This window comes from Nesoenas mayeri (assembly GCF_963082525.1).
Source record: "Nesoenas mayeri genome assembly, chromosome: 1".
NCBI classification, from domain to species: domain Eukaryota; kingdom Metazoa; phylum Chordata; class Aves; order Columbiformes; family Columbidae; genus Nesoenas; species Nesoenas mayeri.
This window is the reverse complement of record NC_137541.1, coordinates 126,289,356-126,433,534: the sequence shown is the minus strand read 5'-3', so window position 1 is coordinate 126,433,534 and position 144,179 is coordinate 126,289,356. Positions and strand designations below refer to the sequence as shown.

Below are 144,179 nucleotides of genomic sequence, written 5' to 3'. Positions count from 1 at the left end.
GGTTGCTTCTGTGGTTCAGACACCTTTTTCTTTTTTTCAGATTACTAATTACTATAGGGGAAATCCTTTCTACACTGATAACCGAACATTTAAGAGAACAGTTGAAGACTAACCAGAAATATTCATCTCACTCCAAAGTTAATGTAGCCCTATAATCCAAATGTAAACTTTCAGACCTAGCTATCACAGATTAAGCTACTAAATCTTGTGCTTGAATACAAACGATGCAACTTCATGAACACTTATTACCAAAAATAATTAAAAAACCTTTTGGATGGAAGGTGACTGACTTGCAACATTTTGGTTCTACTGATTGTAAACTGGCGAAATAATAAGAAAATAAACTGAGGTTTTATGATGAAAATTTTGAGGCTTTTTTGATAATAGGCAATGGCTTATTATATTGAACAAAACTATCAACACAAAAGGCACTTTTGCTGAAAGGGAAGTCCATTTTTAAATTGTGAAAAAAACCATTATTTTTTGACTTGAGAGGTTTCTTAATGAGGAAATTCATCAAAATTGAATCAATTTAAAATTTCTGAGGAAAGGATATACAGATGACTTTCAAGAGAGAATCACCTGGACAAGGTGGCAATAGCCAGATTGTAAACAGGAAGGCTAAGATTGGAAATAAGAGGAACTACTGAAGTCTTAAAATGAAGGAGAAAGATAAATCACCATATGTGGAAAGGAGCATCCTAAGAAGGATCCTTAAGGATTGTCATAAAATGGAAAGTGATCCTTCACAGGCAAAAAGAAGGAGCTTCTGCTTTTTGAAAAATTATATTCTATGGGTGATCCTCTCGCCAACCTGTGGTATGATACTTTTGTACATCTTCCTTATCTCCCAAACACTTTAAGCAGAGCCCATCCCATATTATCCTGTAGCTTATGGAGCAGAGCTCTGAACAGACATGCAGTTCTGTAGGAGACATTATGCTCAAAAAGTTTTTAATGCAATTTAACTAATTGCAATTGCACAATTGTCAGTAAGGTATATAGATAAGAAGAACTAGTGTTTTCAGGACAGATGTTTTACAGGATACGGGAATACTGAACTCAGTGATACGGGTATAAGAAGGGTTGCTAGAAGCTCTAATCTTTCACTGTCAAATATTAATTTTTCTGACATCTGAGAAATGTGGAAAGGAGACTACGCTCAGCTGCCTGCTTCGCCAATATCACAAAAGCATCCAATAGTGACAGCCTCCTATTTTAGCCCAAAACTAACAATTAGTTAAATGTGCAGCTACTAGATCTGGATGCTACTGCTCACACCATGTCATATGAAATGCAAGGTACTTGGAAATCCCAGTGGAAGCTTTGGGAGTTCATTTTGCAGATGCAAGAGGCCTCACTGTACCTCCTCCAGCAAACTAGTATTGAAGAGGATGGTTATCATTTGCGTGACATTACTGACCACTGCTACAAGACCAGTACTCATCATAGCCTGCCATCTAATTCAAGCTGCCAAGTGGAAATTACAAGTAGGACCAAAATTATTTCATTTTCTTTAAAAAGAGGAAAGTAACACAAATGAAAATTTATTCAGCAATAACTGTCCAAAGCCCCGCTGAGCATTTGTAGACAGCAAAACTGTAATAGTTGCAGAGCAGTTCAGATCAGAAACATAAATTTGTCTCCTGCAGAAGGGAATTCAGAATGTGTCTGTCCATTAGACCTATCAAGAAGTTCTACAGCCAAGAAAGTCTGTATTCCTATATGAAACCCATCATTTAGATGTCTACAGCCATACCCAGAGGCTAATTAATTCCATCTCGAAATAGGTCAGTAAGAAAGTAAGGCTGAATCAACAACTGCTGAGACCTGTATTTCTCTACTATTTATATAAAAACCCTACGTTAACAAATCAGGTAAAATAAGTCTTACTCAGAGCAACCAGCTATCTATGTTAGGCAGCCATACTTAGTAAAAATGAACGTATTTCCTTATTGACCAGAACTTTCCAACTTGCCTCTTGCTGTTCCTCAGTGGTCAGTGTGATCTCCCTGAACATCATTTCTACTGCTGTTGCACTATTCTAGGACATTTTATGATTCTTTCTTAAAAAAAAAAAAAAAAAAAAAAAAGAAAGAAAGAAAGAAAGAAAAAAAGTCTGCAACCTATTACTATAAATGGATTGCAAATGAAAAATGAACAGTTTGATACCAGATGCCAGATTTCTCTAGAGGCAGGGCTCTGGCAAGTGCCAGATGCTTCCTAATTCTACACTCTTAGTTACTCCAGAATGATCAAAACCTCAATAAACGTTAATAAGTAGTTTGGTAGTAAAATGTACCTAAAAATCCAAATATTCCCAGTTTATTTCTTGATAAAACTTAATATAGCTTGATCTGGAAATCCCTTGAAGATATATTTTTTCCCAAATTTGTTCATTGTTTCCTCGTTCTTTAAAGGAGAAGTAATAAAGCTCTGTTTTTCTTCTTCAATTCATGTGAGTATTCAGTTTCTTTTCCAGTCAGGAGGTTGAAAGTGCAAAAAAATAAAATTATAAAGAGGAGGAAAACAATTCGAGTAATATTTTCCAAGAGTGACAGAGGAAGGGAACATTTGGGTATAAATAAGGGATATTTTTAGAATTTCTGTTCTCACTTTCTTCAAGCCTTTTTAAAAAAAAAAAAATCCTGTATAAACATTACATGTTTACTAGATGACACTGTTCATTAGTTTACTTTCAATACAAACAAGATTTAAACAGTAAAAGGTATTGAATGTATATTTCCAAGTTAAAGAAGAACCTTGGAAATTATTACACTAAAATTCACAATACAATACCAAATTTGTGGTCTGCAGTTTTTCTATTTTCCCTTAGGAGTTTAATGCATATGATATTAAATTAGAATTTAAGTCTCTTCCTTACATAAGTAACTTGTTATTTCATCTTGTAGTTCAAAGTATTTCACTTTGTCTGTACTACCAAGTGTATGCATAACAGAAGTGAAAAGTCTGATTAATACTTCTACCAGGAGTGTGTGCTAATCTCTTATATCCAGAGAAGTTATAGGTTATTTCCAAGCTGATGTCATTTGTAGAAAAAAAAAAAAAAGCATTTTTAAATGCCTGACAAGATTGGGAAATTTATAATCTAAAATACATCCTCCCTGTTAATGTTTTTTATGCAGATTACTCTATCTGGCATTTTTTGCCCCTTTCATTCTGTGAGATACTTCAGGACCCTGATGATGGGCATGGCATAAGTGAAAGGTCAAAATTGTATCATCAAAATGAGACATATAAAAATAGCATTTAAGAGGTTCATACTTAGAAGAGGCAAATCAAAATTACACGTGTGTTGCCTATCTAAACAGAATTTATTGCTGTCCTGACAGTAATCCACAATACTTACTTGTGCTATGAAAAAATCACCTTTTACAGCAAGTGGTGGGCTCCAGGACACCCTTTCCATCCTTCATGCTTCTGAATGGCTGTCAGGGAGCAGGCATAGGAATGCTCAGCCTGGACCGTGGGCTCCCCAGGGTCCCTCCCACCATCCCAGCCAGAAGCAGGGCAGTGAGGTGGCACCAGGACAGCCCCAGCTGCAGGCATCAGGCACCTCCCTGGGGATGGGACAGGAGCCTGCAGATAGGCCCAGCTCAGTGGGGTCAATGGCTGGGCAGAGCAGTGGGGAGCTGGAACCAGCCCTGCTACCCGTGACAGCCCCAGGGGGCTGAGGCAGGGTCCTAGGCAGGGACATTTAAGCCCATGAGCACACTTGGGGCCCAGACAGAGGCCTCTCCTCCCACTAAGGTCTGTCACACCTTGCAGAGGTCTGGGTTCAGCCAAGGGCCAGACTTGCAGTACTCTAGCAAGACTAATCTGGAGGTAGTGGCCAGGTCCAAACAAGAAACCAGACCATAAGGCAATGCTGTGGTGATAAGTCAGATCTGGAATCAAGCTGGGAAGTCAACCCACAGGTCATGGCCAGGACCGGGTCCTGTGATTGCTGGACAAGTCTGAGATGGGCCAGGGAGTGAGCCTAGATGTTGAAGCCTGGGCCAAAAGGTTCTGTTAGACAGGCACAAGACTGTGGCTGAGCTGAGGATCAACACTCCTCCACCATGGCTCAGACAATGAATGAAGGCCTGGGACTGAGCTTATGTAGAGCTCCTGGACTCACGGGTGTTGGTGGAGGTCTCAAGTGAGGCCGATCAGCGTCTTTATGGCTTATTAATGCACTCAGAGTCCTGAAAATGAGAATGGTGGGTCAGAATGAATACAGCTGTGCCAGACTATGGGTTCTTGGTTTTAAAGGTACATATGTACACACTAAATATTGGCATGACTGTCCCTAACCAGAGCAAGACAGAAACACAGTCATTCCTGACTGAACAGACACTCACAGGAAGCACAAAAGACAGTTCTTGAATTCAAGACTAATACTTCTATAGGCAGCAGCTTCTGATTTCTCTAACAAAAGCTGTTATCACAGAACCACAAAAACCAGGAGAGGAATGGACTTAAAGACACAATCTATCCCATTCACGTGCTTCAAAGGCTGTAGAAATGCAGCTAAGTAATTCCTAACAGCTATTCTTAAAAATCTCCAGTAATGGCTTTGTATAAGGCGTATGCCTAAGGTACATGCCCTGCTGGAAAATATTCGGGGTTTTGTGTTTTGGTTTGGTTGTTTATTTCTAACAGTTTACCTCAATCTTTTTGAGTTCAGAGTCTATTATTTCTTGTCCTGTCTATCAAGAACACAGAGAACAGACTATTTCTTTTCTCTTTCTGTTAGTTTCTTCTGGTTTTCAAGACTGACCAACTGATACCTCTGTCTTTTCCTTCATTGACTGAATAACTCCAGATCTTTCAAGCTTTCCTCATAAGGCATGTTTTAAGAGATGGACCACTTCTGCTATTCATTTCTGAATTTTCTTGAGTTGTTCTGTATTGTTCATGAAGCATAAGACCTGAAAGAAATATTCTGGTTGCTAAATACATGATATAAATACCAGAAAGTTGCTTTCAGGGTACAACCTGATATTTTTCTTTGTTGTATTGCACCCTTCTTTTCCATATTTTTTTCTCAAGTTTACCAGAAGCACTTTGAATTGTAATGCTATCTTCTAGTGTAGTTGGTGTCATCTGCAAATTTGAGTCATACTCCCTATTCCTTCATCATGGACACTAATGAAAATAGTGAATAGTAGCTTACTAAAACATCACTTGATATATTCTCCTCTTCTGGTGATGAATCATGTGGCAGTTGCACACACTCCAGAGAGGTCCAGAGCTTTCAATACAACAGTTGATGGCCCTTTAGCACCTTTCATGCCCTACTGTGGCTGCCTGCACCTTGACGGATGCTGACCCTACATCCCCCCATTTCAGGGCATGGTGACTCCCATCATATACACCTTCCCCTCAGCTAGGGGAGTAGGAGGGTTGGGACCTTCCATGAATAGTCAGAGTCCTTAGCCAATGTGGCACCCCGGGCTCAGAAAAGCTCCTGGACCATGCTTGTAGTGACCACAGTCAGATCCAACCAGACTATAAAATGGGGCCCCTAACATAGACCTCATCTGAGTGGTTTCTCAGAGCAGTGGGTCTGCAAACAGAGCCCTCCCCTTAGATCAGGGACATCATCTAGGAATTCCCAGAACTGAGAGCCCTCACCTTCTCCTGTGTGTGTGATTATTTCTTCTGGATATATCCTTGAGTGAGCCCTTGCTCCCCACAGGCAAGTGATTATTTCTTCTGGGTGCCCTTGAGTAAGAGAGGCCTCTCTTTTGAGTGAATGCATACACACTGTGGATCATCATTCCTGTCTGGTCATATGGTAATAAAATCCCCAACTGATAAATCAAACTGCAGTTTATTAAGTGTTTTCAGAAAGCTGATTGATTTTGGATTACTGGCCCCACCCCACACCTCAGCCCTCACCCCCTACCCCTACCCCGCCCCCCCTTGCATTGCTTTCTGTTCTTTTGTTTTGATCTGTTGTTTGGTTTCTGTTTCAGTTCCGAAATAAAGTTGGTTTAAGCTCACATTTGCTTGGAGTCATTTTGGTGTACCTCTGTGACAAATCACTAATTAATACTCTGTAAGAACAGTTTTCCAAACAGCTTTGCACTCAATAGGAATTTCGTCCAGACCATTTTTCTACAGTTTGCTTATGACAATGTCACGTGAGAAAGTGTCAAAAGATGTAAAATCAATAATCTTTTCTAGCACAAAGCCATGTTCCTCTTCATGAATGAAAATACTTGACACTATGTGTTCGTATTGAGTCTATGCATGTAGCTGTTCATAAATGGTTCCTACTTCCCTGGGCAACCTGCTCAAATGCCTGACAACCTCTTCAATCAAGAATTTTTTCCTAATGTCCAAACTTCCCCTGGTGCAGCTTCAGGCCATTTTCTCTTCATCTCACCATTTGCTACTTGGGATAAGAGACTGACACCCATCTCGCTACAACCTCCTTTCAGGTAGTTTTAGACAGCAATAAGGTCTCCCCTCAGCCTCCTTTTCTCCAGGCTAAACATCCCCAGTTCTCTCAGCCACTCCTTATAAGATTTGTGCTCCAGACCTTTCACCAGACTCATTGCCCTTCTCTGAACTCTCTCCAGCAGCTCAATGTCTTTCATGTAGTGAGAGGCACAAAACTGAACACAGGATTCAAGATGTAGCCTCACCAGCATTAAGTACAGTGACATAATCACTTCCCTAGTCCTGCTGGCCACACTACTTCAGATACAAGCCAGGATGTTGTTGACCTTCTTGGCCACCTGAGCACACTGCTGGCTTATGTTCAGCCAGTTGTCAACCAACTCCCCCAGGTCCTTTTCTGTCAGGAAGCTTTCCAGCCACTCTTCCCAAGCCTGTAGCACTGCCTGGTGTTGTTGCGACCCAAGTGCAGGAACCAGCACTTGGCCTTGTTGAACCTCATAAACTGCCCTCAGCCCATTGATCCAGCCAGTCAGGATCCCTCTGTATAGCCTTCCTGCCCTCAAGCAGATCAACACTCCCACCCAACTCAGTGTCATCTGCAGACTTACTAAGGGTGCACTCAATCCCCTCATCCAGATCACTGATAAAAAGATTAAACAGAACTGGCCCCAATGGCCCCAATACTGAGCCCTGGAGAACACCACTCATGACCAACTGCCAACTGGATTTGACTCCATTTACCACAACTCTTTGGGCCTGGCCATCTAGCCAGTTTTTTACCTACCAAATAGTATGGTTGTCCAAGTCATGAGCTTGGACAGTGTCAAAGGCTTTACTATGGTCCAAGTGGACAACACCCACAGTCTTTCCCTTTCCCTCATCCTCAAGGTGGGTCACCTTGTCATAGAAGGACATCAGGTTGGTCAATCAGGACCTATCTTTCATAAACCAATGCTGACTAACCTAATCACCTGGTTGTCCTGTACATGCCACATGATGGCACTCAGGATGATCTGCTCCACAACCTTCCACAGTACCAAGGTCAGACTGACAGGCCTGTTGTTCCCTGGATCCATTTTCTGGCTCTTTTTGTAGATGGGCATCACATTTGTTAACCTCCAGTCAACTGGGACCTCCTCAGTTAGCCAGGACTGCTGATAAATGATTGAAAGTGGCTTGGATAAACAAGTCAAGAAGCCAAGAGGGGTGAAACTATAAAGGATTTCGTCTGTTTTGTTTCTGATGAAGAGAGATAGGTTTGGAATAGAAAGAAAAAACAGGAGTAGGGGCAGTAAGAAAAGAAGTATTAAAGTAAGAAGTATTTCTGGCCATGAAATCCAGTAGAGGACTACTGTTCTTTGTCCTGGAAGATGAAAAAGCTGATGGAGGAAGGAACGGGTTTTACTGAAGAAAGTGCTGAATTTCCTTCAAAAATTCTCAGCAGCAAAAGAACAAGGATGAAGGAACTGGGCACTAAGGACGGAGTCAAGCCTTAGGATTAATGGGATAGCACCTTACAATAAGAGGAAGACATGGAAATAGATGGGGAAAAGGAAAAGGTGAAGGGAATTAACATCTCTTCTACCAAAATGATGTAAGAGTTAGCACGAGGACACTAAGGATGAGAGAAAAGTCCTCCATGTTCCTTGATGGAGATTTTGGAAAAAATCAGAGAAAAATAGAAATTATACAAGATTAATGAACACGCAGCTTTGGCATTTGGACAGATAGTCAGACATTGAGATTATCCAGAATAAGAGTAAGACCTGGAGGAAAGGGGAAAGTTTTCAAAATGTTTCTCTCCATTAGATAAGGCCTATATATATTGAAACAAGTGTCTTACTGACCCAGCAAGAGGGACTCATCCCATAACCAGAAATAAGGCACGATCTGTGAAATAAGAGTTCATATTGAGAGAACTGCAGAAATAACACTTGAAGGGGAAATTTTTTCTTTTTTGTGTGTGTGACAGTTCAGAGATGAATGCGACAGAATATAAGTATTGTCATTCAAGAAAGAGAAGGAAACGAGTTAGAGACAGAAGCAAAGCAAGGATTACAACAAAGGTGAGAGAAATATGTAGAACCTGTGGCACTGGATGAATGGCTAAGGTATTGAATGATGATGACTGAGATAACAAAAGGGGAGTATGAGCTAAAAATGACACAATCCAGTCCATGAGGTAGGACTAAAAACGACAGTGAGCATAATATGAAAGAATTGGTGAAAAGTAAGGGACAGAAGGAAGCTCAGAAGAAAAAAAAAGTGTTAGGAGAAGATGAAGCTGGGAAATCAGCACAGGTTACTGTAATGAAAAGCGAAGTCAGAGGGAATTGCTTGTAGTGCAGCCTTTGCTTTTCTGCTGCACTAATATTAAGACATAATTCCCGCACATTGTGCAGTGCAGTACCCCACAGATTTATGTAGAGGTAACATGAATGAGAAGCAGAATGAACACATCAGCAGACACACATTTAGGATTATAAACTCCTGATCTTCACAAATGGGCTGAGATCAGAAACATGCTGAGATGCAGAAATTCACTTACAAGCTCTGTTTTAGAATTACCCTTTTTCAGTGGGAATCCCCTTTCAATGTACAAAATCAACTCAGAATTGCCAGGATGAATCACAGAAGTGGTCCAACCTGCCCCAGTCAATACCAGAGATGTTAGGTTCCAGACACCTTGGATGTAAGATCACTAAAATATATGTTACTCTTTAAGTCACAACCCTCATTTGCAGTTATTTCTGTATTTATTTGAATTAAAAGTCCCTTCTGTGTAAGCCATGTTGCTTCATCATAACTCTAAGATTGCAGTAAAAGCAAAGGGATACATTTATTTATAAATATGTACCAAGTTAATTCTTCTAAAATTGTTGCCTGTTGTCTGGTGCAAACTTGATTTTAATTTTATTTTGTCTTTGTGGGAAAAGCACAAATGTTCGCAAAAATTAGCATAAGCAAATGACAAGAGATGAAAGAGTTAAAAAGTACAATGAGTCAGTATGACCACTGAATGGTACTCGCATGCATCAAACAGTAAAATATCTCCACCTTGGGACTCCAGAAACAGTTGGAATTATCAGGAAACTTAATGGCATGCAGGTATCCACAGAAAATAATGGTTGTCTTTAGGCCACCACCTTCACGCTCCTCCTGTAATTTGGTAGACTTCAAATACAAAAAAAAAAAAAAAAGACTCATTACAAATGTAGGTCCCAAGAAGGAAACAGATTACCAAAGCAAAAATGAAATGCAAATGTTTTTTTAGGTAATGGCATTTCTCAAGTGTTACAAGGGATCGAAAAAGGAAAAAGTTATTTCACTGTTTTCTCCTGTGCACCACAGTGATGTCCATGAATCTTGCACAAATTCAGGCTCTGATCCTGCAAGCAGATATACTCCACCTTGAACTTTTGAGTAGTTCTGTTAGCTTCGCTTGAATTACTCTTTCCCATAAAATCAAGCACTGTCATCAGCCTTTCTATGATTAGAGAAAACCTTCCAAAGCTCATTAAACTATTTGTCAAAGAAGCAGGTCATTGAGTAGGATTCTGCTGGAGTACAAGGGATGAAAGTGAGATTTAGGCCACAAACAACTTAATATCATGTTGAGGAGTACTCCACAAACACTGAGTGTTGCTGAAATGCCTCCTATTTTAAATGGACATGCTCCTGGAATAAAAGTATTTGAAGTGTATTTGAAGAATTAAAAATTAGATAATTAAAAGAAAAAAAAAAAACATGAGAACACAGACAAGCAAGTATCATTACTTCCATTACACTCAGTGCTTCACGAAAATAGAACAGATAAACTTTCCTCTGACATATTAAACACATCAGTTCCCACTTCTGTGTGCATAACCATTCACACTTCTGTTCTGCCAGGAAGGTTTAGGTCTCTGGTAATTCTTGCAATTTGCCTGCTTACAAAACTGCCCAGTGAATAGTAAGACCTAAGCTTTAAAAACTGCTTTGGTTAAACCACTGTGAACACTCATGGGAACCCAGCAAGGGCAGATGGGGTGTTATGCTAGGAACATGATATCCACTTTATATAAAATATAACAATTACACATATCGCTCTTCTCACAACACTGCACTATGTATTTAGATCATGGTTGTTCTGAAGGCTGTAAGTCAACACAATGAAATATCATGGGCCTATAGTCCCAGCAAAAACGAAGGGAAGGCATCACTTTATCCTCTGTGAGAAGGCAAGTTTGGGAGCTCACCTCTCCCCTGTGGCTGGTAAGAACCCTGAGTAATTTCATGTGAGTAGATGAAGTTTCAGGATGAAAGGTGTAAAAGTGAGAGAAGTTTTACATTTTCCTTGTCACGTTCCCAAGAGATATAACAAGCAAACCCCACAACAGTGCGTTTAATGGGATTTTCAGATTAAAATAACTGCAGGCCACTGAAAAAACCAGATTCATTTCTGAAACAGAAACATGGAGAAGGGACATTTTTGTGAGAGTCCATATCTTTGTGACTCAAAATGGTTTTTAATTCTGTGACCTGATTTTCAATTTCGAATAAAAGATACTACCTGAGTGTCAAGTTTAATTAAAAAAAAAAAAACAACTTCAAATGGAGAAATCTGTTTCCAAATCATTTATCAAACTGCTGATTTGATTGGCTAATCAAATATAAGTAATAGGTACGTTCAAGAAAAAATAAGATTACATTATAATTTCTACTGAATTTAACAGTGTGTTTTCACAATATATCTTGCAAAGGTATGTGTGTGGTATTTATTCTTAGGAATAGTTTGGATTTGCTGTCTTCATACGTTGTATCCTGCTTTCACTGAAGTAAATTCACACTGAAGCAAGTGTAGTGTTGCCACAGATACAACATTAGGATATATATGTGGGACCAGCATGAATAAATTCCTTAATTCTCTCCAGTGAATCTTTATTAATTTTACATAATATTCAAACAAAATAAATACTTGCTACTTCTATGGTACATGCCCTATGGGCCTCAGTATTACAAACACAAGACATTAGCTAATATGTGTTTGAATAACCAACTACATTTAAGAATCCATTGAGCTAATGAGATAACAATTATTTATTGTTAATAGCATGTTATATCCTGCAAGAAAATTGTCTTCCTACTCCATCAGTGTTCCATCTAATTATATGTTATAGATTATATTCTACAATTTGCTTCTATTGAACTTTATGTATTTTCTGAGCAAATCTGTTCCAACTGAAAATTCTAGAACACTTCTGCTGCTTTTAAAAAATCAGTGGGAGCATGTTGACCATCTAGAAAGTTTTACTGTTGTGTTTTCAAATTAAATATTACATCTTTATTTAGTATTTAATTGACAAATTTAATTACCTTGTATGCTATCCGCCAGGACAGGTAAAGTCGTGAAATAATTGACTGGAATGAGACATTTTCATTTTCATAGACCTCAGATCAAAAATCCTTTCTCTGCACTAATCCCTTCTAGGTCATCCAGCCCCACAAGGTTTGCTGAAATCCAAGTAAGAACTTTTTTAAAAAAAAAATTACTTTTTTTTTTCCCTGTGCATGTGCCTGTCTCAGAAGTCAGTCAGAATATAGTAATCCTGTTTCACATTGCAAATGTTGTGGTTAAAACACAGTCCTGTTTTGAAAAATCTGACAAATTAAGTGGCATTTCCTGTTTGAAAGAGGGGAGCAACAGAATTTTTCAGGAGTGTGCAATGCTGGTGACATTCAAGTGAGGCAACTGCTTTGATGGCACAGTGCTCTAAACCTGGCATATGGGGTAACTCTCGCTTACTGTTCAGAGTGTAGGAAAAAGTATTCCATGCACTCAAAATAATACAGATGTGTTCACACAGATGAGATTCTTCCCTTATCAGCGCATTTTACTCTGTGGCTTTGTTAGATCAGGGGACCACACAAGTGGGCAGTAAATCCAGTCTACTAACTTTAAACAGAACTGATCATCTGAATATGACAAGCCTTTAAGAATTCAAACATGGTTGTCAAAATTTAGACTTCTGTATATAAATATCCACAGAAAGCTTTGACGTTTAGATCAAGATAAATTTTTGTACATTGTACTCCATAAATAAGAAATACATCAGTTATCTATAACCACTGGCTGCCAAGAATGCCCTCACAGCGCCAGAAGATGTCCAGCCTCCCTCCTTATTTACAGTCTTTGGCAAATAGAGATCATTACAGGTGCATTTAGTCAGATGATATATTCTAATCAGTTGTAAATAAAACCACAAATTGAAAAGTTCCATCTAGTAGCTTTGATGAATGGATTTCAGATGTTTTCTCCTGATTTTTTTTTTTTTTTTTAATCATAGGATCTTATAGCTGTATTTGGATCACGTCACAGTAAATTAAAGTATTAATCTGCAACAACATCTGTTGAAAATAAAACCAAATAAAAATTTAAACAGCAATTTTGTAGAGTAAATACACACTCTAAATCTAATAGAATAACTCCACAATATCTTTGCAATTGTGTTTATGTTGCTAGTGTTGCTAATCAGTACTGGATCTGCATCACTATAGCTATATTACCCCCTGCTTGAGGAAGATGCTGAGGTTAGTGCGCTTCATTGTGCTTTTTCTGGTGAACCTTTGATTTGATCTGGGCTCTGTGAATAGGATTCACCTGAAAAAAGTGTAGCATCCAGTATAAGTAGACCATAGCATCTGAGATAAAAGTATAGATTTTCTGTATAGTCATGGAGATAAGTAGGTCTTCTAAGGTACAAATCATCTCCCCCTAAAGTAGAAATCTAAACCAGGCCAGATTAACTGTGTCCAAAAAAGTCTTTTTCTTTCCCCTTATAGAGCTTAGAGAGAATCCAGACACTAACACAGACACAGTTTTCAACACCATGAAAGTCCGTCTTTCACGGGATGAATCCCCTGTCAAAGGTCTAAACCTGCTTGCATTCAGTCTCAAAGGGACTTCAGAATTGTCCTCCTCCTGTAGTAAGACCCAAGTCCATTAAAACGATTGTCCCTGGAACATCCGTAGTAACAAACGATTCCACTAAGAGACTTGTCCACCCACACACACAGCAAGTCTCAAGCAAGCTGTTCCGGTTTTCGTATGGAATAGTTATACCCCGCTCTACATCTGGCACCTCTTACGGGTATTTTCAAATTTCCAGTAGCCTGTGCTGGCAAACATCTGGAAATGTGGTAGATCAACACTTGCAGCATCAGGGCAAATAAATTACTACAAAAATTGCTATCAAGCACCAAAACCAGCAAAATTAGGTAAGCAGTAAAAATAAGATAAAGCCATCCACTTGTAGTGTGACATACAGGAGATAAAAATACATGTACCTTCACAAGCTGTTTTTCAGAATTATTTTTTGAATGTCTGCTTTTTTCTAAGATTAAGTATTCAAGCACCCAGGCAACAAATGTTATGCACAGAAGTCTATGAAATATGACAAATGGTGTTTCTGTAAGTAAATGAACACACATCCTTATATGGGAATTAAATAAAATCTAAAACAAGAATGAGTGTGTAATTTTATGAATAAGTGAAAGTATACAACGTAAGGCACATGTAAACTTGTCCTGTGTTATATGAATCATTCTTGACATACAACTGTAACGGCAGTCTTCATTAGAAAGGGGAACAGTAAAAACTTCTAAGAAATGAAGTAGGAATGCTTCCTAACGTACAGTGGTTTGGCATTTTTTGTTAAGAAGGAGAAGAAAGCGTAAACACAGCCTGCATGCATTTCATGAGTCACTTCAGAAATTTGTCTTGCGTATGAAGCTATGTCACTTGGTAAAGAGGATATGGTATGTATGTGGTGGGTATGAAAATATTAGATACATTTCTTGTTGGTAGTTGTGGGGTCTGCATTATAAATGCTCATCTTCCAAAGTGTGACATTTCAGGGAAACAAGTAATATTTGAGACCTGAAGGTTTTTATTTTATGCTAGAGTGTAGATACATCCTATAGAAAGGAAGTTGTCATTAGAGTTTCAGGGACTCAGGAAACAGTATTGTGTGTGTGTACAGTAACCATGTATGTCTTCTTGGATCATAAATTAATTTACAAATCTACTGATCCTCCAGCTGATGTTGTCTTATCTTTCCTGAAAATCATTCCTAGATATGTTTAGTATTCTGAGAAGTGCCCATATGGCACACAGTTGTCTGGTGGCCCACTGCAACCACTGCCATGGGCATGGACTGAGAGGGGAAGGATATATCTGTATGCACATACACACAACGATCTCATTTAAACCTCCAACGGCAGACTGAGCTACATCAGTATAGCTAAATTCCTAGAAGAAATGCACTGTTATTTGCAACCAGCTTCCTCATCCCAAACTAACTTCCCTCAAGTTGAGGGGTTTTACAGGTACTGGTTTGTCTCATCTCCTCCAACTAGATGATCTCGTCTCCTCAAACTAGATCACCCCTTTTCATCTCATCAACATTGCTTTGGCAATAAACTGTCTACTCAGACGGGTGCTGTTGTGCATGCTGAAAAGAAATGGAAAAAGATGAACTGGTCAACCTCTCAGATAAATTTGCTGCTTTGAGATCCACTAATACATGAAAGTGTGTTTCCAAAATGATTTCTTTGTTCGAGAAACATTTTTGAAATTATTTTTTTTCAGTTTTGGAACATTAGAAACATGACTGATTATTCATAACAATTTATCTCTTTGTGAATATCAAATACACATCAACATAGTTGCTTAATGTTTTAAATGATTAGAAGGGACTATATCCCTCCTACATTTCACTTCGTTGTCAACTACTGCATGGAGCTAAAGTGACAGAGGGAATTTTTTTGACTGATACCAAATCTTCCTTGCTCTACTCAGCCACCTATTCTTCCTGCAGGGTAGGAGAATGCAGGGAAAGGGAGGACAAGCTGAAAGAATGAAGTTGTGCAGTGGCTACATTTTGCTGGGCAGGGAGCATCACTGAACTGTTGGGATATTCAGTGTTTTGCTTAGCAAACTCAGACACAAGAATTCTGCAGTAACATCCTGCTTCCAGTTTTCACTCAGGGAAGCTTGCAAGCCCTCACAGTTGTACAAAAACACATTGAAAACATGATCCTATAATGCAGAACATATGAAGGAACAGGAAAATCTGTTTTGCCACTTCTAAATCAATGTGCTTGTATTTTGCTTCTGACTTCAGGTCTTCGCACTTGGAGATATCACATGGAGTTGCTAAAGAATCCTGCAACAGACCGCAGTTTTATGATGACCATAAGCCTTGTGGAAACATTTCTGTTTCAAAAGACTTTCACTAAATAGAAAGCAGCATTCCCCCTCGTTTCCTGCCAGCTCATCTCTGCTCATCACTGAGGCTCATGGCCCCAGAGTACCAGTTCCCTCCCACGAGGACTGCCTCAGGACCAGGGTGCCCCAAATTAAAGTAGGACTTCTAGGATGCCTTAGGAAAAACTCTAGTAGCTCCGGAGGTCAGGAGAACCTTGGTTGCAGATGGTCTTCACATTCCTCACTATGCAGAGTATATTGAGTTTGTGATGAAGCCAGACTTTCTCTGGGTCCTGGGCTTTGCACCTCATAGCAGGGATCTGCCCTGAGGGGCTTTCCAATCACCCCTGTGTGCCAGAGACTCCCTAGGAGTCCAAATACCCATCTGCACTCTGCCAGCTGCTGGGAGCAGCCCCTGACTAGCCCAGACCTCCAACAGCATCACACTTGTCTAATCACACATCCAGCTTCATTTTGCAGGGGGGCAATCATGTGTGCCCATGTTAGCCATACTTGGGCTGGTGGGTTGGCTTGAAAGTATGACAGATCACTCACAGAACCAAGACCTATGTGGATACAGATACACGCTGCTGCACTGTCACACTGTTAGCCGTTTATTAGGTATAATGCTGCTTCCCTGTTCGCATGTCTGCTGTTGAGTCAGGCTCTGGTATGGGGTACTTTTTCTTTGTTTTTCTCCAGTTCCGGAAATGTAGGAGGAAGACATGGTCCAGATCTTACAGTTAACAGACACAAGTGTAATCTTATTTAACCAAACAACAGGACTGGCCATGTGAGGAAGTGCTCCTTAGCTGAGCAAAACCACGGTGTATTCAGTCCTCAGTGTTACCATGTCCTTCTTTAAAAACAGAGCATACTGCTACAAATGCATCTGTAACTTCTTCTCAGTGCAGGATTTTGTTGCTCTCTTTCGAATAAGGCAGGTATATTCCTTTATTCCTCCTTCTAATGAAGAAGAAATCAGTTGAGGCTGTGACTCAAAGTAAAACTGTTAGCCCCATTGAATACCACAGCCTTTGAAGGCTATGTTAGATGTGACTTAATAACACGATTTTTAGGCATGCAATTACTAGTTGGTTTCTCAAGACAACCTGATGCTGGTAACACATGCTGTCAGACCCTAGAGGCTTGATTATTCTAATTCTCCCATTGCCACTTACAGAAAGTTGGGAGTAGGAGCCTGAGGGCTCCTCAGAGCACTGAAACACCCCCATACGCAGCTTTCCCTGCAGCCAGTAGCTTTCAGGGTGTCAACCTGAAAAACGGTAGACTCCACATTTTCTTTTTTTCTAAAAAGCTAAATAGACGCATAGTTACGGTGATATTGGTTACAGTGAGATCTTCCCTACCCAATGAGTTTCTGCTCCCAGCTACAATTTAGTTTTAAGTGTGACACTGTACTGCCTAAAGTCATTCTTCAGAGGTGTGTTATTGCACTGAAACCAGCCCTCTCCACTCTTTTTCTTTATGTGTTGCTTTTGTTTACTTATTTTATTTATACATTTCTTGAATTGAGAGTACTTTTAATGAATAAGAATGTGTAATTAGTGTTATTCTGTAAAAGAGTTATGCATTAAATTATTAGTTGTTGTTCCTGTTGTTACTGCTGCTGCTGTTATTAATAAACCTTATTGACATTTATTAATAAACCTTACTGACATTTAAAGAGAAAGTGCAATTGCGTAGCATGCTTACAAGATGTTTAGCAGATTTATAGTTTTAAAGTTCTTCAGTTTTCCTGGGAACATACAAGAGCATAGAAGACAGCCAAACATGTTATTTTTCATTCAACATCTGTTTGTGACATAAAGGTAATTATTACCAGGCAGTCTTTTTTTTAATTCCATGTCTCTGTAGTAAAAAATGTTATCATTAAGGGGATTCTGGGAAGGAAATATTCACCACTGAAAAAAAGCACAAAATCCCATGTACTTTACAGAAAGAAAGACCATTGCTTGAAGAATGACTTCTTCAGAAATTTCTGAAATCGTGCGTAACTTGTAAAAATTCCCCACCCACATCATTCTCTTTGAAGCACACTCTCACAGAGTTGTTCCTTCCATTTCTTGCCATAAAACTGTCAGCTGAGTGTTTCATGTTGTGATGCAGCTCTCTGTGTTACAGGAAATCAACCTCAGTAGTTTTCCTGTGAGTATAAAAGCAGCAGATAAAATCCATTAACCCTTTCAACACATGATATATTCACACACTGTAACCTTGAAGGTCTTACAACAAAGAAAAACAGTCTCAATGGGAAACAGCAATGTTTGTGAGGAGGTTTTTTTTTTTTTCTTTAAGAAACTTTTTCTATTTATTGGGTCATTTTTTAATTTATCCATAGAAGATATTTGCGGGTGGTTTGATGAGTGGTCCTTCTTTACAACATTCATGTTTCTAACAGCTGTAAAATAATTATTTTTTATGCTAACCATTAGCATGCTTTTTCAGTCTAGAAAATAAGCATCTGTTTCCCTTCTTGATTTGACAGCCCAGCATGTTGTTGAAATAGAGCTGTACTACAAGCTCAGATCCAGCTCCTAATTTGCAATGCGTGGTAGATATTTCTGATTTAGTTCTTGCTGAAACCTCTTTCTGGATTGTTAAGAGATGTGTGAACTGCAAGAGATTAGGAGCTTTGAATAAACCTATGCAAATTCATAATCCTTATCTAAATTACCCTAGACATCCAGATAAAGAGAAAGTCTGGAACTGTAATAAAAATATTTTGTACTGTGGAATTCTTAATGATTTCTAATGTCCTGCAGATGATGGTTTATCAAAACACCCACTCCCTTAAAAATGTCGTAATATTTTACACTAATGAGATTTACTTTGCAATGCAAACTGGAGAAGGTAGCATGGAGGCCCTCATCTTAAACCATAATAAGAGATGAGCAGTGATCTTAAACTCAAGATCCAAACCCCAGAATGACAGAATGTATACCATTAACCCCATCTATCAGAATTTTTGTCTACTACCTATTTTGCATTCTTCTCCAAGAAATACTTTATCTGTTCTATATTCTACAGTGAACTGAACTCTGCTGTCAGAACCACTGAATAATATCAGGTTGGAAGGAACTTCATGCTGCAAGACCACCTTATCTCACTGCACCTCACTATACTGCAAAGCAACCAAAAAAAAGGGATTGAACAGGTACACAGGTGCAGCTCAGAAAGAAACAGCATGAGAAGCATCTTCAAAAGCAAAGTAGGTCATATTTCAGGGAAGAGATGTTCGACCTTCAAGTGGCACTGACAAATTGCTCTAGATAGCCCCTAATTCCGATAAAATATTGCCAACTCTTCTCTTGTGAAGAAACATGAGGCTTGCCCAGCCTTTCTTTTGCTTTGTACTACTTTGTCTTCTATTCTCATAAATTCTGAACTGCAACTTCTTGCTGTTCTGCTACTCTTGCTGATAATATGCCCCCATGCACCTTCAGTATATCATTGTAATTTTTCCGTAAGTTCAAATAGTTAATGGTTACTGTTGAAGTCAGCTGTCTCTTAGTTCAGTTTCACATCTAAAACTACTTATCTTGGGAAAAGTAGGAAGAAGACAATACACAATTTATTTCACAGCACCAACCTGGTTTCTGCTGAAAAACCTTATTACCCTCAGAAAGACAATAAAACTTCTAAAATAATAAATGCCACAAACTGGTAGTTTTCTTCAGTCTTCAGTAATTACTGTATAAATGTGCTGTATAAATGTAACTGCTCCTACATTTATACAGTCCTAAAATGACGATCGGCCCTTTGAAGGCAACCACGAGGCTGATGTGGCCCCCCGTGAAAATGAGTTTGACACCCCTGGTCTAAGTGATCAATAATCTATAAAATTGTTCTTTTGATTTCCAAAAACGTTATTCTTAATTTTTCAGGAGCAAATAAGAACTGAAAGATTTGGTTTCCGGTCTGTGTGTGGGGTCATTTATGTGGGTATCATTTACACATTTTTCTTTGTAGCTTATATAAAAATCATACAAGTACTGCCCTGAATATTCAAGGTATTTATGGTAAGGCATACATAAGTTCTCAAATTACATGTAAGGAAGGCATATAGCATATAATCTGAAGGCAGAAGGAGGTTCCACAACAGTGAAAGCAGTCAGAGTTTTCTGCACAGCTCCGATTTCTTTTCCCCTTCTCTGTGAAAGTGCAAGTTGCAACGGTTGGGTCAGGATGGGAAAAAAAAAAAAAAGAAATTATTTTAGGTTTAGGTCTAAGCTTATCTGTGGCTTCCAGCTAAGACACCTACAGGATGTTTTAGCTTAGTGAGGAACCTAAGCGATTTGTGAAGATCATTTCTCCAAACAGGAGTCATGTTAGTCCCTTCATCCTGTGCTTACCGGGACTAAGAGGGAAAAAATTACAAACATAAAATTTCCTGCACAAGTTTAAATATGAGAGGACCACAGAGGCTACACCATAAGGCACCTGTGCACATCCAGGGCTGCTCCATCAAGTGGTGTCTCTGAGTACCAGGCCTATGTGTATTGTTTTTAGTACCAGGAGTGCTGCCTGGCACCACTTGTGTGAGGAACTAGTCTGCCTGAAGAAACAGAAGATACCTACAGGAGATTTGCACAAATGAGAAGAGTGGGCAGAATCCATCCGAGCAAAAGGGTAACAGAAATCCAAGTGTCTGCTGTTCATACATGGAAATCACACATAAACATAATCAGCAATAAAATGTTGCTTCACAATGTCAGCACGATTTGAGAATTACCAAAGCACACTGGATGGAAGAGTATGGTCATCACACCGCCTTATCCTTTGGGCCTGTGGTTTGCAGCAATATTCATATTGCCTCTGGTTTTCTGTATTTGAAACAGCAGTTTTTACAACTAGCAAAGTAATGGGAAAAGACTTCCAGTATGTCAAAATTATTTCCAATTCATGTTTTATTGCCTTCCTTCCTAGAATCAAAGTGGACAATGCATGCATGCTAAACATAATAAAAACCAAAAGACTATCTCACAGGCTGCTAGAAATTAAAATTACTGAAAGTCTGGGAATAAAAGATATCAGTTCTTCCCCAAGAATAAAGAAAATATCCAGAAACTATGACAGCTGCAACTCTAAGTTGACAACACAGTTAGAAGAAATGCCATTAAGTTACAAATCAAAAAGTTATTCTTTGATGTCTGGATGCAACTCAAAGCACTTAGAAATTATACACAGTAATTTAGCATTATCAAACATTCTTTTAATTATACCTGAATTCTGTTCAGTCACACTTAGATTTGTCTCGGATGCATTAAATTGTGTATTTTATAAATGTAGCTCATTCTGCCATGTAAAGATAATCTCAAAGACAGTTCACAATAACATCCATTCCCTTTTTGTATGAGTCCTCCTTACTAGTTCTAGTTTTCATTGTTTTCCAGGACCAAGCCTTTTTCTTTCCTTAAAGAAGAAGCAGCAATCTCTTTTCCCTAGGATGTAGCTTTTAAGCAGCTTTCTCCATCGCTGCTGCCTCTTTCCAAGGCCTTGAGCACAGAGGCTCTGGAGATCATGTTCAAAGCTTGAGCTCCAGATTTTTCACTGGAATGAGGCCAAAGCTGCACTCAAAATCTGTGCAGTCTATTGCTCTGGCACATCCTCCTGGATTTGTGTCTATTGCCCTGATATGTCCTGGGCTTGTGTCGGACTGGTGACCAGTTACTAGTGTGGTTCCACAGGGATTCATATTAGGGCCAGCACTCTTCAGTGTCTTTATAAATGACTTAGACTCAGGACTTGAGGGATTGCTTAGGAAGTTTGCTGATGACACAAAACTGGGGGGAAGCAGTCGAAACTCTCGAGAGCAGAGAGGTCTTGCAGAGGAATATGGACAAATTGGAGAACTGGGCAATCACCAATCACATGAAGTTCAACAAAAGCAAGTGCCAGATTTTGCACCTGGAACATGGCAACCTTGGCTGTACATACAGACGAGGGGGACGAGATGCTGGAAAGCAGCCCTGCGGAGAGAGATCTGGGGGTTCTGGTCGATGGCAAGTTGAACATGAGCCAACAGTGTTCCTGGCCCAAGAGGGCCACCCGTGTCCTGGGTGCATCCAGCACAGCGTTGCCAGCCAGGCCAGGGAGGTGATTGTCTCGCTCTGCTCTGCACTGGTGCAGCCTCACCTGGAGCACTGTGTGCAGTGCTGGGCAACACAGGATAAAAAAGGTATTAGGCTACTAGAGAGTGTCCAGAAGAGGGCTACAAAGTTGGTGAAGGGTTTGGAGGGGAAGCTATATGAAGAGCAGCTAAAGTCATTTGGTTTGTTCAACCTGGAGAAGAGGAGACTGAGGGGAGACCTCATGGCGGCTACAGCTTCCTCACAAGGGGAGGAGGAAGGGCAGGCACTGATCTCTTCTCTTTAGTGACCAATGACAGAACCTGAGGGAATGGCAGGAAGATGTGCCAGTGGAGGTTTAGGTTGGACATGAGGAAAAGGTTCTTCCCCCAGAGGGTGGTGGAGCACTGGAACAGGCTCCCCAGGGAGGTGTCACAGCCCCAGGCCTGACAGTGTTCAAGAAGAGACTGAACAAGCCCTCAGACACATGGTGTGAACTGTGGAGTTGTCACATGCAGGAACAGGAGTTGGACTCAATGGTCCTTGTGGGTCCCTTCCAACTCAGGACATTCTATGATTCTATGATTTCTCACTGTCAGTTTTCACATGAGTGGAGGAGGACCACAAGCAGCTCCTCTGCTCTTCCCAAGCCTCCACACCTCCTGGGGTGCTGTCTCTAGCCCTAGTTCCTCAGGTTAGGACATCAGTTCCACTGGAAAGTAGGTCCCCCACAACATCTTGAGTAGAAGCTTTAGAAAGCAGCATCTCCAACACAGGGACAAAAGAGACTGTAAAGAAAGGGAAGGGAATGTTCTTCAGTGTTTAAAGCTGCATCCAGAACTTGTGGTCTTTGAATCAGAAAAGGAAGACAGATCTGAGCAAGCATGTTCTAGCTTCTCTATGATTCCCCAGTAGGATTTCGGTATCACAGAAGAAGTGCTAGGCAGTTAAAGAATCTTAGTGCCCACAAGAAAAAAATGTTTTCCTGTAAAAGTGACTCAGTTATCATTAAGACCCAGGACTGTACAAGTTGAAGTGCCAGAAGCTATTAGAAAGGGGTAGAGGAGAACAGGGAGAAGTGGTTTGAAAAACCTTCAAACATCCACCTCAAAGTGTATTTTACAGACTTCATTAGGCAATATGACAAGGACTGATAAACCATAAAAAATAATTTTTGGTTAGTTGAAATGTTATCTTTTAAAGAACTTTTGTTCAAAAATCTCTTGTCCAATGAATATCATGATTTCTATTAGAATATTAAAAGTGTACTCAAAATAAAAATTTACAGTCAGCTTTTATTGCAAAGTCTAATTTTACCAATTTTGGAATTTTCAACTCAAAGATCTCATTAGAAGAATAAAATAATTTATTTCAAAAAGGAGAAGTTGAGTCTGGAAAGTCTGAAGAAAATTGCAGCTAATTAAAAGAGAAGTTTTCTGCCTCTAGATTGTTATTAGCTTTTCCATTGACCCATATTTTAAACCCCTGCAGTTACTCATCAACAAGCTCTATTTGGAGATGGTACTTCCGTCTTTAAGTAGTTTTAATTAAATCTGGTGTTTACACCTTTTTCATTGTTTGTTTTCTACTAGAGGTCAAATTGTGATTTGCTTCTGTCTCTGATAGATGTCATTATGAGTCTTAACCACTATCTCAAGTGAAATTAGTATTGAGTGCTATGGGCCTAACCAGTGTCATACTAAGCTCAAACTCTCCTTGATTTCCCTAAGTTTTAGACCAGAGCCTGTTGCTTGCATGAATGTATTGCCCTCTGTTGGTCAGGCCTATCTCACAGAGCATCACGGAAGATGGGACCTAACCATCCCATGTTGGTTAGGAAATTTATGTTTCTATGTGTGCTAGACAACTATAAAGACTCTAGGAATTTTAAAATATATGGCATAGTTTTAGAGACTGATTTTTTTTAAATGACCCTAAAGGTCCTTTTTGACATTCTTGTAAGGTATTATTGTTTTGCTTCTCTCGGTGTAGCCACTGAAATCATATTCACACATTTGAAAATATCAAGGGTGTTTATGCTTCTCCCAGGAAATTATGCTACAGCTCTGTGTCATACTTGAGTGTAGAACCTCAGTGATAATTGCTGTAAGGTGCAAAAAAAGAGTTTAGGGAGTGAAACTCAGAGGAGCAGGTAGAGAGCATGGGATGGCCACACCAGAGTCCTGGATGACAGCAATGCCACCAGACCACCTCATGGCACCTGCCAGTCTGGGCATTTGAAGCTGATTGCCTGCCTTCAAACACAGATACACACACATAACCTTAATCAGGCTGCCCTTAATTAGGCATTGATGCCTAATTGACAGCTTTCCTGCTAAATTACCTGTGTATATTGTTCTTAGCAACATTAAGATTTTATCTGCTCCAAATCATCTATTGATCGATGTATTAACTGGTGCTTTCATGTATTTATCATAATTGCTTACAAACTGGGTCATTTTGTGAGCAGCAAAATGAACAAGATCTGGTTGCCTATGGATTTTTACTTCAGTTCCCATGTGGGCTCTGTAATATTTAATCAGAGTTGAACTCCAATTACCATCCTTTTCACGAGCGGGAATTTTAATAAGGCCCTTCCTAATCTGCTCACTTGTTTTCGCAAAAATCACAGGAGCTTCATATCCTTGAGATATCCCTCTGTTATTGTGGGTTCAAATTAACCCATGATTTCAAGTCTTTACAGAGGAGACTAACACATACACACACAGACATGCACATGCCAAGTGTGATTCCGTAAGTCTTGTCTGTTTCAGAATATAGGTTTACCAGTTTATACTGAAATCATGTAAAAATGCAAGTAAAAAAAAGAATTTGGGGTGAAAATTAAGATTTTTGTGTTGGAGTACCACCAGGTTGGAGATAATCCCACGGTCTACTCTCACAGAAATGAGCTTCCCTCTTCTTCCCCATGAAAGATGGCCCCAAGTATTGGTCCTATACCAAGTACCAAGTAAAATACGACATTCTGAGGAGAGGACCAAGTAGCTTTGTGTTTTTTCTTTTTCCTGGGTAAGGCCCCGAGAGAAATCCAGTCTCCTTCCAACCCACAGGCATAGGAAGAAACCAGAAAGGTGACTGCCACAACCTCCCCACCCATCCAGATGCATGAGCACTGAGGTACAGCTGGGCTCACTGCCCTCTTCTCCTCCAGCAGTGCGGGTGGTGGCAACGTCCCCAGGGTGGGGACGTGGGAGATAAAGTTAATTTGTGTTGCTCAGAGCTGCTTTACTTGAGTTGTGTCTGAGAAACACCACTGCTCCAGCCACAGCTTTAAATGTTTCTCTATACCCACGGGAGCCAAAATCCATCATATCATTAATGAGGCGCAAGTGTCTGACGTATCCATGTAAGTACAGATCTGTGGACAAACACCCGAAACTTATACGGGCTTAACAGGGAAAATGAAGATGTCCTAATTACACACCCAAAACAAAGACAAGAACAGTGTGTGTAAGATGGAATTTAACAGATTTTTTTTATTTCCTTGTATTTCAGTGGTTGACATACAAAACCAATGTCTTTAATGTCTTTAATGAGTTCTGAAATTAAAATATCTTTTTTTAAAGTCACTGAACTTCCAAAGTGCAAGGCAAAAGAAATTATGTTATTTATAGTGAAAGTGCAGTATTTTGAGAGCATATAACCCTTAGTGTCTGAGGAAACTCAGGAGGCAGCAGCCACACATTTCCTTGCTGGAAATTCACATAAACTGGATTTTTCTGGGAATATGTTCAGAACCTAAGAGCTGTATACATTTATATGGCCTGTATGTTTAGACCAACTTGTCTGTCCAGTTGTCTGCAGTGGTCTTTCAAGAATATTAAAAATGCCATTTAGTTTTAATAACAGGCTTCCACAATCCACTGTTTTACAGTCTTCTTGTGCACCCTAATTTGGATAGAACTTGTCCCTGGTTTTAAAAGTTTGCAGCTGTTCCAGCTACAGCTGTTAGGTGTCTCTGCACATTTCTTGAGGACACCGAGAACTTTATCCATCTCTGATTATTTTACTTTTTTCTGCGTGGATGTGCCAGAGTTAACTGTAATATGAAAAGTCTGTGCAGGACAGCTCTGAATGAAAAAGTAATAAAGAGAAAAGTAAGAAACAGCTCACCACAGTGAACTCCCTCTCCAGTTAGATCTCTGAAGATACTGGCATGAACTCTTTCTCGCACGACATACCCCGAACTTGTTTAAGTGTACCGTCACTACTAAACAATCATTTGCATTTATTACTATTACTCAATTCAAAGGCAGATGCCAAGCTGTCTGAGGGAAGGAAAGTACACGGTGTATTTTGTAAAAATCCTCAATTTGATTGGAGTTTTCTGTTTTCCTTGGGTTTTCTCCTTTCTTTTTCTTTTTTTTTTTTTTTTTAAGGTCTGTTCTAAGAAAAGGAAAGCAGGGGATTTACTAAAGGCAAGGCAAGTCGGTTAGTTATGAGTCACCTTCATGACTTATAAAGGGTCTCAAGTTGTTTGGAGCCGGCTTTCTTTACCTAACTCGTGCTGCAGAGATATCAGGCAACCAGCCAGACCAAGACCTCTGTGGCAACTGCTCCTGCCTCCGTTGGTTTTTTTTCATTTTTCATTTGCCTTGTTTCTCTCTCTCTCAGTGATCATGGTTAACCTGTGAGATGGAACAAAGGAAGTCTGTGGCCTTCTGTCTGCATTGGTTTTGCTTGCATCTCTGTGTAAAGAAACTGCTTCAGAGGAGGTAGGTTTTTCAGTTTGGTTGTTTGGCTTTTTTGTTTATTTTTGTGTGTGCTCTTTTTTTTTAAAGGAGAAGCTTGAGCGTTACAGGAGATGGGAACAGGCCAAGGGAAGGGGCCCTAGGGCAGGGTTTAGAAGCCTCGGGAGTCAGAGAGGCTAAACTTCAAATATTTGCACACATGCAGAACTACTCAGGCAGGCATCCTTATGGAAATATGCTGTCAGCTATCCAGAATTACACGTGGAGAATCAGTCTGGATTGAATACAAACCCAGTCCCCTTGCTGTCTGTGCATTCACTTTTGTAGGTGTCTACACCTCACGTAACTGCTGGGATAGCATACGCAAGAAAGGTGTCGGCAGACAACTAAGAGGACATGGGTGATGCACAATGCTTTTTAGCTCCTGCACCCTTCCTTTTTTTGGTTTCAGATGAAGAGTTTAGAAGACAATGCAATATGGAATAGAATTCCTGCAGTGTTTCAGTTATCTATTTGGAAGAGCTTTATGACTAATCTGCAGTTATTCTCTTGCCTACAGCTTGCCAGAGACATTCTGAGGTGGGGAAAAGTAATTGTACAGACTAGTTTGACTTATTTAATTTTGGCCATGCAAGTAGTTTTGAACATGGGACAAGTTCTGGTCCTCATTTTCTAAATAAGAAACAGAGAAATTACTTCCTTAAAAGATACTCATTAGACTTCCATCATTTGTTATGGTTTGTTTAAATTCTTTTTAAAATAAAGATGTTTAAAATGCCCATATAAAAATTTCAGATAACTTTATTGAAATGTATATCCATGCTGACAAAAGAGGGCCTCCATGCTCAGCATTAATATGTGTCTGGTAAAAACTCTAAGGTTTAATTTGGTCATAAAAATTTGTTCTGAAGTCAAACTTGGCAGACAGTATCTAAGATTAATAATTTATTTTATTAGCATATTAATATGGTGATTTACAAAGGAACAAGCAAAGTAGCTGAAATTTAGTAGGGGGGGGCGGGGAAGGTTCTACTTGATTCACAAAGTGAAATAGAGTTATGTTTTATTTTGGAAGGAAGTTTTCAGCAGAGAAAAGCCTCTTTTATCCACATGCACATATTTGGAGGTTTTACAGTATCTTAAGAAACAGACTTGAAATCAATATTTTTCTAAGTGTTTTAAAAAGAATAGCTTTACTTTCTGAGAAAAGCACAGAAGAACAGAGGACTTCAAATCCTCCTAAGAATGTAAATGGGTGTCTGGTGTACCATGTATGTGTAATGGCCTTCTGTAGGCAATTAAAAGAATTGTAGAGTGTGCTAACTATATTAGCCCTAGTTCTTTTTCAGTCAAAATTAGGCTTCTGCTAATCGAGGGTAAAAACGTCTCTGAAACTGGTACATTTCATTTTCATCTTATTAAAAAAAAAAAAGAAAAAAAAAGATTTGTTCATAACAACAGAAGAAGACAGATTCAAAAGCCACTCTCATATACTACATCAAGCTTTATTTTTGTCAAATAAAAGGAAATAGGCAGCCCCAGAGGCCAATCTGCAACATTCTAAAAAAAGACATAAAATAGGTGAAGCATGTTACCCTTTGGCCAGTGCCCACTTCTCTCTCTGTTCAATGTTGAGGGAGCATACACAGACAGACAGCATAAACTTAAGAACTAATTTTTCTCTAGCAGCAGTTGGGTGATATGAGTCCCACCTCATGTCCCCTACAAAGCTATTCACACAATCTTCTTGCTGGCACATCTTTTTCAAGACCCCAAAGCTCCTTGAAGTTTTTTTCTCCCAGAATCAGGCCTCTAGTTTATTTTCAGCTGGTAAATCTGACACTGTGCTTGTGAGCTAAGTCTTGTTTATATGCAGGTAAATGGAAATAAAAGACTGGGGCTCACTAGGTCTGTTTCAAAGCCTATTGTAGTCAGTGGGGGTCTCTATTCTTCAATTCAAAGCATCAGGCTTGGGGTCTATCACAATCTGATTCCTCCAACATGACTGTACACACATGCATGAGCACTGCAGCTTTCTGGCCCTGGTGCCTTTTCTCCCTCGGACCCTCCCATTGAAAAGTGGCTTTGGAAGAGAGGTGATTGCACAACCCTAAGCACCTTCAGAATAGGCAGTCTAAAAGGCAAAGTTCTAATTTTTTTTATTTGGCTGTTTGGAGAATACCTTTTATCTTTTCTACATTGGCTACCAAATTTTGCAGAGCTTGAATTACTCTTCTAACCTGCATGTGGTTTTCACAAAAAAATTATATTGGGAAGTACTATCAAAGCTGGCGTGTCCCCTTACTACAAATCCAAAGACAAAAGGCTGAGTTTTACTCCAGATTCATGACAAAAGATCCCCTCTAATTGACCAATAGGTAAATAAGAATTTGGTCATTTGGACTGGAGGGGCAAAACTGGCTAATAACCACCTATCTAGACTAAAAAGCTGGATGCTTCTAGTCCATCAGTGGACTCGCATTAAGTCCACTCAGGCTCTTGAGGTACTGTACAATATTGTACAAAAGTACAAGTGGGGAAATGAGCACTTGTTGCATTTAAACTAAGTAGTTTGAGCTGTACTTGTGGCACTCTTTCTGAAGGGAATATGAATGTAGACTATGATATGGATGAACTGATTAATAATTGATATTTCACTGATCAAAGAAAATCGTAGGTTAGAGAACAATGAGCTACCTATAGTTGAGCAGAATTCTGAAATGCCTCAATAACTTGTGGAATTTTTAAAAAATACAGGTAATATAAAAATACCTATGAATATTATGTCCATTCTCACATATTTTGGAGTATTCTGTACTCTGTAAAATTACTAGTAAACATTTATTTTTCAGTAATGCCATAGATCTCAGTAAGGTCTCAATCAAATTCATTAATATTGCAACAGAAATGAAGACAAATATTGTCGCATACTGAGGAAATTTCAAGACAAAACATTAAATCATGTGCATATTTATTTACAAGAGCAGAGAAAATCTTGTCAATATTTACTACTTTTACTTTTGGTTTTATTGCTTATAGTTCAAACTAAGTCATCCAGCCTTTTAGTTTACGCCAACTGCCTCCGAGGCTCTTTAGAAAGCACTAGCAGATTTCTTGAAGCTGTCATAGCAGAAGCTGACCTTTAGGAGGCATTTGAAATAGAAGAAAGGAATCGTGAGGAAAAAATATTTGTCTGAAGGAGAGTGGTCTGTTAAGAAGTATGGGAAGAAGTGGTATACAATAGACTATTTCAGCTGGAAGAGACCTACAGTGACCATTTTGTCCCTCTGTCTGACCACTTCAGGGCTGACCAAGAGTTAAAGCACATTATTAAGGCCATTGTCCAAATGTCTCTTAAACACTGACAGGCTTGGGGCATCAACCGCCTCTCTGGGAAGCCTTTTCCACATAGGTGAAGTACAGCAAGAAACATGGCTGGTGGAACAGATCACTTCTGTATAGTACTGACAGAAAAGGAGGTGTTTGGAGTTGAATACAAATGGAGAATAACTGAAGCATAGATGACACTGAAGGAAAAATTATGTGTGGTGGTTTGTGTGTCTTAAGTCAAATGTTGCTACTAAAAAAAACAGAGGGACATCTCAGAGGAATAGGCAAAGTCAGTGATTAAATGAAGGCTAAAAATACAGATATAGATCTGTGGCCACTGAGGTGGGAGGAGAACCAAGAAAGGACAGTCACAAAAAGGCAAGGTGGCACAACATTTTCACATGTGTCTGACCGTCAAACAGAGATAAAATAATCAAAAAGTAGAGCATGTAGCCTAACAGATCAATTCTGATACGGACAGCTTTTGTGGAGGCAATAGCAATGAAAGCAGATATGAAATGTGAAAATGAAATTAAAATACACACTACACACTACACACACTACAACAGATAGATGAACAGAAAAGCAGATGAGTGGATGTGACCTAATGACCAAAGATCAGCAGATAAGATAAGAAGAATAGATGTGTTATTTTGATGTTAGTGACTGAAGAAAAAGAGTGCTGGAAAGGGGGAAAAGGAAAACACACCAGATCTTATGAGCTTTTTCTTTTATAGTGTTGCAGGGGAAATAATATAGAGCATTTTATTTTATTATATTCAAGCATGAGTAGATGGTCATCATTTCCATTGATGGCAGGGCCACATTTTAGAGCTGTGTGAGAAGACAGGCAGCAATACATGTATTTGTTCATGTAATGGAAATCTGACAGCTGTACAAAAGGCTGTTAGGAAGGTTCAGCAAGAGGAAACACATGTCATTTCTCACCACTTCCTGATAAAGCATGCTTTTTTTTGCCTTTAGCACATAGAAGGAAACAGTTCACAACACTAGAGATGCTATGAAGCTTTTAAACCCAAAAATTAAAATGCAAGGGTGCCAGCCTAGGCAAAACTGTTCCACTACATAAATCCAGGATCATGGGAGCAGAAAAGCACCAAAGACAAAGGCTCGTGGCTATGGCTACCTGCTCATCCACTTTTGCCTAGAGGGGCTGGCTCTGGAGTAAAGCTGCATAGAGCACATGCTACCTGAAGCCTCTTGCTTCCCTTACAGCTCAACAGTAATGCTGCAGGTAGGCATGTGCAAGTAAAGCACCCATTCGACTTCTTTAGAGAAATAATTATTAGATCCATTTAAGTGACTGATTTGGAAAACATCCCTTCTCCAAGAATGAACACAGGAGAAGGCAGACTGAAGAGGAAAGTGCTACCAACCACAAATAGCTGCTGCAAACCACAGATAAAAATATTCTCTTTTTCAGCAAAACCCATAGAAGTCTCTGGCAAACCCTAAAAAGATACGAAAGAATTAGGCTTTGGGAAGCATGGTGTAAAGAACAGCAACCTGGAATCACGTAAGAGAGTGAAAATTTATGAACATGTTCTACAAATATTATTGGGGCGATGCACTCAGAGGTGACAGAAGCTTCTTGTAGCAAAGCCCTTGTCCTACTACTTGGTGTGAGCCTTATCCAAAGCTTAATGAAGCCAAAGGTAGTGTTTCTACAAGAGGAAGAGACATTTTACATTGAGCCTTTCATAAAGATCTATGCTTACTTGGTGACAGCAAGTGAATAAACAGTCAGGGACCTAAAGACATTAAAAGTACAATAACTGAATTAAAGAATATCACAGGTTGGAAGGGATCTCTGAAGGTCATCAAATCCAAATCCCTGCTCAAAACAGATTCAGTTGACAATAAATTCAGATAAGACAATAAGCTTTTATTGACACAAGTAATTTGTTTGTATTTTTCGCAGGAAAAAAAAAAAAAAAAGAAAATTAATATCTTAACTCGCATTTCTCATCCTCCTCCTCTGACCTGTGCCCCTCACCCTCCACACACATGCCACATGCACACACAACATTTAGGAGTACAGATGTACAGATTTAGAAACTGTTCACTTCATTGCCCACAAATGCAAATGTTACACCACAGGTCTCAGTGTCTGATTTCAGTAGGAGTTTAGCCTGAACACTTGACAGAGCTCTGAATCATCATTTTAAATTTGAGGTTTGGAAATTTCTAAACCACTTTTTTCTGCCTACCAAAATTTTACATTCATCCTGGAATTTTTCTTTGCCACTTAATGATCACAACCATGTACTTGGCTGGTTTCATTTAGAGTGTCACAAAGTGAAAGGTAATTTCCCTAAAATCTCTAAATTAGATCATAGTCTTACTATGACATTTTAACTTCCTCTTAAAGCATGTGTTAGTAAGAGTAGGGAAGTTATAAAAGTACATAAGTTTCTTTAAATTTACATACAGAAAAGATCTCCAAAATTGTGTCTTATATAAAATATCTTGTTTCCCATACTGTTTTTCTTGTTACTTTTTTCTTAAACAACAGTAAATGGGTTTTTTTCTTTAAGTGGTTATTGGGAGGCCAAACAGAAAGCAAACAAGATTCAACCATCTCTGAACTCTGCCCAGGAGCTGATATTTGAATTAGAAGGATAGAGAAAAGAAAATATATTCCAGTCAAGACCTACTTAGCAGACCATTAACCGAGCATTACTTAGGCCTTTATAAAACCTGCTTGGAATGACTATCTCAACAATTCCATCCTTATTGCTGATGTAAGTAACTGAAAACATGTAAAAAACTTTTGGGTAATTGGATATATAATGAGGATTCTTTAACCTTTCTTCTATTAAGTACATTTCTACTTAATTATATTATTTCTTTGCAGATTTTTGAAATATTTTATAGAATTACTGATTTCTAAAACTATTTTTTCCTTGTTAGTTTTCAGGAAGGAGCTCATAATAGGCTGAAAGAAGGAAAAAAATGTTTAATGTAGGTCAAGAAAATTCAGCACATGAATTTTATGGTCAAAGCAACAGTGACTGGTTAATATTAAGAAGTGATTAGTGAACAATGTACTGTTCAACATAGGCAACTATAATATAATTATTAATCTCATTTTAGCCTACTGGAACAGGGGTGTGGGAGCCCTGTATATGGATCCTACATCAGCAACTAAATGTCTCCTACAGGTTTTCTCTCTTCTCAGTGCTCATTTATTCCAGAATCCAAAAGAATATTCATTGCTTAATCACAAACACTGCATACTGATGAAACTGTGATTATTTCTGAGCTGCGTTTCTTACAACCTGTTAAACAGTAAGCTCTCCTGATGTGCATTTTGTCTTAAGTAAATATAAAACCAAGTCATTTGGGGTTTTTTTTGTTTGTTTTTTTAATCTTTGGTTCTTAACATTTTGACGAACTTGGTTGATATTAGAAGTCTTCATTAACTGACTGAAGGGATACAAAATCAGGCAGGATGGTGCTACAAACTGTATTCCTTCTGCTCAAAGCAAATAAAGCAGCACAAAAAAGTGCAATAAGGAGAATAACGGAAGTCCCTCAGAGAAGAACAACAGTGAATGAACTCTAGTTCTCTTATAAAAGTAACTAAAACAATTGTAGGTTTGACTGTTTTAAAATACATAGCACATGGCTTCTGTGCATTTAACTAACTGGAATCTTTTTTCCTCAGATGTCTGTCCTTTCTCTGAGAAAAGTTTTTATATGTATTTCTGTCTTTTTCTTTCTTTTTTTTTTTTTTTTTTTTAGGTATATCAAGGAGAAAAAACAGTGGTTTGAGTTCTGTATGTCTCATACACTAGTCTCTGGAGTTCTTCTGTAGGCTGTATGTTGTTAATGCTAATCGTGATAGGGGTTTTTACCTCTGACTGACTCCTACATATTAGCATTAACACTGTATCATGCCTCTTACCAGAATTCACATGGAACAAACTGCTGCTGTGGGAGGAGAACAGAAATTGTGAATCAGTCAGAGCTATGCTGGGAAAACCTCTCTTCTATGTGTAAAAAGATGAGTTGTTCTGCATACAGGCACCCTTTCTAGAATGTTTGCTAGGTTCAGACTCACTAGAAAAAGCAGGGAAAAAAGCAGCTTTGTTTATCAATAAGTCCTCACCAGGCTGTAGAACATGTAACATTTTGAGCCCAACAACCTGTCTCTTGTTTTGTCACTTTTCAGCTCTTCTGGCTTTACTCCCCACACAGGTATTTAATTTCATTTAGGAAAGAAAAATTCTTAATTAAACTTTTGATGTGTATAACTGTGTATTCTATTCATTTCTATAGAATTTCATTACATGTAAGAGAAAAAATGACAGAGAATGTTTCTCTGAGATTTTATAATCAGTTCACTAGGAGAAATGGGTCAATGGGTCATTAGGAGAAACTGAAAATATATTTATTTTACTTTAGGATTACCAGCGTATTCCAAACTTTCAGAAGAAGTCTCATAAAATTCAAGAGAAATAGGAAAATATTGTTATATTTATATTGTGGAAGGTCAAAATAGACACTGAATACACACAGTCACAAAAACTGAGTGACAGAACCAGTCTTTAAAACTCTCTATCTTATGTCTGATTAAATCTGTTTAATGAATAGTTTAGTTATGAAACATTAATTTGATGGGGGAGCAGAAGAGGAAAAAAGACCCTCAAAGTACTCACCATTAATTAAAAAAATAAGGTTAATGTTTATGCTGTATCAATACACATAACCCTTTTCTGTTTGCGGTGTTTTGACTGTGAACCCCCAGTATGAGGTATGATTACAGAACACCTCCAGACCACAGACACTTATGAATCAATGGTCTCACATGTAAAACAGTCTCACATATGAGCAGTCTCAGTGAATATGATTTTTCCACTCAGACAGAGCCCCTGCAGGGCATAAATATTTTCCAAATCAGCCTGTAACTTCAGTGGCTCCCCAGGGATGCATGCAGCCGGGGGCCATGACCACCAAAAAGCAAAAACCAGCTTCATCACTTCCAAAGGCAGGGCCAGAGCTCAGAGAGGGGATTCTCCACGTGGTGAAGCACAGTTTGTTAAAGAAAAGCATATTCCCGTCCATTTTGCAAGAAAAATAGCTTTGAGAGTAGAGAGGAAATCGTGGCAAAAGAGAGTAGAGCTGACAGAAATTCTCATTTCTTAGGACTAGGGTGAAACAGTGAAGCACAGTTTGATTTCCATTTGAGGCAAGGTTTGGCAGTGTCTGTTCTCTCACTGAAGCTCAGGTGGTACCCAAGTCCCCAGGAGCATGGGAGCCCCAGGCTCACAGGGCATCGCTGCTTGTCATGTCCATGGTGCAGCTACCAGAGAATCAGCAGCAAGCCCAGCACTGCGCTGACCTGCTTGCAGCACTTACTGAGTGCCTGACTGCATGACTGATATAGAAAATTTTAAAGCTAAGATTTTGGTGAAACACAGAAATCTGGAGATGCTGTTGGGCTTGTCTTCACAACCTAAACTCCCCCATGGGTCGTAGAAAGTGGAGCATTAATTGATTACATTTATTATGTCAATTGTGCTCACAAAAGGAAAATGTTACATGGTATTTTCCTTGGATCCTCATTGTATTCAAAGAAGTCTCATTCACTGCACAGCACCTCAAGCCTGCAACCAGTAAGTGATTTTTTTTTTCTCTTCTTCCAAGGCTTTAGCCCACATCAGAGCAGTGTACCTGGAGTACAGTACCATCCTCAGTGCTTGTGAATGACGCAGTACTGAAACAATGACCAGCTGTGCCTTCCTTACTTGACCCCAACTTGCCACTCCCCAGCCTGGACTTCCCATTTCTATGCTATGTAAACACATGACAATAGAAGGGATATTAAGGAACAAAATGGATCCTGCCACTCACTATTCTGATTCATAGTCTTGCTATAAATGTCAAATGCATGTTCCCTTACTTTAAAATACATTGAATGACCCGAAAACTTAGAAAATAAATAGATACAAATATGGTCATTAGACCATTTATATGTATGTTTTCTGCATAGCTGATTCCCCAGAAAAGCAGGCATATTAACTTGTAGATATTATATTAACAGATATTACTCTGAAAAAATGTTAATGCTGTCCATGACTGGGGTTAAATCTTATGAAAGACCACAGCATGATAGCATTACCATTTTCAGATGGTTGGTGTTCTCCAAGAATTATACACTGCCAGCTCTTTCCATTGAATGCCTCTATGATATTGAGTTCCTGTGCCTGGATTCCTTAAAAAACTAATAAAATAAATGTAGCTGCCCTAGCAAGTTCACTGGCTTCAACTATAACAAAATATTGCGATAAGCTGAGTGGTATAGCATTAGGTAAGTTACCAAACAGCAGTAAGAAATTGCTTCTTGACAGAAGTTAAAATAGAAAGGGAAGCTCATTCTGGCTGCTGTCACAAAAGGAGTGATGTCTATCGATGACTGAGCATTTTCATCACTTGCACATGTTCAATTTCCCAGGGAAGAGTTTCACTTCCTTGGTAAGAAAAAAAATAACCCTCTCTTGACACTCAATTCCTTCTGTTATGAAGGAAATCAGACTAGATTGTAATTGCCTTTTCTGCCTCCAAAACCCACAATAACATGGATTTCAGAATACTTCTTTGGAAAAAATACCTCACTTGGTAAATAATGTGTATGCAAGGCTGGAACTGACTCACCTCAACCTTTCTGCTGCCACCTCTTAGGACCAAGACACCAAGCAGCTTTGACCTTGGTATGGAGTTTCCTTTTTGGTTAAAACCAAAAAAGAAAAGGGAAGGTTCAAGAGTGCCAAGCTCAGAGCAAATTTTCTGCAATTTGGAAAAGTTTCAGCTCTCTTTCAAATAAGAGGCAGAAGAATGAACAACTTGAATGTGAGAAGCTATGGAACTAATACCAAGATGTGCAAACTGGAAGGTGGCTTCAGTTCCTGCCTTTTCCCCTGTCATCATAGAATAACAGAATGGTTTGGGTTGGAAAGGAACTTTGAAGATCATCTAGTCCACCCCCTATGCCTTGGGCAGTGACATTTTTCACTAGACCAGGTTGCTCAAAGCCCCATCCAATCTACCCTTGAACACTTCCAGGGTTGAGGTATCCACAACTTCCCTGGGAAGCCTGGTCCAGTGTCTCACCATGTTCATAATAAAAAAAAAAAATCTGCCCCATGGTAGGCAGGACAGTACACACAGAATGACAGAATCACAGAATGGCTGGGGATGGAATGAGCCTCTGGAGATCACCTAGTCCAACCCACCTTCCAAATCAGGTTCTCTCAGAGCAGACCGCACAGAAATGCGTCCAGGGGGGTTTTGAATGTCTCCAGAGAAGGAGACTCCACAGCCTCTCTGGGCAGCCTGTTCCAGGGCTCTGGCACCCTCAAAGTAAAGAAGTTTCTCCTCATATTCAGATGGAACCTCCTGTGCTTCAGTCTGTGCCCATTGCCCCTCATCCTATCCTTGGGAACCACTGAAAGGAGTCTGGTCCCATCCTCTTGATACCCACCCTTGAGATATTTATAAACATCGATGAGATCCCCTCTCAGCTGAACAGACCCGGTTGTCTCAGTCTCTCTTCATAAGGAAGGTGCTCTAGGCCCCTCATCATCTTCGTAGCCACTGCTGGACTCCCTCCTGTAATTCCTTGTCTTTCTTAAACTAGGGAGCCCAGAACTGGACACAGTGCTCCAGATGTGGCCTCACCAGGGCAGAAAGAGGGATAGGATAACCTCCCTCAACCTGCTGGTCACACTCTTCTTAATGTACCCCAGGATACTGTTGGCCTTCTTGGCCACAGGGGCACATAATCATGGTCAACCTGTTGCTGACCAGAACTCTCAAGTCATTTTCTGCAGTGCTGCTTTCCAGCAGGTCCACCCCTAACCTGTGCTGGTGCCTGGGGTTATTCCTCCCCAGGAGTAGGACCCTACACTTGCCCTTGTTGAACTTCATCAGGTTCTTCTCTGCCCAGTCCTCCAGCCTGTCCAGGTCTTGCTGAATGGCAGCACAGTCTTCTGGTGTGTCAGCCCTTCCTCCCAGTTTGGTATCATCAGCAAACTTGCTGAGGGTGCACTCAGTCTCTTCATCCAGGTCACTGATGACCAGGTTGAACAGGACTGGACCCAGTAGTGACCCTTTAGGAACCACACTGACTACAGGCCTCCAACCAGACTTTCCACCATTGATCACAACCCTACACATACACTTTGAATCCATACCCAGTGAGAGCTCTGCCATACCCAAGCTCATTTGGTATTTTATATTACCCCATCACTTTGTTTGGTGTATAGAGTTCCAGGTGTATGTCAGAGCACAGTCCCAAATAGCCAACCAGGCTGGTATGACTCTGCAGTTCAGCTAAAGTTCAGAAATCCTTAAGCCAAGAAGAGAAGGGAAGCATTACTCTATCCTAGCTGCTGGTAACATTCATCTTGGTAGGCAATTTCGCCATTTTCTATGCCAACAATTAAAATACGGAGCTCAAGGACCAGATCTCCCTGTTGCTCCGTGCCTGCCATGAGTATCGAGCACGATTTCCATTTGTTCTCCTGCTCCTCCAAGAAACATTCAAGACTGTTTTCTAGTATGGCATCACTTCATACTGATTGGATTGGGAGTACTGAGAGTACCTTATGATCCATCCCCCAAAGATGTTTCCCCTGCAAGGGTAGCTCCCAGTTCCTCTGTGGCAGAATAGGAAATTGAATCTACATCTCCTCCTTCTTCAAACAGTGCTATCACCACCATAAGCATGGTAAGAAGTGGATGCTACCTCCAGTTACCTGATTCTCTTTTTACCACTGTCATCTGTGAGAATCCTGGTGCTTTTCAAAGACATCCTTCAGGTCCATCTCTCCCAAAGGAAAACCTGCCTTTAGGAGCCCACGTAAGCTGAGAAGTGAGCTAGCACCACGTTCTGCAGAAGTTTGAGCTTCCACCTTCTTATGCATAGAATTCTGGGGAGGGATGGGGGGCAGGGGGGGAAGTTTAATCTTGTGTAAACTTCAGCTCACAGCCCTCAACAGCAGTTTCGGTAATGTAGTTCTGCACTTGCAGTTGTCCCTTCCATGGGGATTCACCTGTGTCCCCACAGGGTGACTCTCTTGGCCCTCTCCTCCCCGAGCCGCTGCTCCCACCCAGCGGCAGGAGCTCTGCAGGTTCCCCATGCTCTGCTGCGAGTTCCCCCGCCAGTCCTGCACACATGTTTTACTCAGCAAAGGTCAGGAAAGGGAAATTCCCTCTCCAGACTTTTCAGCCCAGATGTATGCCTTTCAAACCATTTCTTAACATTGCAGACCATAAAAGTGGGTTACCCACATCCCTGGGGGACACAAAAAGAAAAGCTCTGAAATATGAAATTCCAGTTATGCTTTAAAAAATTTCCTAAGGGGAAGCAACATTTTCACCTTTCTCCGCAAGTGGGGGAATTCAGGAGGAATTTTGAAATGGATTCCCAAAATACAGAGCAGACATCAAGCGACTGTATGGGTTGGCGATTGGCTTAAGTTGGCTTAAGATTCAAAACAGGCCACCTACATCAGATCCTACTGGTATCATTTCTCTGTGGTCTTGGGTTAATCAGAGATGGCGGTACCTGCCATCCGTGTTCCTCAGGACAGGAACCAATGCCTGCTTTTTCAGTAGCATCAGAGCAACAGGTCCAAAGCAAAAGCATATTCCAGAAGGTTTCACTTAAGAGAAACATAAATATTTGAAGTTCCGTTCAAAGATCATTTAAACTATTAAGAAAATATATATGTAGTGTGTGTACTCTTAAAGTAAACTTTGAATAAAAAAAATCTTATTTAAAAAAAATAAGCATCTGATACCATTATAAAAAGTCCTCTGCAATATTAGTCAAGAAAAAAAAAAAGCACACAATAACCAGTTTTTCAAGTAGTCTGAGAAGGCATGGGCTGCCCTTTAAAGATGTGTTGCATTTGGCAGAAAACAGAGTCTGTTAGCACATTGAGGGATCCCAGACTCCATTGTATGCCAATAAATTTGAACAGCTAGAGAATGCACTAAGAACAGAAATGCATAGGAGCAAACATATTTAACACATACCTTAAGCAGATTTCTGCTACTTATACCGCTCGCATTTCCTCTTCTGTGCTCTGGTACATTCAGCATTTACTTACTTATTATTTAGTTCAATTAAGCTAGGTAAGATTTCCTTACCTAAATATATAAATGTATTTTACTGAACTGCTATCTTGCTCTTACAAAACTATAGTGTCAATGGATTAGAAAGCAAGCGATGCAGTTAATAACAAAAACATTAACTGGGATAAAATTGAGAGAAAATATTTGCACTTCAAATAGTAATACAAATCTCTTCTGGTATAACAAGAACAGCTCTAATGAGCTAGGGATGAAAATACAAAATGGCAGACAACATCATCTAACAAAGACCCTTTCTGAAATTTAATTGAAGTTATCATATTTAAATATTGAAGAATGAAAATGCATAATAAATCTTACTACACTGAGGATGCAAGTAACAGGCTACATTCCTGATACTATTCTGTACAATTATCTTTAACTGCACTTGTACAGCAGAAAATATTAAACTCAAGGAACTTTTCAGCTTTTACATTCTGCTATTTCTGTGTAAGTAAAGCAATGACAATCACAGTTATCTACTGAATGGAGTCTTTTGAACTGGGAAGACAAGAGTATCTGATTTCAATTCTGACAGAAAATCAAAATGAATAAAATAATAATAATTTGTAACCCTTTATGGGCTTCTGAAAGGGCTTTTTTTTCTTTTTTTCTCTCTTTTGTTTTTTTTGTGTGTGTTTTGGGTGTTTTTTTTAAATACTATTTGTCTCAACTTTTAGGTAAGGAAATCTTACCTAGCTTAATTGAACTAAATAATAAGTAAGTAAATGCTGAATGTGGAATTTCATCTGGAAGTTCCAGCAAGAAACAGACACATCAGGTCAGAAATTAGAAAGAAATACTTTCTTCATGGAAGACCAAACAAGAGGTCTTGAAATTATGTCAAGATAAAGGGGATGACCATTCCAGCTGCCAGTTCAACTACAGTCTGTAGGCCAAACTGCACTAATCACAGAGGACAACATCTGGACACATACAATTGTTGTCGAGATAAGGACAAGGGTAACTTGCAAGTTGAGTTATTGCAAATGAATTTGAAAAATACCTTTTTCTCCTTTTTTTTTTTACGTGAAATTCAAGTGGACTGAAAGGTCTGACACTGGCTTTGTATCTATCCATGATTTAGGTCCACAGAATTCAAAGGAATTAGCCAAGACATTTTTATATGTAGAACAAACGAGTAATGTAAAAATACACATTTTATTATGTACATTTAGAGGTTAATTTAAATTGATACAGTTTTTCCTTCTTCAGTTCCATCTTTTGCCTCAAGATGTTCTGCTGCTGCTCTCAATTTTTCTTCAGAGACCTGCATAAACATACCAATTTTGTTATATTTTTTCAAAATTATTTAATTGTCTGAATGACAAGCATCTTCAAACTAATTTCATAGAAAAATATCATGGGTTAGGCTCTGAACACACCCTTGGCTAACAAGTTTTACTAGACATACAGTAGTTTGTTTTCCCTCTCTCTTGCCACACAAATAATTAAAACACTTAATTGGAAGGCTCCAAAACATCTGCTGTTTAATTCTTAGCAAGATTTCCTTGATAGTGAATCTGGTTGTATGGGGCTTATAATATTTTATAATTATATAGTATTTATCTTAGAAACTTGCCTTTTCCCTTTATTCAGTCATTGTAAGGCTTCTCTTCGATAAGCACATTTCAACTTTGAAACATGGGATGTTTAACAAAAGAATGTTTGCAAGGAACTCTTATTTTCTGTGTAGGCTTTAAATAGGCAAAAAAATATTCAAAATAGTGCCTTTATGCCCTTTACTGAAATGGCATGTCCTTTCCTCTCCAGTAACTTCCACACAGGTTCACCCAGTGGTATTAGTTTTTATCCCTGCATTTATTTGTAAGAAACATGTTCACATGTGTTCACTCAAAGCTGTAGCAGAAAACTTACTATTACCTAACATCTATATAGATGTAAACGCATTATTACAATTATTAGTTTTCTCATTTAGTGTTCAAGATTAAAACAGGAAAAAATAATTTTTAATTGTATATACATATAATACCAACATTAATTCTAGAGATGAATTTGAAAAATACCAATATAGCTTAGGGTGGTAATTAACAACAGCTTATAGAAATTACTATAAAAAGCATGTGGGATTCTCAGAAGCAGACAGCTACAAAGCCATAGGTAGAAAGTCTGATATAATTTGTTCCGGGGTTTTTAATAGTAAAAATTATCAATTGAATAGTGTATTTTTTTAAACAGTACAATCCATTTTAATAACCAGACTTCAGAAACAATACTAGCACATCCTCTATTACACTGCAGTGACATTTCCTCTGCATCCAACTTTTCTTCACCTGTGAACACTTCCATTCCTCAAGATTTGTTCTTGAATATATTACCAATCTGTAATCATTCAAATCCTACTCTGTCACAGCATATTTTTATATTTGGTAATCTGTACTTCACTACTAATGAGACTCACCAGTTTCTTCGATCTTTCCAGCAGTTTGTGCCACACGACATGATGAGCCTATATTGAATGTCATTAAATAATGTTACTGCAGGCATAAAAATATTGTAGAATAGATTCTGACAAATGTATAGAAATGATGGCACAAAACTACAACAATCCCTAATTCAGATGCTACAGCTTATGATTTCAGTGTCCAATTTGCCAGCATTCCTTTGGAGGACTTGAATAAATATCTGCTGATCGCGTTAATTAATTGTGTGGAATTACCGAGGAGGTAACGGGCAAAAGCGGGAATTAAAATCTCATTATGAGAAAGGGTACACAGAGGTGAGGAACACTGTGCCCACTTGTCCCTTGAAAACTTGCCCAGCTGAGACAAAACCACATGTGCAACACCACAGATCAAAATCATATAAGTCAACAGAAATGGGAAGATTCCTGCCTCCACCTATAGTTCTGCTAAGCCTTTCTTTAAGACTGATTAGTGCTAGGACTTATTTTGTTACTGTTGTTAAGTTTTACTTTGGTGTCATGACAGACTTGGAAACAGTATCTTTTGTCATAAGGTCTGCTTTTTCCTGAATCTGAATAAACACTGTCAGCAGTCTCAATTCCAGAAGATTAGTACCCACAACTAACTAAGGCAAGGTAAATGAAATATCCATGCATAACTGTAACAACACTTTCAGTGATGAAAAATAACATCAAGGGCTCTCTGATGCAAACCTTTCTAGTTATGATTTGACATCCACAATAGTTCCAGGAAAACAAACTCCGAATATCCAACGTAGCCATCATCATGAGCCTCCCCTTTCTGCTACTATTCTCATCTCCAAATTACAGTTACCAGCACAGCATATAATAAAGACCAGAAAGTAAGCCAAATGCCCTGACTTAAGGGAAAATCTGTAAGAAATACATTAGTTACCTTCAAATGGATTGGCAGGGACACACCCTGGAACCTCCGTATCAATTCAGATTGGTTAGTCTGAAGATTATGGGCTGCCGTTATCTCATACTGGAAACAGAAACTTGTCCTTGGAATATGAGGGCCTTCACTAACATCTACAAAGTCACCAAACCTGATGGGATAGAGAAAAAGCCCTACGTCAAATATATTCAGAGAGAAGTACAAGCCTATCTGTTTTGATTTTTGATTAGCAAATTCCTATCTACAGAACAGATTAAGGAAAATTCACACAAATCCCAAACCAAAACAAATCCCCAGTTCAGCATTTCTAGGTTTCCTAAAGCAAAAGTAGAGGTGACACAATTTCCTGAAATGAATTTATGAAATTTAAACCTCAAGTCTAGAAAAAGGATCCCAGGTTTAACAAATCTTTGAGGCCATATTGGCTTTAAAACTAGGATAACTCTGTCATTTACCAGAAAAAAAGGTTTGTCTCCAAGATCACATATTTTCCACAGTACAGCATTTATATTTACAACTTGCACAGGTTATTTCCCTTTCAGGTCTTCGAAAACTGCAAATCAATTACGAAAAGTGAAAGACAAAAAGATATACAGCAAAAGAACATTCAGAACAAACCTCTCCCAGAAATCAATAGATGAGGCCATTTTCCTTCTTATTGAGCAAAGTAGAGAGTGCGAAGAAGGAGGAAAACCAGACAATTTAGATATCCAGAAAACTGAATATCCTGCACTAGCGTAAGCTAGTCACAAATTCTTTTATTTGCCTGTGACACAATACAAGCTTCCTGCCTCCAGCATAAAAACCTTGAATCTTACACTGTAGCTCAGGAGCCAGATCCATTCTCATCTCCAGACCTGCAAGGCAGTAGCTTGTCCGTTAGGAAGATCTTGACAACTTTGGAAGAAAAATCCACTATATAATGCTAACTCTTGTTTTCAAACAAGTATTTGCTTTGTATTTTATTTAACCTATCAAGCTCTAGAGATTTACTTAGATTTTATGTAAAAGCATTTAAAGTAGTAAGACTTCTCTGGTCCTTACCACCTTTAACATAACAAGAAACAGAAATGTAGTGGGATCCACCAAGTGTTAAGTATCACAAAACAATGGTTGTATGAACAAAGAAAGAAAACCCAAACAACAACTTCAGACAGAAATGAATACAAGTGATTTCTAAATTAAAAACCACCACAAGTAACTTACTCTTTTCACTTGTAGAGAGTACTTGCAATATAATCAAACCTTTCAATGAACCACTACAGAACGAAACTTCAGTTTTGCTCACCTATGTAATGTTACAATTCCTTCTGCATTCTGAGAAGCTTTCTGTTCTATCATATCCATTTTGTACCTGAACATGACAAAAGAGTAGATTAGAAAAATCCTAACCTTTAACATCTAGTTCTTGTAACACTTAAGCAATCGATTTAAGGAACATTCTTAAAAGTTATGCTCGTATTCATTTGAGTTTTGAAACAGGTTTAAATTCTTAATTTTATATGACAACATGTACTGGTATGTTCCATAAAGCATATCTATGTAATAGGAGAGGCATGCTCTCTCAGCAGTTTTATTCAGAAAGATAAAATAAACACTTTACTTTCAGGTCATGCGTAAGACTAGAAGACACTATCAGATCTCCTAAACTGATTTTATTCAAAGTGCTTCCTCAACAGCTGGTCATCTGCAAGACAACAGTGCTCTTTGCTCTTTCTACTACACACACAAAATGCCTAAAGCTATTATCAAAAGTTAGCTTCCACCTGCTGTCAATGCTTGCCAGCCAACGCAGCAAGGAGATGCTAGTCTGTATGTCACATCAATATCATCTTCATTCATAAGCCAAAAACACTAGTTACATTTGCAACTTTAGCTTCAAGCATTATTTATTTTGGTTCACAAAATGATAAATTATCATTTCTTCCCACCTCGCTCCAACCACTAGCAAGCTGTGGACCAGAGAATTTCTACCCCAACAAACTGCTTAAGTGTTTTTCCAGTCGAGAACATTGGAGTGTTTTAACAAGCCTTCTTTTATAGCACAAGCCAGAGTATTTTCCCATTTTCCCCCTGCAGAGCTCAAAAACTGCATTTCTTCAAATCTTCATTTGAAGATACCAAGATATGAAAAATCTACATTTCTTTGAATATGAAAGTCTTTCGGCAAAGGCTGGGTAACTAGCACACCAACTCTAACCACCAGAGCTTCCACTTAAGAGTAGTGAAATCTTGAAGGTCACTATTAAACTAAGAAGTCTATGGTCTTTCCATTTGTCACAAAGCTACATCCAGTAAAGATGCCTAGTATTGGCCTCTGGAGAGAACACTAAAAATGAAATAAGGTAGAGTGACAAAGAGAATGGAGGCATGTTCACTCAGAGTGGTGGGAGAAATACCTTCTTACTTCACCTGTCACATTTTATTTTAGATTTACAAAAACAAGCAGAGATTCAAATTAATTTCTAACTGTCTTTCTAAAAGAAAGGCAAATTCAGACACTTACCTGTTATGCTGAAACATTTCACATGCTACTTTTGCTTTAACATGCAGTGTTTCAAATGGCAGGTCTTTATTAATTAGCTTTCTGGCGTCCCTTGTAAGAGAACGGAAGTTGTCCTAAAAAGAATTGATACATATAAAACTGTCACCACTGTTTCACAGCTGTTCTGAACAGACAAAGCATAGGAAACATTAAATATTAGTCAAAAAATATGGATCATCTACTATAAATCCGAAATATAAGAATATTGCTGTAGGATTGTAACTCTTACTATGCACCTCTACAACAGACTGTTACAGATCATCACTGTTAGAAAGACAGGTTCACTAACCTGAAATAGTACCAAAGATGGTACTAAGGTTCCAACAGCCATGACAACTATTTTGGAAACTGTATTTCAGACTAGAGCTACTCTAGCCCCATACACCTAAAACCTGTAAGTATTTGGAATACAGTTCTAAGTTTAATTTCATCTGAAAGGAGCCCAGTTCATGTGCTCTGAGACACTTCTGCCACAAAAGCCAGTATGTGGTAAATGAGAAGATTAGTTTCCAAAAAATACTCCAGAACTAAAATAAAATACTAGTGTAGATATACCCCATGGAAAGAAAAAAACCTCATTACTCTCCCCTATTAAAAAAGGACCATTGAACAAGGATCAAAGTCATATAACTTTACAGGAATACATTATTGTGCTTACATTTGTTGGCTTCCAGTCATTCAGTCTATTGTCCAAAATTACATCATAACAGAAAGCTCCAGAGATCACTGCAAATTCATTTCCAAAGAGAAAAATATTTATGTTTGTAACAAAGTACCTATTTCATTGCCATAACACACACTTATAAATATATAAAAATTAATGAGAAGAAAACCCAAATTATATCAAGGAAGCCATCATAAAATATAAATTTTCTGCTATGATTACACAGTCAAATGGCAGATTAAACCTGTATCACGTCACAGATCACAGAATCACAGAATGTTAGTGATTGGAAGGGACCTCAAAAGTTCATCTAGTCCAATCCCCCTGCTGGAGCAGGAACACCTAGATGAGGCTACACAGGAAGGTGTCCAGGTGGGTTTTGAATGTCTCCAGAGCAGGAGACTCCAAAACCCCCCTGGCCAGCCTGTTCCAGCGCTCTGTTACCCTTATTGAGAAAAAGTTTCTTCTCAAATTTAAGTGGAACCTCTTGTGTTCCAGTTTGAACCCATTACCCCTTGTTCTATCATTGATTGTCATCGAGAAGAGCCTGGCTCCATTCTCGTCACACTCACCCTTTATGTATTTGTAAATATTAATAAGGTCACACCTCAGTCTCCTCCAAACTAAAGAGACTGAGATGAGCAGAAGTTGTTACTAACCCTGTTTGTACTTCAATAGTCTTCCAACATGATGTACAAATAATTATTAGTAACTCAAGTGCTCATAAGGTTATGTTGCAAATTTCACAGAAACACATCCCATCTTCTAAATACCTTACTCGTGTAATTTCACAATAAAAAGGTTATGTCCTTACATTACTAACTTAACCTATGAAAAGCTAAGTGGTCCGAACTCCAGTTGCCACACAGACCAATTTTCTGTACTTTGGTAACGAAATTGTTTTCAGCGTGATTGCTATAACTTGAAGGCTACAACAACAGCAGGTAATACGCATATCAGTAAGTGCCTTCAATCACTGGAGAAGAAGTCTTTGACTTTTTTTTTGTAACACTATTAGATACCCACTTAAGAAGCAGCAAAATACAAGGCAGTCAATAGAAAACACTTATATCACCTGGCACTTCTGGAGCTTTAATGAGATTAACTGAGTACTCATCCTTGAATGCTCGCTTTAAAACACATGCCATGATCATGGCACAGGAACGCCAATAGGCCTGTAAAGAGAATTTCAAAACACAGATTTATTACGTAGAAGCTAACAACCCACACTAGAAGAACATCAACTATTTATTCCAAAAGAATACCAGCATTTAACTGAATTAGGCACAAACCTAGCTCTCAATCCAAGTATTACTTTCTTTAGTACTTAAACTTCTATTTGGAGATCATTAAAACATCAATCAAGAACATTAAAAGTGCACTTAAAATGGAATCCAGATGTTTCCCTGGAGGTATCTAAATCTGAAATCATAGAATACAACAACACAGGCTGAAAGGGATGCGTATACATCACCTAGCCCACACACTGGTCCAGCTAATGATAACTGCGATGTGCCAACTGACTATTAGAAAATATTTGAGCTTTCATTGCAACAAAGTTCACGAAAGCAGATGGACATGAAACTGAAAGCAGCATACAAAAGCGAGTGGTCATAATCAGGGTCACCTAAAACAGGATAAGATTCAGACTTACCTTGTTTACTTCCTCTGGATCTTCATCTTTGAAAGTAAGGAACTGAATTTCACATGATTTGGTCAAGGGTCTGTACATATCCCAGACTTCACCATCCACAAGAGCTAGAACAGATTTCTTGCAGTGCCACTCACTTAAGTCTAAAGAAAGTGGAAGAAAAGTATTATACTACCCAATTATTAACCATACTCCTCACAGTCAGCAGTTTAGACCCCTACATTTGTAACAACAAATGGCAAGTTTCACTTTTGTAAATGACTTGGATGAGCTGTTAATAGAGCCTTCAAAACTGAACTCAGTTTCCGCTGGTGTATTTTAGTACAAACGAATTTTAAACATACCAACTACCAATATTCTGAATGCAAATCTGTTACCTTGGTTATTGAAATGTCAGTAACAATAACGTGTGAAATTTGGATGACAAATACTTCAATTGTCAGCACAATCTTCATCACTAGTGGCACAACATTAGTTTAAGAGACCGTTCACTTACGCATGGCACAATTGTAAGGAGTAGACAAAGCTTTGTTCATCACAAACACAGTGCCAGGGTGAGATTTCCCAGTGTATTTTACTTCAATTTTCTCAATTCGTGGATACAGAGACAACTGCCGCTCTTTCTCTTTCGTAAAGAGCTCATTACGCATCTGAATAACTTCTTCTGATGTCAGCCGAGAGACAGTCTGCGTGGAGATGAACCCTGGTAAAAGGAATGACCTAAAATAAGCAAGAAGGAGTTTTCAAAGCCTCTTTGTAAGACTTCGGGCCCTGAAGGCAGGAAGGCGTGCCACTACGCTGCTAATATATGTCTCAATACGCGTGAGGTGAGCGCTTCAGCAGCCCCACTGCCCGCCCATCGCTATGCCAACGTGGAGTCGCTACAGAAAACACTTTTTTAAGCACGGGAAGCTCAGTGCCGTTCCCCGGCTGCAAAGGCGCTCCCCTCACACAGGCCCCCGGGCCCTGCGAACCTGCCCGCCCTGCGCGCCGGGACGCCCGCACGGCCAGGGCGGGCCCCTCCAAGCCCCGGCGCAGGACGAGCCCGCAGCCCGCCCGGTGCCGCGCACACCCGGCGCCGCGCTGCGTCCGCCCCCGGCCCGGCCCGGCCCGGCCCGGCCCGCCGCGCCGCCACTCACGCCGCCCCTCCCGCCCGCTCCGCAGGCCGCGGGCGAACCAGCGCGCCGCCATCCTCAAGCCGAGTCCCGCCGCCCCGGTGCAACCTCCCCCGGCTCCGCCGGAAACACCGGCGGCGGTAGCGCCGTTCCGCCGGCTCCTCCGCCCGCCGCCGCCAGACGGCGCCGCGGGGCCGGGGCTCGATGCGGGGCCGGCGCGGGGTGTGTGGGGCGAGCGGCGGCTGCGCGGAGTGCAGCGGGGAGCTGCCCGCTCCCGACACGGCTTTACTCTCTTTGGAAGCCCCATTACGTACTTAGGAGCCCCGCTAGGCCGTGGATACAACACGCAGCCGTTTTCTGTATCCTCAACAGGCGTCCTTACCCTGCCTGGTAACATCATAGCATCGGTTTGTTTGGAAGCGACCCTCAGAATCATCGAGTCCAACCATAACCTAACTAGCACTAAACCATGTCCCTAAGAGCCTCATCTCTATGCCTTTTAAACCCCGTCAGGGATGGTGACTCCACCACTTCCCTGGGCAGCCTGTTCCAGTGCTTCACAACCTCTTCCATGAAGAACTGTTTCCTGATACCCAATCTAAACCTCCCCTGGCACAACTTGAGGCCATTTCCTCTCGTCCTGTCACTTGCTGCTTGGGAGAAGAGACCAACAACAACTCTCCATGCTACAACCAGCAGCTTTCATGTGTCCTTAAGCTGTATATTGAGCCATCTCGTAGAAAGGATCATGAATGTGTAGCGCTGGGGTTACAGCATTAACACTAATAATCAAAATATTCAAAAGGGTGTTTGGTGCCAGCATTCTCGCAGGGGCAGGGCTGCAGGTAGCCCCTCCAAACCGCATGTTCTCACCGCCAGCTCCCCTTGGCCACCACTGACCTCCCTGCCACCCTTCCCACCCAAAAGCTGGAAGCCAAGCACAAACCAGTTACTGAGCAGGTAGGAAAACCATGACTTGTGTTAAAATGTGTTAAAATTTGTGAAATAACTCAGGATTTGTTTCATTGCTTTACAGTTTAACTGATGGTGGTCTTCAGCCCCATCCCCAAATGGCGAAGATAAAAAAACAACCATCAAGACTTCCAGTATCAACGAGTGACACTGAATTCGTGTCATTAAGAGCTAAAGGATGTAATTAAACTTGGCATTTAAAAAAAAAAATATGTGTTAATACTGGAAAGTGCTGGTAACAGACAGAGAATTTTCCACTGTAGAAGCATGTCTTCGGAGCAGCGGGACAGCTGGCTCCTCTTGGTTTGGTACCTGGCACCAGCTTCCCTGCTCACCCCGGCTCTCATCCAGAAAACCAGGTGTGTGAGTACGGTAGCTGTTCATGCCCCTCATTATGTTATTTGATAGATTAAGATTTTCATCAAATCAATCATCCTGCTTCCTCATTTTTTAAAATGAGTTAAACTCCACTTAGTTTTTAGCACAGCAGGCATATTGCAGGGCTACATACTTGCATGTGTAAAATGGTTTATAACTTTGAGGTGAAAGGTCCTGAGAAAACACAAAGGTGCTATAATTATTTACATCATTATAGCTCAACTACACCATTTCTTCTATTAACTTTTTATTCTATGGCGTGAGGAATCATTTGTGATCAATGATCACATCACATAATTGTTTTGTTTTAAATAGTGTAAAAAAAAGGCAAACAAAACAAAGTTCACAATGTAGGGTATGAAAATAACATTTTTACACTATGAGGAGATAAATTCAAAATGTTCAGAGAATGACAGAGAAACAAACCATATTCTGTGATTCTGCTGAAGTCTTGAATGACAGGAGTAAAATCCTATTTGCTACTGCACACTTTATTATATGTCTTTCTCTTTGTTTTAAATTGCTACTTTCTAATCTCTAAATCTTCTTTTGTACATGCATTTGCAAATTTTTATTCAGCTTAGTCTTCAGGAAAATGGTGGTAGAATACCTAGTCACTCCTTCCACTTACTTGGTGTCACTCTGGAAGCACAATGCAGATAAAAAGCCATCTGAGATTTGTATCACACTGCAGACTACAGGAGGAGCATGGCCATATCCCTCTGTCTTTGGGTAATCCTTGGATTACAGACTGACAGTGCGAAGCTTTACGCCCCAATGGAAATCAAAAGACATCCAAAACTGCTGGAAATCTCACCCAGGGTTCAGCTGGCATCTCTACATCCCCTGGACAAAAGCAGAAAAGAGAAACAACATTAGCATAGGTTTGTAGTTAATTTAAAAGTTCAGTCTTCAAGCTTATTTTTGACTCACGCTGGCACAGCTGACTTTCAACTGTAACACCATTTCTGTTTACTACAATATATTTACTTGAGGCTTCTGTGAGAGGGTAAAACCCCCTGAGTCCATTCAGTCCCCATGGACTGAGCTGAGGGCCGGCTGGGGGTTACTCTCAGCTGTCAAACATGGCCCTGTCAGCAGCCTGTGGGGACATACAGGCCAGCTGCAGGCCCCCAGCTATTGATCCCTCAATGCCAAAAGACAAAAGCCACCCAACTGAGAAATATTCTGGAAAGGATTTGGCTGAATTCCAGTGGCTTTTAGCATGTCACAACACTGAGCACGTTTGTGGTCCAAAGAGATGGGTAACAGAATAATTAAAAGGTACCAGTGGATGTTATTTTATAATGGGCAGAAAATGAGAGGTTGTCCTATGAGGCAACAGGAACCCTGCAGTTGCTCTTATGCCATAGTATGTGACCCAATAGTAATACATAAGTGACAAACCACAATGGTTTATCACCCTCATGGTCCCTAAGCCAGGTCTGAACTCACTTAGAGATTGCTTCAAAAGCAAAACCAGCTTAAAAATTCCTGCTCTTCCCTTTGCCATTCTTGGCTGTTTCTCACTGCTTACGCTCTGGGTAGACAACTGCAGCAGCACTGTAACAAGGCACTGAACACAAGATCATTGGAGTGATATCGATTGCAGGATCAGTATTGCCGAAGGATTATGTTTTATTCACATTATTTCAGTGACCTGACTTAAAATACAGTTTCATATACTCATTTCTGTGCACAAGTGGAATGGTAGCAGTGATCCATGGCCAGAGGCAGCAGTTGCTGTGGAAGACAACATGGTGTGTAACTGCATCCTAAGAGCTGTATTCTTCATGCCACCGTGGAGCAGCAGAGCATTTTAAACACTGTGGCAAAATAATTCTGAATCTACCACCATCAGCACAGTGGCTAATATGTTGCCCTCTGTTGCTTAGGCTAAAAGCATCCTACAATGCCATCCAGTTTGCTGGATCTTTTTTCAAAATGTGCCTTTGGTTGCTACTGAGCTGTCCACTCAGTGGCAGCAGTCTTGCAAATTCACTTGAAAAAAAAAAAAGGCATTAATACTGTACTTTACAAGTCAAAGATAAAATTATACAATACATTCCAGAAAATGGAAAGTGGAATTCACAGAAAAAAAGCTACTGAGAACAAGTAATTTGTATTACTGTTATCTTGTTCTCTCCTCATATTTTGTGGCTTTCCTGATTCAAGTTTGGCTGACACATCAGATTTGAAATATTCTACCAGTCTAATAGAATGTTCTGTCACAGCACTCTAGTCCATTTCATTATAGCAAGGGAAATAATCTGTGCCATACTCTGGCTTTAAATAGCCGTTAACAAGAACTTGGTGGATAAAAAGAATATCTGATTTTTTTTTTCTTATTTTCTCAAAACTATACTTGTTCAGTTTAACGTTTCAAAGTACAAAACAAGCAGATAATCTGCCAGCTAGATCAGTTTTTTTTCAGAGAGGAGTTAAAGCCGTTAAGGTGAAACAATGAAACAAAATAACAAGATGCCACAGAAGAAGAAAGGAGGCAAGGCCTACTGTAACCAGGGGAGGGTTAGCTGTTAAGGCAATATTCTGGAACATTATAAAAAGCTAAATGTGCTGATAGTTAAAATTGCAGATATCAGCCTCTCCACCCATTTACACATAGCTGCTGATAATTCTTCATACTGAAGAGCAAGACTTTCAAGCTGATAGATTCAATGTACTGCAGGTTGGTAGTATGAGCACAACAAAAAATACACAGCACATTGACTAATGAGTTTCAGAAAAAAAAAAAGATTTGTGACACAAATAATGAATTATGTATTTTTGTGATTAAACTAGTTATTAAATGGAATCTGGTTTAGCAGTTTTACAAAATAGTTTTCCATCAACTTGTCCTATTGCCATACCCAGAATCACACCAGAACAGTCACTCTACAGGTATGTGCTCCTGTCTTCAGCACTTACTAGAACAAGCATATATGTTTAGTGTGCTTGGAAAAAAAGATGTGTACAGAGATTGAACGCACAAACTATGGTACCGAGTCTCAAATGGCATCACTGACGACCTCAAACGTAATGTTTCTCTTTTTAGAAATATGAAAAAAACTGTTTCTTCTTCTATGGGAAAACATTCAAAGATTCTTCTTGATGAAAAATTTAAATAATGTAAATTCCAATAACAATCAGCCCTCCAGCTCTCCATATACATAAAGATACAGGAATGCTTATGCAGAGGAGTACTTTTTTCCTGTGTCTTTTACTTTCTCCCTCAGTGGCTCCAGATTCTCCCCCCCTGCTCCTCTCATCATAACCAGGCACAGTTGTCAGCAACCTTGCTGGGCTACCTGTTATTATAGATCAGCTAAGAGACACTGAAAAGTTGGAAGAACAATTAACTTAGGAAAGCACAGGAAGAAAAAAGTAGTTCAGAACTGTAATCTTTGATGTTTTCACTGACATTTCACTCTGCAAACAAGAGATGAGCTACTCACAGATCATCATACACCCATACTACCTGCCTGTCAACAGAATAAACAAATACATGCTTGCATACATGACATTAGGGTTACACTACTTCAATGAGTAAATTCAATAGGGTTACACTAAATTCAATGAGTAAACATGAGATATGCCAGGTTTATGCCTGAATGGGATATATTAGGGCAGTATTGCCTTTCATTAAACTTTGGGTTTGTTTTTGTTTTGGTTTGTTTGGTTGGTTGGTTTTGGTTGGTTGTTTTTTTTATGGTGGTGCAAGTATGAATATTCATTAGCTCTCCCATGGCTGTCTTCTAGTTGGTATGTGTAAACCATGACAGATGCGTTATTCCATAGGAATTAACATCTTACTCTTCTAAGTTTTATTTTAAATGCCAGTTGTCTTCTTGTAGCACACTACTTTCCCCCATCCTATGCATGTTTTTGAGAAGAGCAATTATAAACTTCCTCTCTTAAATATCTGGGTGGTATTATTATTATTATTATTATTATTATTTTATTATACCTCAAAGTTATTCTTCAAATCAGCATGCAAGGTGCAGAAAAAATCAATCCAGGGTGATTTGGTTTTGTTCCACCTGCAAAATAAAACCTATTTTGAGTGGAGGAATCACCAACAGGAGTATTTTCTTAATGTAGGCTAATTTATCTGTATTCATTTTTGTCATCTTATAGCTAAGAAAAATGAAATGTTCCCAAAGTGAAGAGTCAGAATTTTGGCTTATAGTGTTTCACAGAATTTTTGCAAATTATTTTTCAAAACTCTTTTTTTCACAGAGCTCTTTAACAGAGTGATGGTACCATAATAAAATAGGTAAAGTTGTATTGTTAGAACAGATTATCATCAGCACTCCATATTTGCAATAGAAAATTTCATTAAAAGGAGAAAGTATTCCATTGCAATACAAGAATGTAGATTTATCTAAAATATTATCTATTGAAATGAGGGTAATCTTTCAGTTTATGAGTTATTGAGATCATTAAGAAGCATCTGAGTCTTGAAATCATGTTGCACTTCCACACAATTCTTAAAGGCTTTTCTATACAAAGAACTTAACTAGAATAGTTATTACAAAATAAGATAGCTATTCTTGACTGGCATTCTGTGTGCAGATGTTAATCATAGACTATTTTTATTATTCTAAAAAGGAGTCTCTATGGAAAGCTCTCCAAGAATAACTGTTAAACTGAGCATCTCAAATTAATTTTTCCATGTTTGGCTCTATGTGCTCTTTAAGAAAAATATTTTTACTGCATTTAACTTTAAAAGATTAAAAACATGGATAGTAGTCCTGTGCTCTTCCAACAAAGTACTTAACAGTATTTTTAAGAATATGTTCAGCAAAGTACATACAGAAAAAGTATATATACTAACTGAACTATATGCATTACAACATTTTTCTAATATATCTGTAAATGCATTCAGAATACTCACATGTAATTGCTGGTGTTTCCTGCAGTTGTATAAAGCAAGCAGAGAAACCATGATCTAGATGTTGCTAAAACAAGAAAAGGGGAGTGTAAAGAAACTGTGAAAGTACTGTGAAACTGTACTAGGAAGAGTCAGAGGAATGTTGGGGAGACAACCCTGTACACTGGGTATTTGCTTCACTTGCAAGTGAAACAAAACAATGAACAGGGAAAAAAAATAAAATAAATAAAAAGCAACTGTACTCTGACTTCTTGCTTATACACATTTAAGTAGATATACTGTGACATGGGTCTTATTAATGAAATCCAAATTAAACCCTATATATAAGTCTATGTATTTGGACCTGAGTGTTCACTGTATTGGAAGGACTACTGCAGTAGCCTAAACTTGATCCCATCATCTAACGGGTTACCTTCTGCTCATGATGCATCTCTTCATCCTCCTCAACAATTCATTGTCATTACATCAGCTTTAGCAGTCATCTTATGAGCTAACCCTTAATTTAATTCCATACTGCCATTTCTTAACATTCCGCACCTCTAGATCTTTTTCCACCAGGCTCCTCCCATACGTTTAAATTTCATATCAACACAAGGTTTCTGTCACCATGTGGCTTTAAACAGTAAAGCAGTGCCACTGAAATCAATGAAACTTTGTATATGCTTAAAGTTACAATGTGCTGGGCCACATGAAATAAATAACTTTTCTGTTGCCTCTGGAACAGTTTTGATTTTATTAAACACATGTCACCATTATCCTGTTTATATATACTGGACATACCTTTTTTTTTTTTTTTTTTTCAGAAATGCCTCGAAAAGATGGACCCAAGTTGAAATCACTATCCATTTGAAATTAGGTCCATCATTTTGAAACACCCTATATTACTTGTATTCTATATATGGTTTTGCATATGAAAAATAAGCTAAGAAGATTTTGACATGAAGATCATCATGGCATCCTACTTCTTCAGTCTCCATTAAAATAGCTGTTCGAGATTCTATTTATAAATAAACTTTACTCATTTTGCTACAGTCTAACAAAATATAGCCAATGGTGCTGTTCTGATTATCAAAGAAATACTTGTGATATTTTTCTTGTAACAGAACTGTATTACATCAGTGGTAAGGTATTTTTAAGATGTCATTAGAAGCTGCTCAGATATACTATTAACTGTCACGATGAGTAACTTCCCTTGATTCATAAATTTAAAAGGCCATTACACCTCCTGTATATTTAATCAAGAATCTCCCAGACTGGCATAAACTATTAATAAAAACAGCTTTGAAGGTCACCGTGTAGCCCATCGTCTGCTGGTTAACGGGTGTGCCGTGCGACTGGCGAGATTTTGTCCAGTGGAGCTGCACAGGCACCAGGAGTCACTGTGACCGTGTTTTAAGTCTGCCACTTAAACCAGTGCCCCATGGCGCTCTTTTCACCCACAACATCTACATTGTTGTTTCGTGATTTCACCCTGTCATTCCTACTACCACCCCGGGTGAATTTAACTTCTAGAAATGTACCAACAGGGACTATGGTCTTCTCCGAGAAGTTTAAGCTTTTCGGAATTAAAAGTTCATTCTGTTGCAACAAATGCCCTTGAGCTTGTGAAGATCTCACAGTTTACAAATAAATAAATAATAAATAAATCGGAGCTGAGAGCTGCCGAACACGGCACGGCACAGCCCCGGAATGCGCGGGGACATCTCGTCGGCCCCACGGCGAGGACGAGGAGGATGAAGAAGAGAGTGATGCGCTCGGAACTGGGGCGGAGCTGCCGCCCGCCGGGGTGGCCAAAGCGCAGCAGCCGCGGCTCCCTGCGCTTGGAGCCGGCGCGGGGCGGGGAGCGCCCTCTCGGACATCATAAAAGTTTTTGGGGTGGCGGAAGAAGGGGGAGAAGGGGCTGCCGCACCTGCTGCGCTGCAGCGCCCCCGGCCCACCGGGCGCCGCCCCACTCCCCCGGTCCGAGCCGAGGCCGAACCGGGCCGCCCCCCACACCGGCCGCGCCCCACGCCCCGCCGGCGTCGCCCGGCCGTTATTAGCCGCTGCCGCCGGTGGGGAGCGGCTGTTGCCGGGAAGATGGCGAGTCGCAGTCTCCGCCTGCTGCTACTCGGTTACTTGGGGGTCCTGAGCTGTAAGTGGCCGCGTCCCTTCCCCGCGGAGCAGGCGTGGTAGCTATCGCGCACCGCTCCCTCCGGCGGCGCCCCGGCCGCCGGGGTGGCGGTTCCCCTAAAGTGTGGGTGGGTGTGTTGAAGGGGAGAAGGAGAGGGCTCGGGCCAGGGGGTCACCTGGCCCCCTCCCGGGCTCTGCCTGCCGAGAGCTGCGCCCGCCCCCGCGGCAGCGCTGCCCAGCCCAGGGAGCCTGCGGGCAGGGCGAGGGGACCGCGGCGGGATGTCCTCTCCCCTCCTTCGCCCTCGGAGCGAGAGGAGCCAAGTCTTGTCTCCAACAGCGAAATAAAAGCGAACGCCTCGTTCGCTGCAGCCGGGGGAGTGCGCGCTGATTATTTCCATGTGTCTCTTGTTTTTACCCAGATGTAACCTGTTTAAGCCGGGCCTGTTTCAGCGCAAGCTAGTGGGTTTCTGCAGTGATGCAAACTTTAGGATGCAGGCTGCGTAGTTTGCTTTTTTAATGGCCTCTATAAGATGAATGAGAAAGAGATGGAAGCATGTTTTTTGGTGCCAGTGCTGCATGTTGCAGCTTCAGAACAGACTTATGTTTCTAATTTTTTTGTGGCTTTATTGTCTAACTCATTAAAAAACAAAAGGGGGGGAGGGCAGAGAAGACGTTAAAATAAGTTGACAAAAGTTGCCCCACCCAGAGAGCACACTGAAATAAAAAAATGGATCATGAGGCCACATACCTGTGAAGAAACAGTGAATTAATATACAGTGTTAACAGTGCCAGTCGTATGATAATGCTGTCACTTTCAGATCATGTCTTACTGTGCTCCTGTTGTATGCTTCTTGTGTCTTGCTGGTATTTTAGGGAAAGAAGCTGTACACAGAAATTGTGTTCTGAAAAGAATTATGTAGCACAGTCTTGCAGTGAAGTGACCACCAGGAACCACAGTGGGATGAGTTCTCAACTCTGTTATGGATGTGGGGCATCCATGGTGCTGATGGTGGATATGTTTTGTATTTTACCTTTCATTCCTCCTTACCTAACAGAAACATGTGTGTGTAAACTCCTTTTTTGCAGAGGAGGGATGAATCTTGTCAAGGAGAGATTTGAAGTGATGTGTGTCTGTTAGGTCTTCAGTTTGATGGCAGTTTTTCTCTTTGCTTCTATGAGACCTTATGGAAATCTTGGGCTGTTAGATGGGCAGATAGCACAGATTTTTCTCTTTCATGTAGTAAATAAAAATGGTTTTTGGTTTTGGTTTTTTTTTTGGTTAGTTGCATGGGTATATCTGAGCAGTGAGGCTGCTGTGGGTTTTTTTTTTTTTGGTGACAGGTTTCAGTGTCTTCAGGCTGCTCAGCTTTCTGGTTAGTTGTGTCTGTTTGCAGTGTGGGTTTGGACCAGTGAGGAAAAGACAGAGGGTGGTTTGGAAGCAGTACAGTGGATCAAAGTCTGGTGCCTACATTGTGGTCAGACTTACATTTTTTATTTTATTTTTTTTTCCTTCTTCCTGTCCCACTTCCTAGGAAACACCAGGTGGAGTGAAAGTTTACAAGCAAGGTGCTGATAAGAAGTCGTCACATGAAGAAAGTGACTGTAGGTGGGAGTGCAAATGCAGATTGTTTGTGTGAGCCAGAGGAAATCCAGGCAGAAATCCAGGCAGTTGGGAGTCTGCTGCTGCTCCTGTAGCTGGACTATGTTCACGTGAACAATAAGACTGAGTCAGATGTATGGGCTGAGTGGCCTCTTATGTGGGACTGGGGCTCAATGTGCCATGAAGAATGGGCAGACACTAATGAGGAAAAGAAAGCAGTGGGTGATACTTGAAGCATGTGAACATTATATTATGGAGCAGGTCTATAAAACTTGCTTGGTAGTTTAGCTGCAGAAGTTAGGAGCTGTATAAGCTGGTCAAAGGATGTCAGCATAGCCATAGCAGTGTTGAGGTAGATAAGGTTTGAATTGCTTTTCAGTAAGGACCTACTAAGAAATATTGACCTGCAGCAATAGTGGCTTCTCTGAGCTAAAGCTTCCCTTTCACCTTTAATTTAGGGGAAAGCAAGGGAACTGGAGGTCTTCAGTCATATTCTCTGTCAGCATGAGCTCCTGAAACATGTTATTTGAGAAGTTTTAAAAGGTGCCACAGAGGAAGACTTGTGAGCTCTATTGAGGAGACAGTTAGAAAATGTACAGAAATGATTGTTATGAATCATTGTGACTACTCTGGAAGAGATGGTACATACTGATGAACTGATATTTTTGTGAGATTTCTGGATATGATTTTTCTTGTGTTAGTGTACATTAGAAATTAGACTTAAGCTGGTGATGCTGGAAGCAAATCCAGTACAATGTGTCTGTCTGAGGACAATGCAGAGGCAATAAATAGTTGCCTGTTTGATGGAGCTCACTGAGGTAGTCTGAGCAGTAAAAAAGGTGAGGGTTTGATTGTTTGTTTATTTTTGGCTTAAAAAAACCTTTTCCTTAATGCTCAGGAATCTTTCAACCAGATATAGAGGTTCTAGACTTCTAGACCTCTATGTGGGTGCATCTTCCCCGCACCCACAGAAAGAGATCATAAAGCAGGACTGAGCTGGCTGTAGGAATGGGCAGTGTGAGTCTTTAAACTATGCTTTCCTGATTATGTGTGATGTACAACTGGTGTACTCAAAATTGAGAATATTGTCAGTCCCTAAGCTTCTGTTGAACCTTCTTCATTTGCTGGATTAACTTGTTAGAGACTTGCTCTGATTTCTAATTTAGAGTCCATATTCAGGTGAGATGAGAAATTTCTAAGACCGCATAATTCTCTAGTAATGTCTGTACAACATAATACTGTAAACCACCCTACTTATTTTTTGGAGAGGAACTGGGGGGAAGAGACATCAAAGGAAAGTTCTTTCTCTTGCTGTTTTAGTTGAGGCGCAATATTCCTTTGCTACAGGCCACTAGTGGTCTACAAACCTGCACATACTCTTAGGCATCATAACATAGGCTGTGAGATGACAGTAAGTTTCTTAAATATAAACAGACAAATGAAAATTAACTACAGAAAAGCAATGCTTGTTTATCATGTTCAGCCTAACTTTTTTTGATTATGACTGTGGTGACACTGCATGAGATGCCTGAATGATTTAAAAATTGATAAAAATTGAGGACTTGGTTGGGAGACCTTCCTGTCTTTAAAAGGGAGACATCTTCCTCTCTCTATTTTGTTATAACCTTCACAACTTCACAGAAACTTCGGCTGTGAGTTATTGGCACGTCTCTTGGAAATCATGGCCTTTGTTGCATTTGAGCAAGTTGTACTATTTCCCTTAAACCTGAGCATGCTACTTGGAAGGGGCTTTTGGTTTCTAAGAGGTCTCAGCCAGAAGCCATGCTGTTTTGTGGTCATGGCTTTGTCTCTCTCCTCTCTCTCTCTCTCTCTCTCTCTCTCTCTCTATCTATCTCTCTCTATCTCCAGCAGAGCAGAGGCACAGTGAGCTGGTCCCTGGCTGCCCCTGTGGTATCCTTAGTTCAGGTTACTGGCCCCGAAGCCTGCTATTGGATGTGCAAATTAAAAATGAGGGTGACTATCTTACCCCACTGCATGCAGGAGCCAGGAAATGTATCTGGAAGTGTCATGTCAAGACAATTGAAATTCCTCGTTTTCTTCTCTTTAAGGTGGACGTATGCAAGCAGAGGACTTGCTTTTGCTGTCATTTGGCCTCTGAGGTCCTGTTGTCTTAGCTTTAATGTTGCAATAATTCTTTGTTTGTGTCATAGGACATGTATTTCTGGTAATTAGGAATAGCGTAGGGCATCTGGCATTAATAATGAGAGTTAAAACTACCACTGTGATTAGCAGATCTAATTGAGCCTGGATGAGGTCTTCTCATTGGCTATTTAGCTGAATTACACAAAGATATTTTTCCAATTGTTTCCTGTATTATACCTAGATTTCCTACTGCAGACTGCTTTGGCAGCAGCATGGTAGCTGCCAGGTTCTGCTGCAGAAACTGGCCGATGACATCACAAATGTAAGAACTCACAAGTAGTTGAACTTTGACTTCACCTCTACTTGTTAGCTGACTGACTTCACAAAACACGTAGGATCATCTTTTGTGACTTAGAGCTACCAAATTGGTCTGCATCCACTGATTAACCCAAATGTGATTGGGGGTGCGTGCAGACCCCATTTTAAAGAAGTGAGCTAAAAATGTTAGAGAAGGCTTTGTGCCCTGAGTACTTTAGTTTCTTCTCAGCTGCTGGTGGTCACAAGGGGGAAGTACTCTTCTTACATATGGGAGAACATTCTTGTAAAATTTATATTTAAAAAAATCCAGTTTTCTCATAGTTTCACATAAGAATAGTGATATAGATATGTGATATATCTTCACTAAATATGGATGTGACATGCATGTTAATCTTCTGCAGCAGCAGTAAGCAAGCTTTCCTTGTTGTGGTGGGGTGTGTAGGTATGGGTTGTTGGTGCTTTTGGAGGGGCAGGAAGAACTAGTAATTTAATTCTGAAATTGGGATTTTGAAGTTTACATATGGTGTGATCTAGTTTGAGTCCATCAACACTCAGAATGTCGTCTTTCTGTTAGAGTGCTTCTGAAGACAGTTTGTTTATCATCAGTTCCTTGCAGCTGGCAATCCCTTTTAGGAATACTTTTCTCAAAGTAAGGCTTAATGTTGTACTTAGCAATGTTAGAGGTGACTCCAGTGTAAATGCTTATGTAAAGGAAGATTCCTAAGAAATGTTCACACAGCCAGAAGTGTCCACATCACAGTATAAATATATTATATATCAAAACAATTGAAGCACAAGTGAGACATTTGTATTTGTCATTGTAGACTATTTGCCAGGGCCATATGGAATGGCTAAATTAAGGTTCCCTTGAAGTTATACAGTGATCTCAAACAACAACAAAAATTCTTAAAATAGTGTCCCTGCGGATGTATACGATTAACTATCTTATTGCTGGTTTTTCATGTTTGGCTGGTTGGGCTTTTTCTTGTCCACTGTGATAACTTTGTGGCACTATTGCATGTATGTGGGAAAACAGATGGTTTACAAGTTATAACTTTCTAGTTTAGTGGCTAATTTATGATGAGGTGAGCACTTTAATGGAAACTGAGGGAAGTATTATGTGGAAGGTGAAAGGCAATTCATTTACCAGTAATTAATTCTGTTCTGGTTAGCTCACCTTCCTCCTTCCTTCTCCCTACCCCCAATTTTGTAAAGCTAGCTTTGTTACAGTTTTACTTTCTGGCGTATCTTTTCCTATCTCCAGTACTTTTCAAAGAACTATCAGTTCTAACAAAACTTTTCTGCAGAAAAGCCTGTCATGTCTTCCTCAGAGCATTGTACATTATTGTGCTGTAATTCTACCACAGGAAGCTTAAAGCAAATATTATGGTGTCTTGTAATCAAGACAAATGATTTGTTTCATTTATCTAAATACTGTTGTGTTTTGGTTTTGTTTTAGAGAAATGAATATGTATTTCAGAGAATGAGACAGCAGATCAGGCTGGAGGAGTATTTGGATGATTGCCAGTGCTTGTGCTCACCTGTATTTCCAAAGCCACTCTTTTTTCTGGAAGGCTCTGATGAGTTGTGTCACCTCTGTGCTCATAGTATATCATTGAGCACTCAAGTGCTTATATAAAATGTCTTAAACCAAACAGAAGGTGAGCTTGGCAGCTGAACATCTGGTCCTGTTCACTTGTCAGTTTCTAACACGCACTGGGAGGTCCAGGAGCTTTTGGAGAAGGAAGGTGGGGAAAATAACAATTTCCAAACAACAGCTATAGTTGTTGAACCACTACTGGGTCTGTAACCTCTCCTGCTTAATAGAAATTAAAGCAGGCACCCACTTTCTCTTCAAAGATTATTTGCAGGGGAAAACATGGTAGGAAAATTGGTAGTAAGATTTTTTTTGAGTGTTTGTTTTTTACAAGTTCAAAATTTAACAGCTTTCAGTAAGAGACAGGAAGATGAAACTTGTATTGAAATAGCTACAATTTGATTGTGGCTACTTGAAAAAGAAAGAAATAGACTTGAGGTGGAAAGAACAGATCCTACAGGTATGAAGTTTTAATAGATAAAATTACATAGCTTTTGTTTGGATTAACTTTTTAAGGGTTGAACATGCTCTCAAGCCCATGAAAACCACTGGATCAGACTCAAAGGGAAACAAAACATATTATTGTCTGGATGGAAAGTGATACATTATAGGGTTGTTTTGATACCAGATAATGTTAAAAATAAGGGCTATCTTTGCTGTTCAAAAATTGCAAGCATAGTGCTTAGAGGTGATGATAGAACGCACATTCTCGAAGTGACTTTTGCTCAAATTAATATAATAAAGAAACAAAAATGATTATGTATTGATTCTCAGTCTGCAGAAAGTGCCCAGTATGAGCTGGGAGAAGTTCTTGGGGGTGGTATTCTAAGGACTTCTATGTTGGCTAGAGCTGGCTTAGAGTTGGAGAAGCCTTTGTGCTTGTCATACTTGTAAACATATAAGGAAACGATATAGAAACCGGAGTCTGAACACATATTATGTGAGTTTGACAGCAGTTTACCACTTGTACAGACAGTACCTGTCTCTGGGAGGCCCTGGTTTGTAGCTGAAGCCTTCTAGTAGCTGTATTGAAAAAATGAGTAAAAATACATGATCTATAGTGATATCTGTGGAAGGCATAGGTGAGTTTAGGTGCATTCTATAGCGAGCTTTTGTGCTCCAGTACCCTTTCTGTTTTTATAAAATGGTCTTAGAAAGTAAATATTTGTTCTTCACCCTTTGACTGTTGGGACACTTAACTAATTTTTGTACCCCTCTTCCAGTCTTTAAGCTAGTCAACCACAGAGGTGAAAAATTCTCTCTTAAACTCCTGGCTTGTTATTTATGGCTCGTTTTATGTACCCTTGTGCCAGATTGACTGGGATTATGGGGTATGTGACAGGGCTTTGTTGTAGCTTTGACATCATTCAAGCTGGTGGTGGTGAGCTCTTCCGAAACTGGGATTCAAGCAAGCTGTTCCATGTATTTAATAATAAAGGGCTATATTTGTGTGTTTGGGGAGGCTGCTTCCCTGCCTAGATATAGAAAAATCTGAGAGGGCACAGTGGCTGGGGATGAGAAGTGTGAGGTTTGGTGTTCCAAGGCCTGTGGCGGGCTGCTGGCTGCAGCCGTCGGCTGGGATCATGGTGCAGAGCTCTGCTGCGTCTGATGGACTGTGTTACAGTGTTGGGCTTGCCTGAGAGCCTGAACATTTTAAAAATGTAGATTGGGGGAAGGTCAGGCCCATGCTACATGAGAGGAGTGTGCATCAATTAAGTTAACTCTTAAGTTATGCAAGTTAATTCTAAGCAGAAATCTATTTTCTGTAATAAATGTGACATGATTGAAAATTCTTTAAATGCTGCTGCTACTGAGTTAAATGTGTTTTAATGTGATGTCTCACCAATTAAGATGTTATATGCCAAGATGTGGAAAAGGCTATAAATTTTAGTAACTTGTAACAGATAAATGCATCTATTTCATTGCTTGAGACATAGAAGATTATAACTAATCAGTGACTTATGCTGCATATAAACAACTCCAGCCTCTTTCAGGCATTTGCAACTCCTAGCTGTAGGAATAATTAAGTAGAGGAGGATTACCTCTAAAACTGAAGACATCACTAGTATCTGCCTAACACTGTTCAGAAACAAAAACACCTGATAAATGTTGCTGAGTTGTGTTTTGTTGACTGGGGATTTTTTTTTTTGTCTGTCCATCTCCCTTGTTTTTCTTTAGAGGACAAGCATGTATCACAGGGTTCTTCTTGGAAGGTGGGGAAGGGGGGTGTCTCTTTTTTTTTTTTCTTTCTCCTCTAATGTCTGCATAAAGTCCAATTAAAATATCATTAATAGCAGTGCTTACATGTTGGAAGACTTTGTGCAGAAAAAGTCTTTAATCTTCCAGAAGACTTGGTAGCGTTCAATTTAAATGTCAGTAAATACTTTTATGTGGAAGGTAAATGTTTTATTTTTAGTCAGTATTTGAGTGTTCTTTGTATCTTGCAGTGAATGCAGTTGTTGCCTTCTGTTTACCAACATAATGGTCCTCCCTGGTGTAATGTGATTCACTGATACACAAGAATGTCATAATCATTTGAGAGGCTCCTGAAAGGAAAATAAATATTTCAATATTGGAATAGAGCAGTACAGCATCTGCAAATGTAAAAGAGAGGAAGGGTTGGGACAGCCAGGTAGTTAGGGGCTCATAAGATTTTTAAGATTATGCTGTTGTTATATTGGAGTGACTAATGACACAAGCAAATTCAGACACTTCAGATTCACTGGTGACATCAAGGTCAATGCCTTGGGGAGGAGGTAAAGAGAAGTAAGCAGAAGTGGCTATAGTGGAAGTCTGCTGAGTCATCAAGAAGTGACCCCTTGGGCTGCATTAGCATGTGGTTTTGCTACTTGCCATGCAATTTAAGAGGCATTCACATAATTCCATTTGTAAGTCAATTGCTTTATTTATTTATTTATTTTTCTTTAGTGAACAAGACTTAAATCCTGGACATCAACTAGTGCTGTCTGAATAAAGTGATACAGGAGTCTTCTGAAATGTATTAGGCATAAAAAGTAAATGTGATTCTGTTCTTTCTGTGTATTTGGTGTTGTTGAAATGATGGCTCAGGGGTACCTCCAAAAGTTAATGTACTTATAGCATTCTTTCTTTGGTGCCTTTCAATAAATAATGTTCTGGGGGATAAAAGTCATCTGGGGAAGCTGTATAGAGAGAGACTAACTAAAAAGTTGTTTTCAGCTCTACTTTTCCCCTGTCACTGCATACTCTATTTCTTATTTCATTTGTGTTCCAGTTATATCTCTAGCCGAGTCCTCAAGGCTGTAACAATCCACACACAGTTGCTGATTTTTGGGAGAGAAGAATGAAATGGTGTGTCTTTGTAAGCATTTGAACTTACTTACAGTTTATTCAATGATTTTGAAGGCTATGTAAATAGAGAAAGAGGAGAGGGTTGGCCAGTTCTTGTATGTACAGGCTTTCAGGTGCAGAACATTTTTCTTTACTTAAACTTAGTGTCTCCTATGGAACATCAGGGCTATGCAGTTTGTTTTTTTTTTTTCTTACCATTTAAAGCTAGCCTTCAATCCAACGAAAAAGTCACAGAAAACCTATATTTTCTCATGAAAATGTCATGAAACTTTAAGACATATTTTGTTTTCTATTAAAATGATAGAACCTAAAAGAAGAGACTATGTAACAAGATCTACTGAATGAAAAAACTGTTTTATAGCTCACTTTGGAAAGCTGGGAATAAGTCAGTATTTAGGATCAGCCTAGCATGTGGTAAACTCTGAACACAACTGGTTTTAATGTCTTATAATATTTTGAGGGGGCAAAGTTGAATTTAGATCTTATTGGCATCTTTAACAGTTGACTGTATATGTCTGTGTATGCTTCCCCCCACCCCCAAAGCAAAAGAGCAGCTTGAAGGTAGGACAGGATGGGCAAGGAATGGAGCTGCTCTTTGTTACTGAAGCAGTGCTGTACTTATGGATTCCAGCAGAATTAGATGTTACAAGAAATTAAGGAAATATTGGGAAGGGATAAGGAGGAATTTGCCCTTCTTTTGAAGCTTTCAGCAGAACCATTGAACTTTTACTTAGTTGGTGATGAGTACCTCTTCTAGAAGAGAAACGCTGGTAGCAATCTATAATTCAACAAGCCATCTGGTTCACTTTCTTGATTTCATGACCACTCATAGCTCTGCTGATGCTGTACCATGCGGGCTCAGCGCAAGAAGCTCAATCCTGCAAAAACAGTGGGAATAAATATGCAAATATTCTCAAATCCTTTTCTCACTAAAATACATTTTTCTGTGAATTTAGACCTGAACTCTGAAACCTTTGTGTCTGAGTTCCACGTGATCACTGTGCTTATGCTGATTTGCATTTGCTTGTATAATCTGTTTGCCAGTATAGTCCTTGGCCTGTTTCTCAGCCACCTTTCTGAAAGAGAGATCCTTAAACTGAAATTAGTTGACCTGAGTTTAAGAAGCATAAGCACCTTTAAAGTGGTATTATTTAGCCTTATTTCTAAAGGAAACTTCAGTTTAAGCAATAATAGCATTACACAGGTTTCTACAGCATCAATTTCTCATGAGCGGGTGGTTGTAAAAGGAGTATGGACAGATGTGGGCAAAGCAGATGGCAAACCAGTAGTTTAAAGTAGTGGTTATGCCTTTCTGGGAGTCATGTTTTCATGAAAAGTGTTGATCTATTATCTGTTGACTCTAACAAGTATTTTAGAAATATAACACAAGTGTCTTGACGATATTGTTTTATGTGTGCTGTAGAGTATTCCAGATGTAGCTGTTTTAACCACCAGACTTTAAAGCACTAAGTTGCACTTAAGAAAGTGACCCAGGAGGCCGAATCCTTGGTCAGGTATGGTTTTTTTTTTTTTTTTTTTTTTTTTAAAAGGCACCTAATGGCTTAAAAAAGTAAAAAATTCCTACCTCTACATGTTTCTGGTACTATTTCTGTCTCTGAACTGTGACTAGATTGACTCTTTAATACTGACAAGACTATTTGTCTTCCATACAAATCATTCTGTCTCCTGGATTATTTTTTTTGTTGTAGTTTCACAGCATTACAGAATTGCTGACATTTTTGCTTGTTTCATATCTATGAAAGTGAAACAGCTGGTACTTCTGTAGTTTAAGTACCTGCAGACAAGATAAACAAATCCTATTACATAAAACAGCAAACCAGTGAATTCTGAATGTTAGCTCACATACTGAGCTTTTCCTTCTCATGCAAAGCAGCAGAGTTCCATTAGCAAACCTTACCCAAATATTCTTGAGGATGTGGCTCCTAACACAGCTTTTCTGCTGAAAAGCTGTGATGATCACCAGGTTAACATTTATGCTTGATTTAAAAATAAATAAAGCACAGAATTACTCTTACGTTTATTCCTGTTTCCTGTGTAACTTTCCAGTGTTGTTCTTATAATGTTTTCTGATCTGAATACCCATGAGTTGTTTTGCTTGTTTAGCTTTTAATGTGATGAAGACTGTACTGGGTTTGTTTTTTGTTGTGTTATTTGCTTTGGGTTTGTTGGTGGTTGTTTTTTTTTTTTCCTTTTTATCCCCTTTAAGGAAAACTTGGCACCTATTATACTGTGACCTATTGTTCCTAGCTCTACCTTCCGGAGGATTTCTTCTAATCACCCTTCTCCTTTAAGTGTGCAAAACATCTTCTGTTTGTTCTAGCTCCTTTTGATACTATCAGGCTTAACTGAATTGAAGGAGTAGCTTTGGTCTTTTTCAAATGTGCTGGAAGGTGGTTCTATAAAATTTGATATTAAAGAACTAAATTATTTGTTAAAGGCCTGTAGAATTTAGGCTAAATATATATATTCCTACTGTAAACTATGATGTTGATTGAAAGTAATAGTCATCAAACATGACTGATAGCTGCTTCTGGCAGGAAGAGACAATTGAGCAAACTTGGCAGTGTAAGAGATCATGTGTGAATGAAAATGGGATGAGCTAATTTGGCAATTGTATTTGGATTATTAGGAAGGGTTCACCAAATTATTTTGGCCAGGAGAGAAGTGGTTCTTGTATTCCTATCTCACATTAGCAAAGAATCTGGTCTGTAGCCTGGAGGAAAAAAGTTTAAGACTGAATTCTGTGCTGTTTCTCATTAATAGGGTGCAGTCCTAAAATTCATGGTTTGAGTGAAATTTGCTCAAGTGAAAACACCACCCCCAGTTACTGGAAACATCTCCTCAGAAATCACGAATTCACAAAGCATTGCACAAAGCTCTTGCTGAGTATTTGTATTTAAAGAGCATCCTACTGTTTTTGGAAAGGCTCTAACTTTTTTATTTTGGTAATGGACATGCTAGCTAGAATGAAGTCATGTCCCAAAGTCAGCAAAAATTGAATGGAAGAAAGCCTGTGTAAAGCCCTTTCTTAAAAATTCACCACAAGGAGTTATTCTTACATCTGTTGCATGTTAGTATAAAGTGTATTATAGGTCAATATTTGCTTCAGAGATAACATTTTTTTTTTTTAATTAATATATTTCAGATGTATCATCCCCTCAGTGGGGGTCATAAGGTGACAATGCTGACTTGGCTTTATTATGCTTTGCCAAAAATGGACATTTGGGCATGGTTGGTCCAATTAGCTATCTTACCTACTACTTAAGATCTGTTTGCAATGCACAGTTATGGTTACTTAGCTATTCCTATGCCTTTAGAAGCCTGAACTCAATGCATACTTATAGGTCACTCATCCTCTGCAGTGAAATTGCTTTGTAGAAGTGTTGAGGAGACCTGCTGGGGAAAAACTGCTATAAACTTGAGAAGGGACTGAGGATGCACAGGAAACTTGGTTCCAGTTTAAATGAATAAGAAGAGACATTCCTTTGCTATAACAATGTATTTACTTAGAATGATTTAAAATTGTAGTGTTTTGGTGTTCTTCCTGGCTTCTGGAAAGGGGAGCCTACAGTGAGGGAGCATAAATGACTTCACTGGTTCTGAATGATCAGGGACTCCAGTTTCATATGGTCTTTACTGGAAATGTAACTAATGCTGGTTGGCACAGTTGGAAAGTAAAATAAATCTGTTTTCAGGCTTTTTTAAGATAAGTAATGTGTGCATTTGTAGGTGTATAAATAATACGACTTTTGAAAGAGTTTACCTTTTTCAAATTGCTCAGCAGTTCCAGCAAAAGTCACTTAAACCTTGTAGATTTCAGAGATCTTTATCAAAACTGTGGGTCAGAATGTTGGGGGGGAGGGGGTTGGGGATGGGTCGTTTCTTTCTTGTAGTTTCCCAACTATCTTGTGATTCAGGGCTGATTTTTACGGCTGATGTAAATCAGGCTAATACTATTGACTTCAGAGAAACCTGCTAGTTTGTACTGGGTACATTGCTTTGCTTTGATTTAATAATAATTTGATGACAATTTCTCTAGTTATTTGCACAGGCCAGTGTTTTGCTGAATTGTTACACCTAGTAATGCAACTGGAAATCTGGTTGGTTGGTGTGGGGTTTTTTGTTTGTTTTGTGTTGGTTTTTTGTTTTTGTGTTTTTTCAGATCCTTTCTGTAGTGTGTGATGTGAGGTGGGTGGGACAGTAGTAGCGAGGGGCTTCTATTCCTATAGCCTGTTCTTGTGGTCTGTTGAAACATAATGTACTAGACACAAATCCTCAGCATCCTGGTGCATCTTAAGCTAAGCAGCAGCTGAAGCAGCTGTAGGCTTGCGCTGCATTTACAAGCTGCCTTTGAGCTGCTGCTGAGTTGCTGTGGAAACCAATGTTGGGCAGGACTGGGAGAGGGCTGGAAAATAGGCTTTTTTGTGAGAGCCTGACTAGTTTAAAACCCCATCCCCCACTTTCAGAAGCAACCTATGAATTGCCATGGAGACAAGAAGAGTAGTGGAGTTTTGAGTCTTGTGAAAGTGCAAGCTATAAATATTTATTTGGCTAATAGCACATGCTTCCCGAATTGTCTCTCTGCTGGGATAAACTCCATGCTATGTTGAACATTTGCAAGCTATGCATTCAAACTGTTCATCTCTTCTGTGTGAACTGAAAAAGAGGAGGCAAACTAAAACTTTGAAGGAAATTGAATTTTACATTTTAATTATTAATTATATATATATATTTTTTTTTCCCCCCAGAATTTCCCACACCATCTCTTGCAGCAGCCTTTCAGTGTTGGGACTTCTGAAAGCACTTAGGAGGTTGTTCAGTTTATCTGGAATTGTTGTGGTTTTGTGTTCAGTTTCTTCTGAAAGGCTGACCTAAATAATCTCTTACTTTCTTGTCCTGTGCCACTTGATTTTTATTCCCTACTTTCTCCTCTACAGGCACTTCCAGTTTTGTGATTCCAGGGCCAACTGTCCTTGGGGCTCTGCTCTGAAATGAATAATTAATATGATGTTAAACTCTTAAGATTACTACTGGTAACTTTAGGTAATTGGCTCTGAAAACTCCAGTCTCTTACTACTTCCAAGATTTTATTTTTTTTTGCTTACCTTGAAAGTTAAGAATAAAGAAACCATCAGCTGGTGTGCTAGCCTTCCAGTTTGCACTAAACAGTACACACAAAACTAAGGATTAACTCTTTCTTAGGTTGGCGTAATAAATGAAAACCTCTTTGCTACTCTGCTCTATAGTTGAGGCATTTAACACAGGAACGTCTTTCCCCGGTGAGACTGAGAGCTCCTCAGATCATCCAATACCAGCTTTTAATGCGGGTAGAAATCCTGCTCTTAATCACTTTCTGGCAAAGCTCTTGGCTGGATGACAGTGCGGTTCTGCATTCTGTTTCTTGTGTGATGTCCACTATGAAGGTAGAGTTACTGAAGCTGATTAAAACCTACTTTCTGTAACAGATGAGCATGAAGGATTGTTTTTATTTTCATTATATTTGAACAAAATAGCACTTTTTTTCTATTAAGCTCTAGACCTCTGCATATGTAATAAGTAGTAAACCCAAGAAAAACTACTTGAACTTAAGCAGCTTGGCCATTTAAACTCTGTCCCTTTAGCCAGAGTGGGTGGGTTGGGGTTTTTGTTTGTTTGTTTGTTTTGTGGGTTTTTTGGTTTTGTTTATTTTTTTTCTTCTGAAACAATCTATTACATGTCAGGCTTTTCTGTTTGAAGGAGCCACACTATGTACACTTTCGGATGACACCTTGCTTTGTTGAAATAGAGGTCCTGCAGGCAGGATACCTTAAAACTTGACTGCTTTGTCTCACCTGAGTATCTTTAGAGCGTTTTTGTTTTTTAATTTGACTGGTTTTGCCCTTAATTTTAATAAAAGAAGGTGAAGACAGTATCTACTGACTTCCCAGAAAGACACTTTAACATGTGTATTTATATATCTAACTGACCTACCATCTGGATGCTGGCCTTCAAATGTATAGCTCCGCTCAGGAGAGTAAACGAAGTGGAGGATTACTCCATTGTGCATGGCTCTGAGCCCTGGCTGAGGAGGAAAATGCCTTTGGGTTTGGGGGAAATTTTTTTGGTTTTGCTGGGAGCAGAAGTAGGGTCAATTTTGTGTGTTTCAGATACTCAGCTGTAGAGATGGAATTTTAATTTTGTAATAACTGCTCTTCCAAAAGAGATGCCAAAGCAAATATTGGATTTAGCTGTTTTCTTCTCCCTGCCCCCACCATCCCTGCTCTTTTGCTCCAAAACCCTAGCCCATTTCTGCATGAACAAAAAAATTGCCAGGAGTTAGGAGAGGTCTTGTATAAAAGGAGGTGAGGAAAATCTAGCAGGTATGTACATAAATTGTGGTTTATTACAAGGCTTCTCATGAGGTTACTACTAAATCTATGTTGTAGGCAGCGCCTTTTCCATAAGGAAAAGTTAAGCTGTGTTACTCTGCCAGTAAGCTTTTATTCCTTGCACCCCTCTATTCTTTGAACCTCCTGAGTATCCAAAAGCTTGCTTCCTCTGCTGCATCTCTATCATTCCAAAGAGTCAGTACCAAGATACTGCATTTCTAGTACTGTCTAAGGAGTGAAAATAACTAGCCATATTTTTTCCTAATGCTTGAAACAGTACCAGCACAGATACGCTAGCACAACTTCTTTGTAGTGCCAGGAAACACCAGCACTGCATCTGCTTGTATTGAGGAACAGTTTTCTTTATTGTAAAGACTAAAAACTTATTTGTTAAAAGCAGCTTCTTCAGGCTGCTAGAAAAACTTTTCTTATGTGTACATTGTATATGATCCCCAGGTTTTCTTACTTGATTAAAAATATTTACAATGTTTACTAGCCAGTAAGAGTGGTGAAAATCTTGACACATATTTCACAGCATGTTAAGCTATTCTCAAGAGCTGTAAGTGTTGCCACCAGGTCTCAGTGAATTGTAGCAGCTCTAGAGTCTGAAGGACTATAACTTGCTGTGTTTAAGTCTAACAGTTTCCAAAATTCAACAGAAGTGCTGCTGACAGCTACTGTGTAAGTGAAGGGGTGGCTGAGAAGCTCTTCAAGTTCCTTTTCTGTTCTGGACCCCTTTAGCTGGTCAGCAAGAAAATGTGCCTTCTCTCTTAGGTTACCATCCTTTATGCAGTGACATCACACCTATTAAAATACAAACTTGCTTTCCACATCTGGGTTTAGATGGGTTTATTATTCCTACCCTGTGGACTTCTCCTTCAGGCGACTCCCTTATTTGTTTTCTGTGGCTGAAGATATACAGCCACAGGTTTTTTGTGAATCAAATAAACTCTGCTCAAAATAAATCCTGCTCTATTATTATTCTTGAAAATTGAATAAATTTTGTGACTTGAGATAACTGAAAGTCTGAGCTTCTCTTTCTGTTTTTTTTCCCATGATGTGGGATAACTTCTTCTAGCCCTGGTCCAAAATTTGAACTCTTAATGCTATGTTTATGTTCACTTAACGAAGCTGGGTTTACTCCAATTATTTCACGGTAAGTTTTGGTGCCTAAATCACCAGTTTCAGAGATCGGTGAAGGACTTTGGCCAACATAGGAGACTCTTGCAGAGGCTGTGAATACTCAGGATCTCTCTCCAGCGTGTTTGCTGGAGGTTAGACTTCACCAAGCAGAACTGATGGAACATGAAGGCTGCTTAAACACTGACTGCTGACAGCAATGTGGTTGGGAAGAGTGGTGGGTCTGAGCCCTGCCTGCCTGTTATTAACTGTTGGAGTTACTATAGTCTAGCCTGCCAACACCACCATGAGCAGGGTTGGTAGCCTTTAGGTTGTAACAACTGCATCTTAAACTACAAAGAAGAGTACAAGTTAGTGGTTTTTGTTGTGTTGTTATTTTTTAGGTGATTCACAACTATTCCTGTCCAAAGGTGGATAATTTCTCTTCCCCCTTCCCCATTATCGCCTACTTCTCTTAGGAAAAAATATGGTAACAGGACAGCCAAACCAGACATGAGTGTTTAAATGATGTGACTGTGGCAAAACTCTAGGTATCATTTGAGTACCTCATAGTAGGTAGTTACACAGCTGAGATGTCTTTATCAGCATCTAAGCATGTTGCTGATGGTGGTCACATGTCTGAAGGATGTTAACACCAAACAAATATCTGGTTTCCTATTCTCTGTCAGAGATTTCAGTAAGAAAATTGGCCTCAATATTGCTTTATTCTTGGGACAACGGACTTCCTGAATCTACAGTATCCTCTGAAATCCTTTGTTAAGCTTTGCTCTAGACCACCTGCTATTTAGAACTTGGCAAAGCAAATATCACAGACTGCTTTTACTCTTGTACTTATAACTTTGTTTTGATTCTGTTCTCATGTAATTTCCTCCAGGCACACTGTTTCCTTTGATTTGGTTTGACTAATATGCTTTTCCTTAATGATTCCTCCAGCTCGTAGTATCAGTTTACAGCTGTATGAGTGATTATCAGATGGAAAGTGTGTCTTTTTGGGGTTTACTTCTAAGCAAAGTTACTGACACAAGGAGTAGGGTTTTGTCAAGTCTGTATAAAAGTGTTTGAACAAAAGGTTTACGAGTACAGCAATATGTCATTTCTTCACTATTGCTCTCTATATGGCAAACTAAAATCTGAAACTTAAACCTTGGATTCTGAGTAATTGGCCTTTCTAAAAGGACATTTTAGGAAGAAATGTTCTAGCTTTAAAGAGTTCTCCTGTATTTTTGATCAAAATATGTAATGGTTTTAATTTGGTCAGCTGTTTCTGTACCACCTTAAGTCCAAACAGACTCTACTACTTCTTGCAGAGAGACATGCATATGTGTGGTTTGTGTGTGCAAGGAGGAGGTCTGTATGTATGTTGAACTTCTTTCTTTTCTCTGGCGTGTTTTGTACTTAATGGCATTGCATAATAGGATCTTCATGTATTCTATAAATCCTTTGATGCAAGGGGAAATACGGAGGCTTTGTGCAATTGCAAGCTCCCAATACAAAGTAGGCAAAGTAATTTTGTGATAACTTCCATAGTAAGATGTAAGTACCACGATCCTGCCCCAGAAGTCATAAAACATGTTTTCTTACTGTGGCTTCTAGCTTGTGAACACTTAGACTGTGACAGTGACCTAGATGACACTTGCATAAAAGAAGAGAACAATTTCCAGGTCCATGAAACAGTGAATATAGTACAGTAGAGAATTGCACGTGTTCAAGCTGTTTTGTGTCCAGAGAATGTTGATATGCCATTAATTTTATAAATGGCTTTACCCCCCCACTGGAGCCCTAGAAATGGTTCCTACCTAAGTGTTAGCTGCTTTCAGAGCCTCAGAACAAAATACTCTTCTATTATTTCAATAGATAAATGTGATTTGTTATCTATTGGCATATAGGATATGGTGGAGGAGGAGGGTGAAAGTCAAAAGCTAATTTTTTACCATAAATCTGAATAGGGCTTAATAGGTTAAAAGGAAAATGACTTAATGACTTCAGGCTTTATTTTAGACCAGAAATGTAAAAGTAGTTACATGTATACGGTCCTAAAATTACATTCGGCCCTTTGAAGGCAACCACGAGGCTGATGTGGCCCTGGGTGAAAACGAATTCGACATCCCTGTTCTAGGTCAAGCTTGGACAAAACCAAGGAGATGGGCTCTCTGTGGACATGCAGGAGTAAGGGTTACTTTGTGAGGTGCTAGAGAAATGGTTCCCTCCTCTAGTTTCAACAGGGTGTGTGGGGGGTCATTTTTGGTTTTTATTTCTTTTTATAAAGTTGAACAGGAAAAGTTTCCTTTCTTGATAAGGTGGAAAAAATTTCCAAGTGATATTTGTAATGCAAATATTTTTTTGCTATTTCAGTATTCTAAGGATACGTAAATGGCATTGCTGGATTTGTTGTCTTCTCTTCTGATTTATTTTTGTATTATGAACTTCTGGTGTAGCTATCTTGGGGTAACACGAAAGTGGCAATGTAATTTAAACATTAAGGAAAAGACAGTTAGTTGCACGCAAGTGTGGATCTTTTCATAATGTGCTCACATGAAAATTTACTTTATGTTGCTAGGTGTGAAGCAAGAAACAAATGTTGGACATACATTTGGAAGGGGATGGTGGGATATCTGGAAATCAGCAACTCTGAAGAGTATTACAGGGGTACATGGTGCAGGTGCTGCAGGGGCCTCTGTGAGGAGTGGCTGGGGCTGCCCTGTGCTGGACACACCTGGTTCCAGCAGTTCCAACCCACCCACTGCAGGGCACGGCTGAGCCCCACAGCCACCATGGCGGCTCCTCAGGGACAGTCTGTGTAAGGAAGGGAAAAATGCTGCCTGACGGTGAGGGGAAAATGTGAGAAACAGCCCTGTGAGCCCTGAGGGGAGAAGGGCAGGATCCCCTGCAACCCCTGTAGAAACCACCGTAAAGTAAGTATTGCCCTGCAGCCCAGGGAAGGACCACTCTGGAGCAGATATCCACACTGCACCCTGTGGAGGATCTCACACCAGAGCAAGCAGATGTGCTTTTAAGGAAGCTGAAGTGCATGGAGGATCCATGTTAGAGCAGGCTTCTGACAGTAACCACAGTCCACAGAAAGAAGCCCATGTTGGAGCAAGGGAAAAGTGTGTGGAGCAAGGAATGCCAGAGAAGAGCTTCTATGGGCTGGCAATAAGCCTCAATCCCTACAACATCTGCACTTCATTTTTAATTTGCAATAAATTTTTTTTCCCTAAGCTGAGTCTGTTTTGCCTGCAGCGGTAATTACTATTTGATCTCCCCCTCTTTCTCTTGGTGTATGAATGAGCTTTTTAATTTTGTCTCCCCCATTGTGTTGAGGAGCGGAAGTAAGAGACTGGCTGGGTGGGCATCTGGTAGCTGGCCAAGGTCAACCCACCACAGCAGGATACAGTGAAAGAGTAACTGAACTTTTACTACAGGACTGGGGACTTGTACGTATTCTAATTGTTGCAGCTGTGAGTCATCAAGCAATGGTTATAGTTACCAACTACAATCTGTATTTTTAAAGGATGCTGCAAAAAACTAGAAAATTTTGGAGGGAAATGGTCATAGGAACAATTTAGATGGAGAAATCCATCCGTAGTGCCAGACTTGAAGCATGAGGAATGATCTTTAGTTGAGAAGAGAGCCATTATGGTGTACAGGACCAGGACTGTTTAATGTCTTCATCAATGAAATAGATAGTGGGATTGCACCCTCTGCAAGTTAACACCAAGCTGAGTGGTGTGGCTGACACACTGGAGGGATGGGATGCCATCCAGAGAGACCTGGACAAGCTCAAGAAGTGGGCCCATGTGAACCTCATAAGGTTCAACAGGGCCAAGTGCAAAGTCCTGCACCTGGGTTGGGTCAACCCTGGGTATCAGCACAAGTTGTGATATGAAGGGATTGAGAGCAGCCCTGCAGAGAAGGACTTGGGGGTACTGGTGGATGAAATATTGGACATGAGCCTGCAATGTGCAATTGCAGCCCAGAAGGCCAGTTGTATCTTGGGCTGCACGAAAAGAAGTGTGGCCAGGAAGTTGAAGGGGATGGTTTTGCCCCTCTACTCTCATCTGATGTGGTCCCACTTGGAGTCCTGCATCCAGTTCTGGAGCCCTCAGTACAGGAAAGACATGGACCTGTTGGAGAGGGTCCAAAGGAGGCCATCAAGATGATCAAAGGGATGGAACACCTCTCCTATGAGAAAAGTATGAGAGAGTTGGAGTTATTCAGCCTGGAGAAGGTCTCTGAGGAGACCTTATTGTGGCCTTTCAGTACTTAAAGGGCACTTATAAGAAAGATGAGGACAACTTTTTAATAGGGCCTGTTGCAATAGGACAAGGGATAATGGTTTTGAACTAAAGGAGATCTAGACTAGTTATAAGGACAAATTTGTTTATTTTGAGGGTGGTGAAGCACTGGCCCAGGTTGCCCAGAGAGGTGGTAGATGCCCCATCCCTGGAAACATTCCAGGCCAGGCCTGATGGGGCTCTGAGCAACCTGATCTAGTTGAAGGTGTCCCTGCTCATTGCAGGGGGCGTTGGACTAGATGACCATTGAAAATTCCTTCCAACCCAAAACATTCTATGATTCTGTGACAGTACCTTCATAGAGAGAAAGCAGCATCTGATCTCAGAGCTGTGAGAAACCATAGCTGAAAGCCCAAATGGACTTGCTCCAGTGTGAAACAAGGCACATGCTTCAACAGAAGTAATAACTGTCAGGAGAAAACAATAAGAATCAAAAGATTCTTGATCTGTTTGTGTCTTTGGATCAAGACTGGATACTTATCTACTAGGTTGTGTGCAATTCTTCCCCTGTTAGGCAGGGGAAAGGGAAATAAATTCTTTGGGGATGAACAAAGGAGGTCTGTATGTGTGAGAGAGGGAAATAACAAGACTAGACTAGAAGAAATAAAGCAAGACTAGTTACTATCAGTTAAAAGAACATTAGGCTCTTAAACAAGCTGTTTCTAAATATTGTTGATGGAGAGAGGGGCTCAGTTCTTGTTTGTACCCTCTGTAGCGATTGTTCACTTGGCTGGTGTGGATGAAGGAAATGGACGGCATTAGGATTGTCCATGCTGTCTTCAATCCTTGTCCTAAACTCAATGGAACTGGCAATGCTTGGTGGAGCAGCGAGGACGGGGTAAAGCTAATGTAAACTTGTGTAAGGAACTGTATTTAGCTGTTCTTAAGCACTCAGTGGACTTGTAGCCTGCCATGGAGTAATCAGAATAACTGACTGGCTGTGGGGCCTTGCAGGAATGCTTCTGGGTTGTGAGGGAACACAGTGGAGTCCTTTCCTGGGACGAGAGCAGCTCAGAAGAGAGGATGTACAGTGAGGTGCTGTGGGGGATGAGGTAGCTAGATGGGGATTGATGTAAGGGTAATGGTTATTTCACTTGTTCTCTCTGGAATTTCAGTATCCCCTATAAATAGATATCCAACAACATCTGGGTTTTTTTTTCCTCTCTTCAATATAAAACTATAGAAACGTTGACTAATGTTTTCCTTCTCATTTCAACAAAAAATTTAGGTAACTCTCAATAACACTTTTTTTTTTTTTTTAACACTGTAGAAGCTATACATGGTATTCCTCAGTAAACACGCCTGCCTTGTAATAGGAGTACAATGGAAAATACACTTATGGATTAACACAAGTCTCCCCGGTTAGAAACAGATTGAGATATTACTCCAGTATAAAACAATGCCTACTGTTTATATAGAAGTTCTCACATGTAAATATTATCGTCCTATTGTAGAAGAGAAATATTACTATTTTTTACAGGTGCCAGAGCATAGGGAGCAAAAGACGAATTGTTCAAGGCCACCCACATGGCCAGCCTGATCTAGCTTTTTGTCCCATGGTGTTTCTAGTAGTCAATATCTATTCTGTCCAGTGTGAGGGGATATTAAAGTATTACTTGTAGCTGTTGAAGCACATAAGAAATTACAGGTCTTTATTGCTAAATTGTCTTTTTTTCTGTCCCCTTGCAGATCGTAGAGTGTCTGGAATTTCCATTGAAACGGATAACAAAAATGTAAAAGCAGAGGAGTTTAAGGGTACAGTATGGGCATTGTTGTCATTGTTTTAAATACATACGCAACACATGTAAGTTATGCATGCAGAAGCTGTGCAACTGTTAAGATGGCCTTCTTTCCTGAGGGATCCTAGTCCTACTTTCTCCATTGACTTTGTGTAATTTTGGTCTTGTCCTTGTTTTCTCTTACTCGATGTGGGGTTGGACTAGATGTTCCCCAACGGTCCTTTTCAGCCTCACCTATTCTGTGATTCTGTGACTTGTTTGTTAGTCTTGATAGCTCACTCTGTAACTTCTGCCTGGTTTCCCTCTGCCTAAAATGCTGGGAACTGACAGAAGAGAGAAGCATTAGTTATCTTACAAGACAGAGAAATGAGGGACATAAGAGAGAACAACTGTAAGTCATCTAATTGACAGTAACTATAATGGCTATTTATATATGTATGTGTCATACGTAAAATGACAAATGACTTCCAATAATGTGCCAGATAAGTTAAGAGGCAGGGAGGAAAACCTGATGTTTGCTGGGTAGATGAGAAACGGATCCTAGTAGTGTGTATGTGAGGTTTGTGGGTTGTGTGGGTTTTTCTGTTTGATTGTTTTTTCTTTGCAATTGGTTGGAATGGAGAGAGATGGGAATTTGGGAATTGAAAGGACTGTTCACTGAGCTTTAGGCTTTATTCATCTATTTGAGATAATAATCAAGTATTTGGTGGTCTCTAAAGCTGTCAACTGGGCTATTGTCAAGTATTCTTGTCACTTTTGAGAAAGAAAATCTTAATGCATTTAGAGCTCAGGACAGGCAAGAGGAAAGAGAAGCATTTCAGATAATATTAAAACTTCATTAGCTTCTGTCTTTTTATATGGTATGGCTTGCGTTTTGTTCTGTTGTTATCTGTATGATAAAGATATATCAGTTTAACATGGTTCAGATACCTCGCTAAGTTCTTTTTGTGTAGCAGCACTAAGGGAATGGCAGCTGCTCATAGATGTAGCAATTCAACTGAATACAGCTGATCTGGACAAGAAGGAGGACCCAGGCAGCTATAGACTGGTCAGCCTCACCTCTATCCCTGGGAAAGTGATGCAACAACTTATCCTTGGTGTGATCTCAAGGGGTAATGGGTTCAAACTGGAACACAAGAGGTTTCACTTAAATTTGAGAAGAAACTTTTTCTCAGTGAGGGTAACAGAGCACTGGAACAGGCTGCCCAGGGGGGTTGTGGAATCTCCTGCTCTGGAGACATTCAAAACACATCTGGACACCTGCTTGTGTAGCCTCATCTAGGTGTTCCTGCTGTAGCAGAGGGGTTGGACTAGATGATCTTTTGAGGTCCCTTCCAATCCCTAATATTCTGTGGTTCTGTAAAATGTGTATTTGTTTTCTCCTCCAACTTGTGTTACTGTAGAGGAGGGTGGCTGGTTGCTGGAACAGGCTGCCCAGGGAAGCGCTTATGGCACCATCCCTGTCAGAGTTGAAGGAGCATCTGGACAATGCTCTTAGTCATATGGTTTGGTTTTAGGTAGTCCTGTGAGGAGCAAGGGAGTTGGACTCAATGATCTTTATGGGTCCCTTCCAACCTGAGATATTCTATGATTCTATAATCAAATGATAGCCTCCAAACCAGATTAACCAAATTAAACATTGTCCAGACCTCTCCAAGTTCCCAGAAAGTTCTTCCAGGCCTGGCAGAGTTTGTGGTGATGCACAGCATCCTGTGGGCCTACCTTAATGCAAGTCAGTTAGACCTGGGAAATACCTCTTGCTGACACTGCTAGTATGGAAAAAAATCTAAGAAGGGAACTATAACTAAGGAGGGTTTAATTATGTTGTCTCTGTTCTGTGTGTGCTCCCCTTCTTTCATTCAGTTTTCTTCCTCTGAATACGATTAGTGGAAGGGCATCAGTGCTAGCTTTTTCTGAAATGAAAAAACATGGCATGCAAGAAAGGGGCAGCTCATTCAAGATGGAGGTGACCTGCTCAGCTGAGAACACTTCAGTTGAGCTTCTTTGTCAGCTAATACAGACTAACTCATGAGACCAGCCAGCTGTCACAAGGTCACTAGCTCAAGCAAGCTGAACTTGAATGATGGCTTTTCTTTGTTAGAAGGATACAAAAACAAAATGGAAAGGAAACTTTAGCAAATCTTAAGATTCAGGAAGTCTCCACCCATCCACTCAACCTGAAGTCAGGAACCCTGGGCTTCCTGAGTGCACAGCATGTTTTTCAGCATGGCCAGTGTGTGTGTAACATGTTTCTGGCAAAGGATGCCCTCCTACCTCAATTTTTCTTTCAAGTCTGAACACTTTTTCCTCTGTGAGAGATCACCAAGGGTACCAGTCTGGCCCCTTGGAAGCTTTTTTTTCCTCTACAGAACAGACTTGGGAATTTAAACTCTAAAGGGTGAGTTAGTAGGTTTGTCGGTAGCTCTTAATTGCCCTTTAGCCTTGTTTGAGGCTGGAAATGAGGATTCTGGTTAATGCAGATTGAGTGTGTGTATGAGCAATAGATATTTGTCTCCTGAAGCTAGACAGGCATTGCCAAAACTATAAAGGCCTTTGATCTGTGATACTCTGGCCTATATTGGAAGATGAGCAGTCTAAAGTGACAAGATCAATACTGTATTTGTTTCTTTCACAGAAGCTTCTGGGAGATACTAAATTTTACTTTGTTGATAGATTAGGAGCCAATTAGATGTGTGGTTGGATTCTTTTCTCTGATACTGTCTCCCAACAATTCTGATGAATACCTTGACTTAAGAGTCATTTACTGGAAGAGGAAAAAAAAATTCCAGCATGCTGTTCCACAGAGAGCAAAACTACTGAAACACACTGAGTTTGTCCCAGTAAATCACCCATACAGTTTGTCATGTCTTCTCTCTCTCCTCAGTTCCCCCATAATAACTACAGGCTTGACCATGGACCACAATTACTATGATACAAGCAACATATTCAAGATGGGAAGGAAAAAAAACAGCTGAGCTCCTAGTATTGACCTGTTCTTTACTAGGAGCACTAATTTTGGTTTGTATCTTGCCCAGTTATGGCAACTTTTGCAAAACCCAGCAACTCTTGAAAGCTTAGCCTCTGTGAAACTTGGTTGGTGATGCCTGCTATATATACTAAGTCAGGGAAACCTGAGTGAACAGACAGAAAGGTGAACAATTGGATGAACAAATAAAAGGTAACCACCAAGAGATGTTATGAGCAGCTGCTCCCTCCAGCAGATCCAAGGCCTGAGGATTCCTCCTGCCTGGCCACTGGATCCCAGCCCAGTGCTCCTGCAGACCTAGATCTTTGTCCCAGGCTTGTGGACATGGCTGCTGCTTTCCCATTTCTAGGTTCTATCAGTAGCAAGGCAGTGTGTACCTCAAAGATGTGTGCATGTGTGTGCACACCCACAGGTACACACACTGACCCTGACACTGCCAGCTACATGGATGTTCTCAGACAAGGCACTGCCTTCAACAGCACCCACATACAACACCGTGTGGGCTCACATAAAACATTCGGAGTCACACCCCCAGTGTGAGCCCGGTTGCTGTCATTAAATTCACTCAAGCCACCCCACTCTGCTGGAATAGCTGCTACTCCAGGCACACGTGCTCCAAGATTCACCAGGATCTGTGCCCCCTCCATCTTTTGACATAGAGACCCTCACTCATGCCAGTTGCGGGCACCACAGGCCAATCAGTTTGTTTGGAGACTGATGGTCTTTGTCATCATCTCTGTTAGTCCTTGTCTGTCATGTTTGTGTTGCTGTGGTTTTGTTTGTCAGTGCCCCCTTTACTTGTTATCACCTTTGCACTTAAAACGTCCTTGCTTGGGTAACATTCATGAAGCAGATTCTCACCTTCTACATACCTTTACAATAACCAATGTGAAATTGTAATTAAGATACTTAGGAGATTATTTAACCATCTTACTGGTATACTTTCCATCTGCCTTAAGTTATAAATTTAAACAGTTAAACTATTGATTCTGAATTCAGAATGTCAATTCACAAAATATTTATTTTAACAAGGTCTGCATTACTACCCTAAAATGAGGGTAGTAATGCAGAATCTGTGCCCATCCAATATGGGAATATCTAGTCCCCAGCAACTGAAGTTTGATCCAAAAGCCACTGAAATATGAGGAAAATTTCCCCATTGCGTGTGTGTAAATCCGGAGAAGGTCTGATGGTGTCACTTTGAGAAGTAGATCTGGCTCTTGCTGAGTGCTCAAATTCTTTTGAAGAGGGAATATTATTTTCATGGGCCTGAATGTGTGCCAAGCACAATGCTAAACTTTCTAATTTTTCCTTTTGCACTTTTTTTCTTTTCTCCCCTCTAGAGGCTATTCTTAGTTGCAAGCACAAATTTTCAAAAGGAATGAGCTTAAGAATAGAATGGAAGAAAATCCAGCCACAAGGAGTCTCATTTGTCTACTATAATGGTGAATTTACAGGTAAAGTACAACAAACTTAGACTGATTTAGCATAGATATCGACTCTTTCTTGAAGAATAATATTAGGAAAATTTCTAAAAGAGAGCACTCTTGATTTTCCATACTGAATAGCTGTCCCTTCCAGGAAAATAATGCATTTCTGGGGGGAAAAAAAAATCTTAATAAAGTCATTAATGATTAGTTACCTTTCTAATTAAGTTCAAGATAATAAAACCAAAGACTACGAAAAATGGTACTGCAAATTCCTTCAAATTTTTCAAAAATTATGTTCAAATATAAACTCCCCCAAATTACTGCAAGCTCTGCATTTGTATCTTACAAAGAGGCTTCTGAAGCCTCCTGTAGAGCTGGAGGCTTAGATATGAATAATGCAGCAATTTTTATATACATAAAATATAAACTCAGCTGTATATTTTAAATTATTTGTATTCTTTTCAGAAGTAGAATTTCTGTTTATATGCTCTTAAAAGGACTTACCTCAGTTTTATGTGTTGAAAAAAATAAGTGTTTCTGGTACCTTGTACACAATAAATGAAAGTTGAGAAGAAAAATAAAAGCACAACAATTCTGTTACTTTGTAGGGCTTGCCAGATGTGCTGGTCTAGTTTGATGGACTTGTTTTTTTCTGCATGTATTTAATTTAGAGAGATACTGGAACTCCTGGTTCTGTATGTGCAAGTAACTTTAATTTCATAACAACCTGTGGAATGAAAAAACCTCATTGTAAAAAGACTGATGGCAATATCTTTGCTAAATCCATCAAGTTTTTTGTGCCAAGTTAAAATGTCAAATACTTTGCTGTGGTCTTGTGCAGACATTTTTCTGTAAGGGGCTAAAATTAGTGATGACCATCTTTCTAGTGGAAAATGTCTTTTCTTTGTCACCTGAGTACTGGTATACATGTTTTCTTGAAAAGTCTGCAGAAAATAAGTACTCCATCTTCCAGCTAGAAAATGTATGACAGATGTCGGTTTTTGAAACGGGTAGTTTTTGACTAACTGGACAATTTGTAGAAGGTACTTGCTGTCTTGGGAAGCGGATTACATACTGCTCCGTGGTGACAGAAAACTAACACTGAACGAATGAGCGATAGTTCAATAATTGTATGTGATTTCAGAGCAAGGCAATGAGATGTAGACATTTGCAATAAGCAAAGAGCACAAAACCCTCTGTCTGTTCTTCTTTGAAGGTGATCTTCAAGGCCGAGCAGAGATGCTGAATACAGGAATCCGTATTAGAAATGTGACTAGAAAGGATTCTGGGACCTACCGCTGCGAAATCAGTGCAAAGAGTGAAGAGGGGCAACGGCTGGGAGAGGCTACGATTACTCTCACAGTATTGGGTACAAACAAACTTTATTACTCGGGCTTCTGTAAAGAAATGGAACAATGGCAAGGGGTGCTGGAGGTAGGGTTCTCCATAATAGTGTGTGGCAGCTGGGTTTGTAAATACACATGCACACATGAGTTCTACAACCTATTTCACAGAAGAATTTTGCAAAATGCATACTTGCATTAGAAAGGAACATAACTAGTGTTTTTATTCATATAAATGTGTAGTTGGGTTCTCGAAACTTAGCAAGTATGCCAATTTATGGTATGATGAAACTTCCATGTCTACTAAAACCAAAGTCACTCAGTGGCTGAGAATCTGGACAAGCCGATTGTGGTGTTTGGCACTGGAAAGTCAGCATCTGTCAACACTTCTCAAATATTCCTAAGCAGAGGTTCATTCCAATATGTTACAGTCTCCTCCTGTTTTTGGAAGGAGAAACTGCTGCAGTGTCTGCGCAATGCCAGCCCGTGAGCTAGCAATCTGTGGACTTCATTTACAGGAGAGATGGTGTTGCGTTGCGGGGGGTGGTTGTTCTTTGTGGTTTTTTGTTTGTTTTCTTTTCCAGTTGGGGAAAGGAGGGAAAAGTGAATACTGAGCACGTTCTTCTTACATTGTTCTTGTTATTTTTCCTAATACATGAGTGGTAGAGGTTGGTAGTTTTGTTGTTTTCTCTGTGTAGAGAGAAAAGAAAATACTTGCTTTTGTAGTATCCATATTTTTTGTATACAAAAATAATTGCTCTTTTAAAATTATAAATAAAGTCTCAAAGTTTTCCATAAAGGATGATAATTAATGAACTTCTGATTAGCTCCAACGATGAGGTAACACCACTTTTTCCTTCTTCCACTCTTTCAACAGATTTCCTCTTTTACATGTGACTTGTTAATATAAAGTTGAAACCTTAAAGCCCAAAGGAGAGAAGGGAGAGTGTGTATGTTTGTTGACAAACCTTTTTGAAAATTAGTGGGAATTAGTCAATATTTAACTTGATTGTCTTTATTTTTGCTTCTTATTTTAAAGGCAACCAAGAAAAAAACTATGAATCTTTGTTAAGGTGTCACTTGCGCTTTTAATGTACTATGCATACCTCTTCACTCTTAGTTTTCTTCCACATAGCTTCAAGTTACCAAAAAGAACCCCAAAACTGTTCCTATAAGAATAACTGGGAAACAGATGTTCATCTTCATGGCAGAACGAATGAGCAGTTCTCCAGCATCTCTATGTGTGGAAATGTTTATTTCCAATTTAAACTAAAATTTAGTAGCCAATTGTTTTTGATCCTCAACTTGGGATTTGCACAATGGCTGTGATGATGGCCAGTCTTGGTAATTCCTTCTGACAATCATTTTTCAAAATTAACAGTTAACTTCTTTTAATACAAAAAAACCCCTTTTTTTTCTCTTTGTCACTTCTCTTTTTAAATACCTAGAGAGGGGGAGACTTCTGGACTTACAGATTCCCTGAGTTATCTGCTCTCTTGTCTGAGGGCAAGAGGCTTCACGTAAGAAACAGGATGAAACAACCTCTCTGGGGTTGGACGAGAATGTGTAGATTGGAGACAAGATAACACAGCATGTGGCAGGGGAGGCTGGGACCAAGCCTCTTTCTTCCATTTTTTAGCAATTCACAAATTTTACTATGCTCCCCAGTGGTAGGACTCTTCCTTTATCCTGCCTTCATCCCCTTCTCCAGCACCTCTCTTCATTAACATGGCAGTTGCTAAGCATGTACACAAGTGTTCATCTCCTCACCAGTGACTGTCAAACAGTTGTCATATACACAGGGCTGATAAGATTATAAGACTGTATAACCAGTGTAATTTCATTTTCCAGTTGCTCCGACTACTCCAGTATGCGAGGTGCCCAGCTCTGCCATGACAGGAACAGTAGTGGAAATGAGGTGTAGGGAGACTGAGGGGTCTCCTCCGTCTGAGTACCAATGGTACAAGAATGGTGTTGCCTTACTGGAAAAGACAGGAACAGGCAGCGCTAGAGCAGCAAACATCACCTACACCATGAATAAAAAGTCTGGCACCCTGGTAAGTGTAATAAGCAACTCTGTCAAAACCAGCTATATCAAGAAGACCAAATTTACTGTTTCATACAATGACGCACAGGGGTCTTAATCCAAAAATGCACAAGGTCTTTGTCAGAGATCAGTGTCATGCTGAAACACCTGCTAACAAATGTAGAAGGTGGTTTCTGCCTCAGACCAATGACAAGCTGGAGGTGTTGAGTGATATAGACAAAGTGGGTGAGTTGAGTTGCAAGGCTGCAGTCATGACAAATGAGCAGAATCTAGAAAATACATGACAAATTTCACCTTGTCAGTTAGCTATCTACTGCCAGGTGAAAATGGTCTCTCAGTATGTCAATAGAGTTATAATTGATAGCGCCTTAAAATCCGCAATAGCAACCTCACATGCTTCAGTGGGAGTACAGCACTAAGGGCAGTCCAGAACCTGTGCAATCCAGTGGCGTTTACAAGTTCCCACCCAGTTCTTATGAAGTCAGTGGGAATGAGCAAGGGCTTTAAGACAGTTTAGTGTGGTGGGGTTTTTTGTTTGTTTTAGTCGTTGTTTGATTCTGCCCTCCCCCTGCCCCATCAGCTCTGAACTGGCGGCCATCTCTTCCATATCTTTCCCATCCCTTCCTTTCCCCAAAAATTAGCTGATCCTTCTGAAAAAAAATGGATACACACTACTTAATGACGCACTGTCAACTGAGATTTTTTTGGAAGAGTTGTTCTAGGAATGCCCTGCTTTTGTGCATGATCAAACCTGGAAACTGAAATGTGACTAAGCATTCAGATATGCTGTGGATCTTTCAGCACACTTTGGAAATTAGGTGGGCTACTCAAAACTACGCATTTTTTTTCTTGTAGTATGTGATTATTTTCTAACTAACTTGTTGTTGCTACTTTTTTTGGTAAAATGAACAAAGCATTCTTATTTCAGGGATTCTGAAATTAGAGCACGTCTAAGAAAATACATTTTATTGGAAAGTACTGATCCACTGAAAAAGAATCTCCTTGTAGGTACACTCCATCTAAAAAGTCCATCTAAAAGACACTCTTAGACCAGAAGCTGAAGTTAAGAACCAGCGAATATGACTAAGGAGCTGAATTATGGGGTTGAACTGGACCAAAATTTCTCACTTTCAGGTTTTGTTATTGTTTACTTAAAACAAACAAACCGACCTGGTTGACATGTCAAAATTTCTATCCTACAGGCAATTCTGAATTTTTTTCCATTCTGATAATAGTTTTGGACTCTGTCTTAACAGCTATTTAACACAGTTACAAAGAATGACACTGGAGAGTATTTCTGTGAAGCCTCCAATGGGATTGGATTATCTCAGAAATGCTCAGTGAAGCGAATGCAAGTTGGTATGTGTCAAATCAAATAAGGGCAGAAAACAGTCTTGCAATATTAATGATTTTATTGCATGATGCAACTGAGAAGTTAAGACCAGATTGAATTATGTATTTTTGTTTGATTATGACATTTTGGGGGAGGAATAATAAGGAGCTCCTTATATGTTTTTGCTTTGGATACTTCAAGCATTCCTTTCTTACAGCACAAACATATCTCACTGCATTTCACAGAAAAGCAACAAGTTTAGCACCTTAAAATTATTGCAGTTGGTAGCCTTTAGGCTGCCAAACACTGAACTTCACAGAGCAGCAGTATCTATGCAAGATCTTTAACATTTCAGAATGCTTTTGTGGAAGGGGTACAGGATGTGTCAGTCCACTGGGTTATCTTCTTTATGAAAAGTGTTCCTTTTGAGATGCATTCATGTGAGATCTTAATGTAACAGATCAAAAATTGAACCGAATGACTCATTTATACTGGCCAGAGGAATACTGAAGAAATCAGTGTATCTTAAAAATGAAAAACTCCTGCTGCCTGTTCCTTTTCTACTTGTACAGCACAGGTGAAGTGTAATGTTGGTTAGTTAATAAAGCATTTAGCAAAAGCTGGAGGGGCAGAGTCTATAATAACCCATAATGTATGAGTGGCTTAGCAAAATATAAAATTAGCTCATGCAGATATGATAGGAAAACAGATGGTAAAGAAATGCCTAAAGTTTCTAAAAGTTCCTAACAAATACTGCAAGAAATTCATGGCTAAGAATTCTATAAAGCAATTGTCTGGTGCCTTCTTAGAACTTTGCTGAAAATCACTGTATCACAGCTTTTAATGCATTCCTGGTTGATCATGAGCAAGTGTTCCACAAGGTACTAAGATAGAATAGAATCCCTCTGTTGTGGAAATGCTCATCTAAGTCCTAAATTGCTGTCAACCAATGCACACAAATGTATAGATTTGGGGATAAAACTCCCTACCATATATTAATGTGTACTTAAAGTCAGGGACCAAATAGGTTTTCACAGGTTTTTGTTATATGTCCAATTACTTTTCTGTTTGTTGATGTTTTTTTCTTTCCTGAAATGGATGAACCTCTTAAGGGTTATATCAGGAAATGGGTCATCACCTTCAAAATAAAGATGGCTAGATGTTTCAGTAGCCCAATGTAGAGTTTAACTTCAAACATCTGGGCTAAGATATTTGTTGGTCTTTATTCTGTTTAATTTTAAAAACTTTGCTGTTTAAAAATAAAAAAAAATTTGAATTTTAGAGAACTCACCTGAAGAGTTCTTCATAACTGAGGCCTGACATTGCCATTAGCTTGCCTCAGTTATTTTAAGCAAACTATATAAAGACTTGTTTTATGACTTCAGAAGATTTCAAGATATTTTCCCTTAGAGACATATGACTTGGATAATCCTTATTGGGGATAGGTATAATGAGGAGTACATATCCTTTGACCCCTCTTCTTATTTCCTTACTTTGTGCCTAAATTAAGCAGTGTATCAAGCACTCCTCTTAATGTGGCTGTGATACAGCAATGCTTTTATCTACTAATTAACTTATGCAGCTTGGGCTGAAGACCACCTATAGATACAAAAGGTGTCTGTAGTAATTAGGGGAAAAAATCCAGCCAATGGAAATTTTTACAACTTGCAATATTGGACTTATGTTTTATAATTACAGATGACCTTAACGTAAGTGGTATCATCGCTGCAGTAGTATTTGTGGCTCTGGTAATGGCATTGTGTGGCCTTGGAGTATTTTATGCCCAAAAAAAGGGCTACTTTGCAAGTAAGTAAAATCACTTCTTCCTCATGTCAAAAAAATGTCAGTACAGCTGACTGTAACATGTCCTCTTTTTCAAGAGGGCTCGAACTCCATGGTAGTAAAGCTAAAAGAGCATTGCAACAGCAACTTTTTTTGTGCAGATATTTTTATTCTGGTAAATTGTCGTGCAAAATATACTCTATGAATGACACGGAGACCTTTGTGCAGTTGCGTAAGGCTACCGAACGGCTTTTGATGAGGGACGGCGAAGAAAAGCAACATAAAAACAAGCCAGGCACGTTCGCTTGTGGTCTCAAAGAGCTGAGTGGCTGATGCCGGTGAAGGGGAAACTAAATGACTGGCTCCCTCTTCTGGCCCGTGGCGAAAGTGCACGTGGAGAAACTGCTTTTTAGGATCGCTGCAAAAATTGCGGCACCCAGCAACCCTCTCCGTAGCGTTTCCACCAGGGCCTGTGGAGTTCAGCACGGCAGGGGGGGACGGCAAGTGCCGGGGCCTGAGAAGGTCCGGCTGCCTGGAAGTAACAGGCTGACAGAGCCGCTGTTAGAGCTCATGGTCACCTGGAAGTTCATTTACCTCCGAAAGCAACCTACTCTTATTCTGTTTAAACTCACTACATCAAAAAGAGACACTTGTTTCAGAAACTCCTAGAAACTGAAGAGTTGAATAAGCTATGAATTGATATATCAAATAACTTTAAGTTGGCTAAGGAAGCTGTTCTTGTGCTAATTTTTTCCCCCTTTTTTTCTTTTTCAGAGGGAAGCCCTTCCCAGTAAGTACCTTGATGCAAGTAGTACATAAATCACTGCAAACTTTATTTATGTTTCTGATGATATAGTAACTGATGATTGTTTAAGGCTGTTCTCCCATTATTCTTGTACACTGGCTATTTCAAACACTGAAACAACCCTTATCCTGCACACCAGCTGATCCCCTTATTAGAACTAGTATGCTGGTCAGATAGTGACTTAACTGTGACTTACTACTCTGATAAATGTGCAGAGATGAGTCTTTTTACATAGTTATGTTTTACACCCCTAACTCAGCTACAGGCCTGCCTTTGTTTCCTCTTCAAACTGGATAAAAGATGCTCAGAACCAAATTGAACTGTCCTCATATCTATGTCTGCAGATTATTTCAGGAAATATTTTGTAAAAATATGATGGGTAGACACTTTCTGAGGGTGTCTTGTCTACTCTAATATGGACTTATTTCATGCACTTAGGTTTCTTAGTAGCAAGTCAGGATTCCTCAAGCTATTTTAGTGCTCCCACACAAGGCTAAATTTGTGTGCTTCATTGGAAGCTGTCCTCCAATTTTTTTTTTTTAATTTTAAAAGTTTATCTTAGCACTTCTCAGTTATACAAGGTAAAAAAAAAAATACTAAAGAGAAATACAAATATGACTTTAAAATACTGTGCTGTTTACACTGGCCATGAACCAGACAAAAAGTGTAAGTGGATGCATTGAAAAGACAAGCCAGGGAAGGTAATTTGGCAGTGGTTCACGTGATAATGACAGCTGTCTAAAAGCATTCAACAGTTTTTTTTTTCTAAGAGGGGGAAAAAAACTGTAAGAATTGCTGGAAAACAGGAAAAATGCATTCATAAATAAGGTTCTCAAAGGGTTAAAACACCAGCAAATCCCTATTTAACCTATGTTCCTTTCCTATTAACAGAAAGACCAACTATCAATCTACGAGTGAAAAGGCAAGTATCCTGCATTCAGTAGTGTGCTCAAAAAGTTTCAGATGTCTTCAAAATTCCTTATATCTGTTTTTGCACACACTCCCAAACCTTATATGCCATCAGTCCCTGGAGATACCGTCTCTCTGTTTCCGTGTATAGGTTCCTATTACTTAGTCTTAAGTGCCACACAATTACAGCACCTTGCTCCATACTTCACTATCCTTTTCTTTACCACACTAACCCGACTTTTACCTGGTTGCCTTTTACCTACTTCTTCCTCCATCTCCCTGGTCTATTACCTTATTTCATTCTTTCTCTTTCCCCTTTTCATGATTACTTTCCTGTCATCAGATAAACCAGAAAGGCAACACCCTTACACTTTTTTGGCAATCATTTCATCTCTACGCTATCCACTTAATTTGGCCATTTCTTGTTTGTGAAGTTTTCCACTCTGCCCTGCTTCTTGTGTGTATTGGTTAACCAAGGAAATGTAACTCAGACACAGTCCAAGGCAGCAGCAAGAGAAAGTCTGGATCTTAATTCCTCTAAATTAATGTGGATCAAAAGGCTTGACTAAATATGGAAGCTCATTGAAAGGGCTCAGGGCCTTTAACTGCATGTACATTGCTCCAGCTTTTCAGATTGGTGTAAAAAGAATGGAGCTCCAGCTAAAGCTTCAACTAGGAGCAACTAATTTTAAACTACTGATAGTGAAATTTACTTTAGTATTATTAGGACATTAATAGCCTTTAAGGCTTGCTAAACACCACCCATTTCTTTAATTAAAACAGACTGTATTAAACAGCATTAGCTTATTTCTTCACCTAGTATCTATGTAAGAAACTTACTTAAGCCAGCTACGTGGCTGCTCTGAGGGGGAAGGAGCAAACTTGGAAGAGCTGTGGTAGCTGTTTATCAGTATTAATGGACTTGTGAATCAGATGCTTAGAGCTGTTTGATACTTCTGGTTTTTAATAGGTTATTACTTGTTTTCTGTGTAGCAGTGCATTTTGCATGCTTCCCTTTCCAGAAAATAGAAAACAATGTTTTAGGCATGCTTCTCTTCAATCTTGATGCCTTAATTTCTTCTGAAATGTACACAAAATGTTAAGCTGGTTAAAATCTTGGAACTGTTACTTATATAACCTTTTTTGCTTCATTTAGGATTTCAAGCATACCAAGTCCTTTGTTATTTAGAAGATTTCAGCCTCTGTGAGGGACATCAAATGACTACTTGTTATACAAAACCATCAAAGGGATCTTTTGACCTCTACTCTGTAAATATTGTTTCCACATACTACACGCTGAAAATTGAAACTGCCATTGTTTAGATCTAGTCAACCTGTCTGTGAGTACTTTAACAAAAAAAACCAAACAAAACCCAAAAACAGACCACACAAAACTTAAAGATAGAACTAAATTGAATACACAAGACAAACTGTGTGAACAGTTCTAGTTCTCCTTTTGTCCATGTACACGTACAGCAATCTGGGATTCACTTTATAGCTTGGAACAATCTGTTCAAATAACTTGCATGGATGACCTTGCTACCGCTACTGCTACTACTTATGTCTGCACCGTTGTCAAGGGCTCAAAGTTTCCTGCAATTCCAAATTGTTAGTACCTTGACATTGTGTTTCATTTGCCAAAGCCATCTATGAGTGAGTGTGTAAGTGGTCATGCAGACTTAAACTCACTATCTTGACAGGATGAGGCTTCCTGTAACTGAGGCTCAAGCATCATTTTATTGTCTAATATGAAATGCCTACAGCTTCTTTTCCAGAAGGAAGTAGATATCTCTGTAGACTGCATATGTAGTTTCATTCTGAAGAAAAATCATGTCAGTACAACTCAGGCTGTAGTATCTGGACTCTAACTGTTGATGTTTCACAAATAAATAGTTCCTCAGAACTTGAAGTGCTCGTGTCAATAGTTCAGTTACTTGAAATTTAAATCTCACAACCTCCTTAACAGGTTTCAGTTGCTTTTTTAAGAGTAACACTTCATCATCTGTGCATTCATTGATACAGTATAAAATGAGGATATTTGTGCCTACACTTTTGGCTGTCCAGGTCTACCACTACCTGCTTTGCTATAGCTTCAGGGCTCATGTTTTGTTTTTTTTTGGTGGGTTTGTTTTTGGTTTTGTTTTGTTTGTTTGGTTTGGTTTTTTGTTTATTTTGGGTTTTTTTTCTGCAGAAGCTTTTTGATATGTGACAAACTCAGAAAAACAAGTAGTTCCACTGTGGTGTATCACTATCAGTGTTATGACTTCTCAGCACTAAAATGTAACTTGGCAAAGGAGCTTTGCAGCTAACATTGAGAAACATCGCCTAGATGCCTCAGTCACTTAAAGAGGTAACAATTGTAGCTAACTGTGCTCACCCTGAAGTTAAGAACTTATTCACACTTCTGAAATCAAACTGAAACTCTGCATTTATTAAATTACAACTGGTGCCACGTTCAGCAACTCCATTGATGTACACTGCTGTTGGGTGTACAACCTGCAGAGATCACTTTGGAGTCTCCTCAAAGTTTGGCTCTAAAAGAGGAAGAGGAGAATAAAAAAAAAAAAAAAGTCATATTAGTCTCTTTCGATTCCAGGCTCAAACACCACAATTCCCCTGTTATTCAAAGAAAACTAAGCATTAAGTTGGCAAGCTAAAGCAAGCTCTTGTACATTGCAGTCTATACCACCACTTGCTTTGTATCAGGGTATGATGATTGGATGTGGGCAGCACTAAAAAACTACCAGGGAGACAGGTCTTTTCCACCTTAGGGGAAGATAGCATAAGATTTAACACAGACATGCATTCTGCCAAAACAGCTTTTAGTAACACGTGGGGTAGGGGAGAAGGCAGCAGAGAAACTGAAGTCAACCAGAACATTGCTGGACCTGACACTAGTATTTACAACATAGCTCTGATACAAGAACAAGTAACCAAGCTCTTCTTTCCTCTTCATGTCTTCTAGCTGATTAACAGAATGGAGTACACAATTTCAGCTCCAAAGTCAAATGTTGAGCTAGGGCTTTTCACAGGTGGGTTATTAATGCCTGTTCTCTGTGAAACAATGAGTCTGAGAGGTAAGGCTCAGCTTATAATAATCTTCACTAAGACAAAAAAAAAAATTCTACCCATCCAGCCACTTAATTTTGAAAACTTTTTGAAATGAGATTAAGAGAGGCAACAGTGGTAAAAGAACATGGTCTCATCCCCTTTGGTCTGTTCCCATGGTTGTGCAAATGCTGCTTCATTACAAAAAAAAATCCTAAACTTGAATATGTATTATTTCACAGACTACATAGAAATAAAATAATACAAAGAAACCACATCCCTAAAACTGGGGAAAGAAAAAAGAAACACCATAGATCGTACTTTACAAATGCTCTATTTTATTTGCACCAGTAAGAATAGGACGCTAAATTCTTCCTTAATCCACCTGAAATGCTACCAAAAACCAAAATGTTCTGGGCTATGTTCCTGGTCTAAATTAGAATTTTCAGTTAGTTTGATCAGAATTACAAATCTGTCACTATGGTGGCTTGACATTGGCTGGCTGCCAGATGGCCAAAAAGTGTCACGCTCTTACACCCTTTCTCTTGCTTCCTGCACTGAAGAGTTGAGAAGAGAGACAGTATTTTTCACCCCAATATGTTTTAAAACACATTGTCACAGAGGCACCACCAGCATCACTCACTGCCCCAGCTCTGTCATGCAGTGGGTCCATTTTGGAGCTAGCTGGAACTGGTTCTGTCTGACATGTGGACAACCCCTGGCCTCTCCTCATAAAGGCCACCCCTGCAGCTTCCCACTACCAAAATCTTGACACATGAGCCAAATTCTCTGGCACATTCAAAAAATGGCTGAATCCCAGCTACCAGCTGCTTACAGCTTATGGGAAAGACAGCTTACCCCCCCAAAACCTGACTTCAGCTAAAACTGCTTGTGAGCAATTAAGACTTCGAGCTGTACTTACATAAGCCAGCAAAAGAAAAAAAAGAACTACAGAAGTGAGACTGTCTGTAAAAACAATTATGTTGCGTTTATGTCTCAAGGCAGATGGAGTTTGTGCAGTCCCTTTGTGCTCAAACCCAGACCAGTTAAACAGAAGTCATATGCTAATAACCAAAGAAAAATGTTTAATCTAGTCACAAAGTAATCAGTAACAATGTTATTTGTTCATTTTCTGAAACTGCCAGCTTTCCAGATGAGCTTAGAAAGTTTTCGAACTGCAGTTTAGAAGACATAGACAACTGGTTTTCAAATTTTAGCCTGCTGACCTCTTTGGGAGAATGAGAAAAAAAACAGAACAGTAATCCTGGGCTATTTCTGTTTGGTTTGTTTCTTCAGAGTCTGTGAAGGCTAATTAAGATGGTCTGTTCTGACTGCAAGTTTGGCTAAGCACCAGTGCAAGTCCACATCTGGACAGGGGATGGGCCATGTTGTCTAGACCGCGCTTTTGCCAAGAAAGGTTGGACCAGATGATCGTTGTAGTCCCTTCCAACCTGGTATTCTATGATCTCTACTGATAAAGGCAAATAATTCAAAGAAAAAAAAAGCAGTCAGAGAGAATCAGATGTGAACTGTGCAAAAGTAAGGAGATTCACTGAGGGCACTTTACATGAAATTAATGGTCTGAATAAAAACTAAATAGGAATTAATTACGAAAAACAGTTAATGAACATGTCCTTACTTTCAATTAGGAGTTCAGTAAGATTGTTAACTCACCTTCAAATTTAAATTCTGGAAACTTGGTTAGATCTCCCTCACCATACTGCCGTTGAAGTCTAGCAAGGGATTCATTCATTTCTTTCTGAAAGTCAGGGCCTGCATCAACAGGCCCTCCAGCTTGCCTGAAAAACATTAAAAGTTCTGTTCTGAAATTTCTTGTGCAAGTTCTACATTTGCATGGCCAAAATTAAAAAACATTTTGACAACCCACTAAAGCAAACCATTTGAAATATTTCCAAAAGTCGAGATATGACACACCATAGGGCCTACTTACCTAACACAGGAGCAAGGTTATCAGGGTAAAGTTCAGAAATAGCCTTTTGAGACACAAAACTACACTGAATACCCAGGTTTTCAGGCTTTTAGTTTGACTTGTTCCAGGTGTGATTTCCTGACAAAACTGTGATTTGTGCCTCTGCTATTTCTGAATTAGTGATCTCAGTTAGTAAAGCTTAAGTATTCTTGCAAAGAAAACATGATTTGAATACTAAACAAGCAAAAAACCAAGAGACAGGGCACCATGCATTCATACAGATTCAGAAAGGAATTTCTTGGAATGCAAATATAAATTCTAAAAGTAACTCTTTAGATTACCAATGCTCAGTAGTACCAACACAGTTATTGCATACGATGGGTAAAGCCACTGAAAGTATGCTTCCCTACAGAGGCTAGTCTGTAGGTCTGTGCACATACATCTTCCTCCAGCAGAACTAAGAAGTGGTTTATTTCCTTCCCAAGAACAAATTACACTGAATTACTCTAGTCTTTCCTGTTAAATAGTTTATTTAAACATTACAGGAATTTAAGATTCCATCTGAAATAATACTTAACTCTTGAAGGCCATTTCCATTCAGCTTCTGGAAACAAGACTGAAGAACATCTGTTTTCTCCAGACCAAAAAAAATTTTTTAAAGGTGCTTTTTTTTTTTTTTTTTTAATTTACAGAGAATATGCATGGGTAAAAATTATCATGCATTTCCATAGTGTACAAAAACTTCATTGAGTGTGTCAGCTCCCTAAGAAGAATGACATCAGCTTTACTTTTTTTCTTTTTCCCTTTTAAAGGGGAAAAAACTGGCCATTTTCTGTCAGGTACAAAAGAATAAGCATTTTCACTCATTACACCATCAATAAGTGTTGCTGGAAAGCAAGAAGTCTCAGAGTAGAATTAAACCCACTCAGCTTGTTTTGTGATCAAACCAGAAACTCGTTTCAGAATGGTCAATGCAATAATACGACAACTTTCTCCTGCACCAGAGGGAAAAAAAAAATTGGCAGCGTTACAAATGGAAAATTCAATGTCACCTTCTCAATATATTCTTGCACCAACATATACCATCAACAAGAGAACTATCACCACTTATCAGCCAATATGTTGGTGGTTTCAGGTGTTCTTTCAAAGCACAAGTACTAGATTTGCTCTAAATTTAGATTTAAACCTGTGAATACTTTCTGCCTAAGCTATCATTTTATACCAAAGTCGTCTGCCAGTGAAAGCTGCATTGAAGTATTATGTTTCTATACAAAACCCAAAAGAATTGTGCCACCCTTCACTCATTTTTAAAGCAAAAATATTTATGTCAAATACTTCTATCCAACTTTACATGGCCTCTCAGAAGTTGTTAAAGAGAAATTTGACTCAAGAGACTGTTCTTTCCATTTTCCTTCAGTAACTACCAGACAGAAGTAAGGTTATCAGAGTAAGAATGCAATCAATCAAATGCCTTTTGAAAGAATTCAATCTGCTCCCAAGTGATCTCAGCACATAACAGAACATTGCCTGTGGACACAGAAACATACTTTAAGTGTTTAGAGATAAAGCTACAGAGTGAACATACTTTAACATTTGTCAGAATCAACATTTCCCCCCATCTTTTGCCATCAGCCTTAAAATAATTTCCTTTACTTACTTGCTCTTTGTGTTGTATTCTCTGATCTTGTCCAAGAAGAGCTTCTGAACCGGATCGAGCTCTTTTGCCTTATTAAAGACAATAGCAGAAAGCCCTATGTTTCTGCGCAAGTGAATAGAAACAGCGGAGCTAAAAATGGAAGAAAGTCGCAGAATCTGACGCAGGATCATGATGACACTAGAGTTTTAGCTAAAAATAAAAAGTCAAAACAGAAACTCAATTAGTTAGCTCTTTCTGCAATATAAATGCATAAAGAAGCAAAAAACTTCGTTCAGAGATAAGCTTTAAACCAGAAAGAGTATTTAAACCCGCATGCAGCCTGGGGTGCAAACCGAGCAGCCGTTGAGGCTGAGGAGCACCATGACAGCTAGCAGTTACCCCTTCGCTCAATGCGCAGTGCAACCGAAATGAACGCGGTTTAAATGACTTGTTTAAATACAAAGCAACAATTTTAACACGGCAATTTTAACCCAGCAGCAGCAGCGGCCGCCGAACCCCCGTCTGTCTCCTCCTCACCGGCCCCGGGGACGCCCCTTAGGCGGCGGGGCCCGGCGGCTCCGTCAGCCCCAGGGCCCAGATGCCCCAAGCGCAAACGGAAGGCGAAGCAGCCGCCTCCCCAGCACCCACCGGCGCCGCGGGGCCGCCCCGACCCAGCTCCAGTCACCTTGGGAGAGTCGCCGCCACCGCCGCCCCGGCTCCGCCCCCCGTCCCCGCGCAATGCACGCCGGGAAGCCGCCCCGGCCGCGCGCCCCGCTGCCGCCACAGCGCTGAGCCCCGCGGCCGCGCACACGGTGTCCCCGGGGTAACAGCGCCCGCCCCGCCCCGCCGCGCGGCCCCGTTCAGCTGCCGACCGGAGCGGGGAGAGGGAGCACGGAAAACGCTCACCACCAACGGCCGCCGCCGGAAGTAAGCGGTACGCTTCCGGGTGAGGTGAAACCGTTCGGAGTGACAGGTGGCGGCAGCCCCGCCCGCGGAGGAGCGGCGCGCGGGGGCCGCCGGGAGCTGTAGTTCCCGCCCTCGCGCGGGGGGTGTTGGTGTCTGCGCGCCCTCCCCGCCCGGCCCGCGCTGCCCAATCCCGAGCGCGCGACGGCCTCCTCAGGGCGGCGGCGGCGGGACCCGCGGGAGCTGCCAGGGCCGCGGCCGGCGGGAGGTGTCGTGCGGCCGCTCCGCTCGGGGCCGGCGCGGCGGACGGCGGCGGGTGAGCGCGGCGCGGCCTGGCCCGGCCCGGTGGCCTCGGCCCGTGTTTTGTTTCCGTTTCTCCCCGGCGCCGCGAGTCTCATTTCCGTTTCGGGTTCAAACAACGACGAGGCGCCGCGGGGAGAGGAGGAGGCGGGGGGGGGGGGGGGGGGCGGGAAGCGGGAGGGGTGGCGGGGAGGGAACCGGGGCCTGCAAGGAGAAGCGGCCTCGCCCGGCCGCGGGTCTGCGCCGGCTGCCCGCCCGCCGGCCCGCGGGAGGGCCTGTGGGGGCGGCCCCGCGGCTGGAGCAGCGGTCGGGGGCGGCCCGTCCCGAAGGGCCTCGGCACCGCCGGGTCAGGTGGCCGCCCGCCGGCCAGCCCGGGAGCGGGCGATGGAGGTCGGCGGCGGCGGGGCGCGCGGTAGCGCCCGTCCGGCAGCGCCGCGGGCGAGGAGAGGTCAAGTTTTCCCGCCGCAGGTCCTGTGGTGTCGGCTGGGGGCGAGTCGGGCGGCCCGGGCCGAGGCCCGTGGGTCCTCCCTGGGGCCTACGTAGAAACTTATTCCGTTCGTGAAAACTTATTTCGGGTGAAAACGTAGGAGGGTATTTGGCATCTGGCATGGCTTGGTTCCTGGCGCTCGGCCAGGTGCTTGCCGCACAACCACTTTTCCCAATTTGGATTTATTTTCTAACTTCTTAATGTTGATAAGGAAGAAAAACACTTGAAATCTGGCATGATTCTACCCGTTTTAGTGCTCCCATGTTCTTGTCTTAACTCCCAGCTGGCTGATAATTTGCAAAAGCTGATCTGTAAAGGATAGGTCGTCTGTATTTACCAGTTCAAATGATGGGTAGTACTAAATGTTCCACGAATAACTGAACCACCAGAGCATCTCGGAATCACAAATATTTCCAGTGACTGGGCTTCAGTGTTACTTGATAATGTATATGGGTTCCAGTAGTTTCCCCCACTTTGCAGTTGCCTGGTAGGATAACAAATGCTAACTCTAGTAGTAGAGTTTGTGCCCCTATCATGATGGGCTTGTTACTTGCTTAATTCCATGTGTTCTAGGGAAAAGATAGATCTTAACAGTATGATGAGGTCTCTCCCCTGACTGCAAATGCCAAAAGGTACTGACAAGCATTGGACTGTCATGCAGGGAAAAAAGGCTCTTTTAACAGGCGCTGTATCTTACGTTAGGGGCAGTCTGTCTCGGGCATTATGGCCACGTTCCTTCTTGGACAACAGGTAATACTTAGGGCTTTTTAGGTTGAACGAATAATAAAAACAAACAGAAATCAGTAAGCTGTAGCTTACGCAAGTCAAGCATAGTTTTATATGTTCCTCCAAACACTGCTATTGTGCTATTCCCGCCACATTGACCCTCCTAGCAAACCAGGCTGTTTGAGTTCTTTTGGTTCTTAGTAGCCTTCCGGGAAGGCTCAGGATGCTTAGTCCTGACTGAACCTATGTATGCTTTCAATCTCTGCATCATCCTCTAGCAAAAAATTTTGCTAGGCTTCGTGTGAATTGTTTATATCATCAAGATTCTATTCTAGCATAGGAAAGAATTTTTTTCTTTTTTTATTTTTCTGAATAATTTTCCCCATTAGGTTTCTCTGAACTGTTAATGACTTTACATATTTTCATAGTGTTGTTCTTCCTCTTTCCACCTGTCACCTCCCTTTCTTACTTCTGTGTTCAATGGAACCATCTTTCTTCCTCTTTCTGCCAATGGAAATTTAGGCTGGATATTAGAAAGAAATTCTTTACCGAGAGAGTGGTCAGGCATTGGAATGGCCTGCCCAGGGAGGTGGTGGACTTGCTGTCCCTGGAGGTTTTTAAACTGAGATTGGACATGGCACTTAGTGCCATGATCTAGTAAACGGACTGGAGTTGGACCAGGGGTTGGACTCTATGATCTCTGAGGTCTTTTCCAACCCAGTCGATTCTGTGATTCTGTACTTGCTGTCTTTGCTCCCTTCTCCTACCTCACCAGGGTAAGCAGAAATGTTGTAGAGCCTGTGAGATGCAACCACAAACTGCTTTGGAAGAGTGAGTGAACAGTTACTAGTCCAGCTGCCAATTTGGAGTCCAGTCCATAAGGAGTTCAAAATGTCTTACCTAATTCTATACAGTTACTGTGCTGTTATGGTATTTACTTACTGTGCATCACTTTGCATTTACCATTGCTTAACATTTTCTGCCAGAAATCATTCAAGATGGTGAGTTCTTTCTGCAGATCTGCACAGTTTTCCCAATAAATAACTTACGAATACGTCAAGGAAAATAAATCCTAGCTTAACCCCTTTTGTGACCTTACTGGTAAACTCCCTCTCACACACAAACAAAAAGAAGATAACTTTTTTTCGTGGTTTGGGGTTTTTAATCTGATTGCTAATACAGGAAACAATTTCTTCCTTCTTTATGGTACCAGTTAGCTTCTTTGGGATTTTTCAGTAAGGGACTTTGCTCAAAACTTAATGTCTAAAAACCTTTTAACAGTCAACCAGATCACCTGTAACCATGCAGGTATCAGTTCTTTGGGGTACTTGAGTAAGCTTGTCCACATTCTTCAGAAGTGGTGTTTCAGTCTTTCCAATTTATCATTAAGATGATATACAAAATTAAGTGATAGGGAAATTTGACTTCTAGGACTCTGTTCAGTGGACCCTGGCCTGGCAGTTGGGGGATTTTCATGGAGCTAGATCTGTAAGCAGAACAGTTTCTGTTTTTGCTTCTGGTGGCAAGATGTTAATGAGGTGCTGTTCACTTCCTGTTTAGCCCTGGTAGCTTCATACAAATTAATATCAAATGCAGCACCTGATTTCTTCAAAACTGCTTTTGCCTAATAGTTTTTGAGGGACATAATAAAATGAATAGTTTGAATTTCTTTAAACCTTTTCTGTAACAACTGTACAACTTAGTTGGTTGCTAATCCTGAGAAGTTTTGAAGTTTTAACAAGTTCCCTTATTAACCTGTCTTCAATAAATTCTGTTACTAACAGTTTGATTTGGGATAGCGTAGTCCCTGGGAAAGAATGATTCCAAGATGAAAACCTTACGAACCTCTTTACTAATCTCTTCTATTGTGGGTATTTAAGTAATAGAATGTTTTGCTTTTTCTACTGTGATTTTTTTTTTTCCCCTCTGTATTCCTACTTCCTACTCATTTTCATATGAGTTGGTGGTGTTATTTATTGTAAACTGTTAATATACTTTGGCCTAGTTCTTTATCATATGTATTTCACGCTTATGATGTATGGGATGGTTAATGAAACGTGATCATATTATTCAAACTATGTCCTTACAGACCAAATGCTGTAATTATTTTTCCTCCCTCACATTCCATCAGACTCCAGTGTTCTACAGGGCATGAAAATCTGTAGTGTAAATGAGAATATCATCACAGAATAGCTGTCCTTTTAGTTGCTAACGTACTGCATCAGTTTGGGAATTAACAAGATGCATTTGTTATGCACATATCATCAAGTGATTGCCCATGAGAGGGATGGGTGGAAAGATGGGACAGTCAATAAACACTTTATTGTTGAATTTATTTACCTATTAGGAAATGATGGATCTTCTGTCTAGCTTCCTGTTGCAGCATTTTATGTAAGGTGTAAATTAATAATGAGCATCTTTCAGCCTTGCTAAGAAGATAGTATGCAACTGAATCTAGACAGCAAAATAACTTTAAAAGAATTTTCAGAAATTCTTTGCAACCAGCCACTGAAAGCTGTTGGCCCATAATAAAAAACATTCAGTAAATTTGAGTGCCTTCAAGAAAATTAGGCTTTGGGCTCTGTGCTAATGTCCACTTATAGTCCTGGTTTTGCCCCTAGAACGTTTGTTTCAAGAACAGGTATTGTCATCCGTTCTGTGAAATCTGTATTAGCTTTTGGCTTTATTTTTTAGGTGAATTCTTTTCTTTAGAAAGCTATCCTGGTATTGGTTTAAAAAGTGTTTGATAGGACACAACCCACCATCTAGTTTTGTTGGTCTGTCACTTATAAAAAAAATTATTTTCTGTTCATAGCTCTGTTCTTAAGACGTTGTAGCCATGACTAAGAGAGAGGCAGAGGAGCTGATAGAAATAGAAATTGATGGAACTGAGAAACAGGAATGCACTGAAGAAAGGTATGTACTATCTTTGCTTTTTGAGGTCCTTAGGCTGCAATTTGTTTATTTATTTTGCTTCTTTAATTCATTTGATATTTGTGGCTGCACACACAAAGTCTGGATATTCAGATTTATTGTTGAGTATTGTGTAATGCTTCAGAGATGGCCACAGTTATGAAATAAGTACAAGTGTTTCCTAGCAAGGCGAAAGAAGTAACTTTAAACTGGCAGAAGTAACTGGTTCAGTATGATATCCGTAATCCTACTGCTAAGATTTTTTTCCACAGTTTTTTATCCTTCTTGCTGGATACAAAGATCTTAGCTTTGTTTGTGCTTTTTCCAGTTTTTCTGTTCCTTATCTCATTAAATGGTGGTTTTCTTCAAGTGGAACTGTAGCCACTATAGGAAACCAGTATGGTGCTATCATGTTCTTCAGTCTTAATTGCTTAAATCCCGAACTATTTTGTTTATCTCTTACTACATTCTTAGTATTTCTTTTCCCCTACTTTCATGTCACTAGGAGTATGTCTACATGTATGTGCTTCAAACCTTTCAGCTTTAGTGTATGCTTCTGTAATTGAGATGAACCTTTCAGTTTATCCAGTTCATTGTTTTACTGTTATACAAGGTCATTTGCTTTTAACAGAGCAAAAATCATATCCTGTATCTATTGACTGTATTGTTGTTAGGGCCATTGAAACCATAGATACTGAACTCTGATATTGTTTGACTTAATTACCTCAGCCTATTTTTTTAAATTCGTAATGCTTCCGTTCTACGTCTTGCAACTGTTGTTGAAAGCACAGAGAGGCAGTTTACGTGTTGAATAGAAATAGCTGAGGCTGTTAGATGTCCTGCTCCTTAACCTGTTTTAGAGAACTGATTCAATACCACTTATTAGTTTCTTCTTATTCTGAGCACCCTGTATATTTTTACTACTTACAAATTGACTATGCCTGTGTACTTTTTGATTTCCTTCTGCATAAATGTAGAGAGACCAATTGTCTAAGGTGGTTGTTAAGACGTGGTTCCCGTGACACTGATGTTTCTGAGTGCCTGTGCCAATACTGTCATGATTTTAGACCAGGACAGCCATGACATGTGACTGGTGTTTCCTTCAAGGCTCTTATATGCACTAAGCTTATCCTTGTGCTGACTGGTGAAAATACATGGGCGATTACTCTCTATGAGAGGGGACAGTTTTTTTACTTCCTTTTTCCCCATCTGTTAAGTTTCTGTGTTTGTTTTTAACTTGAGTATATTTTAAATACAGTCTAGGCAATGCAAATAGAATTAATTTACTCTGCATGCAAGTTAATAGTGTATAATATACTAATCATGACTTAATCTCTTGAAAACAGTGATCTCAAAAATAGTCTTTGTATTTAACCTACCTTTTTAACGGTGATAGGGTAAAAGAAGAGTTATATAACTGCAAAATCAATGGGACCCAATTTAGTAATTCACTCTTTACTCAAGCTAAGAGTTTTTCTGTATGGTATTAAGATTTCAGAGTCAGTATTACCTTACACGTAGTTTACTTCTAACTTATTTTAAGCTTTCCTATACCTACTGTATTACGTGTATGTAATTATTTGCTGTATTAATTTGGCATTTAAGCATTGTTGAGCAAACCTACACCACTGCAGAGTTTGTAAGTCAAGCTATTGACATCAATGAACCAATTGGAAATCTTAAGAAGCTGCTGGAACCCAGACTGCAGTGCTCCTTGGATGCACATGAAATTTGCCTGCAAGATATCCAGGTAAATTGAAAGGCTGTGAAAGACTTAACCTCTCAATAGAGAAGCATTTTACATACTTTGTCCCTTTCTTCCATTGTTTGTGAAATTCGTGCTTTGTTTGATATATTAATTACAATAAACAGTTTAATTTTATGTCAGGTTCATTGTCATCAGACCATTTAACCTGTACAGACAAACTCAGTGTGAATAAAATCAGAATACTTTTGGGGTGAGGGTAAGAAAGCAAAAAATTACCACCTTGCAAGTCAAAGAATGAGGACAATGGCAATACTATCTTCTTGAGGTAGGCTACATCACTTGTTGCTGCCTCAACTTCTGTGAGACTAATGTTGTTTTGAATCTGAATAAGCAAGAAGATTTTCATACTGTGCAGGTGCATAGACAGCAAAACACTACTCAAAAAATTCCCCCCATACACACTATTTTTACAGGCATAACCACATGTTAGACAGTATAACTGTTTTGCATTGTGTTTAGCTGCATGTTTTATTTGTAGTTGTAATCAGACATCTGTGACTTCTCCAGAAACAATAGGGAGAGTACTGCTTTAAAGACAAGAATTTTTGTGAAGGTGTTAAAAACTGAGAAACACAACTGTAGATACTTCTCACAAAGTGAAGGTACTTCCAGGTATTGCATTGCTGCTTTTCTTACAATTGTGAGACTAATACATGTTTTTAATTATTTTTTTTTCTTTTGTCAAGCTGGACCCAGATCGAAGCCTTTTTGATCAAGGAGTAAAAACAGATGGAACAGTGCAACTCAGTGTGCAAGTAATATCTAGGCAAGGTAAGCAGGTGTGTTTGTCTGTTGTACAGACAAATTAATATTGTAGGAGTGCTCATTAGCAAACCTAATTCCCTACTGTTAGATTTCTAGCTGTAAAATTGAGAAAATCACTGAATGATCACATAGCTTCAGAATGTCTCTTTCATTGTGTACTGTGGTTATAAGTAGTAGTAATTAAAATAAATGCCATGGACTGATGCTATGTGAAATGTTTTTATAATTACTTCATTTAAAATTGTAAGTAAAAAACAAAACAAAACAAAACACACACACAAAACCCAAACCAACCAAAACCAACCAAACAAAAGAAACAAACAAACATACACAAACCACCACACCAAACAAACCTGGGTCAAAGAGTGACAGGTGACAGTTACAGTATGAGGCTTTCATTAAGGGTGAGTAGTTACTCATACCAGAACAAGTATCTAAGCAGGCAAAATGTTTTTGTCTAGGTAAATGACAATTTCATCTTTGTCAGGTGAGGGAGCTTGTGTGCTTTGTGAATGATTAGATTAAGAGAGTATATGTAGCTAACTGAAAATTGGTATGAAAGGCTGGGATTGCTATCTATTGTCTATTCTCTTTGGATGAGACGTCAGAGGAAACTGTTGCGACAGAGAAGCATTAACCAGGTGGACAGGGATTTATTGATGCATAGTTTGTATTATCAGATATGACAGGATTTCCCCTGTGAAATCCTCAGGAATTAGTAGCTTCATTGTTTTGCTTATTGTCATCTTCTTCTTCTTTGACCCCCTATATGTCTTGAGTGGAAGGACTACCACCACTCACTGAAGACACCGTTCTCACTGTGCTCTGAGAACAGCTGCAGATTTTGTTGCCATGTTTTCAAATAAACAGTGGCAAGTTCCTACTGGTGTAAGGCATCTTTGATTATCTGTGTTATATCAGCAAAGCAGATTAGCAGAATTTGGGGAGCATGTTTTGTTGTGGCTTTGGTGTAGATTAGACAGAAGAAAGCCCTTCTGCTTTTTTTAACGATATTAAGTAAGACTGACAATTTGCATTTAATGCTGAGTGTCGATTTACTTATTTTTATTTTTCCCAACTTGTATGACACATACAATTCAGCTAGCAGTAATCAGCGATGCCAGTCCTTATGATGGATTGGGCTCTCTTAAGAGAAGAACTGTTGTGTCAGTTACAGTGTTCTACCAAATTTTGATTAGCCATCTGTAAATTCAAAGTAATAAACACCAGCTGAAATACAGTCCGTTGCAGCTCTTTTATAGCAGTTCATACAAGGATATCAGTATAAGTCACAGCAGGTAAAATATCAGTCCTGTTTATTTTTTTTACTAGAAAGACTATTCTGTCATTCTACCTTGCCTTAAATCCTTTCTTCCTGTTTGAAGAACAGAGATGTATATGGTTGTCTTGCCACTGAGAGAACAACAATTGTGAGTGCAGCCCTGCCCTGTACTGCTCTGAACAAAGCCTCTTTCAAGTCTGCGGAGATCTGAATTACTGTGTTACATTGTATGTCACAGAATTTGAAAAAAGCTTTAATTTGGAAGACCTCGATAGTAATTTTTTTTTTAAGTCCAGACACAAGCTATATCTGATCAAGGCTTTCTCCTGCCTGACTATAGATCATATCAGATTAACATTTTGCCATCCTTAAGCTTACTTACACAGATTTGGGGACTAAGTGGTGGTTAAGCACAAAAATTTCTTTGGATTTAGACAGCTGAAGTCCCAGTCCTGTTTTAAGTGTATAACTCCTCATTTGACTATGGTTTCTAAACTTTTTTTTTTTTTTCAATAACTAGGCTTTTATTATTTTTAGTATGTAAAGGAGTGATTCGTAAGTGTAATGACACATATTGATGTAGATTAAAGATGCGATTTGACTAATGTCCTGGCTCTGGCTGTGGTTAATACTAGATATTTCAAGGGGAACAAAAAATACAGGTTTTCTGTAGGTCAGTCTTAACCCTGGTATATTCTCTAGCTTCGGACAGTAAGCAGTGAACTGCTTCTGGGGTGTGTGGAATTGTCACATGATGTTTTGTAACTTCTGTGCTGTCCGAGCTAGACTGGACATCTGTTTTCTGATGCAGTAGGTAAAAGGAGTGGTCTGAGAAGAGATGCAGGCAAACCCAGTGAATTAGTGTTGATATAACTTTGCAGTACGTTAGTTGGCAGACTGTTACTTCACAGCATTTTTACTTACAAGCTGATTCCTCTACAGAGACTCATCACTTTGATCTCCATGTTTGCATTATGGATAAAGGAGTAGATTCACAGTTCTTTTGACATATAGTTATTTGACAGACAGTGAATTATTTTGTTGAGCAACAGTGAACTGTTCCTCTCTAGAAGCTTTTTTCCGTCTACTTTCTTTTTTTGAAGATCAAAAATAGAATCTTAACCCTTAGTGTTTTCCCTTACCTATTTCTGTCTGACTTTAAAGCAAGCCTGTGCTGTGCATTTTAATCTTCGATGGCCTAGATAAAACACTCTCCTAAGTAAGGTACTTTTTTGCTTTTTCTTCACCTAATCCAACCAGTTACTGGTTGTCTACATCTATTTTTACTTCCTTAATTTCGTATTACTGCATGTTGTACTTATGGTCTTTGTAGTGTTTCCTTTCTAATATTTTTCTCAGCTGAATTCATTTTAAAGTCAAGAGCAATACTTGTCTGAAAAAGACTTGGTTTGTTCTGGCTTGTACTGTGGGTAAGTACGCCATTTATTTTCTCTTATAAATTGTGAATGGATTGCGGTTTTTACTTTTAACACCATCACCTACAGAACCTACCATCTCACATTGAGCTTTAATATAGATGAGATGGGACACAAAGTAATATTTTACTGCACAAGATACTGAAGTTATTCTGGCCATGTGATGTTCTGTGAATCCTGCTTTCAACTGCCTAACCCTAGTCAAGGTTTTCCAAGTCATAATAAGATGGAATTTTACTGTTGTTTTGTTTTGTTTTGTTTTTTTTAATGTGCAAATGTGTTTCATAAAAATATCTTAAAGAAGTGAGGTTGTTAGTTGTAATTTTAATGGAAATTATATGTCAGAAAAATTGGAATAATTTTTGTCTGTTCAGCATATTATAATGACAAGAAAATTCTTCTATACAGTGTCAGAAATTTGGCGAGGCACCAGTGGGGCAAAATACCTTCTCGGAACATGACAGAGAAAGTGGTGATACAAAGCATTGGTGGCATTAGTGAATGTTCTTCATTGCTGCAGAATAGATACAGACATATCTTCCAGCTCCACGGTCTAATATCGTAAATGACAGATAACAAAACATGAATAGCTGATGAAGTTTAAAACATGAAGAATTTTCTAGTTTTCTTTCAACTTGCTGGTGAACACACTGCCTCTTGTAGAGTACCGAATGATAATGTTAACTCCTGCATGTAGACCCTGGAGATACCAGGGAAATATTTTAAAGGCTGAAAAAAATGCCTGTTGGTTGGGGGAACGACGTGGATGCTTGTGCTGGGTTTTTTGAGGTTTACTTTTTTCTTTTTTCTTAGGTTTTGTGTCTTTCTTACAGACCAAAATACTTGTTCTCTGTGCCTACATGCTGAACATTCTGTTCAAGATAGGTGAAATGGATCACCAAACTAGAACAGGAAACTGCAATACTGGAGGAGGAAAGAGGGACAACTTTGTATTCACCTTACTAAAGTATATACTGTATGATAGAATATATAGTTCTAATTTAGGACACTTGCAGCAATTTGGTGATTCTTTTGTGTCATGTTTCTTTCCGAAGCATGATAACACGTGTTACCCAGAAAGCTTTAAAACAACATTTTTGTCATATTTGCATTGCTATCTTTAAGTTTTGAGTTTTTCTTTCTATACCTAGGGATAGAGCCCAAGTTAAACATCCTTGAAATTGTGAAGCCTGTGGAGACCGTGGAGGTGGTGATTGATCCAGATGCTCATCACGCAGAGGCTGAAGCTCACCTTGTTGAGGAAGCTCAAGTGATAACCTTGGATGGAACAAAACATATCACAACGATATCAGATGAAACCTCTGAACAAGTGACACGATGGGCTGCAGCGTTGGAAGGCTACCGAAAGGAGCAGGAGCGCCTTGGAATACCCTATGGTAATAACACGACTCTGTGTATGTGCGTACGTGTGTTCAGGTAGGGACTGGGTTATTTATTTTTTTTGTTTTGGGGTTTAGTGCTTTTTTATAAATAATAATTAATTTTGCTTGTATAGTTAAAGTGCTTCAGTACTTCAGAGGAGGCTTCTTATGGTATGGGTAAGTACAATGCAAATATCTGCATAAGAGAAGGCTAAAGAGAAGTGGAATCAATGCTTGTAACAGTTTTGTTAAAATAGTGCGTTTTGCTTCATAACCTGCTTGTCATTGCAGTTTTTGGAAAGCAATTTTCTTCTTCTTTCCATCCTTAAAATGTTTATATTAGTGGTAAAGCTCATTTTCATGTGTGTCTGAATAAGAACTAGACACAGTACTTTGTGGAGGTTGCCTCAAAAGGTACTGAAACAAATTGTTTATAGGTTGTAGGATGCTGAGTATAATGTTAAATCAGATTTTTTTTTTGTGGAAAGCCATACTTTACTTTGACATACTGGAGAAAGATGATTCAGAACTGAATATAAGTATTCTGGTAGATCATCATCTCTTTTGAATTAGTGTTGTTACTTAGCAGGCTGCTAATTTAATGTTAATTTTGAAAAAGTATCCCTGAGTGCCTGCTTAGGTTTGAACTGAAGCGGTGGGGTTTAGGCCTACATCATGCCCAGGAGATTATCCAGTTGAGTTGCTTGTTTTGACTTGCAGAAAAGTACTGTTAAGGCACAGACAGCACATGAAGCTGTAGTATCTAAGCTGACTGGCAAAACTGGAATATATTTGGCAAGTGGGATATTTGAAAGTGTTTGAGAATTCTAGCAAAATCACAGGTCTTTGCAGGACATGTAGCTTGCCAGTATTTTGAATGTATTTTTGATAAATAAAGCAATGGCTTTTTCCTGCCTTTTTGTTGTTCTTATTGGCAAGCACTTCCAAAATAGTTTTCATCATGCTATGTCTGTTGATAATCAGGGTTTTGATGCAGAATGTTTGGGGGGGAAAAAAAAAAGTGAGACATTACCAGGAGCATACTGGTATTTTTCATCATGATCTCCTTCAGTGAGGAGGAGCCTTGCCCTATATAATGGGACAATTTGCAGTTTTGTCTCTCTTTTCCCAGACCCAGTGCAGTGGTCGACAGACCAGGTGCTCCATTGGGTGTTGTGGGTGATGAAGGAGTTCAGCATGACAGACATTGACCTCAATGCACTCAGCATTCCCGGGCGGGAGCTCTGCAGCCTCAGCCAAGAAGACTTCTTCCAGCGCGTCCCACGGGGAGAAATCCTCTGGAGCCATTTGGAGCTTCTTCGAAAGTGTATGCAAGGCTTTTTTTGTAACTGATTTTTTTTTTTTTTTTTTCTCCTTTCTTTAAAGCTGAAACCAATTGTGAACAGTTGTTTTTCCTCTGTTTAATATTGGGAGTAAAAGTGAGGGCATCAATATAAGACAACAGGAGATATTAGTGAGAATGTTCTCTGCTATGAAACATGTCTGCATACTAAATACTGCTTGCCTGTCTTTCATTAAACTTCATAACTAATAGGCAGGAAGGTAGTGACTGATGATCCCTCCTTTGTTTTAATAAAGATTTTTAGTTTGTGCATCTCCTGGAATTGACAGTTTTATGATTAAATATTGATTGTGAGTTACAGTGTACATCTCTGTGTCGTATAGAAGTGAGAAGTATTAAGCATAGACAATGAAATCCTTAGATTGTACACAACACAACTGATAAGCGCTTCATTATACGTGCATAATACAACAATATCTATGTGCATTTCAGATTTACCGTGCTTAGATGTAACTTGGCAGACTAAGAACTGTTTCTGTATTCATTTACATGATATAGGTAAAGGTTTTAAGGAATGCAGAATGCATAAGATACCTTGAAATTCACCATGTACGTCCTTATTTCTAAAAACCAAATGATACATGTTGAATGTCTCTACTCATAAGACCATGAGCTGTGCATGTCACTTGTGAACTGATACCAAAATTTCACTTTTTTCCTGTATGAAATATGAAAGGTTTTGATCTTCAGGTGACTTGAAATTTGTTGGTTAAATAAAAACTTACTATTATTTTTCTAATTTGCAGATGTTTTGGCTAGCCAAGAGCATTCTGGAGAAATAGCAACTGTTACTATCGATCAGCGTGAGTACTTCTGCCAGCAGTTCATTCACACAATTAACTGTTTACATGTTTAGCACAACAATATAATAGTATGACATTTAGAAAATCACTTGAGAGAGTAGTTTTACTTGGTGAGGGGAGAAAGGGGATATTTTAAGCTTCAAAGCAAAATTTTGGGTTTCTCAGTATTTTATTATTGGCTGAAAGGTGGTGTATGACCTGAACTATGAAAGTTTCTAACTTGAATTTTGGATGGTAAGTTTTCCAGTCTCTTGAAATAAGCTGTCTAGGATACATATATGAAGTCTCGAGTTGTTCTGTATTTTTTTAAGTTATATATTGCATTAGTTAATGGATATATTAAAATGTTATGATTTCAAAAGACAATGTTTCCAACAGTTGAAAGGGAGTGTGGAAGAGAGGACTTGTTTAGAAACTGATACTAGAAAAAAATACATTAAAGTAACTTTGCAGTTATTTGAAACTTCCAGCTAAAGCAGTGTCATCAATTATTAAAATGAACCAGTTTTCAGAAGACTTGTAAGCAGCTTATATGTTAAATAGATAGACTGTGTATTACATGCTGGGTTTGTGTCTAGTTAAAACCACCTAGAGTGGGGCATTTAGCATCCTTCTGCAATAGAAGGGTATTTCATTGCTGTTTGAATAGCAAGTATGAAGGGTACAGTGACTATAGAGAAAAGGCCATTAGGATAAATTGTGTGGGAACAGCATAAAGATGAAAACAAAGGCAGGAGAGGGTGGGTTTTTTTTGTGGAAACATGCAATAAACATGTTAGTAAACGAAAGCCGATATTGTATCTGTAATATGGCATCTCTACTATGACTCGAAAACCACAATTTCCACTATAAGAGGTAAAAAGTCTTTAAATTATTATTAGTATTACAACTTATACAGTGTGTCTTTTTAAAAAAGGAAAGACCTAGCTCCTAGATGTTATGATAATACAGGTAATAAATAATATATGCCTGTTTCTGTGCCAGCAATTTATAATTGATGTTCCACAATGTTCTCTGCTTTACAGCTGTGCAGATTATTCCAGCATCTGTACAGCCTGCTACCCCCACCACCATTAAAGTAATAAACAGCAGTGCAAAGGCAGCTAAAGTACAGCGAGCTCCAAGGATCTCTGGGGAAGACAGAAGTTCCCCTGGGAACAGAACAGGTATTGTCTCTGTTATTTTCAAATACAAATGTAGTAAACACTTGTTCATTAATTTTAGTAACAGCTTTGCAGGACACATCTTTGTCACTCTAGATGTGAGGTTTGTAGAAGTCCATGTGGACCGTAGCTACAAAATATATCAGAAGCACATGCAGGGCTGGCAGGTTGGTTTGCTCATGCAGGCACCATGTTTGTGTGGTGCCACAGCTTTTTAGTCCTGCAGCAAATGAGATGCATAAAATAATTTCTCTTCCTATCACTTAACAGCCTATCCTCTCAAACCACTGCATAGCATTTATTCAAGCTTTTAACTTCTTTCCATTTGCAGAAAGGGGAGAAAATAAACTGCATGTTGTAGAATCCTAGCCCAGCTACTACATGCTCTATTTGTTCCCTGCCCAGTTTGGTGACTACAGAAATCAGCAATTTTCAGATTCCTATTTTGTTAAATGACTGCACCTTCTGGAAAATAGCACACTAAATCTGCAGTTTATTTTTGAAATTACTGTTACGTATACATAGTCTCTGATTATTAACAACTCATTTTAATTTCTTTCTCTTATTTTTTCTTGCTGTAATTTTTTGCTTTGGTTTTCTCCAGTGTTGTGAATTTTTCTGTTAAAGCCTTCCCTTTCCCTTGAATTTTTATTTGTTTAGACTATCCATAAAAAGCTATTATCATATCATTCAGAATTCTTAGGCCAAGATTTTATTGGCTGCCATCCGTGGGGAATACTCTGTGTTTCTTGTTTCTCCCTTTAGACATTAGGTCTTCTATCTGTATGCCATTGAGAGTCTAGAAATTTAGCTGCAGATACTTGAGTTAAAAAGAAATCCTAATGATTGGCTATGGAAGATCTCATACTGACTTAAGCTGAAATTTGTTTGTCCTTGTATTTCTAATATAAATGTTGAAAATTGGAGACTAAATTATTTTTTAAAAAAACAGCTTCTATTGCATATATATATATACACGTGTGTGTCTGTATACCTGAAGAGGAATAAGCCACTCTTGCTAAACCTGTACTGTATTAGGGATAGGTATATGTCTAAATGATTATGCGTACTGCTGTATACTTTTTTTTTCTTAAGTTCTAGAGGCAGATTTATGAGAAATCTTGATTATATTTTCCCCTGTATTCATCAGCTTCTTTTTTTAATAGATTAGTACTGATGACTTTGCAAAAAAAGTTCCCAAAAGAATAATTAGAATACATTAAGTGCAAGTTTTCCTTCCATCATACATTCTATTTTGCTCTACTTTTAATATGTTGGTTGAAAATTTTTATCTAAGAGAGGGATGTAAGAAGGACTAATTGAAATGGATCTTATTATCCCTATTTCAACAGGAAACAATGGCCAGATCCAGTTGTGGCAGTTTTTATTGGAACTTCTCACTGACAAAGATGCTCGGGACTGTATTTCTTGGGTTGGTGATGAAGGAGAGTTTAAATTGAATCAACCCGAACTGGTTGCGCAGAAATGGGGGCAGCGTAAAAACAAACCCACCATGAACTATGAGAAACTTAGTCGGGCTTTGAGGTAAGAAACTTTAGGAACTGATCAGATACAAAGCGATTTGATATTGGTAAAAGGGACTTGTATTATTGAATCGCTGTAGGCAAGTGCTTGAGGAGAGGGAAGAATCCAAGCACCTGAATTTTAGATGACTTTCTCTGTCTATTTTGGCCTCTAGAATCATTTGACAATTTCTCCAAGTTCTCTGAAATCATTGAGATAGAACTTCTGGTATGGTTAAGTCTATTTTTCTCTATTCGTTTTCAAGAAAGGCACTTACTGTCTAATCCTGCAAATTATTTAAGCAGTTTTAGGAATTATATGAGTGAAGTTGCATATAGTTTAAGTGAGATTTAAGATTTACTTTTCATCATTTCCACTTTTGGCTACAACATTTTTGTAGACTCATCTACCATTGTTAAAAGTAAAATCAAGTTCTATTTAAAAATACCTCTATGAGAAATACGGTAAAGTTACCATATTCTGGTAAAGTTACCGTATTCTAGTTTTCTTTAGTCTTTGAGGGAGGATTTAAATAACATCAATATGCATAATACTTTCATGGGAGGAGAGCGAAGTCTAGAAGGCCATGAGTGGGCCAGAGTCACTAAAGGAGAACTGCTCAGAATCTCATTTTCCTGAACAGGAGGCATCGAAAGAAACTGGCAGGCACCAGATATGCAGCTTAAATACACCTTTTTGTTTGCCTTGTAACTTCTTCGAGCACGGTATTATGGATGCCGGAATGATTTAATGAGTTTGAGAGGAAAGTGGAAAAATTAATGAAAAATAAATATTTTATTGGATGCTAGGTATGGAAAGATGTACATTCTAGAGGTTCCTGAGCCCCAGATCACTGAAAGCAAGGAATAGCATTGCTGTGTGCTTACCCTACTTTCATGCTTTTCTTTGGGCATCTGCTTTTGATCTGTTGCAGTCTAAATCCTGTTCTAGATAGCTCTTTATTCTGGTCTTTTATGGCTGCTCTTGCATTATTTATGTGTTAAATTAGCATGTTACTTTCTTCATAGGGTCACAGAGTCTCTCACGAGGTTTCTGGTCCAACCTCCTGCCTAAAGCAGCGCCTTTCCACTACAGCTGCTCCTCAGCCCATGTTATTGCAATACCATTCCTGGATTTCTAACCTGTTTTTGTGAAACTATATGTTTGTGTACTGAAGGTATATGTGAAAGCTTTCTGGAACATGAAAATTATGTAAATGATGCCAATGGTTTTTGGATTTTGTCAAACTGCAGAGGATCTCAAAGGCAGCTGAAGAACTTCAGTATAATGTTCTTATCACTGAGATATTAAACAGATGTCTGCACAGTAATTTGCATAAATTGCTATTAGAGAAGTTTTTCATTTATATTTTAGTCACAGAATTACAGAAATCACATTCCTCAAAACATTGGCATTTTGGCAGCTGCATCAATATTGACATGTTTTCTAACACTTGAATGTCTGAAGGGATATTTAATGCCTCTTACTACTCCCAAGATAAACTCTGTTGTCAAGCTAAAGTTTTATTAAAACAAAAATGGTAATATGTTTTGTTTACTACTGTACTGAAATTACTGTGTCAATTGTTGATTAATACAGAAAATGATGTTGATATTATTTGGAAATATGCTAGATCTTCTGCCATGCTGTAGGAAAAACAGGCAGTATAGAAACTAGGCCAGGGTGTACATACACCTTGGTAAATTTTCTAAAATCAGCATCTTTTAAATTATCCAGTAGGGAAGTGGAATGTGAGGAAAAAAAATTAATTTCCTGTACACTTCTTCCATTAGAGCTAGAAGACAAAAGTTAGTCTTTTAATTGACTTAATTGTGCTAGTGAATGACAGTCATCTTTGCTTATAAGCAAGTCATACAGAGGACTGAGTTTCAGACAGTCAAGAAGTCTGGGCTGGGTGATGATTTGGAGGAAATGAAATTGATGATTTTTGTTGTTGTTTTTCATTTTGCTTGTGGGTTTTTTGTTGTTTGTTTGTTTTGTGTGTGTGTGCTTTTTGTTTGTTTTTGTTTTGTTGGTTTTGTTTTGTTTTCAAATTTATCACAGCCTTGTTAAGCTCATCAAGTCCAAGTTATGTCCCAGACGCTTGGGTTTTCTTCATGAGAAATGTAACATGCATTCTATTAATGCCTGCAGTTAGACAAGATGAGCAACAAAACTGTAAAATTCTAACTTCCATTCTCTTGGTCTTACCTGAAGATTTATAATGTCTCTGGAGTACAGTGGGTGATAGTTTGTTACCTTTACTGCATTTCTGTTCAGTCTGATAACTCTTCCATGACGCAATGTAGAAAGTATTCATAGTTAGAGAAGTTGCCTTTAGCTGTAAATAAAGGCAAAGGATGTAATTTTGCCAGCATATGAGCTACACAAAAAAAAGGAAAAAAAGCAAACCACACTTTCATAGTTTTACTTCCATCTTTGAAAACAACAGGGAGAGACAGACTGCTTTTGTAGCATAGAAAGCACCATGCTAATTTTCAAGCTATTTCAGATGTGATTTTTTTTTTTCCCTCAGAAAAGCAGAGACAAGAGTAAAGAAAGCAATGCAATAATGGAGAGACAACATTTTTTTATTAAGGCAAAGCATTATAGAGAGCTTCCTTACTCCCCCAACCAAACTGTCCTTAGACTGCTCAGAAACCTTCATTTTTGAAATGGTGCGTCCTACAGCTTATAAAATAACTAATGTTTTTATTTTCTCCATAATGTATTCAGCTGCAGGAACAACTTTCAATCCTTGGTGTATGAGACTGTATGAGAATCATAATGAGAAAAAGATTCATATTTTGGTCTTCGAGTGACCTTAAGTACATGATTGATGTGTACGGAAGTTAAAGATACTGAAAATTTACATGGCGTTTTGTTTGTTTGTTTGTTTGTTTGTTTGTTTGTTTTTATACAGGTATTACTATGATGGAGACATGATCTGCAAAGTGCAAGGCAAGAGGTTTGTGTACAAGTTTGTCTGCGACTTGAAAACTCTTATTGGCTACAGCGCAGCAGAGCTGAACCGGTTGGTCACGGAGTGTGAGCAGAAGAAACTGGCCAAGATGCAGCTCCATGGCATCGCACAGCCGGTCACAGCTGTGGCTCTGGCCACGGCCTCCCTGCAAACAGAGAAGGAGAGCTAAGCACTGGGACCTGAACGCAGGAGCCTGAGGCCTTCCCTGTATAACCAGAGCAGCAACTGCTCTTACCTTTATCAGAATTGGAAGCTTCTTTTGTTTCTTGGCAGTAAAATAACAGTGCATGATTTTCTACAAAGAACTGGGACTCTCATAAATTTGGATCTTTTAACAGCCTATATCTCAGTGTAAGTTAAGGGGTTGCCACAACTTCTGCAATGTTGAGTCAGGGCCTCTGTGGTATGCAATCTGAAAACGGGTGGGAAAGGTGGAACTGGTCAGCACTCTCTGCCCACAGCCATACAAAGTAATTTTTGCAGTGCTTTTAGCAAAAATGAAGTACCTACAGCAAGCAGGCTGATCAGTTATCTGAACTCAGTCCTTTCCAGTCTTCTGTTCCTTGCTAAAGTACCAAATGGCATTTGATGCTTTCAAAGTTAAACACATTCATTATTCTCAGTTAATCAAGCAGAGCCGAAAGATGCATTAAACATTACAAAGCACCGGGTTCTTAAAATAGCATCTGTGTTTATAAGCAAAGGAAACTAAGACTAGACTGAACTGAAGATCAGTGCTGAAGAAAGAGATCCAGGTTTAGATCTGGCTTAGGTGAAAAGCCAATTATGAGTATTTCATTGTAATAGGTAGATAATATTGCATATATGAGGGCAAGTACTTCCCTGTTTTGAAAGACACTGTTGACTCGAGCCATTTAGCAAAAAGTGAAGACGAACTTCCCCCACTACCACCTCCCATCAGGTGATTTGAAAACTTGACAAAATAGCCCTCACCCAAAGAGTAGCTTGTTTTGGTGGGGGGTTTTAATGCTCTGTTCTGCAAGGTGCTTGTACCTGCATGGTAGTCAACCTTAGTAACTGAAGACTTAAGTTAATCACAGTCAGGAGTCCTTGTTTAGAAACAAAATGCAAGTTGAAAATGGTTTTACAGAGGACTGGAGTTTGATTTCCAAAATTATTGTACAGTCTGACATATATTAAAATACAAAGATGTATTTTTTATTTAAAATTAATTTCTTTCTAAACTGCAAGTGATGTTTTTGAAGCTTCATAAGCCAAATGCATGTTCCAGAGCTGGGTGCAATTTGAAATCTGGATGATGAATAGAAATAGTTGGAATGTATCCTGACTTCTGAGCTGCAGCGAGTACTTAAAGCAAACTTAAATGTGCAGTAAAAAGTAGGCTGCAACTTTGAGCTTCTGTACTGATGCCTGTTAGGCTATCTCTTTTGATGGCTGCCAGTGCTGCAATTTTGGGTTTGTTTTTGCCCCTACATGTTATTAAACAGTATAAATGTTATGTCACTATGCATATTTTCCAACTTTTTATAAGTGAAAACCACCTCTGGTAACACTTAACAATTAAAATATGAATGTATAAGGGAAAACCTTTAATTCTTTGAGGGATCAAGTTGTTCTTGAACCTTAAATTGAAAGTGCTTGTACAGTAGGGTTCTAAACATAAAATGTGCATATTGAGTAGCAAGAGCACTGGACTGTTGCCCTTGGCCTGGAAAGGAGCAGTCGTACTTGCAGGCAGAGAGGAAAGAAAACTGAAGATGCATTGAGGACAAAGCTCTTTGTTTATAGGATGTCCATCTGCAGGTGGTTTTTGCTTAACTAGAAGTCTTGCATCTTGTTCTAACCTACTTTTTACATCATGATGATGATTATAATGTCTTTATATTTTCTTTTTTTTAGAGATTCTTTCAGTAACTCTTAACATTGTTTTCATTCTTGAGCTCTTAAAGCACTCCATGTACTGAGCATGATGATTTTGTTGTTAAAAAATATCTTAGACCCTGAGCAAAATACGTAAATGCATCTATCACGAGAGGTCAGCCATCAGTCCATTTACTGCTGTTACAGTAGCCTGATTCCACCTGTTGGCAAGTGTTTGAGGTGACTTACACAACTAGGGGTCAGGTTTGCTTACTAAGAATAAGATGAAGGTGGCAGCAACTATGTGTTTAACACCGCTCCATTACTCACAGAGGTCCAATACAAGTCACTGGTTTTATTTAGTAGAGTTCATGAGAGCCCTTTTTAGTAAAAACATAGTATAAAAAGAAGAGAAGCTTAAAATACCAGCTCTCTAGATCAAACTGGACCGTGGGAGGATAAACTAACAGCAAAGTGGAAATGTTGTGTCCATGCTTTATCCTCCTGAATGTTCTTGTTACAAGACTGAGCCCACTACGGGAAACTTCTGATACCACACTTCCTTTGTAAATACATCCGATTATTATTTTGCAGCTTTTCGGTAGCTATGATAGTCCTTTGGGTTCTTTGTTGTGGGATCATCCGCTTTTCCACCGTGTTCTACTTAGTAAAGAAGGAATCTTTCAAACAGGATAAAAATCACTTGTCACATTCTCTGTAGTTGAGGTGAGAAGTCTGTGACTGACTTGATGTCTTCAATAAAATAGAAGATGTAGAATATATTGTCAAAGGTTGTTCTGTTGCTGCCAGAAGGAAAACATAGAAAGAATATTCCCAATTTTTTGTAAAATGGAAGTTTTTTTGCATACTTTTTACTCTTTAAATAAAGACACTTATACTCTGCTAATTATGTATTTCTTTTGTGTTTTGCATTTTTTTGGTAATTTTACATGAAACAATTATTTTCTATTTTTACTCTGATAAAATATTTGTGCATAAAATGTCAATATAGTAAAATAAAAATGTTATACAGCTAATGCCTGTTGACTTCTTAATTTTTCTGAGAGCCATTTGCAATGTCATTCAGGTGCAACCAGTTTAAAGATTAATACATGTGCTTTATTCTCATTATTCTTCAGATCAGAAGCTCATTACAGGGAGAAGGCAAACTACCTTATTTTCGGAAGAGGCATCTTCTTTGACTCAATACTGCGTGTTTCTACTTTTAAACTGGAACTCAGTGTCCTTCATTACTGTAACAGCTTTCTTTAACATCCTAATTGTAAGTCTCAAAACGGTGCTTTGATAAAAATAATGAAGGAAACTTAAAAGTAGGACAAAATGGAGCCCTGTAAAATAGTTTTATGAGCTGAGGAGTGTTTAAATTGGAAAGGTTCATGTTCATCTGTAATCATTGGATTTGTTTCATTCTTGCAAATAGCTCCACTTACTGCAGTTGTTAGTACTGTCCTTGTTAAAAAGAAGATAAAATTCTGATTATACTGTTACTACCTTAGTTTTAAGTTAATGTCTCAGTAGAAATATTCTCATTATACCTCTGAACTCCTCCATCTGGACTGCCAAATTCAAGACTGAAATATTTTGTCATCTTTAAACCTACCAGATCATTTCATTTCAAAATGTTTATGTTTAGCTCAGCAGCAACAGCATGTAATGGACTGAGCATGATTTTTTAGAACATTTCAATAATTCATTGGCCTTTTTTTAAAATACACTTAAAAAATACTTAGTACCTTATTAGTTGAGGACCTTTTGTTTGTGTTCATAGTTATTAGGATCTTTATGTCGGTGAGACTTTGTTTTGGGGTTTCTATTCTCAGAATGAATTCTGGTTTTTTTTTAACAATATTGGGAATGACAAACAGCTTGTGATTTTCAGTCTTAAGCAAAATAAGCTGACATGGCGCTCCATTGTCTGGTAGTGAAGGAAGGATGATATAAGATCCATTGACATAGACTCATAGTGTTTTGTTTTGTTTTAAAGCAACATGATATAAAATCCATTCACACAGGTCTGCAGGGAATATTTTTACTGACTAAACTAGTGGTTTTTGTTTTCAAGATCATACATATTCTTGAAGATTGTGGTTTTGATAAAGCTGTACCAGGACTTCTACAATATATTTGAGTTGATACTGTGTAATCTATTTTTCTTTTGGAAAAGTAACTCTTAATATGGATGATGCTAAGTAGAAAATTACTTCGCAATTAAAGGAGAGGAAATATTAACTGGTTTTGGTAGTTGTAATGCAGGACCCAATACATTAGACATGTTATGCCTCAGTTACATTTTGCATCATTGTTTCAGGATTAAAATCCACAGCATCTAATCAGGTGCCAAACTGAAATTTTATCCTCTTGTAATTTTAGAGTATTGACATCTCAGCCATTAATAATTTGAAACTAAGGTTTAAAAAATGCTGAGGAGGGAGAAACAAATATTGCGTGTCTGCCTTTAATTAAAATTGTTCTTTACTCCTGGAACTGATCTTCTGGAAACCGAAATTAAATGGTGCTAATGGCAGTGGGATCAGAAGATGGGTCTGTAACCACGAAACATTCTCAGTTACCTGGAAAAATATGGAATCGGTTGTGTTTGTGGTTTGTGACACACAACATCTGAGCAAGTTCTTTTTGTCGGTGGTGTCACTGTAACTGGCTATGATGGGAAAGAAAGAATCCAATTACCGCAAAGGTAATTAACTATTGATCATAGTTGTAAGCAACTTACTTATGCAGTTACTTAATAAAAATAGGGGCAATTTAAGAGAGGAGACAACTGTGTATCAGAAAGACCTGAAAACCTCATGTAAATAGCTGTCTTGTCACCAGTAACAGCTGAAACTACCTGCAGCACATTCATTTTTAATTGCCCAACAGTTCTTGACTTACTTACAAAACAACTGCTGGACAGCAGGTAGTAATAAAATTTCAGTTTTATTTATAGCCATTTTCAGGTTGCTGGCATTGAAACAACTGTTTATCAACAGCACAAAAACTGCTTATTTGGGTTAGCATGGCTTTGGTGAGTGAAAACTCATGGAAACATTTAATTTTGTTTATTGAATTGCTGCAGGTTTTAGCTGCTAATGATCTGAATGAGCTGGGAGTCTTTAGTATTAAAAAGAAAAAAAAAAACAACTATTGTCCGTAATAGATTTGATATCTTAAAACTCTTTTTTTTTTCCTTAGCTTTGCAACCCACCTTGTAAGTTAAATGGAAGAAATTAGCATATAGGAGCTGTATTTATAGGCCTATATGGGCTACATATCAGAAATCAGTAATCAAACTAGAATATTCCCATCTCGGTAAACAAAAAGCAAATTATACAAATTATCTGTAATATACTTAAAATGTATCAATTATAATTGAAGCAAGCGTGGATGGCACTAAACAAACTGTTTATTAGAAATTAGAAGATCTGTTTATTTGAAAATCTTCCCACTTAGGGCAATGTATTTTTGGGATGAAAAGATGTTAGTTAGCTGTTTCCCCCTTTATTCTACTAAGCTTAGGTTTTTCAATATCCTCATTTTCAAGGGCTCTGCAGGATCTCCCTCATAGGAGCTGGGTTTGCAAAAAGCTTCAGCTGCAGAACACAATGAGAAACCAGTATGTTTAAAGAAAGCCTTCTAGGAGTGAAAGCTGCAAACAGCGTGCGTGGAAAAAACGAGTCTGCAAGAGTGAGGATGCAAGAGATGAGATTTAATGAGATTAACTAGGGGGAAGGACACCTACAGGGGGCAGTTCTTTAAACTTCAGAGTTAGGACAGATTTATTTTTTTCCCCCATGAAAGCAATGTTTTATTCCAGAAACTCAAAGCTGCATTATTCCCAAAATGAAACGGGCTGCGTGCCTCCTAAGGCGTGCCAATGTGCTGGGCTTCACAGAAGCTGCACAGAAGAAAGCCGTAAGACCCACCTCAGGGCTTTGATTCCTCGACAGGAATCAGTGGAGGGAGGTTGGAGAGAGTCAGTGGGGATGTGAAACTCACTGTGAAACTGCAGTCTCTCCTGGCTCTTATCTGCTAAAAGCCGCTGAGGGAGATGGAACTGATGGTGAAGTGGCTTGGCTAACAACCATAAATTAATGAGATGACCTGAACTGTACCCAACAAGCAGCTAGAAGCTGTAACAGGAGCTTGAACTTGTCCTGAGGAATAATTCACCCGGTGTGAAGTGAGCTCTGTAAGAATGAAGAGGGGAAAAAAAATTCAGCTGGGGAATTCTACTTGTGTAGACGGATTTTTTTATTGAGGAGATGGGTCTGTCTTTCCTGCTTTACCAACTTTTCAACTCATGTTACATCTAAAGGGTTACAAAGAGTAAAGGTTCACAATTTCTGTGAAAAGGAAAGGCTACGTGTGATCATGCTTGAATTAGTGTGCCCAGGTAGGAAAATAAAACAAAATTCAGCCTTTTTGCAATCAACACTATGCTTTTTTGGACTGGCCACTGGCTGAATTTCACCCAGGTGGAGAAGAAGGAAAAAACCAGAAGAGAACTGTGATTCTTGGGCATGTGTGTGTTGGGATTGAAAGTCCTGGATTATTTTGGAAAACAGGTTTCAACCATCAATTTCACTGTTGCTCCTGAAACATATAGTCAAAAGAAGGCTAGTTCTCTGAGAAGACGGGGTAACCACCTAGAGCGCAGTACCATGCTGATAGCTGATTGATGATGCTAGTCTGGCACCAAAATGGAAACTGCAATACTATTTAATTTCTGAAAATGGCTGTAAAAAGCTTATAAAGCCAGACAGGTGGCAGCAGAGGTAGGTTTTTCCCTGGACCAGAGAAGGTGAGCTTGGCCAGGCCAGCAGCTACAAAGAAGACAGTCAGCCTTTGCCTGGACACTGGGCCAGGGCAACCAGAGGGGCTTTGCACAGGGCTGGAGCAGAACGGGCTTGTGTTGAGAGACCGAGCGTATCCTGACAGAAAAGTGCTGTGCAAGTTTATAGACATATATACGTATACATTGCAAGGGAGATTCTCCTAGCTTTGCTTGGTCAGATAGTATTGTGCCCTTTGCACTTCACTATGCAGTAGACCAAGCTTAAACAGAGAAGTATTTATTTTTAGGAGAGACCTGACTGAAGAGAACAAATTGAAGGAAGAAATCAAAAATTCTTCCTTAGAGGTGCAAAGCTGCTCAGAAATGTCAGCTATGAGGGTGGACATGTTACGGACGTTGTCTACCTTGACTTCAGCAAGGCTTTTGACACTGTCTCACAACTTCCTCATAGGCAAGCTCAGGAAGTGTGGGTTGGATGAGTACAGGGTGAGATGTATTGAGAGCTGGCTGGATGGCAGAGCTCAGACGGTTGTGATTAATAGTCCATAGTCTGTTTGGAGGCCTGTAGTTAGTGGGGTTCCCTAGGGGTCAGTGTTATGTCCAGTCTTGTTCAACCTGTTAATCAATGACCTGGATGAAGATACTGAGTGCACCCTCAGCAGGTTTGGTGAGGATACCAACATGGGAGGAAGGGCTGACAGACCAGAAGGCTGTGCTGCCATTCAGCAAGACCTGGACAGGCTGGAGGACTGGGCAGAGAAGAACCTGATGAAGTTTAGCAAGGGCAAGTGTAGGGTCCTGCACCTGGGGAGGAATAACCCCAGGCACCAGTACAGGTTAGAGCTGGACCTGCTGGAAAGCAGCACTGCAGAAAAGGACTTGGGAGTTCTGGTCAACAACAGGCTGACCATGAATCAGCAATGCACCCTGTGGCAAAGAAGGCCAATGGTATCCTGGGGTGCATTAAGAAGAATGTGACCAGCAGGTCCAGGAATGTTCTCCTCCTCCTCTACTCTGCCCTGATGAGGCCGCATCTGGAGAACTGTGTCCAGTTCTGTCTCTGCAGTTTAAGAAGGACAAGGAATTACTCAAGGAAATCCAGCAGCAGCTACGAAGATGATGAGGGGCCTAGAGCACCTTCCTTATGAGGAGAGACTGAGAGAGCTGGGTCTGCTCAGCCTGGAGAAGAGAAAGCTGAGAAGGGATCTCATTGATGTTTATAAATATCTCAAGGGTGGGTGTCAAGAGGATGGGACCAGACTCCTTTCAGTGGTGCCCAACGATAGGATGAGGGGCAATGGGCACAGACTGAAGCACAGGAGGTTCCATCTGAATACGAGGAGAAACTTCTTTACTTTGAGATGCCAGAGCACTGGAACAGGCTGCCCAGAGAGGTTGTGGAGTCTCCTTCTCTGGAGACATTCAAGACCCACCTGGACACACTCCTGTGTGATCTGCTCTGGGTGAACCTGCTTTAGCAGGTGGGTTGGACTAGATGATCTCCAGAGGTCCATTCTAACCCAAACATTCTTTGATTCTGTGATTTAACAGACTGAATATAAATGCACGTGGAGCACTGATGTTGACTGAAGGTGCAGGCAAGCCAGAGGGGAGGGGAAATGGAGCCATCACTAAAAAACAAAAACACAGGGAAGCAAATAAAATCCCAACTCAGCTGAAGCAGCTCTGAGAAAACTGCAGTGAGAGCTGTAGCTGCTGGCTTGGAGTAGCACAGTGCTGCCTGCCAAGGGACAGTCTCCTGTTGGCCCTGATCTCAGAGAACCTCTGTGTAGTTTGTGGTTATATCCTTGCTGGCTGCTGATTGAAGCAATTGGCATTGATTATCCCTTTGGGCCAGGAAGAATCAACAGATAAAAGCAGATTTTCCTCGTTCATTTTCAACAGCGTACACCTGGAAGAATTTCTTCTCTCATTATTGGGGCTTCACTGAAGGGTTTTGAAAAACATGCTCTGGTTAAACTTTAGGTGTCCTATGGAGAATTATTTTCAGTATCAGCTGAGAGATATGTCTGGTGAGCAGTGATCCTGGGGAGCAGACAGCTTCCAACAGACTCTTCTATTACAGCATTATTCCATGAAGCATTTCAAGTAACCTGTTCAAAGTCTTCAATCTTGAAGCTTCTCCATACCAGGGAATCTTGTGTTTAATTGTTTTTAAACTGTATTTGGCCTTGTGACTGTAGAGTTCTTGCTAGAGAGAAGTGTGCTGTAGTGCTCTCCACTTTTCCTGCAATTTTCCATTGCTTCACCTACTGATCATAATTTTGTTTCAATCAGCAGCAAAATTTTAAATTTTGGCGAGATGCTGTTCACTGCAGAGAAACTTGCAGACTTCATACCAACTCAGTCTGACTTTCATAAATAATTGGGAAATTACTGGAGCTATTTAGACAAGTAAGCACTTTACTCCTTCACTTTCCTTATAACAACTTGGAAACTCTTCCATGAAATGGAAGAACTAAAAGCAATAGGACTCCTTTTTCCTGACAGTGGTCCCAGGGAGAGTGCTAGCTCAACACCTTTTTACCAAAGGGCACTGGTGCTAAAACACAGACTCATAGAATAGTTTGGGTTGGAAGGGACCTTCAAAGCTCATCTAGTCCAACCCCCTGCAGTGAGCAGGGACATCTGCAACTAGATCAGGTTGCTCAGAGCCCCATCCAGCCTGACCTGGAGTGTCTCCAGGGATGGGGCATCTACCACCTCTCTGGGCAACCTGTGCCACTGTTTCACCGCACTCATTGTAAAAAATGTCTTCCTCATGTCTAGCATGAAAACAAGTCCAGGCATTATATTCTCCTGGGAAGCTCAGCTTTTTCCCCTCTCCCAAAAAACAAGCAGGGGGCAGACTGCTTCTCATGGGATTTTTCCATCATCTGTTAAATTAGCTTGTGTCTAGGAAGTTATTTTCCCCTGTGACTTTCAGGGCAATCAGTTTTCTACATGAAAAAGGGCCTATTTCCCTTTGCAAGGCTTTCCTTAGACATTGAAAATGCCTGTCACTTGTGGGAACTACAAAACTTCAGTCGCTAAACAAAATCCCAATCAGAAGCCCTTCTGTCAAGGTTGTGGTGGTTCAGCAAATCAATAATAGATTTGAGAGTCACAAACATCATAGATATTACTGAGTGAGAGCTCATACAGCTGCTTTTCCCGAAAGACAAGCACAGCTGCACCTGCAGAGATTTTTGGCTGAAAAAAATCCATAGACATTAGTCTCCTGCTCCAAGAAAAAGTATCCTTTTTTCAATGGTGATCTGAGTCTCCGAGGATTTCTTGATGTATCTTCCTCTTTGAGAAGGATTTCTCCAACCTCACCTATCCCATATTCAGAAATAAAGCGTGCTTTCCTGCCAAATAAAAATTTCTATATAACTTCCTGCTCCTCTGTGTAGGCCATACTTGTCCAAGGTCCTTTAGAGCAATTGTTGATATCTTTCAGAAAGAGGTGTAGTCCTGTTTTATGCCCAGATCATAAGAAATCCATTGGGTTCTTGCGCAATATTATGTATGGCCAGCCAGAAGCAGAAATTATTATAAACATGTGTTGAATCACTTAGTATCTTGTTGCAACTGCCTTGCTTTTTAATGAGAAGTTTGTAGTCTTAATACAGGATTAAAATACAACTGCTACTGCCAGAAGGACCACAAAACACACCAGATCAAGCAGTCAGCCTATCGGTGTGATAATTGCCACCTCCAGCCCACACGGGACCCGATGCTGAGGCTTCATTCCTCTATGACTGAAATACAAAAACCCACTGTGCTCAGCTCTGTCCTTCAGCCAGGCTGAGCATCACTGTTGTGCTCCAGTTTTCTCTTGCTCATTTCATGTATGAATTTGCATTTAAAATGAATAAAGTACACCTTCCTTTGGTATTAATCTGGGTAACTCTTTTGAAGAGGAAGGTCACTGGTTGCTTTCAGATTATGGAAAATTTGAATTTGTCTGGGAATTTTGGATGTCAAAAGAACTGAGTTGTTCTGCGCAGCACAGGTGAAATTTGCTGTTGGTTGGAAACTTCATTAAAATAAAGCTCTGCTTCACTACCAGCTTTTCCCAGCTGATGTCACTCTGACAACGAATTCAAGCACACCAGATAGAATAGCAGCACTCTATAAAATCTGAACGAAGAGGACACTCCTCCTGGGGGTGCAGGAGGGAGATGTATTAATACGTGCAGCAGAGCTGAAGGCTCAGCATTGGGCACCAGCCACCCTTGAGCCACATGGTATAGCTGAGCTGCTGTGGCTGGGCCAGCAAAAATCATAGAATAGTTTGGGTTGAAAGGTAGGTTCAAAGTTTATCTAGTCCAACCCCCTGCACTGAGCAGGGACATCTTCAACTAGATCAGGTTGCTCAGAGCCCTGTCCAGCCCGGCCTCGAATGTCTCCATGGATGGGGCATCCACCACCTCTCTGGGCAACCTGGGCCAGTGCTTCACCACCCTCAGTGTAAAAAATGTCTTCCTCATGTCTTCACAGTGAGAAACATCACCAAGTTGATGGCACCACGGACCATGGTCACCTACCACCCTCAGGGTTCCGTCCTCCCTGGTCCTCTGGCTTGTGCTGCCATGTGGCAGTGGCCTCCACTGCAGCTTTACCTCCACCGTGGCAGGCTGGGGCTGGGTGGAGGAGGACATCACTCAGCAGCCTGTTAGCCCACGTCCTCCCCATGAGAAATAGGACAGACAGCTTGTGGTTGCTACAGGTATTTGGCAGCTCAATGGGAAGTTTCTTGTCCAGATCTCAATAGAGTCGTCAGGCATTCGTATCCCAAGTACACTCATGCCAGCCAAGAAACACATGAATAATTCTATATCAAGGATGTGTGTAAAGTTAAATTCAGAAAACAGGTAACGACTGTGCTCCAAGGCTTTGCATGCAACTTGGTTGTATTTCACATGAGAACATGGCTTGGAAAGAATCTAAGAAGATAATGTGCAAACGCACAGAAAAACCTGGAAAGCAAATGAAAAATATTTATAAAGTCAAAAACAAGGAAATAATAATTAAAACCAGTTCATTTTACCACATGAGGTGAGCATAACATAACAGGAGATGATTGGCAAGTAATGGCAAGTAACAGGATGTTAAAAAAGAGTAAAAAAAAACCCCACACTTTCATATTCCATAACTGTTGTCGAAACTCCTGCTTATGTTACCAAAATAAGACCACCTCACATGGCATTTCTCTGTTAGACAGCCTTTTTTTTTTCTCTTTTTTTCCCTTCTGTGAAAAGTTGTATGTGTTGGTTAATTACTGAACTGGTTGTCTGTGAAGCACCAAGGAGGTGAGGAGCACAGTGACAGAGCACTCTCAGGGCCCCTGGTCTGAATTTCCAGGGAGCCTGGCACAACTGCACTGAAAAATACAAACCACTCGCCTGTTTTTATTGGATGTTTTAATGCTGCTTCACAGCATTTTGTCACAAACTCCAGCAGAGAGCTTCCCATTTGCTGCCGATGCCCCTTAGCCTTTCTGACGCTGCCTGGTTGGGTTGCACCTCTCAAGCTGGAGGCACATCCCTCCTCCCCCTCTTCTTCCTCCTCTTCCCCGTCACCTGCTGGCTGTGGGCACAGAGCTTTTGCCTTCCTCACTGCAGGCAAGGCAGGTTTTCTGGGGCAGAAGGTAGCAGATGCAATGAATCAGCTGAAAATGGTTATTTTCAACCCAGGCTTTTTGAAAGTGTACGAAAATTACTCCTGTCCTTTCTAAACAAGCACTTGGGTTGTCCGCTATGACACACCCAGGAGATGGTTTGTCATGGGTTCTGAGCTTTGAGCTGAATTAGGGTGAGGATGGCTAGCTGAAGTAAGATGAAAATCCCAACACTTCTTTCTTCCCTAGGGGAAAGTGTCAGGCAGTGGGATTCACACCAGCAAAACCACTGCGGGCCGGAGTGCTGTCCTCCTCCTCCCGTGTGGTACAGCGGTACATCAGCAGCACTCCTCTCTTGATGATATTGATTTGTTCTCTGATATTTTCGGTGATGTGCTTGAAGCGCTTCGACTGAAGCGATGCAGGGGGATGCAAAACAAAACTGTGAAACTATAGGGCCTGTGTGCCCCCTGTGTTACAAAACTCTGCTCCGGTGTATCTGCTGGAGATGCACTCAGATTTCCCAGTGACGGTGGGTGTTGCTGCATCTTTCTCTCTACTAACCTTGGGTTGTTCTCTCAGTCTCTTACTGGTAAAATCCTGTGTGTATGTGCCTGACAAGATGGATGGAGGGGATCTGTTCTCTTAAGTGCATATACAAATTATAGGGAAATTAATAGAAGATTGCAGTATCAATAATTTGAATGAAAAAATTGGATTGTCATCTTTAAAATTCCTACTTGCTTTTGCTTAATTCTAGTTTCCTAATGAGCTGTTTCCCAAGATTTATGATCTTTTTTACCTCTGGCTTCAAAAGCAGGGCCTTTTTTATTTAAAAAACCCTTTCTGTTATGCAGTCACACAACTTGCTGTTTCAGTGTCGAGGTGCTGGAAGCTGTGGGGGATGGAGGGGGCGGCTCTGGGGCTGCAGCTCACATGGCAGAAGAGACGCCCTGGCCTGGCTGGCCGGCGGCTCCACTGGCTGCACCTCTTTTTGGAGCAAGGTGAGGCCCTTGCAAAGCCCACAGGCACAGGCCTTCAGCCTCCAGCAGTGTTTTTTGGGGGGAAGGCTGAGAAGGAACTGCTGCTGACCCCTTGCTCTGCCGTTTTGCAGGCAGCCAGGCTGCTCACAGCCACGGAGCCGAGCATCACAGACGCCTCCATGTTTCTCAGGGAGCATCCCCATGCCTTGCTTCTCCCTGTCCCTGGGTCATGGACCAGCCAGATGACTGAGGGGGGCGCTGGTTGAAATGGGCAATCCCTTGGGTGGCCATCATCGGCACCACTGGGATTTCATGCTTGCTGAGTTAAATAAGTGGTGTGTCCTGGCTGCAGCCTGTGGGCTGTGCCCTCATCAGGTGACAGGATTCAACTATGAGTCCCGGCTGTACCAGAGGCTGAGCAGAAATAGCAACAGTGCATGGCAGAGGCTGTGTGAAATAATGACTTTGCTAAAAATGCTGTGCTTCACAAGAAGGTAAGCCACAGCAATAAACTCATCCAAGTTTAAAATGACAATTTACATGTAGGAAAACATATATGGCAATTATATGTGACATATTGGAGTATTGTGTTCAGTTCTGGGCCCCTCAGTTCAGGAAAGACATTGAAGTGCTGGAGCGGGTCCAGAGAAGAGCAACAAGACTGGTGAAGGGACTTGAGCACAAGACCTATGGGGAGAGGCTGAGGGAGCTGGGGTTGTTTAGTCTAGAGAAGAGGAGGCTTAGAGGTGACCTCAGCACTCTCTATAACTACCTGAAGGGAAGTTATAGCCAGGTGGGGATTGGTCTCTTCTCCCAGGCAGTTAGCAATAGGACAAGGGGGCATGGGCTTAAACTCTGCCAGGGGAAATTTAGGCTGGATATTAGAAAGAAATTCTTTCCAGAGAGAGTGGTCAGGCATTGGAATGGCCTGCCCAGGGAGGTGGTGGACTCGCCGTTCTTGGAGGTTTTTAAACTGAAATTGGACATGGCACTTAGTGCCATGATCTAGTAAACGGACTAGAGTTGGACCAAGGGTTGGAATCGATGATCTCTGAGGTCTTTTCCAACCCAGTCGATTCTGTGATTCTGTGATTCTGTGATATGATTACACATACCTAGAACTTGCATAGAATAAATTATTATTTAAAATAATCCTCCCAATATATTTTGTTAGGATTATTTTTCATCTGAATCAATTCTGTGGTCCTATCAATGATGTGGCCCCATGAGCTGCTTTATGGACTGTGTGGAGAAAATCTCACAGGGATAGCAATGTGCACTTGCAAGTGACAGGGACCAGGTGCTGCTCAGCTTGGGCTTACCATGGGCAGCAATGTCCCTGGGACCAGCACCCGAGAGGTGGCACAAGGCTGATGCTGAGACACACTCTAACCTCTTAGCCCAGATCCCTAAAGCTTCTCTTTGTCAGTTTGTAGAATCATAGCATCATAGATTCATCACAGAATCACAGAGCAGTTTGGGTTGGAAGAGACCTTTGAAGGTTATCTAGTCCAACCCCGACTTACTGGAAGTGTGATTTGTAAAGAGAAATGAAGGATCGGCGGACACCTTTATGTGTCATTAGTATTCATCATACACAACTGCCCACATCTCCAAAATGCCAGCAGCTGCTAAAATTACACTTGGACTCCAATAACTGGCCTCATGATAGTGCTAGACAATTGGAGGGGATCCTCCTCACCTCTGATTTCCTGAGAAGTGGTAGGAGGCTCATCTCAGTGTGTTGATACTGAGTCCTGCTTATGTCGTCTTAGGGGGTGCTATGCTGTTGCATGTACAGTGATTGGAAGGGGAAAGCATCCTTCTGCCCTCGGATGCTTTCTCCTTTTTCTTTTTTCTCTTCCATTTTAAACCCGGGCTAATTTTTGTTGTTATGAAATGTCACTGTGATGATGCCAGAGCCTATAATTCATCAGGCAGTGTAAGCCACTTCTTGCATTCAGAGTCAGAGCAGGAGGCCGGGTTAGTGGATGCCTAGTGAGAACTTAAAATGGGATCGCTATTTGCAGAGATTGGTTCACGGAAGTGCCTCAGTAAGCAGTAATTTAGAGACACAGGAGTCTCACATTTTGTAACCATTATGGTTTAAGGAGATACAAGGTCCCTCCGCTTCCTCCAGCCGCCATATTAGTCTTCTATTCTGTTAAAACTATGATATATTTCATTTTCAGAGGCTTCCTACTGGTGCCTGCAATCATGCTGAACCCCAAGACAGCACATCATGGATTTTCAAGAATCCTCTCTCTGGAAACAAGCAAGGCCAACAAAGACAAGAAGATGACTGTGTGCATTACTGACGCTGCTGCTTTCTGTTTGCTCATCTCAGCACTCTGCTCCAGGCTTCAATCTCAAGCAACACCAACAGACTGAGGCCGTGCGTGAAGGCAGCACGGTGCAGAAAAAAACAATACTCAGACATGTTGTCACAACATCTGTGGGTTTGAGCTGCTTGTGCCAAGGTGAAGCTTGTTCCCCTTCAGCTCTGGGTAGAGACAGCCACTAAAGGCAGCAAAGTAGAGTGAAACGCTGGCTTCATGCTCACATGGACCTAATAGACCCTTGTGATGCCTTTTGGGTTCAGATGGTTTTTTTTCACATATGGTGATGTGCAGATATAAATCACTGTCCTACTCAACCTTAAAATAGGAAGCAATATCCTGTCAAGGTTATCCTGTTTTCCTACAAGTCTATTATTTCTGAGAAGTCTGATACACGGATGAAAGCCAGCAGTGCCCTGCAGCCTTTCTGAGCCTTCCAAGACCATCACCTGCATATGCTAAAAAGGGAAACCCAAGTATTTTGTCTTAGCAACCTGCTGCCATATGCCTGAGTAGGAGTTGCTCAGCAAAATCTTTCCTCCTGGTACTCCTTAAAGGACATTGGGGTAGCCTGATCCCTTCTGTCGTCTTGAGAAGAAAAAGAAGCTAAAGGCATAATGAAATCTTCTCCTACACACATGAGCTGTCCATGTAATAATACTTATTATGCTGTGATACCTGCTTTGAAATTTGTTTATATTATTGAAAAGAAAGATACAAATGATTTAGATATAAAGGTTTGTAACCAAGATTAATCAAGCATTGACTGAATAGTGCTGAAAAGGCTGAGCAAATCGTGCGAAAGCAGGACAATAAATATGGCTTGCCAGAGACACTACTCCTAAAAGCATTTCCTCCGACTGAAATCAGAGAGCCCTGCAATGCTCTCGGGCAGCAGACTGGAAATGTGTGGCTGGGGAATATTTCTGCAGCTGCAAACAGAGGAGGTTTTCAGGCAGTGACAAGACAAATGGATGAAGCGACTCCCAGCCCAAGGAGGGACCCTGTGTCTGGGTGACACTGATGCCCTTGGGCTGCTTTCGTGACTGGGAGCTCCGTGAAAGCTGTGTCCTGCCATAAGGAATTGTTCACATGTGTCTCCCAGTGCACTGGAAGGCACGTGGACATGTGGAAGATGTCAGGTGTGCTTTTTCAGGTCTTTTGTTATGACCATCAGAGAAAGAAAATAGTTAGTTTTGTAAATAGAGGGGTTGCCATCAGGAATTTCTTGACCAAATCAATTCACAGATGACTTGGCTCATGTTGGCTATTCCTTGTCTTTTCCTCACTCTGATATGAAACTTGGCAGCTACAGAGGTGACCCTGATAGTGCACACATGAGCCTTGGCTTGAACTTTGAATTACCATTTAAACTCCTGCTGGCACTGTCCATGGGATACTAGCAAGTTGTTAGTGAAAACAGCAGTCTCCAGTGGGTGTTTTTTTGATTAGTAATACTGCAATACAGTTCATTACGATCATTGGCTCTGATCAAAAAAGGCCCACTCAAGATCGGAAAATCAGCTCTGCGCTGTGACAGGGCAAGGGCTGCCATGTGCTGCTAGACCTTACAAAAGGGAATTAATGCCTGATGCTGATACATCCACTTGTCTCTTCATGTTCATGACCTCCAAAGTCCCCTGCAGTTATGAGGACACAGTGCAATTTTTTCTTAAGTGTGTATTTTAAATTCAAGTGGGTATTATGGGCTTCCTGTGAAACGGATGGATTCCACATGCACACTTGTCTGTGGAAACATTTGAAGTGTAAAAGGGTCCCTTAAATAAACCTCATTATACATCTGTCTGGTTGAATTTATTCAGGCTTTTAGAGAGCAAGAGACATCCTATACCCTGTTCTCCTGAGTTAGAGGATAAAAGGGCATGGGCAAAAAGGAAAGAAGAAACTTTTCCATTTCATTATCAGTGCTGGTGGAGCTCTCTGTCAGATTGAGGTTTTTACTAGAAGAAATTTTATTATCTGAAGAAAATACATGAGTTTGGGCTTGTCCGTCTTTCCCATTGACATCTCTATGGGACAGACTTTTTTTTTTCTTTTTCCAAAATAGAAAGATTTTGCCTGAAAAACCTTCACCCAGACTTTTCAAGGGAGAAAAAGACACGTCCCACCCATGTGAGTCATGGTTGAAGAGGCTGGGCCCACCTCTCCTACTCCTCAACCCACTCTGCAGCAGCTGAGGTGGCAAGGACATTGCCAATGGGAAACACAGAAGCAGCTCAAAGCCCTCACAGAGTGGGCAACAATGAATTTCGTTGTCCAGAGGATGAGATGAAAATCCTGCTCCTTGCAGTACCTTCATTCAGTGGGACCTGGGCTGCGGCTGCTTGGCTGCTCACAGCTTTGCCCATGCTGAAAGCTGTGCCTGCTGGGCTTTGGTCTAAGCAAAAAAAGCAGGCACTAAAAGAAGATGGAAAATCTGAAGAGAGACCAGCAGGATATAGGGGAGGTTTGCCCCATGTCTGAGCAGGTGGGGATGTATTTGAAACTTATAGGTAACACAGCTAGAAGAAAGTCCTGGGGTGCAGGCTCTGGTGTGTAGGATCTCCTCCAGTGAAGCTCAGACAAGTTCACTTTCTCCCTCGGCTGTTACACTTGGCTGTACGAAATTCTTTTTTCCAGAGGATGACAATACCTGATACTGCATCACCAGCCTGTTAGAAGTGATGGATGGGTTACCAGGGAGGTATTTTCTGAAGCTTATTATTTGAAGGGATTTATTTTCTTTCCAGTCTGCATAAATACATTCCTTTGGCTGCAAAGCCACAACCAGCAGGCTTGAATTTTATGTAACCACATTCTGCCAGAACAAAAAAGTAACTTTTTCTCTTCCTTGTTGTTTTAATATCATATGATTATGGAAAGAAGAAGAGAAACAGTACTCACATAGGCCTAGAAACCAGCTTCCCTGCCTCCCTCCAGCCTTCACTCAATCTGATGAGCCTTACTACCAACTCTGTTATAGCTTTGTCACCTCTCCGGGATGCTCTGAGACATAGGTAAATAGCATGCATTACTCAGTGTGAGGAGTAGCAGTCAGGTGGTACCTCAGGCTCGGTCCCAAGTCCCTGTAAGTGGCCCCTGCAGTCACGCACCCTCCTTCGTCTGTCCCTTCAGTAAAGGTTGTGATGTGATTTGGTTCCTGAGATCAGCAGCTAAAGCTGGAGAGACCCAGGATCAGTGTGAGAGACAAGGGCAGAGGTGAGCTGAATCCTGGGGACAGGGTGGCAGGGATGGCTGATGGGGAGGGGGTCTGCCCTAGGGCAGGAGGGTTGGTAGCCATCCTGAAAACTTGTTTTGAACTGATCTTTCAAATGTTTTGTCTTAGGAGGCACAGCCAAGACAAAGGAGGAGGTATTGCAAAGGGAAATGTCCCAGAAGATTGGAATGAAATTGGGAAGTGAAACATAAAACAACAGAAGCCACCTCCTGTGTCACCATCTGGGGCCGTGTTTGCAGAGATCCCAGGGTGCACCCCTGGCGGGGCGCGAGGTGTGTATCTGCTGTGCTCCACACACCCAAACAAGGATTCCCTGCAGCCATGGAGGACCCGTGCTGGAGCAGGTGGGTATTTCCTGAAGGACAGCAGCCCATGCAGAGGACACACACTAGAGCAGGGGAAGAGTGTGCAGAGGAAGCAACGGCAAAGAGGAGCCATTATGGACTGACCGCAACCTCCACTCCCCATCACCCCTGTACTGCTTGGGGTGGGGGGCAGGGAGGAGGCCGAGCAATTAGGCATGAAGGACTGAAGTTGAGCTTGGATGTGTTTTAATTTTTGTCTTTGTTTCTCACAATTCAACTGAATTTTAGTTGACAGTAAATTAAATAAATGCTTGCCTTTGACAGTCAGTCATAAATTATTTTCCCGTCTTTATGTCATCCCACGAGCTTTTTCATCTCATTTTGTCCCCCGGGCCTGTTGAGGAGGGGAAGTGAGAGAGCGGCTGGGTGGGCATTTGGTAGCCAGCCACTGCATTCCTCTCCTTGTTTTTTGTGGAGCTATATCAGTTCTTTGTAGAGTCAAGAAGTCTGACACTGCTGCTAGCAAAGGTTTGCCAGGAAGGAGCCCATGCAGGCCTTTGAGGAACAGGAGGGTCACTGCCACTTTTCATCCAGCCTATAAAACACTATTCCCTGGCTGGGAGGACACACGGCTTCTTTCTGTCAGAGCTGCCACAGGCAATCACTCCTCTGTGTGTTTATTTTCTTGCATGCAATCCCTAGAAGTATGTTGTGTCTCCCAAGCAATATAGTGAAAACTCTGTTTTCAGGTGCTCCCTGCTTGCCTAAGAGATTTATTAGCCCCCTGCAGGTCTGTCCTCACACCCTCTCAGAGTGAGTCATCCTAATGGTGGGATCAGGGAATGCTATAATGCATTGCAGCCCACACATTTTCCTTGACCTGCTGTCTTTCTTTAGTCAGAGAATTACCCACTGCTGTTGGGACTACAGCCTGGTCTTACTGCTACTCAATTCCTTTTTTTTAAGCCCTAAAACCAAACCATGTTAAGGGGGTCTATTCGCTTGAAGGTACGGTGCTGTCCTCCCTACAGATGGGAGTGACAGGATGACAGGTTGTATTGAGTTTGCTTGGCAAGGCTTTGGTAGCAGGGAGGCTACAGGGGTAGCTTCTGTGAGAAGCTGCTAGAACCTTTCCCTGTGTCCAGCAGAGCCAATGCCAGCTGGCTCCAAGAGGCTGAACCCATCAGGAGCAGTGATAGTGTTTCTGTGACAACTCATTTAAGAAGTGGGGGAAACCTGCACAACAGCAGCAGCAGTCAGAAGAAAGGAGTGAGAATATGTGAGAGAAACAGCCCTGCAGACACCAATGTCAATGAAGAAGGAGGGCAGGAGGTGCTTCAGGCACCAGACCAGAGGTTCCCTGCAGTTTCTGGTGAAGATCGTGGTGAGGCCGGCTGTCCCCCTGCAGCCCATGGAGGTCCATGGTGGAGCAGATATGCACCTGCAGCCTGTGGTGGACCCTGTGCTGGAGCAGGTGGATAGGCCCAGCTGAGTCTGTGACCTTGTGGAAAGCCTGTGCTGGAGCAGGCTCCTGGCAGGACTTGTGGACCCCTGGAGAGAGGAGCCCATGCTAGTATTTTCGCAGGACTTGTTACCCTGTGGGAGACCCATACTTGAGCAGTCTGTTCCTGAAGGACTGCACCCTGCAGAAGGGACCCACACTGGAGCAGTTCATGAAGAACTGCAGCTCATGGGAAGGACTCATGTTGAAGAAGTTAATGGGGGACTGTCTCCTGTGGGAAAGGCCACACAGTGGCGCAGGGGAAGAGTGAGAAGTCCTCCCTCTGAGGAGAAAGGAGCAGCAGAGACAACACGTGATGAATTGACCACAACCCCCATTCCTTGTCCCCCTGCACTGCTGCAGGGGAGGATGTAGAGAAAATTCGAAGCAAAGCTAAGCCTGGAAATAAGGGAGAAGTGGGTTGAAGCTGTTGTAAGATTTAGTTTTTATTTCTCCTTATCCTACTTTTATTTAATTGGTAATAAATTTTCCCCAAGTCGAGTCTGTTTTGCCCATGACAATAATTGCTCAGTGATCTCCCTGTCCTTATCTATCTCAACCCATGAGCCTTTCATTATATTTTCTCTCCCTTGTCCAGCTGAGGAGGGGAGTGATAAAATAGCTTTTGTGGGCACCTGGCATACAGCCAGGCTCATCCCACCACATAGGTACACCACCAGCCACCCTGCCTGCCACGGGTGGCCCTTGAGAGAAGACTCAAGAAAGGGAAAACACCCTTGCTTTGCTGAAAGGAAATTCCCCTTTACATTTTTTTGCAGGCAAAGTTTCCCACAGTGTCCCTGTAAGTACAGCTCAGGTGGGGTGTGCTGCCTGGGCACTGCTGGTGCACCTGGGTACTGAGCCTGACAGCTGTTAACAGAGACGGTAATGTTCACCTGACCCCAGATCTCCCCTTACTGCATGATGCATGAAGACTAATCTACTATGCCAGTGCTTTCTGCTAAGGGCAGCCTGGGAACTGCTCTCCACACCAAGCAGCCTGCCTTTTCTTTTCCAAACCATCTGTCATGGTCTTGGGTGCAGCAAAGCTGTGACTGCGCCAGAGCCCATGAGAGCCTGCAGACCCCGGCTGTTCTGAGGTGTGAGTTTGGGTGGGCTGTGCCCACGGCTCTAAGGCACTCACGGGGCAGCCTGAGGCAGAGCCATCAAGGCTACGAACTGCTCTGGAGGAGCTTCTTTCAAAAAAGTATAGGAGCTACTGTGATGTTTTTAACTAGTCATAGCAGTGGTTCTTGCACAAGCAGTGGTGGCAGAGCTGCATCTCGCCATACAGGACATGATGCTCTGTCATGTGCCTCCTCCCTTCGGGCCTCAGATGTGGCAGGTTTTTATTAATATAACACTGACCACCAACTGCTGATGAAGTAATCATAGGGAGTGTTATGAAAGGCGCTGGGAGAAAAGGCATGCAGAAATGTCTCCTGCCTCTCCCAGGCCATAGCAGCAGGGGCTCTGAGTCCCTGTGAGACAGAGCTGTGACCGCCTGATGGAGAAGCTCAGACCTCCAGGGGCTGGGCAAAGGGGTGGCTGGGTTCTTGTCTGAAGCAGAGAGGCTGCACAGCACCAGCACCTTGGCAAGTCATCCGATGTGTGTTCTCACAGCACAGGCTGTTCCTGTCAAGAATTACACAAATGATAGCTTTCACGTTGTTGCAGGGTTTTATTTCAGCATCCTAAGAGCCACGAAAGACAAATAAATTAAACCCCAGGGGAGGTCGGGCTCTCGGTGTAAGCAGGGGAGGAGTGGGTATTGGCTGCATGCCCAGTGTGGGGGAGAAAACATAGAACAAAGGACAGGGGAGAACAGCCCAGCTCAGCCTCTGTGTCCCTCCTCCCAGGAAAGAACAGGAATTTTACTGTGTTAAGTCATAGGAGCTGGCTACAGGGTTTTGAAGTGAATATTAATTTTTTTTTTTTTTTTTTTTTCAGAGAGAGAGAGAGAGATTTCAGCTAGTCTGACAAACTTGTTTCAATGGCCACCTCTGGCTAGCACAGTGACGTCTGAGCCCACACCTTCAGAATCCTTAACATTGGACCAGCTAATGTCTTCTTGTGGAGACAAGAAAGGGAGAGAAATCTGAGAGACCAGTGAGGAATTAATCATCTGCCTGCTCCTCCTTCCTGGAGGCTTCCAGCCTCCCCATCTCCTCTCAGGACCAGAAAGCCTCAGCTGGGAAGTCCATGGGGTAAAGCCCCGAAGAGAAGATAACTGTGGGTTGTTGCCTGGTAACTGCAGGTGTAGCATCCCATTCCCTTTATGTAGCACCTGCAAAAGCCCTGTGGCTATCAAAAAGAGCAAGTTATTTTCTTCATACTCTTTTTTGTAAAGCTGCCTTAGTCCTGTTGACTGAAAACCCTATTAGAGCAGAAGTGTCCTAACTGTGATTTCAATGCCACAGTGCCTTAATAATGATGTAAAAAAGGTATTCCCAGATCCAGAATGTCCTCTAGTTTGAGAGGGCACTTGTGGGTAGAGAGACGGCTAGTATGCACACACAAGTGTGAATCAAATGTGGCAGTGTAGGTGGCCACATCACACAGATGACTGCTCAACACGATGGGTGCAAGAAAAGAAACAAGTTCTGTCCTGCCACATCCCTACAATGTCTACTTGGAGACAGGTTTGTTAATCTCTGATCTAAACTGCAACATCACAAAACCCAGCAGATGGCCCTCAACCTTTGGTGCTACCAAGTGGTGCAAGCTAGCTGGCACCCTCCCAGAGATCTCCACCTTGCACCCCTGCACCCCAGTGCTCACAGAGACAAGCCCTCCTCACCGCTGAGTGGTGGCCAGGTAGTCCCGGCCATGGCAGCTCCCCTGTCTTCCTCTCAGCTCTGTGTCACCCTGCCTGGGGATGCACACCTTGGCTGCTGCAGCGGCTCACTGAGGCAGTACAGCTCTGCACAGAGGGGAAGAGCAAACCATTAGCTCAGCAAAAATCAAGGCATTGCACCCTGTGGTAGCGCTAGGTGTGCTCCTGGACTTCCTTCAGTCCCTGCATTGCTCGCTTTAAATTTGATCATTGAAGGGAACACCAACCATACATACTCCTAACCTAACCCTGGTCAGAGTTTATTCCATGGCAGCACTGCAGTTTCTTCTGTTTCAGTACCCATTCCTGCTCCAAATTGCCATCATTTGAATTTTCATATTAATTTTCTAATGCACACAGAGCAGGAGAAGAGAGCAGCAAAATGACCCTGCCAGTGAGCTCTGCTGTCCATCCATCTGAAATATTGTCCCCAGTGCTCCCCCAGTGCTAACTGGCTGCCGAGAGCCCTGGGGGAGGAATGGGCTTAATGGTGTAATCAGGCAGCTCCTGAGGTGGCCAGCACCGCTGCATCTCCCAGGAGTGTAAATTCTCTGCCTCCCTCACTTTCTGCAGTCACATATAGAAGGGCTTTTTTTTTTTTCCTTTTCCCTTTTCCCTTGAAGGTTATTTCTAACATGACAAATGCCCTCCTGAATCAGATTAATGGTCCATCTCGTCTGCCCAGCATCTCAAATCTGACAGTGCCAGCAGGAGATGCCATTTCAGGTGAGCATGTGAGCCCGGCTACCAGTGGCAGTCCTTCCTCCTCACTCTCCGCATGTTCCCAGCCACTGTATTTGGGCTGTTAGAGGGTACCCAGTCCCTTTGATATTTATTTATGGACCTGTTGTTGATGAATTTTTCTAGCCCTGTTTTGGACCTGATGATCCTGTCTGGGCCCCTGAGGCAGCAAGTGCAAGCTGACCGCCTGCAGTGTAATGATGCACTCGCTGTTCCCTGCCTGGGACTGATAGCCTGTGAGGGTCAGCAGGTGCCCACAAACTCTGGCTGTGGACGAGGTGGTGGATGATAGCTCTGCATCCAACATCATCACTTGGTAAACCTTGGGTCACACTTCCTTCCCCACCCCCTTCCAGGCCTCTCCATGTGCTGCTTTCTTTGCTTTTTCCAAATAGTTGATGAGCTCTTTATATTCTATATGATGGGGAAGGTTGTTGGCTTGTTCGTGCTAGGAACAGATTAGGTAGCTAATGTGTGGGATGTGTAAATGCATTTTTAGGAGATTAAAAACAGGATCTTGAAATGCTGGTATCTTAAGTTTTGCAAATTATCACACGTATTTTTTTTTTTGTCTGTCTCCTTACTGAGGTATCCATAAGTTGCCACATGTGACTATTTCTGGTTTAGTTCTGTATTAATGTTAAGCAAAGGTGCTTTAGTCTGAAACTCTTCCTCTAATGAACTGGGCAGCAGAATGTGGATGTTTTAGATAGATTTTAGATAGCTGTGTTTTGATCTGCTTGAGTGAAGCAAGAACCTCTCC

General features: G+C 40.4%; 4 protein-coding genes across 15 annotated transcripts; 2 read left to right on the top strand and 2 right to left on the bottom strand.

Moving 5' to 3' along the window:
- Positions 1–41,101: 41,101 nt before the first annotated feature.
- MRPL39 (mitochondrial ribosomal protein L39) lies at positions 41,102–51,310 on the bottom strand. Of its 5 annotated transcripts, none has more exons than XR_013923587.1 (10): positions 49,303–49,366; positions 48,660–48,866; positions 48,167–48,306; positions 47,588–47,687; positions 46,507–46,574; positions 45,810–45,922; positions 44,592–44,657; positions 43,301–43,454; positions 42,382–42,457; positions 41,102–41,229 (listed from the first exon to the last, which is right to left on the bottom strand). XR_013923587.1 is itself a non-coding variant. In XM_080363467.1 (10 exons), the coding sequence occupies exons 1-10, from the start codon at positions 51,297–51,299 to the stop codon at positions 41,146–41,148; spliced, it is 1,020 nt and encodes a 339-aa protein (XP_080219593.1). In that variant the 5' UTR covers positions 51,300–51,310; the 3' UTR covers positions 41,102–41,145. The 5 variants fall into 5 exon arrangements, 4 of the variants coding, with proteins under 4 accessions (XP_080219593.1, XP_080219592.1, XP_080219594.1 ...); XM_080363467.1 differs by lacking the exon at positions 49,303–49,366 and adding an exon at positions 51,260–51,310 and having other exon boundaries at positions 42,382–42,429; XM_080363466.1 differs by having other exon boundaries at positions 42,382–42,429.
- A 6,288-nt stretch (positions 51,311–57,598) lies between these two features.
- JAM2 (junctional adhesion molecule 2) lies at positions 57,599–94,403 on the top strand (the record flags this gene model as incomplete). Of its 2 annotated transcripts, XM_080340013.1 has the most annotated exons (9): positions 57,599–57,653; positions 80,093–80,158; positions 84,472–84,585; positions 85,775–85,927; positions 87,753–87,958; positions 89,205–89,307; positions 90,980–91,091; positions 92,760–92,790; positions 93,934–94,403. In XM_080340013.1, the coding sequence occupies 9 exons, from the start codon at positions 57,599–57,601 to the stop codon at positions 93,964–93,966; spliced, it is 873 nt and encodes a 290-aa protein (XP_080196139.1). In that variant the 3' UTR covers positions 93,967–94,403. The 2 variants fall into 2 exon arrangements, with proteins under 2 accessions (XP_080196139.1, XP_080196140.1); XM_080340014.1 differs by lacking the exon at positions 85,775–85,927.
- Positions 94,404–95,187: 784 nt separating this feature from the next.
- ATP5PF (ATP synthase peripheral stalk subunit F6) lies at positions 95,188–100,365 on the bottom strand. 5 transcript variants are annotated; one of them, XM_080340045.1, is made up of 4 exons: positions 100,298–100,365; positions 99,413–99,601; positions 97,500–97,624; positions 95,188–95,311 (listed from the first exon to the last, which is right to left on the bottom strand). In XM_080340045.1, the coding sequence occupies exons 2-4, from the start codon at positions 99,580–99,582 to the stop codon at positions 95,283–95,285; spliced, it is 324 nt and encodes a 107-aa protein (XP_080196171.1). In that variant the 5' UTR covers positions 99,583–99,601; positions 100,298–100,365; the 3' UTR covers positions 95,188–95,282. The 5 variants fall into 5 exon arrangements, with proteins under 5 accessions (XP_080196171.1, XP_080196170.1, XP_080196167.1 ...); XM_080340044.1 differs by having other exon boundaries at positions 100,264–100,314; XM_080340041.1 differs by lacking the exon at positions 100,298–100,365 and adding an exon at positions 100,040–100,147.
- Positions 100,305–122,068, top strand: GABPA (GA binding protein transcription factor subunit alpha). Of its 3 annotated transcripts, none has more exons than XM_080339984.1 (10): positions 100,305–100,325; positions 104,623–104,723; positions 106,326–106,470; positions 107,175–107,259; positions 111,123–111,368; positions 112,486–112,680; positions 113,463–113,519; positions 114,545–114,685; positions 116,035–116,227; positions 119,130–122,068. In XM_080339984.1, the coding sequence occupies exons 2-10, from the start codon at positions 104,647–104,649 to the stop codon at positions 119,356–119,358; spliced, it is 1,368 nt and encodes a 455-aa protein (XP_080196110.1). In that variant the 5' UTR covers positions 100,305–100,325; positions 104,623–104,646; the 3' UTR covers positions 119,359–122,068. The 3 variants fall into 3 exon arrangements, with proteins under 3 accessions (XP_080196110.1, XP_080196109.1, XP_080196111.1); XM_080339983.1 differs by lacking the exon at positions 100,305–100,325 and adding an exon at positions 100,406–100,610; XM_080339985.1 differs by lacking the exon at positions 100,305–100,325 and adding an exon at positions 100,950–101,177.
- The last annotated feature ends 22,111 nt before the right edge of the window (positions 122,069–144,179 follow it).

Coding starts and splice junctions, on each gene's coding strand:
- GABPA (XM_080339984.1), top strand. CDS start 104,647: ATGACTAAGAGAGAGGCAGAGGAGCTGATAGAAATAGAAATTGATGGA. Junction 107,260..111,122: donor GCAAGTAATATCTAGGCAAG/GTAAGCAGGTGT, acceptor TTCTATACCTAG/GGATAGAGCCCAAGTTAAAC. Junction 114,686..116,034: donor TTCCCCTGGGAACAGAACAG/GTATTGTCTCTG, acceptor CTATTTCAACAG/GAAACAATGGCCAGATCCAG.
- MRPL39 (XM_080363466.1), bottom strand. CDS start 49,354: ATGGCGGCGCGCTGGTTCGCCCGCGGCCTGCGGAGCGGGCGGGAGGGG. Junction 45,923..46,506: donor ATGACTGGAAGCCAACAAAT/GTAAGCACAATA, acceptor AATTCTTTTTAG/GACAACTTCCGTTCTCTTAC. Junction 43,455..44,591: donor GGAATTGTAACATTACATAG/GTGAGCAAAACT, acceptor CTATCCCATCAG/GTTTGGTGACTTTGTAGATG.
- ATP5PF (XM_080340045.1), bottom strand. CDS start 99,582: ATGATCCTGCGTCAGATTCTGCGACTTTCTTCCATTTTTAGCTCCGCT. Junction 97,625..99,412: donor GAATACAACACAAAGAGCAA/GTAAGTAAAGGA, acceptor AATGTTTTTCAG/GCAAGCTGGAGGGCCTGTTG. Junction 95,312..97,499: donor TCCAGAATTTAAATTTGAAG/GTGAGTTAACAA, acceptor TTCCTCTTTTAG/AGCCAAACTTTGAGGAGACT.